Raw genomic sequence first — 144179 nt, 5'->3', positions numbered from 1 at the left:
TATAAAGAACTGAAATTTCTATGGTCAAAATTCAATATATTATTGTCAAACCCGTTCAAATCATTGGAGTTGCTGGTCTGCTGTTCGTAATGACAAGGGCAGGCTTAAAAAACAAAATTATATGTCTAATCAAAGCTTACTTTAAAATGTTTGCTTCCCAAGATTTCCTCTTGCCCTGACCACCAGTTCTAAATTATACTGTGAATTTTTGGCACTTCCCAGCCCTGAGGATGCCCTACAAAGAAGACCCTGAATAGCACTTGAGGACTTTCTTTGTCATTACCACTAGGTCAAATTCTTTTTGGACATCCAATCCTAATTTTGCCTGACTATCCATAGACTATGCTTCTTCATTTCTGAAGACTCTGTGCCATGGGAAACTTATGTGAGTAATGTTCTTTTATCATGTTAATGTTTTGGTTATAGGGATGCTGGTCATGAAGCTTTGATGAGTGAGAAAAGGATTACAGTCTCCTTAAGAACATGGTATTTAGTATGGAGAGATGGTTCAATGGTTGCTCTTACAACGGACCTTGGTTCAAGTCCCACCACCCACATGGTGCCTAGCTGTCTGTAACTCCAGTACCAAGGTATCCAATGCCCTCCTCTGGCCTCCATAAGCACTGCACGAATGTGATGTACATGTATGCATGAACACAAAACATATTGTCTTAGTTAGGGTTTCTATCACTATAAAGAGACACCACGGCCACAGCAACTATTACAAAGAGAAGCATTTAATTGGGGTGGCTTAGGTTTTCAGAGTTTTAGTCCGCTATCATCATGGCAGGACATGGCGGCATGCCGGCAGACGTGGTGGCGGCTACATCTTGATTTGCAGGCGACAAGAAATGGTCTGAGACACTGGGCAGTATTTTGAGCATATATGAGACCTCAAAGCCTTCCTCCACAGTGGCACCTTCTTCCAACAAGACCACACCTACTCCAACAAGGCCACACCTCCCAATGCTGCCATTCTCTTTGGGGTCATTTTCTTTCAAACCACGTCATTCCACTCTGTGGCCCCAAAGACTTGAGACTTACCATGATGCAAAAATGCATCCAGTTCAGCTTAAAAGTCCCATAGTCTTTCACAGTCTCAAACTTATGTGAAAGTTTAACAGTTCAAAGTCTCTTCTGAGGTTCATGCAATCTCTTAACTGTAATCCCCTGTAAAATCAAAATAAGAAAGCAGATCACATATTTCCAACATGCAATGGTATAATATACATTATCATTCCAACATGTAGGGAAGGAGTCATTGTGAGTAAATACTGGACCAAAGGAAGACTGAAAACCATCTGGGCAAACTCCAAACTTTGCATCTCCATGTCCGATGTCAAAACACTCTTCAGATCTCCAACTCTGTTCAGCTTTGTTGACTGCAACACACTTCTTTCTCTTGGGCTGGTTCCATTCCCTGCTAGCATCTCTCCTCAGCAGGTATCCCATAGCTCTGGTGTCTCTAATATCTTAGGGTCTCCAAGGCAGTTCAGGCTTCAACTTCACAGCTTCACTCAATGGCCTCCATTCAAGGACACCCCTGATACATGCCTGGCCTCAGGGCCTATCTCTGCCTCCCAGTGATGAGACTAAAAGCTTGTGTCCCGCACCTAGCAGGACCGTGAAGTTTTAACACAAAGAAAATAGTTACATTCCAGGGTCCCTGAGTAGGGCTATGACATGTCACCCTGTGGTTGTAGATGACAAGAGCTAAAGGGAATGGAAGCCAGGAGACAGATTGTTAAGAGTTACATGCTGAAAAAAATCTAGAGATAATAATTGGCCTGGTGATATTCGTTTTTAATCCCGACACTCAGGAGGCAGCTTCAGGGAGATCTCTGTGAGTTCAGGGCCAGCCTGGTCTACAGAGTGATTCCAGGCTATCAGGAGAAGAGAAGAGCTACAAAGTGAGGCCTTGTCTCAAAACACCAAATAAATCAATGAATAAACAATGAAAAAATAGAGATGATTATTATGGACTGGCCCAGTTAGATGCTCAGTGGGTAGAGACACTTACTGCCAACCAGACAGTCTGAGGCCAGTCCTCACTGGGTAAGGAAAGCATTGACCCCTGATGTCCACATACATTCCATTTTGTGTAACCACAAATGTCACCACCTGCAATAAATAAACACATCTAATAAAAATAACCATGAATAGCCGGGTGGTGGTGGTGCACACCTTTAGTCCCAGCACTCAGGAGGCAGAGGCAGGTGGATCTCTGTGAGTTCAAGGCCAGCCTGGCCTACACAGCGAGTTCCAGGACAGCCAAGACTACACAGAAAAACCTGTCTCAAAAAAACCAACAAACCAAAACCAAAACAAATAACCACAAATGAAAGGAGGAGGGGCACAGTCAAAAAGGACAGAAAGTTCTTTCTGAGCAGGTAATCTGGACATGATTAAATACGGAAAGGAATAACACTGATGAGCAATTATGAGTAGTTATGATTAAGAAAGATGAAGGTCTAGGTTAATGAGTAAAATCTCCCTTTGAATGGATATCCATGGCTGTCTGAGGTGAAATCCCGAAAAGGTCATTTTCATTTCCAGATGCCCTGACCTGGACCATTTGTGATCTAGCAATGTAGGACTCACCAGGATATACATGGTGTGGTAAGAAGGGGAAAAAAAAAAAAGCAATTAACTGTCAAAAGTTTTCTCAACGGCCCCTGGCCAGAAAAGCTAATCCGACCAGGTCACAATGTAAAGCTGTAAGGAGAAAGAAGGCATTCTTGATCGCCAGAATGAACTCTGTTTCCCACCCAAACCCATTAGCCAAATGTAATTCTTAGTGTTAGGCCATGGGGGCCTCCACCCTTATCTGAGGTTCCACTGTCTGTGGTTTCAGTTACCTGCTTAAACGTGGCCTGAAAATGTTACGTGGAAGGTTCCTAGAGTAACCAAACCCTCTGCTTTATATTGCATTCTATTGTGAGCAGTGTAGTGAGAGATCTCAGTCCTGCTCTGACCTGCTCCAGGTGTGAATCACTCCTGCCTCCTGGCCACCCCTGCTGTGTACACTGAGCCCATCAGTCAGCTGGCATCACAGCACTCGTGTCCAGGTCTGGTGTCAACCTCAGCTTCAAGTGTCCACTGGGGGCTTGCAGCCTCACGCTGAGGAGCAGTGGTAAACACAGAGAGCAAAATGACTTAGAGAATCTGCCAGTACCCACTGAGGGCCTTCTGTGTGCTGTCGCAAGTCTTAGGGACACTGTGACAAGATGAAGTCTGTGAGGGCGATGGACGCAGCTTTTAGGTAATGTGAACTGTGAAGAGAGGATGTGACAGGAAGTGGCTTGACAGGGAGGTAGGGGAGGCTTCTCCAGCTGCATTTTGCTGGGGCTTGAGTATGAAGGGAGCATTAGGGCCAATGGGAAAAGTGTTTGCAGAAGGCAGGGATTCTGAGGGACAGGAGGAGGCCACTGCAGCTAGAGCACGGGAGGCAGCAAGCACAGCCAGTGACAGTCTAGGCCAGGAAAGCAGAGTCACAAACTTTGCTAAAGGTATGGATACGACTTACCATCCCTGGAGGCCACTGAAGGGGCAGTGTCTGGCTTCCATTTCTGTAGTTAGGACAGAATAAAAGAGTCTCTGGAATATACAGATAAAGAGGCTATTTATCACATAGTTCTGGAGGGTGGAAATCCAAGGCTGGTCAGCCACATGTCGCAAGAGTGTCATGCTTCATTTTAACATGTGGAAAACAAAAGGGCCGTCGTGACAAAGAGGACAAAGAGTAAGGGGCGGCCGGACCTTGCAGCAACCTGCTCTCACGGTGACAACCTCAGTCCCCACAGTGGCATTCATTCCCTTTTGAGGAAGAGGTGCCAGAGGCGACTTCTCTTCCTTCAGACCATTCACCAGAGCTGCAGGGGGATGGGATGGGGTGTGGAGAGAAGGCGGACCCCTGCATCCGGGAGCAATCTCACTGATGCGGAATGAAATTCTCTGTTCCAGGAGGAAAGCACAAGTCTCTCTCTCTCTCTCTCTCTCTCTCTCTCTCTCTCTCTCTCTCTCTCTCTCTCTCTCTCTCTCTCTCTCTCTCTCTCTCTCTCTCTCTCTCTCTCTCTCTCTCTCTCTCTCTCTCTCTCTCCCTCCCTCCCTCCGTCCCTCCCTCCCTCTCTCTCAAATGCTTGAGAGATTCCTACAATATTCAAGGATCACACTGAAAGATGAGAACAGTGGCTTAGATCTGGAGACCAAAGAAACTTCGAGACAAGGCTGTGGGTTTCAGTAGGTGAGCAGCTGTGAGTGGACACACAGGGCCTGAAAGACTTGTAGTAAAGGCAAATAAGCCTGCTCAGACGTGTCTGAGCAGACCCAAGTTGCTGACAAGCGTCCCTTCTTACCAGTGTAGAGGTTTATTTATTTAATTTTATTTGAATGAGTGTTTTGCCTGCAAGTATGTCTGTGTACCACTCAGTGCCTGAGGAAGCACTTGGACCCCCTGGAAGTGGAGTTTCAGACAGTTGTGAACCTCCATGTGGGTTTTTCATATTGAACCCAGGGCCTCTTGCAAAGAGCAGCAGGTGGTTTTAAATGCTGAGCCAACTCTCCAGCCCAGTGCAGAACATTTTAAATAAGGGTTTGCTTCCTGTGGAACAAGCAGAAGAATCAAAATCTCTCAGGGAAGGAAACAGTCAAAATACACAAAAGTATTTTATTCTTGATCTCCAGCCCTGCACAAGAGTTATAGTTGGAAAATAGATGGAGGGACACCATTGAGGGAATTTGGCTGTCGAAGCCAGTGTCCTTCCTTTGGGACTGTTAGAGAGGGCCTGGCCTGCAGGAGCTGACACTGTCACCTGGCCCAAAGGCACTTTGGAGGGAGAAGTTGCCCATGAGGGCAGACTCACATAATTTGGAAAGATGAGCCAACAAGGATACTAAGGTGAGGGGTAGTAATTACTGCTGCTGATCCCAAGCAGGTTGCTAAGTCTGGAATAGCATCACTTCTGAGGATTTCCCATTGCCCATTCAGATTGCCCTGTGTTATCAGACACCAATGTTCCAATCCTCATAGAGGAAGCCTGCTCCTCACTCTGTTGTAGAACACATATCACAGTAAGAGAAGCAGGACAAATAGGGCATGTGTTAGGATTCAACCATGTGAAAATTCCTTGCAAATGGAGAAAGAATATGGAAAAACAAAAACATCTTTTGTTGTTGTTGTTGGGACTGTAGGTTTTCTATGCATTTGTAAAATTCAGAAAATTTGTGCTTTTTTTTTTTCAACAGGATATCATATAGCCCAGGCAAAGAGGACTTCAGACTTTGATTCTCCTGCCTCTGTCTCCCTGATGCTGGAATTATAGATCTTCACTACCATACCCAGTTTTCTGTGGTGCTGGGGATTGAACTCAGGGCTTTATGGATGCTAGACAAGCACTCTCCCAACTGAGCTACATTCCCAGCTCAGAAGTTCAGTTTTTTAGACAATTGTTTACTAGCAAATGACAGCCTCAGTTCACCCTTGATGTCCCTGCCCGTGTCTCCAATCCCTGTCTCTTGAGCTAAGTTCGTGATAGGGCGTGGGCTTTCCTTTACAGAAGAGAGTTGGCTAATTACCTTTCCAGTTGAGCCTGTAAGATCAGGTAGTTGGGAGGCTCTGGGGTGAGAATCCAACCAAACTGTATTCTGCAGATGGGCAGGCATAGATCAACGAGGAAAGGTGTGCATTTGTCCACCCTATACTTCCTGAGAGGTTGGGCTGCTCTCAGGCCCAAGAGGGCTAAGGAGCTGAGGACTCTGCTCGGGCCTAGCAGGGAGACTGTGGAGGGTCCTGCTTCCTTCTTGTGCTAAGCTGGGCTCTGAAAACTAACGGTGGGTTAAGTCATACAAGAAGATTGTGTTATGCTCCTCCCACAACTCGGGGGATATTGTCACAGCAAGTTCTCTCTGAGCCTCAGTGACTCAGTAGGGAAAGGCCTCAAGGACAGCTAAGTGTCCTGTGAGTCAGCGGGAAAGCCACTAACAGATGACATGGCCATAGTCCACATGAAAATAGAACTGTGGAAAGAATCAGACAGTATAGATCCAAAGAGTGACAGTACTTGAGAGAATTCTAGTATAACACACATGTATGAACATGCATGCCTTCCTAAGACCAAAAATAATTTGAAAGAAAAGGTCAGCGTTGAGACCCATACCCCAAGGTGTGTCACTGTTGTCTTGTCTTTTGAGACAGAGTCTAATACAGACCAGCCTGGTCTTGAACTCCTGATCCTCACTCCCACCTGGATCTCCCAAATGCTGGGATTACAAGTGTGTACCACCATATTTCTCTCTCTCCCTACTTTCTCTTCTCTCTCTATTCCACCCCTCTCCTTCTCTCTCTCTCTTTAAATAAGGTCTTTTGTTTTTGTTGGTTTGGCTTCAGTATTTTTGAGATAGGATGTCTTGTAGACCAGGCTAACCTTGTGCTCTCTATGTAGATGAACTTGGCCTTGAACTCATGACCCTTGGTCTCTGCTTCTCATCACACCCATGTCCAATGTGTGTCTTGAAATAGACATTCCTTACATTCTGCAAGAACAAAAGTGGGAAAATGTGAAAGGGAAAATACAAAGATATCAAAATAATGAATAATTATGATAAACGATTTTGAAGATGATCCAAGGGGCCACCTTACATGTGAATAGCAGATTGCTAAAAATGATTCCTCAACTGGAAAAACTGTGTACATTTCTAGGCAAAAATAAAAAGGGGCAAATTCCCATAAGACAACATGATGGCATAATCTCCTCAGCCAACTGTAAAAACATGAGCTCCAAGCCCAGTACCCGCCAGGCTGGGGACAGCTATTTCCAGACAGTAAAGAGTCATACGCTGTTACTCACAGGTGATTTGGAGATCTTCTGTCTAGTCACAAAGAAATGGGAACAGAAATTTAAAACAGAGAAAGATTATTTCACAATGGCATGCGGTCAGATGGGTAGTGATGGAGTCCCCAGAAAAGCATAATTTCAACAGGAAAGAGGTTTTCAAACAGAAGAAAAAAGCAGACCTTGTGGGAAAGCCTTTAATAGCCAGGAGCAGGAAGGGGAAAATCAGCTTCTGTTGTTGTTTTGAGACAGGGTTTTCTCTGTGTAGTCATGAAACTCACTCTGTAGACCAGGGTGGCCCAGAACTTAGAGATACACCTGCCTCTGCCTCCCAGAGTGCTGGGATTAAAGGAATTCACCACTACCATATGGCTGGAAATCAGTCTTTTAAAACCTAGTGTTGAGTCATGTTGGAGGGTAAAAGTGGGCAGAATTTCTGTTTTCACTAAGTGGGAGACGATGGGAACAGAAAGTATTCTGAGCATATCGTTTTTATGGGAGAAATAGCATTTATCTAAGAAAAACTGCTGCTATTTCATATTCACAGAGTACTAATGAAATATGGGAATGTAGGGAAAGCAGAGAGTAACCAGTTGTATAATAAAAATTACAGTAAACTATCAAACCACATTCATGAAGTGTGGGACTAGACAGATGGCTCAGTGGTTAACAGCACTTGTCCAATTCCCTGCACCCACATGGTGCCATCTGTAACTCCACTTCCAGGGATCTGATACCCTCTCTGGCTTCCATGGGTACCAGGCACGCACATAGCACACATATGTACATACATATTTATTTATAAAATAAATCTTTAAAAAGGGAGAAAGAAGTGCAATTTGTCAAAACTTGTAAAAGCAAAAACACAAGAAAGAAAAGGGACTGAAGATAAGACTCAGTGGTTAAGAGCAGCTCTTGCAGAATCTGGGATTTGACTCCCACCTCTGTATGGTGACTCACATCCATCCCCTTTTCTAGTTCCAAAGAATCCAATGCCCTCCTCCAACCTCTGAGAGCACCAAGTACAAACACGGTTCACATACATTTATATAGGGAAAACACTGATACACACAAAATAAAATAAATTTTTCTAAAAATTTAGATGAGAAAAATTAAATAAACAGTAAACCGATGACAGAAAAAGGTTTAAAAAGTCAAATTTTCATTCAAAGTAAAATGAATGAATCTACGAATAAATTCTAAAACAAAAATTGTACTTGAAAACAGTCCTAATCCCATATCTAAAGAAAGGCAGTTAAGGGGTGAGATAGCTCATGGAGTCAGTGTCTACTATCCACATGGTGACTCACAACTGTCTGTAACTCCACATCCAGAGATCTGACATCCTATTCTGGCCTCTATGAGCACCAGACGAGCACATGGTGCACATTCATACATGTGGACCAGACAACTTCCACACATAATAAAATAAAATAAATATGCACAGCACTCCCACCCACCACAGGGCCCTTCTAAGCCTGGCCAGGTGTGATTACATTATCATACTTCCCTGACCAGCACTGCCTCTGTACACCAAAAGTGCTTGTCCTGAAGAACATTCTCAAATAATTCTACCTCCGTTTGAATCCCTGATCATCCTTGTAATTACCAAAGTGATGCTTTAGTGTTGCTCTAGTGGGAAGTCCATCCTGAGACCTTGCTCTTGTGGACTGTGTCATACCCAGTGAAATGAGCTATCACAGGGTAGTGCCCATGCTGGAGTGTTAAGAGAAGCTTTCCTTGAGAGGAGCCTTCCCGCCAGCCTGGTTCTAGAGCCGTATCAGTCCCAAATAAACACACAGGAGGCTATATGAATTATGAAGCTGTTGGCCTTGCCTGTTTCTAACTGGCTAGCTCTGACTTAAGTAATTACCCCATAATTGTTAATCTAAGTATGTTTCTTACCGGGGAGGTTCCAGGCTTCCTACCCCAATGGCGGTTACATCTCGAACTCTCTTGTCTTTCTCCTTCCCAGAATCCTCCTGGACTCCTAGCCCCTCCTATCTTGGTTCCCTATAGGCTCAACAGTATTTTATTGACAAATGCACAGGACTTCCCCCAACACTGGAGCTATCACAGGGTAGTGCCATGCTGGAGCTATCACAGGGTAATGCCCATGCTGGAGCTATCATGGGGTAGTGCCCATGCTGGAGCTATCACAGGGTAGTGCCCATGCTGGAGCTATCACAGGGTAATGCCCATGCTAGAGCTATCATGGGGTAGTGCCCATGCTGGAGTTATGACAGAGTAGTGCCCATGCTGGAGTTATGACAGAGTAGTGCCCATGCTGGAGCTATCACAGGGTAGTGCCCATGCTGGAGCTATCACAGGGTAGTGCCCATGCTGGAGTTTATTTGCCTCCAAAGAACTAGACCTTGAGAATTGTTTTCCCCATGACATCACACTGTTCTCGCCTTTCGTAAGTGTGTTTTCCCCATGTTTGAATGACTTTCCGATTTCCCACTGTAGCCTTTGAGAACTTTGAATGCGTGAGGCTCTGGCAGTGGGCACTAAGTCATGTTCTGTTTCTTTGGACATAAGGTTCTTGTGGGGAAGTCGGCTCCTCGAAGCAACACACGTCTTACAGTGAATGGAACAAAGAACGGAGAGGTGGGGGTGCCAAGGCCACCGCTGGGCCTGAATGGCAGTAATTGGGGCGTGGAGGGTGGGTGGCCTCCTTCCCCTGGAGAAGTAGTGTCCACTGCCTTTCCTTTGACCGTGGCCTAGTCCTGTGGCTTGTGCTGACTGGTTGGACACAGCATAGGAAAGGTTTGTGTGACTCCTGAGACTGAATGTTAAAATAGCTGTAGGCCCTGCCTTCGCTGTTAGAATGGCCTTGTTAGAAGGTAGCTGTCACAGTCAAGGCCACTGTGCTGTGGAAAAGGGCCGTATTGTAATGCAGTGAGGACACAGGAAAGAGGACTCAGGAGACGCAGAGTAGGGCCCTCTGTGCCCTTCCAACCTGTCCCAGCCACCAGAGGAGTGAGCTGGGGGCTTCCAGGGACCTGCACGAAGCAGAAGTGACCTTTGGAATGGTGCCTATATCCCTGCTCATAGAACCATGAAAAATCCTACAACTGATATTTAAGTCATTACATTTTCACTGTTTTATCCCTCAGCCGCAGCTAACCACAATGCTGAAGGAGAGGTCTTCGTGATGGCTGAGCTTTAGCAATAAGCAAGATTCCCTCATGAGCTTTAGCAATAAGAAGATTCCCGGCATGCCCTCAGTCGTGGTCTGTAAGCTGTGCTTTATGGAGCCCTTGGTGAACTCAAAAGGAAGAGCAGAGGGAAGGAGAGCTCTGACCACACAGCACCGCAGGCGCCAGAAGCAACAGACGGAGGTTGTTCACTGGAGCGTGGAAACCTTCCCTGACACTGTGGTTGCATGATGGATTTGTAATATCTGAAAGCAAAGAGATTTGAGGGCCGGGATGAGGGAGCAAACACATAGGCAGCCCGAAGCATTCTCTGGCCGGGTAGCCCGCTTTTCTACAAGCCTGTGAACTTCCGTCCTGCCTCCCGGCTGTCGATTGACTAGTTTCCTGATTTGCAGTGTCTCCCCCCAAATGCTCAGCTACAGCAGAACATTGCATCAACATAGAAGTTTCTGAAGGATCCCAAGCCCCACTTCTGCTTGTCTCCTAGCCACAGTACCTGCAGGGCCACGCCCCCTCCTGCAGGATGTACTTGCCAGCCAGGCTTCTTCCAGCTTCCTCAGGAAGAGGTCAGAGCCAGGGGATAGTGGTCACAACTCCGTGCTAACAGTATCTACATCTGTTTATGGTATGTTTACTGAATTCCATTAAAAGGATACTTTTAATGAGCCAGGAGCATCCTAAGGAAGGAAAATTAGCCTGTGCCATTGTTGTGGAACTGGAGGCCCTGAAACTGGCATTTCAGCACCAAGTACAAATTTAAACTGCCATTCAGTAATAGTAGCAAGAATGATGAGCCTTCTAGAGAGGGGTGGATTCTCCCTCTGGCTCATATCGCTTAGAAAGGAAAGCCCATGCTCTTAGGGGGCCTCTCTGGGGGAGGGCACACATTCTTTCAGTTCAAGCCTGTCTTTGAAAAAGAAGGTGTGGGTTGGGAAGAGTTAACACTCGCAGCTGTGCTATCAGCACAAATAGTTTCTGAAATGCTGAGCCCAGGTCAGGGGACTGACCACCTCTCCACAGTGACTTTGTGTGTGTTGTTGGGCATGGTGACCTTGGAGTCAGAGGACCGGAGTTATGCTTGCAGTATGAGCTACAGCGTACTCAGAAACTTCATAGCCTGGTTTCTGTCTGTTTTGCTAGGCCGAGAGTCTAGCATCTCATTCCGGATCCTAAAATGCTGAGGACCGAAAGGCAGGCAAGGAGGAGAAGGAAGGAGAGGACCCTGGTTATTGTAGGTGGCAATGCTAGCAGGCAGCGAGCTTTTGAAGGAGATGGGATCCGAGTCGGGGCTCCTCCGCGTAGTGGGCACAGAAAACAGAAGGAGTGAGCACAAGCTGTGGACACATGGGCTTTCCTCTTCTTCTTGCTCCTCTCAAAGCCAGTGACATCACAAATGACCACGGTGCAGGAAAGGAAGATTGTCAACAAGGACTGACTGGGCTGCATCTTTACCAATAGCAGGGGCAGAGCTGCCCTGAAGCCCCGTGGAAGTGCCACTTAGTTTTGGGCCACGAAACGTGTCTGATGCGTGTCCTTTGGCATCCTCAATTCTTTCAATCTTTGTAGACACTCCCACCCCATGCCCTGCCCTCTCCCACCCCTGTTTAGGATCGTTGTCGACTTGGAATAGGAATGTCAGCTGCAGAGGGCAAAGGAGTCAAGCTATTAAGCACTCCAATCTTGCTTCTTGCAGACTGCTTCAGTTTTGGAGAAGGCGCTATTTTTAGAATTCCTACTGGCTTTCACCCCATGTCCCGAATCATTAACTCTAGCCATCTCCTTGACGTTTAATCCATTGCTCCTCCAGTCGCTCCCGGGGAAGCGAGCCCTTTCTCCCCCCAGAGACTGAGATTTAAAAAAATAAATCTCAGCCACCCCCAATTATGACCATTTTCTATAGCCTCCAGCATATTAGAGGTAGCAGCACTGCGATAAATAATGTTTGCTTGTTGTTAGAAATTGAACTCAGAGTCACACTGGCTAAGCATGCAATCTAATCTTCACCATCAGACCCAAACCTTCAATAATGTTTAAAGTGCAGTGGAACTCTTTTGGTCTTTAAAGCAGGTGACTTGGAATCTTCAAACAGCTGATAGAGGTACTTGCCTGTGTCATCAGATACAGAGACTCAGAGGGTGTGGTGATGTGCAGGTCTGTAATCTAGAACTCAGGAGGCAAGGGTATTAACTAGCTTCCAGGCTCAACATTCAGGGTTCAGGGTTCAAAGTCTATGCTAAATTACTGTCTTAGGGTTTTTATCGCTGTGAAGAGACACCATTACCATGGCAACTCTTATAAGAAAACATTTAATTAGGGTGGCTCACAGTTTCAGAGGTTCCGTCCATTATCATCATGATGGGGAGCATGGCGGCACACAGACAGACATGGTGGGGGAGCTGAGAGTCTTGCAGGCAACAGGAAGTCAACTGACTCACTGGATGATATTCTGAGCATAGGAAACCTCAAAGCCCGCCTCCACAGTGACACACTTCCTCCCGCAAGGCCATACCCACTCCAACAAAGCCACACCTCCTGATAGTGTCACTCCCTATGAGCTTATGGGGGCCAATTACATTCAAACTACAATTACCCTGGACTAATCATCTCATTTCAGGTGTGCGCGCACGCGTGTGTGCGTGTGCGTGTGGTATATGAGCATGTGTGTGCAAGCATACATGCATCAAGGCCAGAAGAAGATGTTATGTGTCTAGCCCTGTCACTCTGTTTTATTTCCTTGAGACTGGGTCTCTTCAGTTTTTTTCTGTTTATTTAGAATAAATACTCACCACACCTGGCTTATGTGGTGAGTACCTTTACCTGTGAGCCATTTCATTGCCCCTATTTCTTGGTGTTTTGAGACAAGTTCTCACTCTGTAGCCTATATTGGCCTAAAATTCACTGTTCACCCCAGTCTAGCCTTGAACTCACAGCAATCCCCCTGCTTCAGCTCCCCAAGGGCTGAGATTATAGTGTGAGCAGCCACTCTGGCTTCAGATAACATTTCCTGAGAACAAATACATACAAATAGTTGTAATGGGGGATATTTATGTCTAAAACCAGGATACATTGCAAGGTTGTAGTCAGTAGTTCTTAACATTGATTTATCTGATTGAACTTGTTACTTTTCAAAAAGATGTAGTCCCTATGGTGACTAGAAAAAGAACCAGAAAGGAGTTGTCTTAGTTAGGATTTCTATTGAAGAGACACCATAGCCACAGCAACTCTTATAAAGGAAAACATTTAATTGGGTGGCAGTTCAGAGGATCAGTCCATTATGATCACGGTGGGACACGGTGGCGTACAGGCAGACATGGAGAAGGAGCTGAGAGTTTTATGTCTCAATACGCAGTCAAAAGGAAGTGAACTGAGAGACTGGGGGTGGTTTAAGCATATGTGAGACCTCAAAGCCCTCCTCCAAAGTGACACACTTCCTCCAGCAAGCCATATTTACTCTAAAGGCCACACCTCTAATTGCCACTCCCTTTGGGAGCCATTTTCTTTCAAACCACCGTTTTGAGAAATACAAAGTCTCAGTAGGCCAGATGAAGCAGTGCGCACTGTAGTGCCAGCACCTGAGAGGACGAGACAGGAGGTTTCAGATCCAAAGCCAGCAGGGTTCCATGGTAAAACTTGATGTCAAAAATGAAATGACTTCGGTACATCTGAAACTGTGAATTTTCAATGAAAAGATGGATGCATTTGGTAACGTGCTCTAACGTGCACTGAGTGTTGAGGGCCGGAGAGATGACTCATCAGTTAAGGCTGGTCTTTCAGAAGGGCCAGGCTCAGCACCTACACGGCGGCTCACAGTCACCTGTAACCCCAGTTGCAGTGGATCTGACTCCCTCTTCTGGCCTCCTCAAGCATTGCACATGCATGATACACAGGCATGCATACAGACAAAACATGCATTCGAATTTTAAAACTCTTTAAAAACATGCACTGAGTGTGGTTATACCCAGCCTGGGATTGACTATAAGTCCTCCAGCCTTAGTCTCCTAGGTGCCAGGTATGCAGTTGGGTGCCACCATGTGACTATTGAGGTGATAATGGTTACAGATGTAAACAAGTGCTTTTTCCATTAGCGCTCCAATGTTTTAAATAAAGTCTCAACCTGAGAGGGCATCTGAGAGTCCTGTCTTTAGTCAAGTCACAGAAAGGATGCCTCCATTTATTTAGCATGGCTCATGCAGACAGAAATTAGCCTCTAAGATCTAAAGAACACAGTGTGAAGCTTTGCGACACTAGTGACTTTAGGCAGAGGATGGCTGAGAGGATGGCCTGTGTGTGGTGATCAGGGTCACATGTTGACGTGGTGGTTGTTAATGAAATGTTTGAGGAAGTCACCATGAGACACGGAGATACTCAGATGTGGTGGTGCGTGTCTGTAATCTCAGCCTTCAGTGGGAGCTGAGGCAGGAGGACTGGAAGTCTTGATGATAATATTGAGTTGGAGGTGAACTGGACTACATGGTAAGACCTGGTCTCCAAAATCCTTAGTCAGGGTTTTATTGCTGTGAAGAGACACCATGACCACAGCAACTCTTAAAAAAGAAAACCATTTAACTGGGCAAGTTCCTTACAGTTTCAGAGGTTCATGACGGGGAGCATGGTGGCATGCAGGCTGACTTGGTGCTGGGGCAGCTGAGGGTCCTACATCTTGCAGGCAACAGGAAGCCAACTGTCACACTGAGCTAAGCTGGAGCAAAAGAGATCGCAAAGCCATGACACACTTCCTCCAACAAGGCCACACCTCCTAATAATGCTACTCTCTCTTGGGATTACGAGGGCCAATTACATTCAAACTACCACAGACCTTGTCTCCAAAAACCAGAAGATAAAGTAAGAGATGGAGCACTGGCAGTGAGACATATAAAGACGATCCAAGCTGGCCCCTGCTCTTATCCCCTTTGTCTCCCACCAAACAAGGCCTGCGTTTGTATTAAAGAAGAACTGTTTGTCAAGAATTCTCTGTTTCTCTCCCTCTCTTCCCTCTCTCCCTCCACCTCCCTCCCTCCCTCCTTCTCTCCCCTCCCTCATTCCCTCCCTCCCTCCCCCCCCTCCATTTCTCTAGGAGCCCCAAAATAGGTGTTTGAAACTACTTCTTCTGCAATTCTCATGACCCCTGGGTAGGTCAGAGCAGCCGTGGGCCAATTGCCCTCCAGCCTTGCTTCCCTTGCTTTCATGGCTTTTGTCTCCCATTGACTTGCAGGTCATGGCCACAGTTCTGCCCTCCTGGGCTTTTCCTGCTCCCTTTACCTCCGGGTCTGTCAAATCCTGATCTGTCCTCTACATTTCATTCTGATGCAATCACCCTTCCTACAAACCTTCCTGAACCATCCTGTTGCTAAGTTCCTGGCCACCCTGTCCCCACAAGGCTGCAAGCCCTTGTACCTCATGGATGCTCTGCACAAGATCACCATCTTCCCTATTTAGTGCTTCTTTTATCATAGTGCAAAGCCTGTCACATAGAGTGCATTATTAGGATACATTGTTTCTAACCTTGTTTCCAGCACACACTGCCTAGTCATTGGCTTAGTCACTGTTCTACTGCTGTGAAGAGACACCAAGACCACAGCCACTCTTACAAGGAAAGCATTTAGTTGCAGTTTGTTTACAGTTTCAGAGGGTCAGTCACTTGTCATCATGATGGGAAGCATGGCTACATGCAGGTAGACATGGTGCTGGAGAAGAAGCGGAGAGTTTGACTTCAGATCTGCAGACCTCAAAGCCCACCCCCAGTGACGCATTTCCTCTAACAAGACCACACCCCCTAATCCTTTCAAATAGTGCCACTCCCACTCAAATCTATCAGCCTCGGGGCCATTCTCATTCAAGCCACCAGAGTCACTGTGTGCCAGAGGGTGACCAGGTTGTCTCGCCAAGACTGCTCCTGGGAGATCTGGCAGTTTGAATGTGAGATAGGACAGTAGTAATGGTTACTGAGCAGAGGACCAATTTAGATCATGATTTTTAGCTATGAATCGTCTATTTAAGCCAGGAATGCTTTAAGCCGTCTTACTGCTTATAACAATAATTAAAATGGCTAAATAGTGATTACATGTAATAAATATATAAAGATATTTAAAAATATTTTATTATATTTTAGCTGAGAGTGGTGGCACCTGCCTTTAATCAAAAGGCAGAGGCGGAGGGTGGGGTATCTCTGGGTTTGAGGCCAGCCTGGTCTACAGAGTGAGGTTCAGGACAACCAGAGATACACAGGGAAACCCTGTCTTGAAGAAACAAGTTTCATTTCTTTGAAAATTGCATACAATATATTTATATAATATTTCACTGCTTCCCCAAATCCTTCCAAATCTACCCCCATCTCCCTACCCTTGTAACTTCCTGTTCTTTCTTTCTTTCTCTCAAACATTCAGAGTTCAATTTGTGTTTCCAAATACACTTGGAAAAGGAGCCTGCTGTGGAAAGTTGCCACATCCTTAAGGAAAATGAACTCTTCCTCTCCCAGCAGCTATCAAGAGCTAATAGTTCAGCAGCTAGGGGTGGGAGAGTGTCTTTAATCTCAGCACTCAAGAGGCAGAGCCCAGTGGACCTCCATGAGTTCAAGGTCAGCCTGGTCAGCCAGGGCTACACCATGAGACCCTGTCCAAAAAAGAAAGAAAGGGCAAAAGTATTTAAGAAGACAAAAACTGCTGAAGTAGCTCACATGCCCGCCTCCACCCACCCTTCACCCCAGGCCCGTACAGCTTATCATGTGTCTGGCACAGTCAGGTCTGCAAGTCATCTGGGAGAGAGAAAAGAACTATTTTAGAAAGATCCTCTCCTTTGAAGTAATGAGTCCACTGAACTCTTGAACTGGAGAGCAGATGTCCTGATTTCTGTCATCATTTGGAAAGCAGTCTCGACAGTCTCTGTGTAACTTACTTGGGAGTGATAAAAGTGGTGCAAAATATGATTGGCTGCACTCTCAGTCTGTTTTGGTAAAAAAAAAAAGGAGATACATTTTTTGCTTTAATCACCGTATAAATCCCATTTGTTAGGTGCAGTGTGATATTTCAGTAGAGGAATACATCATGCAGTGGTCAGACAGGGTAACTGGTATCTCCACCACCTCAATTTTTAAAAAATCATTTCTTTGTGTTGGGAATTTTCAAAACTCTTTCTTTACTGAGTGTGGTGGCACAGACCTGCAATCCCAGAACTTAAGAGATAGAGGCAGGAGGATCACGGGTTTGAGGCCAGCACAGTGAGACAGAGGCAGGAGGATCACAGGTTTGAGGCCAGCATACTCTGACCATCTCAAAACAGAAACAAATCCCCTCTTTTCTACATGCTTTGGAATATCTAATGAGTTATTGTTAACTATGTAGATAGAAATTGTTGAGTCAACCAGAATGTCGAGTGCAATGCCATTAAAAACAAATGTCCCTGTATCAAGCATAATTAGTGCTTTCAAATGAGCACAGAGTCAAAACGTTTTTCCTAAAGCCTTCAGTTCTGTGTTTCAGACAACCAAGGCTGTGGGTCTTGCATGGTATTTGGTGTAGACATTTCTAAATTGTGTGATGGAGCATGCAGTAAGACCCAGGGGTAGTTCCATTTGCCTTTGTCACCCTGGCCAAGGCGATTCACCGTGAACTTGGTTTTCCACATCTACAAAGATCACCTATCGCTCTGGATTAATCCATATCCAGATAAATGAGACCAATGTTTTCTGGTGACACTGTCATTTAAAGAGCCTTCCCATTGGGCTGGTGAGATGATGCAGCGGATAAAGGTGCTGGCTGCCAAGCCTAAAGACCTGACTTCGCTCCCCGGAACCCAAGAGGTGGGAGGAGGAGAGACTGAAAAATGCAAGTTGTCCTTTGATCTCCATCTCTCTGTCTCTGTCTCTGTCTCTCTTTATCTCTCTCATACACACAAAATCCTATATAAAAATATATTTAAATGTTAAAGGAAAAGTTCTTAAATGGCTTCAGTATCCCACCCTGGAAAATCCCAATAAGCAGCTGCCTGACCAGCCCCACTCCTTACTACTTGGAGGCCCTTGGAGGCAACAGGGCTGGACCACTTTGTCCACACTGATAAAGTGGAAATGTGAGTGGTCAGATGTGCCACCCTTACCTAGCGAATTCTCAGGAGGGAGGATGAGCAATGGTCCAACGGGAGGACTGTGAGCAATGGCCCTACGGGAGGGGAGGACTCGTTTGGGATCTTAGCTCTCTGTACAGAGCCCATCTCTGTACAGAGCCCTGGCTCTTCTGCTTCTGTTACCTTCTACCTGCTTACTTATTTCCCCTTTGGTTAATGCCACTTTCTCCTCAGTGGCTCCTATAGAATATAATACACCTAAGTCATTCACCATCACCCCAGCCTTCTGCACACATTCTTTGTCTTTAGAAACAGATTTTGTGCAGTGAACCCCAAAGCCCTTGTGACTAAATGAAGGATTCTCAGGGATCTGTTTCATGGACACATGACTATTAATTCATAATTGGTATAGGTATGGCTAGGGCTGCACCTCCAGTTAATTGAGATGCATCTGGGAAAAACACTGTGACATCTGTGCCATGTATCTGAATGCCACTGCCATCTTTTGAAGATTATAATGATAATCTGATGGGCTGAATGAGGCCAGTTGAATTGCCTGGATCCTGGGTGACACGTTGTTCTGTTTGATGTACAACCCAGAGACTTGCTGTCTCCTGTGTTACCATGACTTCAGGTTGCCATTGAATGGGAAGCCTAAAGCATCTTCACGTGGCTGGCGTGGTGCAGGAGCAGTGAGGACCTCCCACTTAGAACTGCACTGGCCTGGTTTCAAATCTCAGTTCTTTCACTTAGCTGTTGTTACTGATGAACAAATTAACACAAAGCTTAGTGGCTTGAAATAGTGTCTCTGCCATGGGAGTACATTCTAAGATGCTCACTAGATGCTGGAAACAAAGGCTGGTACCCAACTCTGATACCTCATTATTTTTTATTATATATGAGCTTTATTCGTGAAGTACACATAGTGAGAGACTCACAATCACTGCTAAGAAAGTATAATAATGACACTGTTTTTATAATTATCAAAGTTATTTAAAATTTACGATTTTTAAATTTCTGGAATGTTCCATGTGACACTCAGAGACCTTGGTTGCCTACGAGAGAATAGGAAGGAGAGCCCACAGGTGGGTGGGGACTCCCGTAGAACCAGCATGTATTTTCTCACTTTCTATGGGTGGCACACTTGGGGCTGGCTAGAGTCAGCATCACTGGCTCCAAAGCTGTCAAAGATCCCAAGAGGGGGAGCATTCCAGGCCATGGGGGCCACTTAGAGAAACCCTAGAGCAGCCAGGAGACAGAGGGGACGGGGCACCGCGGCTAAGCTCTTCTGCTGAGGTCTCTGTGGGGGACAAATGATCAAGGCAGGGCAATCAGGTGTGGGATTGGCTAGCTGGAATAATCTCAGTGGTCTCTGAGACATAGGGCTGTGCTAGTTGTCTTGTATCTGGTCCTGGGATAATTAGAGCAGGGGGACAATGGCCTGGGGTGTAAGAAGGAAGAATGTGGTTGCTGCAGGGGTTAGAGTGCGCTAGAAACGCACACTTGGAGTTGTTCACTAACTTTAGGAATCAACTATGAGATGGGATGTGTGGAGGTGTCTCCCTAGGTCATCAAGGCTTCAGATACTAAATAAACAAAAAATAGAGATAATACAACCTTAGGGAATGGTGCTGACTACGCTCAGAGGAAACAAGGCAGAGAACACAATAGAACTCTGGCCTCTGGGATCTGGGCTCAGCAGTCACTTGCTGTACAATACACAGGCCAATTCTAATTCATCATTGGGAGTGTGAGCCCCTGGCATGAACTCCCGAGACATGTGGATCTTTGGGAACATCCTGGGCGGTGAGTGGATGCATTTGATGAGCCCTTACGTCCAAGACTCAATTTTCTCATGTGAGAAAGATAAAAGAATATTTCTTGGTTGCAAACAACAGAAAAGGATTCTGACTGGTGTGAGCAAAATCTGGACAGATCAAACACCAGAGGGGAAGCCATCCATGTTCAAGATCCATGCACCAGAAGCAAAGCCATGTCTAAGTTTCATATACCAAAGAGAGGTGTACCACAAGGGAGGCCATATCCAAGACCCACACACCAGAGTGGAGGCCATATCCAAGACCCACACACCAGAGGGGAGGCAATGCCTAAGATACACACACCAGAGAGAAGCCATGTCCAAGAACAGAAGATGTATAAGAACTAAGCGAACAAGAGAAGTTGTGCCAGCTGAGAGCTTGGAAGTGAGCTTGCTAGGGAACCAGGGTTGGACGTCACTCGGCTGAATACCAGCTGTTACCAGGGCTTCACTCAGCCTGGCCCCTGTGCAGTCACTGAAAAACTCTCAACCATCTCTGTACCTGGAAGATTCCACAGCAGCAGGAAGAAGATTGACTCTTCTTGCTTCCCAAGAACACAATCAATATCCCGACATATCGATCCCATGGCACTCTTGTAAGGATGAAATACAGTATATGGGGCTCTGAGAGTGCTCAGTAATCGTAGGTATTTAATAGAAGGCAGAAAGAAGTCTCAGGCCACAGTGGAATGATGTCTCTCCCCGATGGTGCCCGCAATGAAACGCAAAGCATGCTGGGAAAGTACTCTCCTGCTGAGCCACGCAGCTTTACCGCACCGTCTGACATCCAAATTCTTAAATTCCTGAGATCTTGCTGCCTTCTGGACAACAATGGAGGCATCAGGCAGGAGGTGACTGGTGAAGCAACAGCCTGTAGGCTTCCTGCAAAATTGTAGATCTGGCTCCTTGGTACCAAACGTGAACTAAGATTAACCTCGCTCTCCAAGTGGGTGTGGCTCCATTTGTGTTACTTCCTTTACTTTCATCTTAGTTTGAAGGGCCAAGATGTGTTAGCCCCTTTCTTACCAGGAAGCCCGGGCTTTGTTAGCTGTGGGTAAGATGCATGGCTCTAACTGAGCTGTTTCCTTCTGTGCTGCATCTCTGTGTGTTTAATGTGTCGGAGTCTGGCGTGTAACACGGGCCTACGGTTCTAAAACTGTAGTGTGCCAAGGCCCCTAACTATGGGATTTGGACTTGCAAGTTTTTGACGTTTGCTGATGTGTACACGACACCTGTTCAGGAAAAGCACACTTTGAATTTTTTTGAATTTTGAATTGTCTTCCAGTTAGTACATCATCTTGGGACACAAGGGCCCGAACTGGACTAGTAATTCCAATGGAGGGCAAAGTGCTCTGCAGCATACTTCTTGCTAAGGTCTGGTATTTTGAGGGCCAAGGGCATTACATTTGTTTGTAACTCATCTTGTTTCTAGATATTTATAGTCAGATATATGGTACATACCTATAAACTCAACACTTGGGAGGCGGAGGCAGGACCAGGAGTTTAAAAATAGCAAATTTTAACACCAGCACAGGTTACAGGAGACCAGTTAAAAACAGAAACAAAGCTTTACAAATTAGTGTGTGATAGGTTTATTGCACGAAGCCCAGCTGTAATTCAGGCACTGCCTGTGTGTGAGGATCATCAAGTGGCCTTGCTGAAACACAGCCTGGGCACCCTCAGAGTCTGGATTCGGAGGTGTGGGGCAGGGCCTGGGAGATGCTCATCATTTAGTGGTTCCTCCGTGCTGCTGAAGTTGTTGGTCTGGTCTCACTTGGAGAACCACTAACTCCAGTAACTCCACACTGCTTCTGGCGTGCTCTAAAAACTACTCTCGATTCAGGAACACCTTTCCATAAAGAAAGCTGGCCTAGTGTGGAGGTGTGTGCCTGTAATACCAACACACCAGAGGCTAAAGTAGGATAGGCTAAGCTAGGCTACCTAGTAAGACAATTTCAACTCACCCCTTCTCAAAAGCCAAGATTTCAGAGTAAAATCATTTGATAGTCACAAAGCATTGAGACTTTTGTTGTTGTTGTTGTTGTTAAAAGAATGTTTGGCTACACAAAGCAAATTTACATAGAGTAGCTTAGCCAAACAATAATTTATTTTTCTCCCATTCTTGAGAAGACCAAAAGCTGCCCAAGTTTGGTGAGATGACTCCATGTCATCTGCACTCAGGTTTTCCTATGCCTCTACTCAACATCCTTGAAAAATGACTAATGTCCCCCTGGTTACAGGGTGGTTGCTGCACCTCTACATGTGACCTCTGCAGCTAAGCAGGAAGATGCAAGGCACAGAAGAAATGCACGTGTGAGCTTTCCAGGAAGCTGCTCGATAGACTTGCATGCTCACACTGGACAACACTGGCACAGGCTAGCTTCAAGGGAGCTTGAGAGATCAGGACTTTTCAAGTTAAATTAGATTCCACAGCCAGGCCTGGTGGCACCTGCTCAGAGTCCAGCACTTGGGAGGCGGGGAAGGAAGATCAGAAATTCAAGGTCAACCTTAGCTACATCCACAGCTACAGCCTGGTCTCAAAGGAAGGCGTGGTGGGCAGGCTTCATTCTCTCCCGGAGGCTGCAGAGAACTAGACCTTGCCCTTTCCAGTCCTGCAAGGCTGCCACATTCTTTAGCTCCTTTGATGGGGTGGGGTTTCTCCTCTGAGTTAAGTGTTGGAGCCTTGGTCGCCAGGGAGATATACAGGAAGTGGTGCAAACTAAACAGTGGCGAGCAATAGAATGTTCTGGGTCTTTGGAGGGATGTCCCCCCAAAGACACTAAGGTGTTTTCACATGGCCCCTTGTCAGTTCTCACAGAGTTTATTTAAGCCAGCCTGATCCAGTTGTCTCTCTCGGCTCCTCATTTCTTCCTGTGCACACTTTGCCATCTGTCACAGGCCCTCCCCCACCTGAGACAAGCCACCTAGATTTCCACTCTCCAAAGGCATAACAGATTTCTTCCTTTATAAAGCAGACTAATTTGTTATAGTAATGGAAAGCTGACTGGTCAGGCATGGTGGAAGATACCTAATCCTAGCACTCAGGAGGATGGGGCATGAGAAGGAGAACTTCAGGGGTTAGCTTCAACCAATGTGAGTTGGAGGCCAGCTTGGGCTATGTGAAATCTTGTCTTTAAAAAAAAAAAGCTGCACAGTTCAGCCCCTCCCCCCACCTCAAAGCCAGCAGCATCATTCTGACCAATCTCCTATATTCAGGTCTGTCTCTGTGACAGCTAGGACATACTCTCCCTTTTAAGCCATGTAAGGGCCAGGAGAGATGGCTCAGCAATTAAGACCTCTTGTTGCTCTTGAGAGGGACCCGGCACCCACATGGTGGTTTACAACCACCCGTAACTCCAGTTCCAAGGAGTTCACTCATCTCCAGGGGCACTAACTACCCATAAGATGCACAGACACAATTGTGGGCAAAATCTCACACATAAAATTAAATGAAAAAAAAGGAACATCAAATCCATGATACAGCTGGGCGCCCATCACCATCTCGCTACAGATGCCAAGTTCCCTTTGTCATGGGGGATAACATATTTACTTGTTCCAGGCATAGGGCAGAGGGACAGAAGAGTGTTATTCAACTTACTGTGTGGATGAGATCAAGTTCTCAATGAACCACACATGGTCTTGAGAATGGATGTCACAGATATTGAAATTAGGCTTATTATATGAGGCACACAGTAAAAAGAGGGTCGATAGAAAAAAATAAAAACAACAACAACCAACCAAACAAGAGAGCCGGAGGGATGGTTAGGACCACTGGCTGCTCTTGCAGAGGAAGCAGGTTTGATCCCCAGTCTCCACAGTCAGGTCACAGCAGGCTTAACACCAGTTACAAGAGATGAAGCACACTCTTCTGGCTTCCACAGGCGACACACATGGTGCACAAACGTACATACAGGCAAAACACCCACGCATATAAAGACAAAGGAAAGTCCCAAGCAAGGAGCTAAGTTGCAACCGGAGCTTAGTTAGCAGAGGCAGCGCCTGTTAGCTTGGTGAAGGAGGCAGGGCAAGCGGTAAATGGCTATTACAAAATAGTCTTTCTCTCTCAGAGCTAAAAAGCTAAAACCACTGTGTGAAAAGCAATGTATTAGCAATCACTAAACTGGTCCTGCAATACTTTGCTTAATTTTTTTTCTTATGGATTTTGTCGTTGTTGTTGTTTCCGAGACAGGGTTTCTCTGTGTAGCTTTGGAGCCTGACCTCGCTCTCTCGTAGACCAGGCTGGTCTCGAACTCACAGAGATCTGCCTGCCTCTGCTTCCAGAGTGCTGGAATTAAAGGCGTGGGCCACCACCGCCGGACGCAGATTTGTTCTTGTTTATCATGTGCACGCGTGTGTGAACCCAGGCCCTTATCAAGAGCAGTGTGTGACCTTAACCTCGGAGATGTTCCAACCTCACTCTCCTCAGTTTTCAGGGCGGGGGCCCCAGAGTAGGCAAGAAGCTCCACACAGAGCTGCGGCCACACAAAGAATTTGGAGTCCAAGATGAGACACAAAAAGAAACATACCTTCTACATCCAAGGAAGGGTAGATTTGGGACAGTGATTTTATTGACCATTTGAGGGCCAATAAAAGAGCAAGAACCGGATCCAAGGGAAGGGATCCAGGTGAGCGCACTCCAGGACTTCATAGCCTTGGCTGCACCAAAGCAAGCTGGGACAGGGAGCCCATCCTTGGGTGGATCTGCTCTGTTTGCCACAGCAGGGTTGGCAGAGCCGCTGGATCCCATTTATTCAACTCTGGAATGCACCCTGTGCCTAGGCTGTGCCATCCCAAACTGTCCCTGTGTAGCTGAGGAATCCAACAAAACCGCTGCAGTATAGTATGGTATAGTATAGTATAGTACAGTACAGTATAGTATAGTACAGTACAGTACAGTATAGTATGGTATAGTATAGTATAGTACAGTACAGTATAGTATAGTATAGTATAGTACGGTACGGTACGGTACGGTACAGTATAGTATAGTATGGTATGGTATGGTATGGTATAGTATAATATAGTATAGTATAGTATGGTATAGGTCACCTTTATAGTCAAGGGCCCTCTACATTCAAGGAAGAGTAGATTTGGGACCCGTATAGTCAAGGAACAAGCCAGGCCAGGGGAGCACTGCCAGTAGGTGGAGCCCGAGAGCCCGGAGAGCTGCTGCGCTTTGCAGGAGTTGGGCTGGCAAGGTTCCTCTAGGTGTGTCGTGCTGCTGAGTCCAGGGCAGCTCCAGGTCAGGAGAACTCTAGAACAATCTGTTCAGGCTTGCACTATGGGTGACTCCTATCTGTTAACGCCAGCACAGATTTTCAAAGGCAAGTTCCCCTGGGCAGGTGATATCCTTGTTTGCAGTTTAAACAGCTTGGGACCTATTCACTTACATGGTTATTGTACTTCATCTGGGTTAACTGCCTGTTTTCCTAACCCTTGGGTTGCAGAGAATGGAAAGAGGACGACAGCAGAGAGGGGCGGGGTCAAGCGGCCATTTCCAGCCAGTACAGATGCTTTTATGTGATTTGGAAAAGCAGCAAGCCTGAGTGTCCGCTTGGGGAGTCAGGAGCCAGACTCAGTAGAGACGACAGGGTCTCTCCAGTGGTCCTGGGACCGCAGAGGGAATGTCAGCCCCACACAACCTGGCACCTTGTGCAGTGGGAACTTTCAGGGTTTGTGGGGCAAGCCCCCAGCCAGGCACACAGCTTATTATAAACTCATGATGCAGGTTACTCAGAAATTGTGAACGTGGGCAGCTTACGCAACGTGTACAAGCTCTGTGAGGCAAATGAACTTGTCTGGCAGAGCTGGATTTCTGATGCAAAGCATAGTCAGAATACAAAGCCTTGAGTTCCAAAGGGATGGAGATAGACAACATTCTGAGGGAGGAAAGACACAGTGAAAGGCAGCTAGGAGGAGCAAAACCCAATGGCCTCCCTGGGCCTAGCTGGGTAATTTTATTTACTGATAATTTAGTGTTCAGGTGTGGAGGGAATTCGGAGAGCTATGCTTTTGCACACGAAGGATGATGTCTAAAAGCTGTCCCAGGTTTCAAACACAGATACCCCAAGGTTGGCAACCACACCTGGCTCAGGAGATGTAAGCCAGGAGCTGCTGTGTGAATGCCTGGCTTTGGGTGTTGTGGTAGAACTCCCTTCATGATCCTGGAAGGCTGGGCATGTTCGTCTTCTTCCTAGGCAGGCTAGGTGACAGTAGTCCTGCCATAGGACAGAAGCAGAGATTCTCAGGCAGGATGTTCTGCTACCTGGGAGTATCTGAGACCTATCGCAGAATTAGATGCCTGGGAGACCTGTCAAGTATTTGCAGAAATAAATGCTGTTTCATGATTTGGAAATGTGCCTTCATAGCAAGAAGAGAAAAAAGAGGCAGAAGAATGTGTGAGCCTGTTTGTGAGACAGGGAGAAGCTAGTCTTGAACTCCTGATCCTCCTGCTTTCTCTTCTCAGATGCTGGAACTATGTGTGCATTGGGACACTTGGCAATGGATGGTCTTTATATGATTCTAGGCTGTTAAATCTGAAAGGAAATGGACTCATTACTATTGCCCACTCATGGTTGCTCTGTTTGAGTAATAATATGCATAATTCATATGCCACATATTTACCAAAATTAGTTATGGCTTTCATTTCATAAAGTTGCTAATTATACTGTTATAATCAATGTTTTTGAGGTGTTTTTCCAGACAGGGTTTCTCTGTATTGCTTTGGAGCCTGTCCTGGCACTTGTTCTGTAGACCAGGCTGGCCTTGAACTCACAGAGATCCGTCTGCCTCTGCCTCCCAAGTGTTGGGATTAAAGGTGTGTGCCATCACCACCCGGCCTATTTGTAACTTTTAATGAACCTCTCACAGTTTTCTGTAGTGCCCATGCTAACTTACGTTCCCACTAGTGGCATATATAGGTTCCCCTTTATCCCTGTTCACTGTTTGTTACTATTGAGTCTGGGTCTTTGGTGGGGAGAGGGGTGCTGGGGACTCAACACATGTCCTTGTAGATGCTGCATGGATGCTCTGGCGCTGGGCAGCATCCCTGCAGTTCCTGTTTGATAATAGCTGTTCTATTATTCATTTCTCATTATTGTACACAATGCCACGTGTACAATATGATCTTTGAAAGCTTTAAAAAAAGACAAAAGGCTGGAGAGATGGTCCGGCAGTTGAAAGCACACACTGCTGACTTAGAGAACACAAGTTTGGTTCCTGGCACCCATGTTAGGAGGCTCACAACTGACTGTAACTCAGCTCCCCCAGGACAGTCAGGAGAGAAATCCTGTCTTGAAAAATGAGAGAGAGAGAGAGAGAGAGAGAGAGAGAGAGAGAGAGAGAGAGAGAGAGAGAGAGAGAGAGAGAGAGCTACAAATAGGGCCACCATTTGATCCAAGCATTCCACTACTGGGGGTATAGTCAAAATGAAAACTAGAATGTTAAATAGTTTTTCTGTGATGTTTATTAGACTAACTCAAATTTGGAAATGAATCATGAGTTTTTCATATAAGTATTATAGTTAGGTTGCATATGATATACTGTCATTGTGATAAGACAACAATGTAATTTTGATTTTTTAAAAAGTATGTGTATGTTCTGCCTGCATGTATATCTGTGCACTACATGTGTGCAGTGCCTGCAGAGGCCAGAAGAAGGAATCAGATCCTCTAGGACTAGAATATGGATGGCTGTGAGTTGCCACGTAGACACTGGGACTCGAACCTGGGTCCTCTAGAAGAGCAGCCAGTACTCTTAACCACTGAGCCACCTCTCCAGACCAGATACTTTATCCTATATAATAATTTCCAAAATCTTTTAAATAGCTTTTAAAAGCCTTTTGTGAAGAGTTTCTATGCTTCATGCATATGATGTATGAACTTGGCACATAAGCTTCCTGTCACTGTGACAAATACCCCAAATGACTTAAGATGAGGAACTTCTTTAGGCAGCTTCAGTTGCTTGAGTCCAGGCATGTTGGGCCTATGGCAAGACAAAACAAAGGGTACAAGGAGGAGGCAGCTTGTCTCATGGTGGCCAGGGAGAGTGGTTACATGCCCATGCTGGGAAGTGTCCTCCTCCTCATTTTCTTGCATCCAGGTCCCCCTCTCTAGGATGATGTGGCCACATTCAGGGTGAGTCTTCCACTCCAGGTAATCCTTTCTGGAAAGGCCCACACATACATACCAGAAGGTGTGCTTTACTAGTCTAAATGACTTTCAACCCAATCAAGTTAACAATGGAGAGTAACACACACACACATACACACACACACACACTCCAGAGTGACGAAGCCTATAGTCCTGGCTGCTTGGAAGGCCAAAGACACAGGACCATTTGGACCAAGAGTTTTCAAGGCTAGCCTAGGCAGCATAGTGAGAGTATCAAACAACAGCAAAGCTCAGATAAATGACAAAAGGACTCATAAACTATTGTCAGCATTCTATAGTGGAACATGAAGAAAAAGGACCTGTGGCATGCAGCCCATCGGAGAGGAAGGTTTTGGAAAGCTCGGAGCCCCTGTTGCTCCAGGCTTCCTCGTGCTCCAGTGTCTGCGTGGAATCAGCAGGAACCACAGCCTGCAAACCTTTGTGGCATGGGTGATATTTACCTTTTGTTTGGAGAAGACAGGGCAAAAGACACAGAGGTCTCCCGGGTTGGTTACTATTCCAGAGCAGTGTTCAGGGTCCAGGGCTACACTATGCAAGTACTGGGTGCCAAGAGACAGAGGTCTTAGGAAGCAAGAGGTCCAGGGTTTACAAGGGAAGAGGGGATAAGAGACAGGATGGGACACAGACAGTGGGAGGACAGCTAAGTCATCAGAGAAAGGACTTGGGACTCTGAGACAGCAGGGCTGTCAGTACCTTGAGTTTGGGCATCAGGCAATGTGGAATAGTTTTCTGTTGTCTTAAGCCACAAAGATTGTAGAATATGCCGTCTGAGGCAATTAGGGTCAGTTATATGACCATCACCAAGGATGAGTTCTCACCAGGCCTGACTGTGTAGCCACTTGGCTATGGGCATGCTATGTTACCTCGTTCAAACCTAGTAACTGCTTAATGGTGGGCGTCATCATTATGCTTAGCTTACCCATGATGACATAAGTTGTAAACAGGTCAAAGGGCATGCCCACATGGCCAGTAAGTTACAGAGGCATGATTTGAGACCAGTGCATCTGACTCCAAAGAATACCTCTCCTCACTATGAAAGTCTCCCTGCCTGGTCACATGCTCTTGTGAGAAACAAAGCCCATACTTGTGCTTTCTTTCCAGCTGCTTTATATTCTTTGTCCCTCTACTTGGACAGGGCCAGCTTTTCTTCTTAAGCTTTAATTGTGCGTGCGTGCGTGCGTGCGTGTGCCCTGCGTACCTGTGCACGCATGTGTGATGTCGCTCATGTGGTACTCAAAGCACAACCCACAGAAGTCAGTTCTCTCCTTCTATCCTGTGGGCCCTAGGGTCAAACTCAGGGTGTCAGGCTTGGTGACAATCACTTTGACCCGCTGAGTCACCTGGCTACCCAAGGTCTAGTTTGCCAGGCGCCTCTTCTCCAGCCCTCAGCTCTTTACCATCGCATGAGATACGGGACAAAAGTGACAATCAAACATCTTTTTAGCTCGGCAGATTGCAGGAAAATAGTTTTCTTGCTATAAAGTGGTTTAGTTTTTATTTGAGGTGGGATTTCACCTAGCCCAGGCTGGCCTTGAGCTCTTGATCCTCCTGTCTCCCTCTCTCAACTGTAGAGAAGTGTTTTCTGCAATGTTCTCTGCAATGTTTTCTGCAGTCACACACAGTTCTCCTCATCTCTCAGGCCTCTCGGTCAGTTGGGCTTATCTGCAGATGTGGCCAAGGTGAGTCAGAAATCTGGGAAAACAAGCCACCCTTGAGAAGGACAACGGGAGGTGGCTTTTGCTGGTTATTGTTTTTGCTGATTTTGTATTTGTGTGAAGACTGTCTCACTGTCATGGGGGAAATATGCAGGGGGAAAAAAGCTTATTTTCTTAAGTTTTAAAATATCCTCTGGGCTTAGGATCCTCCCAGAACCCTGGGCTCTGGCTGACAGCATGATTTAGGAAGCAAGAGTTTCTTTCTAGTTCCAGCCTGTTCTTCAGGGACAGAAGAGATTGTTCTCTTCGATGACAAACTCAAAAACTCTCTCTCTCTCCTCTCTCTCCTCTCTCTCTCTCTCTGTCTCTCTGTCTCTCTGTCTCTCTCTGTCTCTCTCTGTCTCTGTCTCTGTCTCTCTCTCTCTCTCTCTGTATGATTCCTGAATAAGATGGTTAGCTTTGTTAATCTTTTCTTTCATACAAAATCCACAACATCATTTTACAGGTGGGAATGTAGTGTCCTCGGTGAATCTAAAGGATTTTCTCTAAGATGACTCAATAACATATACTAATATAAAGGTTGTGTGTGTCTTTATGAAAACCCAATCATTCTATTTAGTGAAAACCAGAACTATTACACAATGAGTTTTAAAGCAAGTAATGTGTCCTATTGATCTGACCCAAATACAAGGCAGGGATTCCATGTTGTATGCAAAAGCCCAGGTTAATCAGAAAGCACTGCATGGGCAATTTGGCTGATTAGAGAAACACAAGCCTCATTTTCCAGCCACTGTAGCAGGGCTTCCTCCACTGGGTTCCCTCAGGTGGGACTCTCGAGGAGGAAGCACAGTCCTCAGGCAGGACTGACCCTACATCACCTGATATCCAGGTCCCAGGCTTCCAAGGCACTGAGATGCTAACCTAACCTCTCACTGAGATGCCTCTGAACTGCACTAACCAAAGGCTGTGAGGAAGGCTGAAGACATGGTTAAGCATTTGAAGGACGGATGGGGAAGAGAGCAGCTGGCACTGGGGCTGCCATACATCCAAAAGGCAGCCTAGGGCTGAGGGGCATGTGTGCTGACAGAAGGCAACAGCCTAGGCAAAATGTTGGTTCACCCCCAGTTCCATTCTGATGAGCTGTACTTTTCTGTCCAAGGTTGCTTTATACCAGTGATTTGCAACCTGTGGGTCTCGACCCCTTTGGGGGTCAAACAATCTTTTTCACAAGGGTCACCTACAACCATCGGAAAACACAGATATTTGTGTTACAATTCATAACAGTAGCAAAATTACAGTTAGGAAACAGCAATGAAATAATTTTATGATTGGGGTCACCACAACATGAGGAACTGTATTAAAGGGCTGCAACATTAGAAAGGTTGAAAACTACTGTTTTATACAAACAAAAGTTGTTCTTCCTCTCTCTTTTCTCCAAATTAAAACCTGCTCTGGGGAGATCTGAGTTCAGCTGTACTGTGGAGAGAAGCTGTTTCCAGGCAAACTTGCCTTCAAGGACAATCTGTACCTGAAGTTAGAAACCCTAGTAACAGCCACCTGCAACATCAGGGGCCAGGGAAGATAGACAAGAGGGAGAACTTGTTCTGGGGGTAGGAGTCCTAGATGGCAAGAAAGTCAGGGGTTCAGCAGGATAAGAAAGGGAGGGCAAGGGGCAAGGAAGACAGTAGACATGGAGACAAAGAGCAGACAACCACAAGAGCTCACATTGGAAGCTATCTGCTTCTTCTTTCAAGAGAAAGACTGGAGAAAGCATGTAGGCAAGTTGCACTTATTTACAATTACATTCATCCAACTGTGTGTGCTTCCCTTCATCCATCTACTTATCCATCCATCTATCTATCCACCCATCCTCTATCTACCCACTCATGCCTCTGTCCCTCTAACCAACCAACCAACCAACCAACCAACCAACCAACCAACCAACCAACCAACTATTCATTCACCTGTCCATGCTTCCATCCATGGCTCCCTCCATCCAAACAACCATCCAGTCATCCATCCATCCACCCATCCATGTCTCCATCCATCCACCCATCCATGTTTCCCTCTAACCAACCAACCAACCAACCAACCAACCAACCAACCAACCAACCATTCATCCATCTACCCATCCATGCCTCCATGCTTCCATCCATTCATCCATCCATCCATCCATCCATCCATCCATCCCTCCCTCCCTCCACCCACCCACCCATTCATCCATCTACCTATACCTCCATGTGTCTTAGTCACTTTTCTATTGCTGTGATAAAACACCATAAGCTTCTTTCAAAGTGCACCTGATCATACTATATAATAATACACCGGTTTTATGTGACTCTCGGGATTCTAAAGTTTTTACTGGGTATTTAGTTATAAACAAGAGCACATGTACATCCGTTGTCTCTCTCTCTCTTTTTAAGATATTTTCATCCAGTGCTTGGGCCTTTGATTTGAGGACATTGAAAAGAGAGGAAAAACAAGCTACTAGACACGAACTCAATTTCTGCTGGTCTGCTGGACAAGGAAGAGCTGAGGTGGCCAGTTTCAAGTCTCCAGGGGGTTGTTTCCTGTTTGCTGTCATTTTTTCTTTCCTAGCTCAGCTCTTGCTCTGCTTAACGGCTCCATTTCTGTTGTCACCTCCCAGCCTCTACCTTGTCTGGCTTTCCCCGCTGTTTCCTGCTTCCTCATGCCATCAGCAAATGCTTTGCATTTCCATCCAATGATTGAGAGGCTATTTCTAAGGGCAGCTAATGAAGGCTCCTTGTCACAGTATCATGAGGTTGCACCCATGAGCTTTGACAAATTCTTTCACCATTTTGCCTATAGGTACATTTCCACAAGTGACCCCAGGAATAATCTTGAAGATGACTAACACTGGCAGGACCTTTGTATTGCTTTCAGCTCTCTCTCTATAGGGTCTCGCATAGCCTAGGCTGGCCTCGAACTTTCTATGTAGCTTAGGGTTATTCTGATCCCGATCCCAAGGGTTGGGGTTATAGGAATGTACCGCTTTTCCATCTTAGACTCTGTAGGGTATGGAATGTAGAAGTGTGGGCACCCACAGCCCTTGACATTTCTTGCTGGATTGAGTTACCATCATCCAACTCTCTATTCCCTTCTTATCAGGGGTTGTTTTATGATTCTTTGGGCTGAATACCATTGTCAAACTACAATTTGAGAAACAGATGATAGAGATAATAAAAGTCAATAAACCTCAACCAAGTGTCTGAACATCAGTAACAACCCCCCCCAGCCATCTCATTTGCTGCAGGTTCTAAAAATAGTTTCCAATGCTATCCTTCACTTTCAATTATTTTTTGTCTTCAATTCTAAGTGCAAATGGCCTGGAGTAGCAGAATCTGCACATTGTTTAGGGGAAACCAGAGAGTCCATTAATCTGAACACTGACCAGATCTGACTGGTCACCATCATGTGCTCATTCTGAAATAAATCTGGGCGTACTTTTCTGAGATGACTAAGTAGTTTTACTGACAACCTCGGGGCTATTAAAAGCACAACACCCTTTATATCTGAGACAAGGTGAATGTCCCCGAGGGCGGGTGTAGGTAACATCTACACAGACCACCTCAGCTCACTCATCTATAAGTTGACTCATGTATTAATATTCATGTGCATCAAGCAAGGGCCTTCTAGGAGGAAAGCAGAAACAAGGCACAAGGAAAATGCCACAAAGACCAAGAATCCAAGGAGGGGGGAGGAGGAGGGGAAGAGTAAGTATTAGATTTGGTCATTAGGGAAGACCTCTTTGGGTACATGGCATTTCGGTACAGGGACAGGCCACCCAAGTATCTGCAAAAGAGCAGAACAGAGGTTCCAGCATTGCAGGCAACTCCTCTAGATCGCCAGTAGCTGACTGTGATTGAATGTGTTAGGGAGAGGAAGGCAGATCTAAGACAGCGTGGGCCGGCTCAGGACAGCGTGCATACAACAAGGGATGGACTGGACTTTATTCCCCACGAAGCAATGATCCAGAGGTGGCTGGGAGGCAGAATGAAGCATCCATTAGAACTTGCAGGGGAAAGTTCCAGTCCTAGTGCAGTGATGCGGTCTCCCAGGCCCACCCTCCTAGAGGCTTCACCATTCAGGTGAACTGCCCTGGCACCCGGTCAGGGGCAGCAGACTGTGTTTTCCCTCTGTCACCAATGTAACCATCCCATGTAACCACTGACTGCTGTACAGGGATCAAAAGTCTTGAGTCTGCCCATGCGGATAACGTGAATCACTACATAGTCTCCTTGTCAAGAAGGTTAAGTAGCTTGACAAGGAAGGTCACACGGTTGCTGAGGGATGGGAGCATTTAAACTCAGCTCTAATTGACTAGAAAGCCTCTTTCTAAATGTGTACTTACCAATTGCCTCTATTTGGTTTTTTTTTTTTGAACATTTCTTGAAGTCAGGGTGGTGATTCAAAGTCTATTAATTCCAGCACTTAAGAGGCAGAGGCAGGAGGATTTTAATTTTGAGGCCAGCTCGGCGACCCTGCTTCAAAACATTTTTATTGAACATCTGCTGTGTGTTAGGTTCTATGCTAGGTATACAATGGTGATGGAGACATGAGTGACACAGTTCCTGCTGTCATGTGTCTTGGAATTGAGTGCTGTCTAGAATCTGCATTATTTCCTCAGGGATGGTATAAGAATAACTGCTCACCCCCACACATATAATACACCACTTTAGATGTTCAGAAACAGATTTATCATATCATTTTCTCCAAAAATGACCTTTGCCAGCTTCCAGGTAGAGATAATGTGGCTGTCATCTGTGCCTCCACTAAATCATCTGCCAACACATGTCATTTTGTGACAGTCTGGTGTAGCTAAGGCTGCTCTTGAACTCCTGATCATCTTGCCTCACTGACCAATCTTGATGTTTGTCTTGAATCGACATTGGGAGCATTATTAGGTAGATGTCTTAGTTACCTTTCTATTGCTATGATAACACATCATGACCAAGGCACTTACAAAAGAAAGCATTGAATATGGGGCAAACAGTTCCAGAGGGTTAGAGTCCATGATTACCATGGCAGGGAGCATGGCAGCAGGAAGGCCGACATGGGACTGAAGCAGTAGCTGAGATCTTACATCCCATTCACAAGCTACAGGCAGAGAGAGCTAGGGAGGGTGTAGTGACATCTACACAGACCACCTCATGGTGTGGGCTTTTGAAGCCCCAAAGCCCATCTCCAGTGACACAACTCCTCCAGCAAGGTCATAGCTCCCAATCCTTCTCAAACAGTTCCACCAGCTGGAGGATTCAGTATTCAAGCATTGGAGCCTATGGGGCATTCCCATTCAAACTCTCACAGTAGACACCATGCAAATTTGGATCTCTAAATGGTCACTTGAGCAATGGCTCAGCAGCTGCAGCACTTGCTGTCTAAGTCTGGCAACTCGCTCCGTCTTAGAGCCCATATGAAGGTGGAAGGAGAAAACCAACTCTTCTAAGTGGTCCTCTGGCCTCCACATGTACGCCAAGACATGCACATCTCAACACTCATCGTGCGCACAGAATTAAAGCAACGACAACAACAACAACCTTCACAGAGATCACACTATGCTGTTGGGCTAAATGTAAGAAGCAGGGGCCAGATGTCGCCAAGTCTCCAAGCGCTGCAAGCACATGGCACACGGCGACCAAGGGCAGCTAAGTAAGGCGGGTTGGAGAACTGTGGTTGAGGTGACAGTAGACAGCTCTAGAGTTTACAGGCAACTTTCTGGAGCCACTGAACTTCTCATGACAGGCCACGGGGCTCAGGGTGTTACTCAGTGTATGTTGTGTCCTTTGAGTGTACAAGTCTCTGTTCAATCCCTGGCACCAGCACAGCAAACGCTCTAGCGTCTTCCAATGCACTTTAAAATTGCCTGCATGAGAGCCTAAGTGCACACACTCAAGCCTGACACCCTGCTCCTTCAGAACACGGCCCCAGTTCCCTGTGGCATTGTGGCCTTGACTTTGTCTTTGCCCCAGAATGAGCACATCTCTAGTAACCAGAACACTTGCCGCACTGAATGCCATCACAGACCTACACACAGCCAAAATGATCCTGACTGTCTGGAAGGTGCGTAACTGCAAAAGTTTTACCGTAATATTTAAAAAGAAAACACTGTGCGCTTTTTTTTCCGAGTTAGAGTCAGAGTCTATGCTGTCCTAAAACTCATGTAGATGAGGTCAGCTTTGAACTCACAGACATCCTCCTGCTTATGCCCCCAAGTGCTGAGATTAAAGGCATGTGACCTCTTACCTGGTACGATACACTTTTTGGTAAACACTAGGTTTTCAAACAGAATTGTGAATGTGTCATGCGTTTATTTTCTGAAAATACTTTATTAGATTTCGTTATTATTTTGTTTTGTTTTTTAGTATTTGAACATTTGCTCTCAATGGCATCACAGGATGAAGTATGAAATAGCATGATGGATGGAAAGCTCTTCCAACATATCAAAACACTGATGTTGAATCCAGCAAAGGTGAGGACACTCACCCGAGTGGCAGAGGCAGAGAAGTTGCTGCAAGCACGAGGCCAGCCTGGTCTACATGATGAATCCTGGAAAAGTCAAGGCTACACAGCAAGACTCCTTCTCAGACAGCAAACTCTCTCCCAGAAGTCAGCTCCCAGATAATATTGACAAAGAAAAAAATGTCATTTATATACATCAAGAATAAAACTGCTGAAAATAAAATCTAGAAATCAATCCCTCTCACCATAGAGACAAAAAAAATTGGATTAAAACTGGGAAATGGTTCAGCTATTAAAAGCTGACTAAACCTACATGATGGAAAGACAGAACAAACTCACACAAGTTGACTTCCAAATGTGGCATGGTAAACACACACACACACACACACACACACACACACACACACGTAAAAAAATAAAAATTGTAATAAATTAAGACTGAAGTTAAAATTCTACAATGGGAACTATAAAAAATTATAGAGGACTTGCCTACAGACATACTGACACATGAATATACAAATGGAAAGTCATCCCATGTCCATGGAACAGAATTGTTAAAATTATTAAAACAACCACAGTACTATAGATTTAAATGATCTATAGATTTAAAGCAATTGAAAATAACAATTGCTTGTTTTTATAATAGCAGAAAAAAATGACATTCATACAGAATCACAAAAGACCCAGAATAGCCAAAGTGATTTTGGAGGTGTGGGGAAGGGTTACAAAGTTGGAAGCAGCATAATATCTGCTTTAAAAATATATCACAGAGCTATGGTAACCAAAACAAGATGGTATTGACATTAAAACAGGCCAACAGACTAGTGGAATATAAAAGAAATCCCAGACATAAAAACATCTACTGTGAAACGATTCTCAACAAAGGCACCCAAAAACATACATCGTGGGAAGGATCATTAATGGACAACATTGGAGAAATTAAGTGTTTGTATGCTGAGGATTAAAACCTGCAAAAATCAATAAATGTGAACGAAGACCTAGATTTTAGGACTGAAAGTGCTAGAGGAAAGCACATAGGAAATGCTTCAAGGACACAGGAAGTGCTTCAAGGACACAGGAAGTACTTCAAGACAATCTACAGGTGATAATTTTTGGACAGGACCCCAAAGTACAGGAAATGAAAGCAAAGGAGAAAATTGGATTCATCAAACTAAGAAAGCAAAGCAAATGAGGTTAAGTGACAACCTAAAGAACAAGAAAAGATTATTTGCTACCTATTCATTTACAGGAAAGTTAACATATAAAAGAACCCATGAAACCAGCCAAAACAAATCCTCCAAAACACTACCTAGAAAACTCCCCTAAAGAATGCAGTTTTAAGAACAGCCCAAATGGTCTCAGTGGCTAATAGGTATGTGAAGACATGCTACATTTCACTAATCAGCAGAGGGACGGTCAAGACCACAGCTGTGAATGGCTAGATACTTCCCTTTATGCCCAAATCCTGAGTTCAGTCCTAGTACAGAGGCTAGGACCCAGACTACACTCCCTTGATTTGTAGGCTCTCTTGATCTCATTTCCCAAAGGGCCACATTTATAACCTACAGGAGGAGGAGCACCAACAATCCTAGCAGCTGAGAGGCTGGGGCAGGAAGATCACAAGTTCGAGATCAGACTGGGCTGCACGGCTCCCCCCACCTGTCATCCCCTACTCTTGCCCTGGTAATGCAGGAGAGGCAAAAGGGTCTGGAGGGTGCTGCCTGGGAGAGGGCTGAGGTTTCCAGGGCGAATTCTTTCTTCTCCCACACTTTAAAAACCAAAAAGGCAGGAAAAGTGAGGTTTCAGCATGTTGTTGGAATTCGATTTGAGAGCAGGAACAAAAAAAGCATACACAGACAAATTTCACAGGCTGAGGGCTGCAATCCCAGTGTGTTTGGGAATGAATTCACTCTGTCTCCCCCTGAACAGGCTGGTTTGGGCTGTTTGGATTGCATAATCCAGCCAAAGGGAAGTTGATTAGTTCCTACTGTTAGTATTCAGGCATCTGTACTGGCCTGTCCTTGGGGTTCTGACAGGATATGCTCTCAGCTGCAGCCACTAAGAGCACCTCCTGTGCATGTTCACTATGCTTCCTTTTAAAAGGGCCCTGCCCGCCTCCCATTCTCCTTTCTCTCTTCCTCTCCCTCTTTCTCTGCCCTCTTCCCTTTCTCCTGCTGCTCCTATCCCTGGAGGCCGGTCTCCCTGCTGATCCTTTTTCTCTAATAAAAAACCCTCTGCTTGAACCATGTTGCACTGCATTTTTCTCTCGTGCATGGGAGCTGCTTTTCTTAAATTACAACACCTACTACAGAGCCCTCCACCCATCCTGTTGAACACTTTCTTTTGGAAGGGAAATGGGAAAGCTCACTAAGTCTGTCCTGGAGAGGAAGCAGCGGCAGGAAGTTGGCCATGTTAAATATCTAAGTTGCCTAGACCTTCAAAGAATCCAGGGCTTGCCAGCCCATCTTCAGTGTACAATTCAAAGCTACCTGGGCTACATTATATATACACAAAATACCTCAAAACTAAAGTCAAAAGTTAAGTCATGCTGTGACAAAGTTATATAAATTTTCTTATAAAATGTATCTTATAAAGCATTAAAAATGAATTGAAGAAAGAACAATTAGCAGAAAGACATTTGGGCCTGGAGAAGGGTCAGTACTTAAAGTGCTTGTCATGGAACAGGGTTTGAGTCTCCAGCACCCGTGCCGGGTGGACATGGTGGCCCAGCTGTCATCCCAGAGCTGAGCAGCTAGAGGGAGGGGAACTCCAGAGGAAGCCAGCACTCCAGCCTAGCCAGACAGGCAAATGAGAGACCATACCTAGCCAAATATGGTAGACAGCAACTGAGGGAGGCGTCCAGTGTCACCTTCAGGCCTTCATACACACATGCACATACATGTACACATATCTGCACACACAAGTGTCTCCACGGGAACATGCATATAGACATATACACCCATACATGCGAGAAAGGCATTTCTTAAGTTAATTTCTTTATTTGTCTTATTTTGTGTGCATTGGTGTTTTGCCTGCATGAGCATCCACGTGAGGGTGCCAGGTCCTTTGGAACTGGAATGATAGTTATGAGCTGCCATGTGAGTGCTGAGAATGGAACCCAGGGCCTCTGGAAAAGAAGCCAGGGCTCTTAACCTCTGAACCATCTCTGCAGCCCTCCCCCCACCCCAGAAAGGCATTTAAAATTATTTACATTTTAAATTACTAAATACAAATGGGGTGGTTGTTTTTCAGTTGTTGGTTGTTCAGGCTGCTCTCCTGAGAAGCACTTTGACAACCCCAGAAGGGACTGCTGACCAGACAGACAGGAGGCCAGGAAATCGGCCGCAGGACTCCTCATCTCTCGGGGCTTCGAGTGGGACGTCAGAAGCCTGTGGGGAGCATGATCACTCCTGCCTCTCACAGAAAGGAGAGAGAAGGAAGTAGATGGAAAGAACTGGGACACGCTTGCAACCCCTTATCACAGAGCGGATCCCAGAGCTCCACACACCTGCAGCCCCTTAGCACAGAGCGGATCCCAGAGCTCCACACACCTGCAGCCCCTTAGCACAGAGCGGATCCCAGAGCTCCACACACCTGCAGCCCCTTAGCACAGAGCGGATCCCAGAGCTCCACACACCTGCAGCCCCTTAGCACAGAGAGCCCAGAGCTCCACACACCTGCAGCCCCTTAGCACAGAGATCCCAGAGCTCCACACACCTGCAGCCCCTTATCACAGAGATCCCAGAGCTCCACACACCTGCAGCCCCTTATCACACAGCAGATCCCAGAGCTCCACACACCTGCAGCCCCTTATCACAGAGCGGATCCCAGAGCTTCACACACCTGCAGCCCCTTATCACAGAGCGGATCCCAGAGCTCCACACACCTGCAGCCCCTTATCACAGAGCGGATCCCAGAGCTCCACACACCTGCAGCCCCTTATCACAGAGATCCCAGAGCTCCACACACCTGCAGCCCCTTATCACAGAGATCCCAGAGCTCCACACACCTGCAGCCCCTTAGCACAGAGCGGATCCCAGAGCTCCACACACCTGCAGCCCCTTATCACACAGCAGATCCCAGAGCTCCACACACCTGCAGCCCCTTAGCACAGAGATCCCAGAGCTCCACACACCTGCAGTCCCTTATCACAGAGATCCCAGAGCTCCACACACCTGCAGCCCCTTAGCACAGAGCGGATCCCAGAGCTCCACACACCTGCAACCCCTTATCACACAGCAGATCCCAGAGCTCCACACACCTGCAACCCCTTATCACAGAGATCCCAGAGCTCCACACACCTGCAGCCCCTTATCACAGAGAGCCCAGAGCTCCACACACCTGCAGCCCCTTATCACAGAGATCCCAGAGCTCCACACACCTGCAGCCCCTTATCACAGAGAGCCCAGAGCTCCACACACCTGCAGCCCCTTATCACAGAGCGGATCCCAGAGTTCCTGGCCACCTTTACAGTCATGGAGCACGCCAGTTAGTGCGAGAACAGCTTGTTTCCTAGTAGCCATCATGACTACGCAATTCTCACACTGATATACTGTGAGTCAACTAAGTTTAAGACATCTAAAATCTTTTTAAAAATCCTTTATGAAAAAAGCTGGCAGTAACTAAATTTCAAAGATAATATAGGCTAATAATTTGCTTTGGGCAAAAGTGACTAATGTCTATCTTCCTGGCTTACAGATCTTCTGGTAAGAAATTATCCATAACGGTTACCATAACGCTGTGCTAAACCTTCCTATCTCCTGACTTAATTAACCTCAGCCATCTGGGCTAGTGTCCTAGTTATAGTTTCTATTGCTGTGAAGAGACACCACAACCACAGCAACTCTTTGAAAGGAAAATATTTAAGTGGGGTGGCCTGCTTAATTTTCAGAGGCTTACTCCATTATCATCACAGTGCAACATGGTAGCAGCAGGTATGGTGCTGGAAAAGTAGCTGAGACTCCTATATCTTTGCAGGCAACAGGAAGTGGACTGTCTTGCTGGGTGTGGCTTGAGCATATATGAGCCCTCAAAGCCCGCCTCCACAGTGATACACTTCCTCCAACAAGGCCATACCTTCTCCAACAAAGCCACACCTCCTAACAGTGCCACTTTGGGGGCCATTTTCTTTCAAACCACAGCTAGGCATTCAGATCTCATTTGTAGTTGAATAGAAAAGCAAGGTAACTTTCCTGAGGTCCCTGCAGAGGGTTCCACCCTACAGGATGCCATGCTGCCACCAAACATAAATGGATGGACCCCATCTAGTATGTGTCCTTTCAACCCCAGTTCTAAAATAAGGGTGTAATCCGTGTCTCCCTTGGAGTCGTCATTTCTCTCCTCCTCTCCTCAGGGAGGCAGCTTGTGTTCAGGATTTGGCTTCTGATTGTTTCCTTGTAAGGGCATGCAGTGACTTTTGGCCTTGTTCTCAAAATACCTTTAACCCAAATAGCATAGGGCAGAGAGCCAACGCTTCACAGCTGGCCAAGCCATCTTCCTCAGGACTCAGAAATGATGCCTGAGCGAGCAGGGTAGGGCCCACGTGTGTTGGAACCTGGTGTTGACACACTCGAGCACCCACTTCATTGGGAACAACCTCAGAGGAAGGCATGAAGCTTGCTGGGAAATGCTAGCTTGGCTAAACCTTGGTCACACTCACGTATGAAGGAAAACCACATCTGTGTTTGCTATGTCAACCAATAGGCTAGCAGCGTGTTGACATAATCATTGAACAATTTTCACTTACAGTCCACATAGAGCTGGCTAAATTCACAAGCCATACACCACCTTTCCCCTCCCCCCATTCATGTGTACCACGGGTTCAGACTTCAGATGTCGTCTGTTGGGCAAGGAGTGATTTTCTGGCTCTGACAAGCCTTCCGTAGTTTGTAGCTGATGCACAAGCCATTGCGATTCTCATCAGCACCAAGTCTATTCTCCTCCTCAGCACTGCTGGTGAGGACACGGGGCACAGGCAGAATGAGTCTTTTCCAGCATAATTATCCCTTCCTCTCCGGAAGGATGAGTAAGACACACCTTTCATCAATGAAAACACCCACATTCCACCTCCTCTCACTTTCCCTATGAAATTTAAAACTAGCAGTTTCGCCCACACGCCCACTAACTCTGTACAATGTTCTCTCTGCCTTCTACACATTTCCTAATGCGGGTTCCTGGACTTGAAATGCTGGCTCCCATACAGCCTCCAGCCTCCATCTCCATAAACCCAGACTGTCGGCAGGCTCAGCTGAAAAGCCCTGCATCATCTTCTTCACTGGAAGAGGCTTCCCTCCCCGTACACCCAGAAGCTGACATGAGGCACAAACGATCTTACACTTAGGACATCAGTGTATACAGTTTTGATCCTAACGGAGCAAAAGCTCCATTAGGGACTGAAGTAATTTCTCACACACCCTCATTTGCTTCATCCACTTAACTGAGCCCCTTGTACTACGCTCTCCCAATAAACAGCCACAAAAGTCTGGCCAACACACCAATCAAACTGGGCAACATGACAGAGTCCAGATTATCTGAGACAGAAACAACTGTCACCACATCACTGGCTCCCTGCCTTTGCTGCTCACTCCTACAACTTCCATCCTGGACATCTTCCATGATCTCAGACCAAAGCCAAGTCCAGATGACCTGTGTTGACTATGGCAAAGATGGGCATAAAACTTACTCCTCAAAGATGAGAGCCATAAACATAGCCGAGAGGAGAAAGACAGATGAGATGCAAAACCAAACCAAAACAACAACACACCCATCAAAGATGACAAGCATGGGCTTTGAATCTTCCTGGAAGAGGTGGTAGCCAACGAGACAGCATACAGAGTGGAGAATTACCCCTGCTGCCCTGCTCTTTCTTCACTGGAGTCACCACTCAAGCCTAGAAGTGCAGACAATAAACTGGTTAGGTAGGTCCAAGAGGATAATAGTGTGATACGTTTGAGTTTCTGTCAAAAACACCTCAGGCATTGAAAAAACCTAGCTGGGGTGTTGCTGTCAGAACTCTGGAGAGAGAATGACCAACAGGCCAGACTGATAATCTTGACCCTGTCTGCAAAAGAGCAAAGGAGATCTTAGAAACATCAAGAATGTTTTGGGGCTGAATGTTCTGGGGCTGGAGAGAGAAGCTCAGTGCTTACTAATGACGTGGGTTCAATTTCCAGCACCTATGTGACAGCTCACTACCACTTCTAATTCCAGTCAAAATGGCCTCTCCTGGCCTCTGTGGGCTCCTGCATGCATGTGGTACACAAACTCACCAAGGCAATACACAAATGCACATTACAAAAGAAAAAGGGGCTGGAGGGATGACACAGAGGTTCAGTTAAGAGCACTGACTGCTTTTCCAGAGGTCCTGAGTTCAATTCCCAGCAACCACATGGTGGCTCACAACCATCTGTAATGAGCTATGATATTGAAAGACCCCGACAGGGAGGGCACCCCACTAGAGAACTTGGGAAGTGAACAAAGGACCCCATCCCAGGAACTGGCCAAACCACAGAATGGAATGTATGGTTTAGCAACCTTAATTGCAGAAGGGCTGTAAACCCACAAAAGGCCAATTCCGAGCTGCTGACCACCTGTGAAGAACTGACCAGGGCGTCAGAGATGGGCAAACAAGATCTGTGGGGAACAAGGAGATGATAACCACCATTTACTTAGGGAGAGATGATTAACTCATACCAAGATTTGAGGAATTTACAACGTGTAGGTCAGGAAGACATCTACTTCCCCTGGTCAGTAGTCACGTATCCCCCCATCACAAGATAGGGACCCCTCCCAAAAGCTTGTGGTTTTTGTCTTTAAAAGCTGATTGTAACTGAACCTCGGGGCCAATCGGTCTAAAAGCTAACCGAGAGGCCCATCTGCAGATGCCCAATTAAAGCCTCTCGCGTGTTGCATCAATTGGCACGTGGACTCTTGATTCTTGGGGTGACGAATCCAGCTTGGGGACCCCTCCTCAATTCGGGGTACCCCAACAATACCAACACGGTATTCCTAATAAATAAAAAAATAGTGACTATAGAGGATGGAGATGGCATAGAGGCAGGTTCTGCTTGGCAGCTCTGGATTTTTAAACCAAGGTAAAAGTGGAGAACTTTACAAGGCAAGAAAGTCCAGAATGCACCCCAAGGGATTGCACCAGTAGGGAAATGCCCTACTCGCAGAGGGAAGGAATGCCAAGCACAGGCAGGGACAAATTCCAGTTCAGAAAGAGGAGGAGGATGGGAAAGAAGCAATAGTGATACTGGCAGAGGGACGAGAGATGGGGGGGAGGGGGAAGGGGGAGGAGGGGGAACGATGACGGGGATGGGGGGGAGAGGGAGATGGTGACGACTCAGATCAAGTGTCAAGGATGATACACCAAAACCTGACCAGATCAAGTGTCAAGGATGATACACCAAAACCTGACCAGAAAAAAGGCCCAAGTCTGCAGGAAAGAAGGCCTGAAAAACAAAAACAAAAAACAACGCAGTGTTCAGCAAGGTAGAAGCCTGGATGGAGCCAGGGCCTGCAAGGGAAAGCTACCTTGGTTCCATGTGGTACACCTGAACGCCAGAACAGGACGACTGCCCAGCGCCAATGCTGACTGGTGACCTGACTGGTGAAGACAGGAACACCTTCTGTGCACCCAACCCTGCAATGACCTGTCTGGGGCTGTGCCAGCAGGCCCAACCAGACTCCTGAAGGGCCACGGAAAGATGTGCCCAGCATCAGAGGCAGGACCACACAAAGCCAGCCCAGAGGTGAGAACATCATTTGTAACTTGACTCCTGACTCCCATGAGACTCAGCCTTAGAAAGGAACACCCAGGGGGTGTGACAGACAGGCACACCTGGAAGTCAGGGAAGGAATGCAGACGCTCATACTGGAACCAGCAAATCGGCCAGCCTGTGTTCATAGTCTGCTGGGAGGGCCTGCTGGTCAGAGGTTGCAGTCTATCATGGCCTGGCAGCTTTCTCCAAGCTCAGCAGCATAAGGGACGCCCTCCCCAGTGAGGCTTCCTGCTTTCTACCTGCCCTAATTTGGAGGATGTCTCTAGGCCCGGATGCCTGACTCACTTCTAGAGTGACCCTTGACATAGTTTCCTGCTAGAACTTTCCTCCCTGCTGCCATATAGTAACTAAGACTTGTGCTAAGAGCTTTGCTCTAGCACCCTGCTTCCACACCCGATGACACCTTACGATAGGAGCGTGCCACTTAATGCAGATTAGGGTCTGTCCCAGGCTTCCCAGTCATAGATATTTCCTATACTCTGGAATAAAGTTGAGTTGTCTCTGAAGTCATCTCCCTGAGGGCTGTCTCTGTTGTTTCCACAGTCATCCCAACCCTGTTCCTCACGTCTGCTCCCCACAACACTAGCAAACCAGCAGCTAGGATCCTGAGGAAGGGGAAACACAATAGTCCACAGCCATTAGCAACTCTCTACTTTTCATATTTATTCGTCCTTTGTGTAACATGATTTAATATCCAGTGTCAGCTTAGCAGGCCAAGTGTTCTGCTCTCATGGTGTCTTCTTCTTCCCTTCCTCCTTTGAATAGCTTTCCTGTAGAACGAAGCGCTCCCCCCTCTATTTCTTTCTTTTTTTTTTTGCAATGTTTTTATTTAAATTAGAAACATGAGTGCTTCACATGTCAATCCCAGCTCCCTCTCCCACCCCTCTTCCCTTGTCCCTCCACCAGCTCCCCAGCCCCCCACCCAATCCCCACATCATTCCCCAGGGAGGGTGAGGCCCTCCTTGGGGGAATCTCTAAAGTCTGTCATTTCATCCAGGGCAGGACCTAGGCCCTTCCCCATGTGTCCAGGCTGAGAGAGCATCCCTCCATTTGGAATGGGCTCCCAAAGACCCCTCCCCTCTATTTCTACTGCTTCTCTCTTTTATTTCTTTTTTTTTTTTTTTTTTTTTTTTTTTTTGGTTTTTCAAGACAGGATTTCTCTGAGCCTTTGGAGGCTGTCCTGGAACTAGCTCTTGTAGACCAGGCTGGCCTCGAACTCACAGAGATCCGCCTGCCTCTGCCTCCCAAGTGCTGGGACTAAAGGCATGCGCCACCAACGCCTGGCCTCTCTTTTATTTCTATTTGACTTCTCTGCTTTTGTCTAGAAACCCAGTATTAATCTTCGCTTCCCCTTTCCACCCATGCCTGCAGTAACCAGCATTAGTGCACACAGCATGGTCAGGGTTCCTTACTTCATACAATGACTGATGTTAAAGGGTGATTGTTTTCTATCTGATTGTATTTTTATAGTTGCCTACCCTTTCGGTAGTTTTTTCCCCCCTCCAGAGATAAGGGTATACTACTCTCACAGAGTATTTGGGGATTGAGCCTGGTGCCTTGAACACCAATCTAGCAGAGAAATTGACACCAAATCTACTACCGTCGAGTCCCATGGAGCACTGCAAATACTTTTACTAAAATATTGGTGTTATTCCTGAGTGAATTCTAAGAGAACACAAACAGCAAAATGAAACAAACCAGTCCATATATTAGAAACATAAATAATCAACTCTTTTTAACTCTAGGGGGTTTCATCTAATTTACTTTTATTGGAGCTCCATGGCTCTGGGATTGATACATTTTTTGGAGAAGTCATGTTGTCCTAGTTTTTACTGCTTCTTTGTGTTCTTGCATTGGTATTCTTGTATATAAGGTTAGGTCAGTGGTTGAACTCTTTATCACCAATTTCATTAGATATAAAGTCACAGATTAACCCTAACATAATAAAAGTAGGTGATTTCAGTACCCCAATCTTACCAACAAACATCTGTATTAAACAACATTACAGATCAAATGGTCCTAACAGAGGCCTATGGACTATTTCATCAAATACTACAGAATACACAATTTTTCTCAGCAAAACCCAAAAACAGTAGGTAGAAAGAAATAAGATCAGGGCAAAAATGAAATAAAATAGAAATAAAACAAGATAGAATTAACACCAACAAAAAGCTGGTTTGTTGAAAAGATAAACAAGATCAAAGAACCCCTATCCAAATTAACCCTAATAGGGAAGAGCAAAGTTAATAAAATTAGAGACGAAAAGGGAGACATTACAATAGATACCAATGAAATTTGGAAAACCATAAACATGTAAGCTGGAAATAATATTCCGTGAAGTTGGAAAACCTGGAAGAAATGGATGACTTTCTAGATTGATACTGACCTATCAAAGTGAAGTCACCAGTGGGAAAGAATGTAAAAAGATCTGACATAAGCAATGAGGCTGAACTAGTAAAAACAACAACCTCCCAACCAAAAACGTCCAGAATCAGATAGAGCACTGCCCAATGCTATCAGACTTTAGAGAAGAAACAACCCCAGTACTTCGCAAAGTACTCCATGCAACAGAGAAGGGAGTAATGGTACAGAGCTCTACGTAAAGCTAGTATTGTCCTAATGCCAAAACCAGGACAGGACACACACACTGTGAGAGTCAGAGTTATACTTTAAGTTTTAATCGCTATACCTAAGAGAGCCATGAAACAAAAATGCCTCTGATCTGTAAGCCCCTTGACCGAGGACAGATAGTTCCCGAAATGCTGGAAGCTATTGCTTATAGAACATAACAAACTTTCACTCTCCTAAACAAGTTTGTTTGACCCACGTGCAGATGTGCTTGATCACAATTGGGTGGGAGGTACATGGGCAGGAAATACGTCAGGTTGTATGCCTGTCCCTGATTGGTCCTGATGGGAAATGTGGTGAATTGTGGGGTTTGCCTTTTTAAACCTCTACAAACTGTAACTAAATGGGGGTTATTTTTTGGAAATCCAGAGATGGACCTGGCCAGAGCCCATCCACCTGGCTAGTAATTAAAGCTTCAAATTTGACTTTAAATTGTAGTAGTGGTTTTATTCTCAACTGGTAAGATTAATAACATACAAAGAAAATTATAGACTGATCTCCCTGATGAAGATAAAGGCAAAAATTCTCAGTACTTGAAACTGAATTCAAGAGCAAATAAAAAAGATCACTCATCACAATCATGTTGGTTTCATTGTAAAGATGTGGGAACAAGCCAACATATTCAAATCAGCAAATGTAATACTTCACATAAATGTACTCAAGGATCATCTCAATAAATACAGAAAAGGCTTTTGATAAAATCCAACATCCGTTCATGATGAATGCCCTGAAGAGACTAGGGTAAGAAAGAACTTATCTCAGGATCATAAAGGTTTTATACAACAAACTTATAGCCACCATTCCACTAAATGAGGGGAGCTCAATGTAATTTTACTAAAACGAGAAACCAGGGTATGAGTTTTCTCCATTCTTATTCAGTAAGTGCTCTCAGACAAGAAAGGAAATAAAACCAACAGCCTTCCTGTATACCAAAAGAAAGCAGAGTGAGAATGAATTCAGGGTTGCAATCTCATTCACAAAACAAAACATCCACCTTGGAATATAAATAACAAAGGAAGCTAAAACACTGAACAAAGAAATTGAGGAAAACACTGTGTTTAAGAATTAGAGCAATTAATATTGGCTACACTACCAAAAGCACATTCGATGCAACACCAGTGAAAATTACAATGCCATCTACATCAACACTGAAAAACCCAGTCTTAAGAAATTCACATCTGCCGGGCTGTGGTGGAATACACCTGTAATCCCAGTACTTGGAAGGCAGAGGCAGAAGGATCTCTAAGTTTGAGGCCAGCCTGATCTACAGAGTGAGTTCCAGGGCAGTCAGGGCTGTTACACAGAGAAACCTGTCTCGATAAACAACCAACCAACCAAAAAATACAATATTGAAAGAAAAAACACCAAACAAACCCAAAACCAAAAAGAAACTCCCATCCTCCACCATCACCACCGCCAACTCCCACCAGTAGATTTTCCATGAGACCCAGCAGCACCATTCCAGGTGTGGAGCCAAAGGACTCCAAGTCAGTGTTCAACAGAGATTATGTGCGTCCATGCAGCAAGCACCATTCACGTGTTCTGAACACAATTTGAGTGTTGAAAATGTATACAAAATGGAATTCTTTTATTTTTTAGCAATAAAGGATGAAGTCATGTCACTTTTAGAAAAAAATGGATGTAACTGGAAATAATCATATTAAGTGAAGTAAGCCAATGTCAGGAAAGTCTAAAATTGTCTATTTCCCTCTCGTTTCTTAGATTTTTGCCTAGACACACAAAATCATGTGTGTTTTGTGTGTGTGTGTGTGTGTGTGTGTGTGTGTGTGTGCGTGTCTGAATGACAAAGTAGAACGACACTGTCTAGGGAAACAAAGGAGACCAAACGGAAAGGGGCATTAAGGATTGGTGTGGGGGTGAGGGAATATGGTCAATGTATAACACACACTTGTATGGAAACAATTAAAATAATAAAAAAGGAAATCTGGCAAAATTGGGAATGCAGACTAAACATTTTGACTTGTAAGGCTTTCAAGTCTGATTCAACATAAGAAATGCCATCCCTCTGTGACAGGGTATTGGAGCAGTCGGTCAGGGCCTCAAGAGTAAAGCGGTAGCTTGACGGTGATAGAAACGAGTGGGGTGCACAGAGAAGATGAGTCTCAGAGGCTAAGAGCCCCAAGTTGAGCTCCTCCAGTTAGGCAGGGAGGCTGCCGGGGAGCGGGCTCCTGTCTGCCCAGCATGAGAAGTCAGAAAAAAGAAGAGAACACGCCTGGGAGGAGAGACTGACAGCTAATAGCAGAAGGCGAACAGAACACTTCTCGGTGAGGCAAAGGCTAGCAGGTCAGATTAGTAATAGGGGGAACCTGTGCAAGCAGTGGGGCTGATCTTCCAAATGCTCTGATGAGCAGTTCAGCAGAGGACCAAGAAACCAGTCACAACTGGCGTGATGACGGCAGCCCTGAGTTCAGTTCAGGACTTTGCTGGCTAGGGAGCCTTATCTGTGGCTTAACAATCCGGTCTCTTCAGTGAGGTGTGCTGTTTTGATTTCTTTTCTCTCGTCTGTCTTCTCTCTCCTCTCCTCCCTTTCTTTCTTTTCGTTTTTTTTTCTTTTTGATGAAAGGGTTTTCTATGTAACCCTGGCTGGCCCAGGAGGCTAGCCTCGCTTGCCATGTCTTCCTGACTCTGCCTTCTTTGTGGAAACATACTAGGTGATTTTGCTTTCTATTACTTTAATTTTTGTGTCGTAGGTTTACTTTTGTTCTAGATATAAAGAAGAAAAGAGTGATTTGATTCTTTATCGCCAATCTCCAAGGATCCCTTTGTAACCTTTTTTTTCTTTTCTTTTTCTGTTTATTAATATTTTTTTCCATTTTAAATTTAGATAAGAAACAAGGTTGCTTCACAAGTCAGTACGAGGTCCCTCTCCCTTTCCCTCCCCTCCTCCCGTGCCCTCCCCCCATCCCCCCCCCCGTTATCCCCTTTTGTAACCTTTTAACAAGCCATTTACTGGTGCAGTTTCCAGTCTTATTTACACATATAAAAGCTCCAGCCTACGTTTCAGGCTGTGGTGTGAAGGGCACAGGAGAACGGGACATCTAGGCCATCGGTCTCATTGCGAAAGATCAGGCATGTAGCTCGCCCACCCCACTGTAGACATGGGTGGAAGATAAGCCTGGGGCAGGCTGGGAGGGGCAGGAACGATGACACCTGGGAATGAAGGCGGGGACACAGTACTCCCCAGCAGACTCGGCAATCTGCGGCACAGCTCTTCCGTTTTGAACATGGAGTGTCGAGGACAGCCACACACACTCGCTTTCATGCCTGTGGCTGTTTTGCACTCCACAGAGGCTTAATCGAGTAGCTTCCATACGACCTGAACTCTTCTCTCGCTTGCTCTTCACAGAAAAGACTCGCACAAGAAAAGTAACTCCGCCCACGGAAGAAGGGAGAGGGTGGGATGCCAGGAAGAACCGGTCAAGGGGTGTGTTCAGGGCTGGGACCTCTGCTGGGGGTGCAGCGAGGAGCTAGGGCTGGGAGGCACTGTGCTTTATCCCATGGGTCTGTCCTTGTGGGAAGTGGTAGCAGGCTGGGATGGCAATTCTTGGTTGTCCAATTGACTGATCTGGAATGAACTAAAATCTAAATGTCTGAGCACACTAGTGAGGGCTTTTTTTTTTTTAAAGTATTTCGGGACAGGGTTTCTTTGCGTAGCTTTGGCTGTCCTAGAACTCACTTTGTAGACTAGGCTGGCCTTGAACTCATAGAGATCTGCCTGCCTCTGCCTTCTGAGTGCTGGGATTAAAGGCAGGTGCCACCACTGCCCTGCAAAAACTTTTTTTTTTAATTAAATCATTTGGGGGTTAGAGAGATGGCTCAGTGGTTAAGAGCACTGGTTGTACTTGCAGAAGACCTGAGTTCAATTCCTAGGACCCATACAGTGGCTCACAATCATCTGTAACTCCAATTCCAGGAGAGTCAACACTTTCTGACTCGATTGGGCACATGATATATATGATAAATATACATATACATATATACAGATAGACAGATAGATATGCAGGCAAAACATTTGTATGCATAAAATAAATCTTAAAAAATTAATTAAATCACTTGAAGTGGAAAGACCGACCTCTAATCTGGACCTTTGCGGTGGAAAGATCATCTTTAGTCTGGGCCACACCTTCTGCTGGCAGCCTATCTAAAGGACATGGACGAAGGAAGCTCTCTCTTTGCCTGCTTGCTCTCACTCTCGCTAGCAAATCCTTTCCTTCCTACTGCTTCAGGATTCCAGTCTATACTGAAGAGCAGCTGAGACACCCAGTCTCATGGACTGAACACTACTGGATTCTTGGGTCTCCCATTTGTAGACAGCCATTGTTGGATTAGCTGGACCACAGCCTGGAAGCCATTCTAGTAAATCTAAAATATGTATGTATTTGTTCTCTAAGTTCTGCTCCTCTAGAGAACCCTGACTGATACAACCCCTTCCCATACTCATGTCCACTACTTAACCTCCTATAAAGCGACCGCTGACCACCTCCCGTCTTTCAGAACATCAAACAATGAAAACAACAGCACTGATAATCAAAAATGTTTTAATGATTAATGTTTAGACATTATTTAACAGTGTGGGTATATCCAGATGAGCTAAGCACACTTTGACAGCACACTACCGAATGCTATAGCTTTTGTACTGAAATACATAAAGACACCTGCAAACTGGTACCTAGGGTGAAGACACACACAAATATACACATTCTAGGTTTGATAAGGTAAATGTAAACAGATGCTGCAATTCCTTCCAAACAGAAAACCCACACGACTAATTAGGACCAATTGGCTCCTTGTAATATGAATGTGCAAAATTAAAGCATGGTAAACTGATATTTACATAAATATCAAACCCACAATTAGTTTATACATTGTCAATCATCTGCTAAGATGTGTCATGAGTGGTTCAATGCATTTTTTTTCAATGTAGAAGGTATTCAAAGGCTAAACTTTCAGCACTTTAAAAATGACACACGAAAGAATCCCCATCTGTATGACCACCGCCTCAGGTGCACGAGACATGATTTTAAGAAAAGCAGTCTGTTACTTTTAAACAAGCACTTAAACCAATCTTTAGATGCTAAGCAGAAAAAAAAAATTACAGACGCTGCCAAGATTTACACTGAATAAGCAATCACTCCCCAAATGCCCGGTTCCTTCATGCTCTAGCTACCTCTTCAAAATACTTAAGGTGCTTCCTGGTCTCAGTAAATTCTGGCAAATTAGGCACATTTTAAAGGGAAGTATATGTCAAAACAGCACTACAGAAGAAACAACAAAAAGATTTGGACCCAGGCAACCAGTTCCCCATCACTGGTCCATGTGACTGTCACGTGATAAACATCTAATCACCCTTCCTGAAAGGTAAGTCTCCTCTTTCCAAATGGTGGGAAGTAGAATGGCCTTTTGTCTCTCGTATAAAAACACTAAGCACTTCAGAAGTGTAAAGTGCCCTGCTTACCCTACAGTCGCCCTAGACTCTGGGGGACCAAGAACAGATACCTGTAAGTGTCTCAAGACTACTTTGGACCTGTTCCCCACCTTTTTAAACACATTAATAGTGGCACTCAAAATAAAAAAATAAGATCTGTTAAAAAGTTAAACTGACTGTTCCACTAGACTTGAGCCAGCTTATTCAAAGCCAGCATTATAAAACTGAAGGTGCCGTCTGGTTTCGCATCTCCAAGTCACTTGAAGTTACACATCACGCGCTAGTTTCATAATCACACACTTGATTTTTCTAAACAGAGCTATTACAAATGAATACAAAGTTGAAACATACCCTAATTACACTAATAAGCTTTGGGCCCTGCTTTTTTTTTTTTGTCTTAAGGCATGTGTGTTTTTCTACTGTTAACAACATTGTACAAAATTACATTTACAATCACATGCATGGTCTACAGTTAAAAAAAAAAAAGTTTGGATTACAGTGTTTTAAATTGTGAACCACAATTCAGCACCTATCGTGTTATAACTAATAAGGCAACAGCAGTGTCGTATACTACAATAACATTCCCTTCCCACAGTCTAGCGCGGGGGTCGATGAGAGCCCAGAAATGTGAGAAATCGTATGCCTACTTGTATAATCTGTATACATATTCTAGGGGTTTTGAACTGATGAAAAGGTCCTACATAAATCACACTACAGTAGGCCAAACTAGTGACAGCAGCTGTTACGAGCGTCAGGGCACAAGTCACACTGTGCTTACAATCACACGCCGTGGTCTGGAGGGTGCAGCTCTGCCGTGTCAATCCTTCCTCTGCTTCCTTGGCTTCACGCTGTTTTCCAGGGAAGGGAAGCTGCTGGTGTGCCCATTGATGGCCGTCATGGAGCCATTCTGGTGGCCCTTCAGGTGCTCTTTCCTCCGAGAGGCCCCTTTCTTGTTGTAAGTCTGAAACGTACAGGGCAGATGAGTGCCTGCTAACCAGAACTGCACTAGTCTGCACCTAACTAGGCAACTTTGCCTTGTATGATAACTCTTACCAAGTAATTCCTGTGTTCAAATAACCACTTTCTATTTCAATCACACTTCTGGTTTTATGTTTTTGCTTTTAAGGCTTAGCCCATAGGTTCTCCGACTTCTGGGCCACAACAGAAACATTTATAATGATAGAGTTTATATTCATTCGGCTTCGCCTCTTCGGCATCTAGATGGCAGATCAATGGGCTGTGACCAAATCGGTTCCTCACACTGGACAGTAGCTCCTCTAACACACAAGCCATCACTTATCTTTACATTTTTCTTATTGCCTCAGCCCTCACGTACTAAGCACCACGTTGCTAGGAGCAATTGGAAAAAGGTCCCACAGTTAGGCCCCAACAAAAATAAGCCAGCAGGTGACACACAGGTACATGGGTCACAGAAAGAAGCAGTGGCTGAGCCTCCAGGCAGCTGTTCCACACCACTGGCCTTTGCTCAGGACCTCTGTTCCTGCTCCTGATCTCCTGCCCAGGGCAGGGGGAACTGAAGCCACGTGGCACTGGCCACAAAAGCAGAGAATCATCAGGGAATGCCAAGTGGTGGGGCACCCCAGAGACAGTCTGTGAGCACACACCTCTATGTATCATGAGACCATCCTCAAGCCCCACAGGACAAAATGGTAAATTTCAATTATACCAGGGGACTTCGATGGAAATGTCACTTAGCTATGACAAGCAGGGCAGTGGGCTTGAGACCTTTGATTGAAAAATCATCCCTTTATTTCTCTGCATTAGGCCAGAGGGAAGGAATAAAGCACTCTGCTAAACAATGGCATGCATCATCCCCCAGCCTCGAGATGCCCAAGCCCAGCAAAGCGGGTGGTCCTTCCATCCCTACAAAGGCCCCTTCAGAGCATAGGGCTAGCACCCGCAGTGTCTCCACACAGCCCTACCGAGTGAAAGGCTGAGGGTCGGGTACCAGCCAAGGGTGAGCTTTACCTGAATGTAGAAGTTTGTGAAGAGAGCAATCAGGGAGATCATGTATCCAATCTGGAAATACAACCAGCCGAGGGGGAAGGTGCACGGCCAGATGACCCCGCAGGTCGTTTGGATGATTGTTAGCACAAACTGGACCTAGGGAAGCAAGGCCAGAGCTGAGCAGTGGCAATACACAGATGGGGTTCCAACCAGGGGGCCTGTGGATCAGAGCTCCCACTCAAATTTCGGAACCAGCATTTGCCAGTCTTCTACACTACATTTGATCCTAACTTCTGTATGTGTCTTCTCTGTATGCTCTCCCTCTCTCCTCAAAGCCTTTACACTACCTTTCTCCAAAATCCTGGGACTCAGCACAGAGAGACAAGAGAGAGGAGTGAGGTCCGTGTTTTAAGGGGCCTGCGATGTCACCTGTGACGCTCGATCCAACTGACACACTTCCTACTCAGTATCTGTGTTGACTTTGGTGTGTCGGGAGCTGTCATGAACATTAAAACTCTACTTGGCCAAAACGCTGGGTCCACAGATGACTTCAGATGAGTGACCTTGGAAACTGGGTGCAACTGTGTAGACAGCCTGGCTGCAAAGGTGTTAAAGGCACGGGACTACTAGAGCGCCTTTGGGAGGAACAACAGGGGTGAGGCCAGCCTGGCTACATCTCAGCAGCTCCCACCAGTCTGTTCCTTCAGGCTAGTCCTCCAGGACAAGACATTAACCAGGCAGATGGAACACGGTTCAGCAAGACGTCAATGGCACACAATGCTCTCCCACACTCTGTCTGCCAGAACCACTGACTACAGCATAACACACCTCTGCATCCTCTTCCCTCTGGCATCAGAGGATGCTAGAGAACAATTACCCTTCCTCACAGGTGAGAAAAGGATTAATAAGGACTGCAGAGCCGCTGGCAGAAGTGATAATTAAACACCAAACACAGAAGGAGCTAAAACTTCTCAACGTTATTTTTACATTTTGAAAAAAATATCGAGATTCATTCAGGGGATCTAAATTAGATTCATTTGGAACAAAGGTACACGACAAGCCAGAACTGGAAGGCTTAGTGCCTGTCCTTGCAGCCAGCATTGGCCTCCTGCCTTAATGTGTTCACCTACAAAATGGAGACAACATTTGAAACAACGCTTGCAGAAACCATTTACTTAGCATGAGTGCTTGACATACAGAACAAAACTAGCCAGCGCTGAGAAACAGTAATATTACTAATTAGCTCAGGAAGATTTCACGAGGAGGAAGGAACATGCACCTATAGTATACTGACAACTGGCCAAGGCTTAAGAGAGAACGGTGAGAAGAACCATCAAGACCAGACAGCTGTTGGCGGACCTCAGCCAGGGGCCATCAGCCGAAGCAGTGTGAGGTGCTCTGCTACATGGGGGGTCCGAGTAGTCACTTTGCTTCCATTGCAGCCAACAAGTTCAATGTCTAATAAGCTACAAGGGCTCTGGACTCCGCACCTCGGAACACTCCCGGGAACACAGATAAGCAGTTTTCATCTCCATTTTGGACATGAGAAAGCACACACAGGTACCCGTGTGCACATGATGTCTTTACACACAAAGAACTGAGACTGACCTGAAGTGGGGAGCGCAAGGCTTGAGGTACCCCAGTCCAGAGCAGGTTCTCCAGCCACTAGAAACAAGAGCATTTCCTCATCTGCCTATGATGAGTTTAACGCAATCAACTGGATTCTACTGTACAACAGTATGGCCTGGAAGAGGGTTGTGTCCAGCAGGGAGCAAGTTCTGGGCACAGTGACTACATTACTCACCAGCTGCCCCTGGGTGATGTACTTTTTCCACCAGAGGTAGGGACGCATGGAAGGGACAGAGGACAGTCCATAATACGAGTACATGAGGACGTGGATGAAGCTGTTGAGTGTTGCACCAAAATAAGCTGCAGAGCAAAGGGGGTTGGGGAGAGGATGCATCAGAGTTTTGTAAATAACAGGCAGGGGACATCCCAGACACATTGGGAGCTAGAGAAAAGTCCTCTGAATAGAGGACAACAAACACCGTAGCTATACGTACTACACAGACCTGTAATGAAAAGTCAGTTTCCACTTGGGTGGGTGAGGCAGGCAGCCACCGGCACCTTAATCCCAGCAGTCAACTGAACTTCCCATGTCTACTCGTGCCCAAGACCTGGCACCTGCAGGTGTGGCGGCAGACTGGGAGGGGCAAACCTCCTCCCAGATGCCTAAGATGTGCCGTTCTGAAGACTGGGCAAGGATAAGTGACGGACAACATGTTCAAGGAAGACTGTGTCCATCTCTTTGCTGATGTCTGGAGGAGACTGAAGTTACCATCACTCCCCAGGACTATAGTTATAGTTTTTATTAACAACAGAATCTAGGGTCAGTTCCTTCAATTTGGAAGATCCACTTTATCACATAACTTTCAATGTCCAGTACAATACCAGTTTTGTTTTTTTAATACTTCCATCCTCAACAGTGAGCAATGAAGCAAAGCTCCCTGACTCCCCTCCCATTCAGACTCTCGGGGTTAAGTTAGAAGGACAGAAACTGGTCCTGTAGCCTTGCACAGCTCTCGCTCTCCTCTCTCTCTCTCTCTCTCTCTCTCTCTCTCTCTCTCTCTCTCTCTCTCTCTCTCTCTCTCTCTCTCTCTCTCTCTCTCTCATATATAATAGAAAAAGAAAAAACCTGAACACAAATTCAAAAGCTTAACCTAGAATTTAGAGACAACTTCTTTCCTGTGTGCCTAAGTTTCCAGTCTGTTTCCATCACATGCTCCCAAACGCTCTATTACTTACAGTGGCCACAGGGAACCCAGTTCATCACAAACCACCAGATGTTGAACATGGAGGCATGGTGGTAGACATGTAGGACTGTGATCTGGTGGTTGTTCTTGCGAAGGATGAAGAAGAAGGTGTCCATGAATTCTATGAGTTTGGAGAAGTAGTACCACCAGAGGACACGGATGATCTAAAAGCAAAGGGTTTATGGTTTATCTCCAGTGATTTTCTGGAATGTCAACTGTGACATGTTGTACACATGTACACTCAATACAAAAATAAAGCTGGGGAGCCCTAATGGCTCCTCGTGACTTCCAGTGTCTGAGCTCAGCTACTGTTAATCTGTAATCGATGAACATGTTACATTGGGGGACTGAAATGATGGCAGGAAATGTCTTTAAAGGGCTCCCGATACTCTCACACACTCGTAACAAGAATAGGAAGGTGCACACCTGAAATCCCAGGACTTGGAGGTAGAAACCAGAGAACTGAGAGTTCAGGATCATCTTTAGCTACACACAACTGGAGGTCACAAAAGACCCTGTCTCAAAGCAAAACTAAATCAAAACAAAAGCCCTGGGAAGCTCCAGCCTCAACACCACTTCTATGAAGTAGTCTACAGAGAGGCTAGGAGGGAAAAGGGTGCTCTGGGCTTGAGAGACTGGAGTGAGGTAGTATGAATCATGCAAGAAACGGAACCAGAATGTGCAATACCCATTCCTGGTCCAATCAATATGCCCAAAGGACATGTTGGCCACACCGAGCTTTGACTGTAAGCTTTCTGTTAAACTCCAATTCTCAGGGGAGAAGCTGGATTTTACCTGTAAGGTAACTACTCAGAGGGCACTTACAAATGATTTTAAATTCAGATGATCTCTTTTATGTAAATATGAAACCTGTCAACTGTTCACAGGAGTTTCTTCTATAGAGAGGGAGGCTTAAGTTTTCATTATATTTATGCCTTTCATGTTCAAAATTTCATACCACACACCCAGCACTTCTTTCTTTCTCTTTTCAAAATGTCAACAAGAATTATCAGGATTAAGAGGGTATGGTCTTTTATGCCTTTATTGTGTAAGATCTATCGAAAAGCCAAACACACACAGACACACCCACTCACACCCACCCCTGAAACAGTACCTTCATGTCTGATTCTCCTGCACTGCGTGTTCCCTGACAGAAGAAGTTGTATTTGCCTTCCCACACACCTGTCACCAACTAAAAAAGAGGAGAAAAAATAGTTACTACATCAGAACGCTGTTCAACTTTATTTGTCTAGAGTATGTGAAAAGTTACTTGGGGCTGTACCGAGGCAAGCTCGCCGAAAGTAAAATAGTCACAGGGAACTGTGAAGGACAGAGAGGTTTAAACACTGCACCTTCATTCACACAGGGTCAGCACACTGGAAGCTGAAGTAGGAATCTGAAGTCACTCACTCCCAGACTGCTGCCTTCAGAAACAATGTCTGCCTGGTGCCTCAGCATGCCCAGACCAGTCCAACTCCAAGATGTTATCCTGTCTCCTTAAGCCTGGGCTCTTCAAGCCCGAGTTCGCTCAGATGTGAGTGTGCCACTCGTGGACTATCCCAGGAATGGGGCACAAGAATTTGTAGTTCTAACAAGTGCCTACATTGCCAGTACCAAGACCCCTGGACTGGAACCACACTCCAGACCCCAGGAGCAATGGGTCCATCTTCCTCCTTCCCTGCCACTCCCTGTTGCTGTGGCATCCTCGAGACTCAGAGATTAGCCGCCTGCAGACATCGTGGTGTCGTAGAAGGACCCCAGAACTGGGGTGCAAGCTTTTGCTAGTCCTGAAGTTTTCATTGGCTCCCATATAGGGCCTGTGTCCTCACAGGGAGATGAGAAGCCTATGATGAGACCTTAAGACCCACTCTAATGGTCAGGACAGAAAGTTTAATTGCTCTATTTCCATGCTGCCCACCTGCCATGTTCCTAACACCCATGGGATGCTATTTGTCTATGAAAACCACAGTTCCAAGTTTGCTCACTTTTTTCCTCCAGTCTAGAACAATCCTAAGTATTCCTGGTGACCACAGAATGCCAGGTGCCGAGATGGTATGTTTTAAGCCTCATCTCATCCAAGCGTGAAACAGACAGAAGGCCCCAGTTACCAGTTATCAAAGTGTGTACCCCAGCCAGCACCACCAATGGCACCCAGGATCCCTGAGAAATGCATTCTTGAACTACCCCCCACCTTCACAATCTAAAACCCTACATCACCAGGGCTGCCACTCACGGACCCGGATCACAAATTCTTGAGAATCCAATGATGTTGCTTCAAAGTATTGTCCCCAACCAGCAGAGCTGACACCACCCAGGAACAGTCTTAGGCCCCACCCTAGATCTCATGACCCTAAAATTTATGAGCAGGGGGTCCAATGTGGGGTGTCTTTGTCTGTGAGAAGAGAGGCAGGGTCTCAGGTGGCCAAGGTCATCGTTCTGATCCTCCTGCCTCCCCTTCTTTTTTTTTTTGTTTTGTTTTTTGTTTTTCAAGACAGGGTTTCTCTGTAGCTTTGGAGGCTGTCCTAGAACTCACTTTGTAGACCAGGCTGGCCTTGAACTCACAGAGATCTGCCTGCCTCTGCCTCCCGAGTGCTGGGATCAAAGGCGTGCGCCACCAACGCCCGGCCTCCCCCCTCTTTCTTGAGTGCTGTGATGGTACTTGCGATTCGGAGCAGATGAAATTTGGAAAACAACTGTGGGTCCCATTGTAGCTGCACAGCACAATCACCCTGGGAGCCTTTAAAGAATTACTAATGCCTGGCCTCACCCTGACCACGAAAGGAAACCTCAAGGGGCCTCTTATAAAGTTCTCAAGGGAATTCAGTGTGCAGCTCCAACTGTAACCTGGCGGTCTCACGTTACAGACCTCAGTAAGAAAGTGTTGGAGGGAAGGGGTGACTGAGAACCAGGATCCAACTGCTCGGCCTGATGAACAGTGCAGATGCCCTACAGCGAGCAGCATGTTTGGATAAGGACTGGAAGACACCGGCACATTTCCATCCAATTTGAGAAATAAATGCCAGGCATGGTACACTCACATGAATGCTGAATTTAACATCTCATGTTTCTTTCAACTTCCCTTCTGCTGTTTTCCTTGTTTTGTTACTCTCTCCACATGAAAACATTCAGAGTTTACATAGTTTTCATGGCCAAAGAACAGTGCAAGGATCTGGAATGCCATCAGATGAATAGCGCTGTGGGTCGGGAAGGTTTGACCGGAAGGACCGTAGTTTTCACTGCCAAAGTGAGGCTGAACTAAATTATCTCTAGTGGTTTTCTGTTCAAGTTTCCAGTAACTTCTATGCTAGACTTCACAACAGACCACACACAATACTAGCACCATAAGGTAACATCCTAGGTATGTATATTTTTTTTGGTCTTATGTCTTCTTTCAAGGCCAGTTAAGTCTGTCACTCACAGACATATTAGAACTTCGAAGACTCAAGATACAAAACCAGTGAAAAGAGGACCAGAAAGCAGGGAGAGGAGGTGGGCGTGCATGGAGACCTAACTGGAGAGAGGGTAACGCCATCAGAGTATACTGTTGACTGCCCTATGACAGAAGTACTAAGTATCTTCTGAGATACAAAAAAGAAATGCTGCTTGTCAAAATGTCACAGATAATGCAGTGAAGTTCCCATGAGGATAAATGTATACAATAAAAAAAAAATTGCTCAGGGGGAGCGAGCTCATGGACCCCAGACGTACAGCTGGGAAACCAGCATAGGACTGTCCCAAACCCCCTGACCATGGATTACTTATGTGGCTTCCCCTAAGTAACCAAGATACAGGCAGTACCACTGTAATACCGTATGTGCTTTCTCCTTCCTTGGAGTAAAGCAGACCTTAATTAGGCCAGGAGCGTGTGAAGAGCTATAATTAAAACATGGCGAGCAGCTTCCTTTTCTCCTAGGAGACAAACTCAATAGCCAATGGAGGTTTTGTGCATCTTTTCACCTTAAGAAAAATGTAGGTGAGCATCAGTCACAGGGAGGTCTGCGTGATGCAACCGGGGAGCAAATGGTGAGGAATAACTTCTAACCACAAAAAAAGCGTAACCTTCGGCACAGTTACTTCCTGGAACGCTACCAAAGCCTCCCGGGAAACAAGGTCACTTGAAATACTTGAGTCTAACTGGAAAAAGCTCTTTCCTCTCTGCTCTACCACTCTGCCAACCCCAATGCCCCAAGAAGATGTCAGAAGGGCTGTCTGGTTTGGGTAGTTAACGGTGGGTAAGTTATATGGACATCATTCCCTGAGCAGAGGCAGTGAAAGGCAATGAAAACAGACTCTCAGTGCTTGAATACAACAGTATCACAGTTCAAGGAATGTTCCTAAGAGCCATTAAGATATTTCATAGGTTTGCTTGCTGGGATGTGTATGCCCACATATCTGGTACAAGTGAGTATTTTAGGTGAGGAAACTGGAATGACAGGGGTACCTCACACAGCAATTCTAGGCTCCTGTGCCTTCCATGCCTGTTTCTGGGTTCTTGGCTAGTCTCTCCGTGAAGGATGCTGGGGGAAATTAGACCTTTACCTTTATCTGTCTCCTTAGCAGACATCTGATTTATAACCAACCAGAGCTATTCTGAATTCCAGGGCACCCATTTCCTCTACGGCGTTTTGGGCCACTTTGGGCGCTATTAAGAATGGAGTCACATCGGTAGCTGGCTTTTAATCTGAAATCTGATGCCCAGAGTGCGAGGAAGCCTGTGAAGATACTTTCACACCCATGTCCTTCAGAAGTGTGTTTTTCCTTCCTAGGACTGTGGACGCAGCGGAAGGTGCCTCCCTTGTTTACACACAAGGACTGCTCCTGCATACTTGACAAACCTTTAGCACAGAGCAATGGGCTAACCTGAAGCAGGCCCCCAGCCCCTGCCTGCCCACTATGCCGGAGGTCTTTTTTTTTTCTGTTCATACAGTAAAAAAAGGGCAGGAATATGGAGACAATATTAAATGAGGACATCTGGTGCACAGTCTTTGGTAGGTACCAGATAAGTCTGAAATGACTCTAGCCAAGTGTATGGTATTTCTGCTTCTAGTATCTGGAAATCTATGACCAGGGTGGAAACAGGAGCCCCCGCCAGTGTTCTCTGCATAGGTTAAAAGTCCTCCAGCCGAACCACTTCAGTCCAGCTTTGTAAATAAAGCCTGGCTTTAATCAAGAACTTGTCAGGTGGGGCATAGTGGTACATAGCTTTAATCACAGCACTTGGGAGGCGGAAGCAGGAGGATCTCTGTTCTAGGCCAGCCAGGTCTACAGAGAGAGACCCTATCAAGGAAGGAAGGAAGGAAGGAGGGGAGGAGGGAGGGAGCAAGGGAGGGAGCGAGGAAGAAGGAAGGGAGGAAACAGTTTATAACCTTCTCCCTTATTCATTATTTCAGTAGCAAAGTTAGATCTGAGGAGTCTACAGAATCAGGTCCAAGGCTTCCTCTCTGGCAAAGGCACACCCTCCCTGCCTCCCTCCCTCCCTTCTCCCTCCTGGTGTGAGGACTGCATCCTCCCCTTCCTCCCTCTGCTATGTTCAATCCTTTAAGGACAGCTTCAGATACACTGAGGAGCAACTACTATTTCCTTACAATGCTTAAGGAGAGGTTTTCTGAACAAGGATCTTCAGTTGTAGGGGCACAAAATATGGGCAAGACTCAGCAATGTTCAACCTACAACTGTGTACCTCAGGATAGCTATGAATAGACCCCCAAATAAAGCCATACATGTAATCAGGCTTTTTGCATTTTATTCTGAGTGGGGAGTCAGGGGTGTGTGTGTGTGTGATGATTTCATGGTGTGAATTCTGTAGGCAACAACTTCTTACCACAGTGACAAAGGCTGGGCATACCTAGCAGAGCTTCCTACAAATGCTGGTCTCTCCAGTGAGTAAGCTTCTCTACACCCTCATTAAACAAGAAGGCAAGGAGCACAAATCCCTTCCCAAGTATTCCGGAAAACAAAATGAAGGCAAGGAGCACAAATCCCTTCCCAAGTATTCCGGAAAACAAAATGAAGGCAAGGAGCACAAATCCCTTCCCAAGTATTCCGGAAAACAAAATGAGTTCCAAATCCTGCTTTCCATCAATAGCGTTATCTATTTTAGGAAAACCAAAAGAAAAAGAAGACAGTTTGGAATGTACCACTTCCTTAGCAACTGCTCTCAGGCCACATCAGAGCCCCAGGCAAGGCAGAGCCCAGGGGGACCTAGGGAGGTACCTACCAGCTCCCAATTACAGAGGGCAGCGGCCCCAGCACATTATCCCACCCACATACCCCATCCCCCGTCTTTCCAATAAAGCACCCCGATTTTCCAAGCACAGTTCAAAGACAAGACAGGATGAGCTGCTGGCAACCTGAACGAAGGCAGAAGCCAGCCAGGTTAGACGCACATCCACGTAACACACACCCCACTCTACCACCGTCGACAACCAGGAAGGTTAAGCAGTTTTTGCCCTACCTTCTAGTTGTTTCTTAGAAGCCTGAATTAGGTTCTTCCATCATCTTTCAGACAGTTGGGGGAAGACACTCATCTCACAGAACCCCAGCAATGCTAATATGGGATGCTTATCTGCGACATTCAAGGAACACTTCTGTTTTAAAGTTAAAAAACAAAAAATTGACATAGGCTAAGTCATGACTTCAGGAGCATGACCTCAGAGATGTAGCTGGAGGACACTTTTAAGTTTTGTTTTCAGACAGGGTTTCACGGGCCTCAGGCTGGCTTCACACTTACTACCGTAGCCAAGGATGACTATGGCCTAATCCTCCTGGTGCGTCAGGCATGTGCCACCATGCCCAGCTTCAAGTATCGGTTCTTTTACAAAGCTGCTCCAGGGGATAAGAAAATGAATGAGGACCTGAATTTGGATCCCCAGAACCCGTGTGAAAGCCAAGAATAGCAGCATGTGTATGCGTGCCCAGCACTGGGGGAGGAAAATAAAGAACACGCTCGGATTTATGTTAAACCAGGTCTGTCTTCTTATTTTTTTCCCCACAAAATTTTAAATGCTCTGATGTTGGGAAGATAACTTGGTCACATTTTTTACCAACATACAGTTCTACGTACAGTTACTAGGATAAAAAAGACATACTCAAAAAGTAATCATTTTTAACCTGTAATATATATTGAGTTGTTAAATAGTTCAAAGTATGTGGTTCTGGCATTTGACTTTCCCCCTATTCCTATACAAGGACAGCTTTAGTGGTATAAACAACCAACATAACAATGGAAGGATGGAGGGGGACCCTTTTCATCACAGGCGTCTGCGAGTGTGGGCTGGGATGGAAAGAGATGTTGATGGGCGTACCAGGAGAGCACTTCAACAGAGATGCCAAAGAGGTTGGGGGCGGGAGGAAGAATCAAAGAGCTGGTGCTGGTGGGGTCTGACAGAGCTGAGCAGGACAGCCTACGGGAGCCCAGAGTGTATCTTCCTGAGGAGCCGCATCCCTGGGGAGACCAAAGGTAAAGGCACTGTACAGCGGTGACCCTGCCTCCCCGGCAGCTGCTGCAGAGTCTGGGATCAGTGTGTGCAGCATAGGCTGAGCAAGATGAACACGTCCTTCCAGACTACCTCAAACCACACAATTAGATCTCTCCACGCAGGGCCACAGAGGTCAGAGGCATAATGGGAAAAGAGCAGACACATCAAAACAGCCTCAGGTCAGAACGGAGCAGCTGCCTGAGAGGAACACCTTGTGTAACACTGTGACAAAGGAGCAGAAGTCACTTTGATAGCTTGCTGCCGGGCTGGCAGGGAAATGCAGGTCCAACTGGTGCAGAAATAGAGAACAAGGGAAAGCCACTTGACGTGAAGGCAGGAGTTCGCATGGGTTCCTTTTACCTTTCAAAAAGTGTTTATTCTGGCTCGGTTCTGAGTATGCATTCCCTCATGGTGGTCAGAGTGGCTTGTTCCACTCTGGAAGCAGGGAAAGAAAGGCCATCACTCATCTGTGTCACCCACCCCACCCCCATCAGTCAGGATGGGTCTTCCTCCAGAAAACCCCTCTGCAAACACACCCAAAAGCATGCTCATTCTGCCCTAAATGGTTCCTAATCCAATCAAGCTGGTGTGCCTTATTCACCATCATGGGGTTCTCACCGCAAACACTGACAAGGATAGATTGATAAACAGCGACACGCCCATTCAGCTGAAATACACTCTCAGAGGGCATGATGCGCACAGGCGCTTCTGTAAGGGATATGCCACAACCCTGAGTAACTGAGGCAGAGAGTTTCTCTTCTACAGCCTGGAGTCTCATTCAGACCTTCATCCCTGTCTGGGATGCCACACAGTGATTATGTCAACAAGGGAAACCTAATACAGCCAATATTCAAACCAATACATTCCACACCTCAAATACACTTAAAAATCAGGAATGTCTGACCTTTCCCCCTGGAAACAAACATTAGGTCAGTAAGATAACTAAAAGCACAAGCCCCTTTCTCCTTTTAACTCTTTGCCCCTTCCAAATGCATACACTATACACCTAGATTCCTTCTGCATTTTGGACTTAAGTTTCACTTTCAAAATTGGTTTGGTTCTGTTCATCCCACCCCTTTTACTATTTCTGGGGCTCCTCTTTTATTTCCTCATCACCATCCTTTTAAGACTTCTGCTTCCTTTAAGCAGTCATTACTTCTCGTACTGACCCAGAACTTGTCAAGGCAGATTTGTGATTAATAAAAATACCCATGATTACATATTTGCTTTAACAATTCTTTACAGCCTCAAATATGTCAGTAAGCAGGAAGGTAACTGGAGAGCGATGAGTAGGACACTGTACCCCACAGGCTTCATGATCCCCTCAGCTTAGCTGCTAAGGCTTCATGGCTGCCCTACTGTGTCTTGTTAGTCAATGGAATACAAACGCACGTTCCAGGAAAGAACGTGCAACTGAAATGAAATCCTAAACTAGACACACTACAGTCATATCACTGAGGAGTGCATGGAAGAAAGGAACCACAGCAATCATACAGGATATCACCCTGGGGCGACAGGTGCCATGGGGGTAGTGCTCTTATCCACTGTAAAGATCTATCACTCGTATTTGGTTTAATAAAATGCTGACTGGCCAGTAGCCAGGCAGGAAGTACAGGCACGGCTATCAGATCAGGAGAATTCTGGGAAGAGGAAAGGCAGAGAAGCAACAGCCAGTCAGACCCAGAGGAAGCAAGATGCCTTACTGAGAAAAGACACCAAGCCACATGACTAAACACAGATAAGAATTATGAGTTAACTTAAGTTTTAAGAGCTTGTTAGTAATAAGCCTAAGCAATAGGCCAAACGGTTTATAATTAATATAAGCCTCTGTGTGTTTATTTGGAACTGAGCGGCTGCAGGATGGGGCAGGACAGAAACTTCCCTCTATAGATAGGGTTATCATTCAGGTATGAATGATCAGAATATAAACTCACAAACCTGAAAGCTCAGGAGTTAAGGGTGGGGTTTCCCTCTGGATATTCCTTATATCTCTTCTCTACACATGGGGCTTGGATGGTGCTCAGAGAACTCATTCTCTCCACCGTGCCAGAGGAGAAACTGCTTTTGACCTCAGGCTGTCCACAAGCCCCTAACCAGATGCACAGATCGTCAGTTTATACAGCAATTTTCTTCTCTTCTTCACTTCAGAGACAGTTGTAGATGACGCTAAATTGCATAATGGCTATGTCATTGAGGTTTGTGAACCATCAAAGGCAAACATTCTGGTTCTGTAAAATTCAATCACCTTAAATTAGTTTTTGTCTAGAATACACTACATACAATATTAAAGTCTATGGAAGCTTCCTTAGGAAATGGCTCTATCATCTTTCAATTATGTGAGAGAAAAGATTGCTCTGGAACCTGACAGCTGCTGCAATCTGCCCTTTCAAGCATGAAGAGCAGCGCCCAGAACTGGGGCCCGGCAGTCACACCTGTGCTCTGTCCCTGCCTCCAGCCTGAAATCTCCATCCCAGAGGCTAAACTGCCTTTATTCTAGAATGGGTCAGAAAAGAAGAAAAAATCGGAGTGTTAAACATAAAAGCAATGCTAGTCCTATTCTCATCCAGTCACACCATCTATGCCTTGCAGAGGGTACACACACACACACACACACACACACACACACACACACACGCACGCACGCACGCACGCACGCACGCACGCACGCACGCACACGAGGGGACGGGCAGCTCTCCCCGCTGCATCCCTTACAATGGGCACGGCAGTTTGCACTAGCTCGCATTCGTGCTCAGTGTGAGCCAGGAAGTCACTGCAGCTCATCCCTCCCCTCCCCACCCTCTTCCCCACTGCCCCTAGCAGAACAAAAGCCATACTAAGAGTATCCAAAGGTGTCCATTCTGTGTGTAGATATGAAGTCTCTGTCCTTCCTGTGTACATATAAAGTCTCTGCCCAAGGGGATTTAGCAATAGGTTAAAGTGAATGGAAACTACGGTCCTTCCCAAAGACACACACTGTGCTTACCGATAGGACAGCTTTCTTGTCCTTCCTGGCTTTACAGGCTATATCATCCCTTGCAAAATAGGGAGAACTAAAATGTTGACTGTGAGTATCTGCCTTTGAAGCCTAAATACCTCATTTGGACATCATTCTGGCCATGTAAAAGAATTCACTGGACCTGAACTCACACAGACCATTAAAATTCTAAATGGGGATCCTACCATTCATGTGCCTTAGCTTTTTAAATCAGCTCATACACAGTGTATACTTGTGTAAAGGTATCCCCAGGCTAACACAGTGCCATGTACAATGAATTATACACAGCGAAACTTTAAAAACAAAACTTGTGAGACTCCACAAGCTACCAGATCAGAACAAAGGCCGAATGGCCACAGAATTTATCAATGTCCTACCCACTCCCTTCCTCCTCCACACGAGAAACAACACTTAGTAATAAAATGTGCGCAGATCTGCTTTTCACATTTTGTTCATTTTCCAGCCCGTACTCTGCACGCATACAAATGTTTTGGAAGATATTTTGTTTAGTTCTGAATGTCACATGAAACACGAGTAACAAAAGAACAATGAAAGCTTCTACTTTAAGTATTCTAGGAGACATTGTACAAACAACTTTTTTTTTAAGATCAATGTTAAAACCTACTCAAAATGCATTAATAGACTAGCTGCCCAGTTCTCTCCGTGAGAGAAGCAGGTACTTTTCCTCACTTAGGGACACAACTCAGGAGAGCAACATCAGCACAGAGCAGTGGAAACCCTGCTTGTAAACAGGGGCTTTTCTGTCCTACCCAGTCCCGCAGCCACCTTTAAATACCCACTCAGAGGCTTAATGTTAATTGCAAACTGTTTGGTCTATCTCTCAGGCTTATTACTAACTAGCTCTAAAAACTTAAATTAACCTGTTTCTGTTTATCTATATTTTGCCACGTGGCTTCATGGTATTACCCGTTCTCTAGTGCATCTTGATGCTCTGGTGGCTTGCTGGTATCTCTCCTGACTGCCCCTCCTCATCTGAGTTCTCGGTTTGATTGATCCACTTAACCTTATCCTGCCTGGTTACTGGTCAGCTTTTATTATTAACCAATGAGAGGAATACATATTCACAGTGCACAGAAAGATCATTCCATAGCACACATTGACCTACCTCATAGAACATATAGAGAGACAGCAAGGTGAGTCCAAGGTTATACACCACTAGAATTCCCCGGCAAGAGAATGCCTGCTTATTCTTCATGTATTTTGGTCCCAGCCATACAATTAGTAAGTAAATGACAGAGCAGACAAATGTAGGTATGTAATTGTCCAGAAGAAACCATCCTTTTACCCTTGTATCTGAAAAACACCAGAAGAAAAATATTTAGTAATTGGTAAGGCACACAGAAGAAAAACCACCCCCAAAGCCACCTGATACTAATGTTGCATTTAATCTGCACAAAGTAGAAAACCTACAGATACACATCAAATAAGGCAAAGCTTTTTGATACATGTTTACAATGGTTTATTACTTACATTTTTGCTAAGTAAAATAAAAATGTGCTTTCAAACAAATCTGAAAGTTAAAGCTAAATCACCCTCCAAATTTATTATGTTTATTGAATTAACATGGAGTCATAAAACATAGGTAGTTTGCACTCCAAGGGCCTTAAGCTACAAGCTATGTGCCCTGAAGCCAGTTTAGGGACAGTGTGCCAGACCAGCAGTAGAGGGCCAATAAGTAAAAATAATGAAACACTATTGGCTAAGCCATGATCAGACAGGGACTATTTAAGACATTTAGAGCCCTATAGGAACTTGAGACTTACGCTGACTCAAAGGGGCTACTTGAATAGAAGAGGACACACCACTCTTACCCTCTCACCTAGACCCAAGGACCCACTTTAACGGCCTACAGCCCTGTCCTCTGGCTGGACTGCCATGCTTGCCTCCCTCATTTTCTCTGCCTTGATCTCACAGGGAGGAAGACAATGCTCAATAAATAGCTCCCTTTGGGGAACTAAGTGCCTCTCTTCCATCTGTGCAGACGCTCTGAGCCTCCCCAGCACGTCTTTCATGGCTTGCTTTCTTTGGCTTCAGAGAGCGATGCAGCCTCCATCCCTCCCCTCCAGTGATGCCAGAGTGGACAGTACTGTCAGTTCTCAGAAGTCCTGCAGGGAAGTGGCTGCCATCACAGCATTCCTAACACCTTTTGTTCTCAGCCCTGGGCCTTAGCAGTCTGTTTTTGAGAAAGTAAGCTACCACTTTCAACTAACATCTTCTGTGGGGGCATATATATTATAAACACAATGAATACACATATTCATAAAATTTCCATGTTCTTTTACTTAAGTTCAGGCCGGTGCCTTGCTCTTTTTGTATAGTACATTTTCAGCAAGTACCCATCCTCCCTCCAAGGGGACCCATAGCAGCTGGTCCCAACCCCAGCCCCAGGCAAGGAGCTCCTAGGGATCCAGCTGGTCACGGTAGCTCACTGCTCTGCAGCCAGTTCGGAAATGGAGACGTGGAATAGTTGTGACCACTAAGCTTTTAGGTGAAAAGCTGCCTTTGTTCTACAAATCACACAATGGACACACGTCTTCTTCCTGTGTTTGATATGTAGCCTGCAGCTGTTGCAGTCACAAAGGTGGCCATCCTGAGGACCGAGCTGCTCAGATAAGGATGGCGAAGTGGAAAAACATAAGAACAGGGTTCTTGGTTACTGTCATAGAACCCTTGAAATAGCACAGTAGCTACTCTTCCTTGCAAAGTAAGACAATCATTTTTATTATTATTTCAGGATGGTTTCAAAGTTGGATTTTCTGTGTCTTTCTGCCAAGAAGGTGCAGTCTCAACACAAGTTGATGCAGATGCATCTAGCTGTTCTTTTTCTGTGTCTTTCACCGTACAGATTGGCATGGTTTGGGACTTGGTGTGCAGTTTGTGTCACTCTCAAAACATAGGATTCTCTTGTTTTGGCTTCCTGAGTACAGGATTACGGGCTTGTGCCATCATTCCCAACCTAACTTGTTTTTTGATTTTTTTGGGGGGGGGGGTTCCAACTGACTACCCTCTCGTTTAACCTATTCCTAGTTGATGGCCAGTCTTGACAACTCTAAAATGAGCATCCTTCACTCATCTTTGCATGACTGATCAAGAATCACTGTAGGATAACAGCTTAGGATTACTAGTCATGTATATGCATTTTAACTGCCATAGAAGAAAAGAGGCTGCACCAGATTAGACTCCCCATACCCTTATTCTAATCACAGATGATATCAAACACCATTCTATCTCTGTCATCCTGAGACATGAAGTTCTTTGGTTGTTTTCTTCTGCACTTTACAAATCATGAATGAAACAGAATCTTTTGGTCTGATAAGAAGCTGTTTACAGCTTCAGGGGCTTTGAGGGAAATGACTGGACTATGAAGTCCCCGACATCACCAATGGATGACTCCATCGCTGGGTTCATTATTGACTGGACTACTGAGAGGCCCTGAAAACTATAGAATGTGGGGCCTAGCAGAGAGTGTAGGTTAGTAAGGCTTCCCACTGAAGGGAGTATCTTATCCTTGGGTCTGTCCTTACACGCTCAGCCATGTGCAGTCTCAGGCCCAGAATGACAGGACCAAGATAGACTGGGACCTCTGAAGTCAGGAGCCCACATAACCTTTCCTCCTTTAAGTTGACTTTCTCAGTTATTTTGTCACAGTGATGGAAATCTAATACATCTCTGTGAACCACTTATAATATGCTTTTCTAAAGAAGACATTACAGATAATACTAAAAGGCCATGCAGAGCCAGCTTACTTACTTAAAAAACAAACAGATAACAAAGACTAACGGCTGTATAACCAGGGACTTCAGGTGTTAAGACATGAAATGAGATGAGTTATAAACGAACAAACCCTTAAGGCACTATTAGAGATGTGGAGGACAGGTGATGGGGAAGGCACAAAAGAGAGGGTAACGGGATAACAGGACGGACGGACAGACACACACACACACATACACACACACACACACACACACACACGCACGCACGCACGCACGCACGCACGCACGTATATAAATGAAGTTCATCCTGTAGACAGGAAAATGTCAAAATGAATGCCATCGCCTTGTACAATTAACGTATGCTAAAATAAACATAATCAAAAACTATTTTTAAAACGAGGGAAAAGGATCTTATGGGCTTATTTACATTGAGTATAGTTCAACAATAGAGCGCCTACCCAGCACACATGAAGCCTTGGGTTTTATGCCCAGTGCTGTAAGCATATATTTCTGTTTGGGTGTGGTGCCACATGCAGCCCAGCACTTAGGTAGCTAAGGCAAGAGGACCCCAGGGCTTCAAGGCCAGCCTGGGTGATACATCAAGACCCAGATTTCAGAGGAAAGAAGCCCTTAGAACTTTGCAAGGGAGGCAGCATCTTATCGTCAGGCTGAGTGCTCGTTGGGAACACGCTGGCTTGGTCTCTTTTAGGGAGTCAAGCTTTAAGAAAAGTGTACCACCATTAATCACAGGCTGTAAGCATGGCAGTTGAAGCCAGCAGGAGAGATGGCTACAGCAGCCGAGTCTCTGTCCCAAGAACCAGGGGACAGCATTCAACTACGAGAGGACTCTGAAAGGCCCCTTGTTACTGGGGATAAAGTTTTGATGTCATCACAGAAAGATTTTCTAAGATTTCCTCATGCAATATTTACAAGAAGCCATAAAGAGATGGGAGGGAAGCCAGCGATGGTGAGCAAAATGCAAAACCACCTTACCTCGGGGGCCCAGTAATGCCCTGAAATAGGTACTGAGAGACGCATCGAAGTGTTCCATTTTAAAACCTATTAGAGAGAAAAGGAGACATTGATTAGTGTCTACTCAAAATACCTCTTATACGCATCTTCCTAAAAGAACAAGAACAAGCCATTTTCCAAGGTGCAAAAGGGAAAGGCTGAGTTCCTCCCGCAAAGACAAAACTGCTCTTAACTCCTTCTGCAACTGATATGGGAGGTCTAATTTAAAAATCAGAACAATGAAGCATTCTGTGAATTCACACCGAAAACAAAGTCCCACGTTCCTGAACTCCTTTTCTCAGTTCCATAAAAACCGTCACGTGATGCTGAATCTCAGCGTGAAAGAATGAACGGGATTGAAAGGTGGCAGACATCCATCCCCAGGGAAATGACACTCAAGGACAGGAGGTGTCCTCGCTTGTCGCCACAGACACATAATACTGCATACAGCACACACACACTGTGTGTGTGTATAGTCTAAAACATTCTTCTTGTATTTATTTAAAGAGAGAGAGTGGGGGGGGGATACGTACACGGAGGTCAGAGGACAGGTTCTCTCCTTCTACCATGTAGGTCCAGAGGGCTCAAACTTAGGTTGTCATATTTGTCAGCGAGTGCCTTTACCTGCTGAGCCATCTTGCTAGCCCAATCCTTCCCCAATGTTATTACTATAGCATTTTCACACGCACGCACACACACGTGCACATACACATACGCACACGCACCCCTACCCCACAGTTACTCCTTTTGCTGGTCCCCTTCCTCTCTCCCAGTCATATATCCTCCATTACACAGTTTTGACTCTGCTCCCCCTTAAAATAGTTTATGCCATAGAATATTAGTTTAAGGTGTGTTACATTCACTTATGCTGCATTTGTTTTACTCTGTAAAGTTGTATTACTTACGCTGCCTGTCTAAAACCCCTGAATGGTCTAATACAGAGCTGAACGGCCAGTAGCTAGGCAGGAGAGGGATAAACAGGGCTGCCAGGCCAAGAAAACACATAGAAGAGGAAGGAGGATCCAGAAAAGGAGAAGGAGAGGAGGACACCGAGGGCCAGCCACACAGCCAGCTACAGAATAGAAGAAAAGACAGATACATAGAATAAAGAAAGGCAAAAGCCCAGAGGCAAAATGTAAAGAGAAATGGGATGCAGTAGCCCCTGGGTTGTGTCTCAGCGTCTCTCTTGCTTTGGGGAGGCACTGACTCCCCCTCAGCCTGTGGTAGAAACTGAGAGCATCAACATCCATTCCCAGGGATAGGTTCTGAAACAAGGACTGTAGCTACTCAACAGTCTCCTTCCCCCAAGGCATTTTTACCTCTAGATCTTACTACCCGATGGGCATTCTTTCTCAGTTAATGAAGGGTTACACTGAAGGGATAAAGCAAGAGCGAGCTGGGGCTGGGTGCCTTAAAAGCCAACTAGGCCTTGAAACCCATTTCTCTACTTACTCAAGACGTGGCAAGCAGATTGTTTAACCTCCTATCTGTAAAGTGAGGGAATGGTGGAGTAACTGCCTTGAAGACTGGATGGTTACAGACAGGCTTTATTTACTTCGTGTAAGTCCTTTAAGGCAGTGTTGGCGCAGGTAGTAAGCCCTCCTATGTCTGCTACCAGTCAGCCACAGCTGTCTGTATGCTCTGGGTACCACTGACATTGTGAGGGAAACGATCATTGTCCAGTGCATGGTGGATCATTAATCCACCCCCGGACCCCCAATCCCTGTCTGGTGAACACTATCACTGATAACCTCCAAAACCATTTCTAAGTATTGCCAAACCTTTGGGGGATAAGAGTATGGGTAGCAGTTCAGGAGAGCAACTTGTAAGCACAAGAAATTATCCTAAATAAAGGTGGGACTTGGATGGAAACACTAAATACTGCCTTCTGAGTCCAACTGAGTGCAAACAGGGATGAACCCAGGAACCCAGGTCTTAAAGACAGCAGCTATCAGCATGTACCTCCGAGGCAGCTGTGTGCACACAAAATGCTACTCTGTAGGAATAAAACTCAAAGGAAAGCTGGAAACAGAAAGGCTTTAAAAAACAATACAATGCTAACTGCTTGTGTGTGGGGGGGAGGTTGGGCAGGGCTGAGAGCCATAAGTGGATTGGGAAAAAAAAAGTTCTGGGAACTGCTCTGAATGACCCACTATTCCAAGGACAACAGCCTAGGACAGAGTCCAGTTTGAGAATCTAGGCTGCTGTGGCCAGAGAAAAGCAGCTTGATTAAACGTAAGTCAAACTTCAATCCACAAGTACTGAACCTAGCAGCGAGAGAGCTGCCCAAAAGACTCGTGTTTTTAGTATTTGGAGACACTGAAGAGGGCATTGGTCCTGCATCATTTAACTGCTTGCTGTGAGGCCTGCAGGAGCTGGTGTGCACAGGGGCTCCCTTCAAAAGCACACCCAGGAGGAGACTGCCAGAATGCCACATCTGTTCTGAGAACATCCTTTCTTCTCAACTGTCTGACTTTTAGGTCTGCAGAACTAACTTTTCCCAGTCTACCTTAGAACACAGTAAAAAAAAAAAAAAAAAAAAAAAAAAGCAGCCAAATGGTCTTTGAAAGAACAGACGTGGGAAATGGTCAAGAGGGATGCATTTCACAGAATGGCTTGCTGGTCCTGTGATGAAAGGGAAGCGGGGGTAGGGGGGTTGGGGGGAGTGTGCCTGCATCATAGGCCCTGGCTGTAGGGGAGGGGGCCGACCCATGACTCACCAGCCTGACTGACATGTCAGGCATCTTCCCTGACTCTCCCAACACACCCACAGCTGGGTGTGCCCATATGCTCTTCACAGCTGATGCTGCCTGTTCTTAAAAAGGGCTAAGGCAGACGTCACCAAAGACACTGGATGCTATACTTCTGTCACTACTCAGCAATCCACGCCACTCTTTTTTTTTTTTTTTCGTTTACACTTACATGTACTGTCTACACCAGGTGCTAGGCTCTGAGGCCTTAAAACCCTAAGAGATACAGCAGCTTAGGAAATAGAACTCAAGGCTGGGGAGGAAGAAATACTATGAACACATACTAACAATCTAAATGGTTTTAATGGCCAACAGTCAACTGCAGTCCAAAAATATTACAGTAAAAGTAGCAAAAACAATTCCTGGCTTTTGAGTGTAAAACACCCCGGGGAGAGAGGCACAACTCACATCATCCCATCTGGAGCACAAACTGCTTTGTCCAGGACATCCCCACCAACTACCAGTGGGACAACCACTTAGTCACATCTTCCCAGACTGGCTGCTCACACGCCCTTTATTTATGGACCTAAAGAACACAGATGCTGGCAATCTGGAGATGTCAAAATACGCCTTGTAAAGTGTGCTTTATGTGAAAAAGTCAAAGTTTGCTATAACGTGAGTGTATCTGAGTAGAGGGTAAAGGAGAGAGGAGGGGAGGGGAGGCGATGGAGGGATGGAGGGAGGGAAGGAGGGAGGGAGGGAGAGAGACAGAGAGAGAGAGAGAGAGAGAGAGAGAGAGAGAGAGAGAGAGAGAGAGAGAGAGAGAGAGAGAGAGAGAGAGAAACACAGCATGTATAGGGTTTCATATAGTCTCTGGCTTCTGGCATTCAGTGGGGGTCGTGAAGTAGATCCAGATGGATAAGGGGAACAACCGCATTAATGACAGATACATACATGAAATATGATACACTTTCACAAGAAGACTAAAGCAGGGAAGGGGGATGGAATGAACGTCAGAGTGAGATTTATTTTCAAAAGCAGAGTTACAGAGGCTTGCCCTGAGGAGCTGGCAGCAACAGGGGGCCTGAATGCAAGAGCCAGCCCTGTGCCCATCGACAGAAAGGGCAGTGCACTCAGTACAGAGGAACACAATGGCTCCGGGGCTCGGTGCACCTGACCCGGCTCAGCAGTGGGCAGTCAGGCAGACAGCATGTGTCGAGTGACCTGGAAAAGTGGAGAGGCACCAATCCTCAGCCGCTCACACCACCTCTGTCCCCGTGCTGCTGGCTGCAGACGACCTGCTGGCACCGTGCCCTCTGCAGGGCCATCTCCCTCGAGGAGCCCCATCTGCTGTGCCACGTGAATGGTACAAAAGGTCTTCACGGCCAGGCTGGACTGGCCTACTGCTGAGTGGCCTGTGGGCTACACTCTTGCGTAGGCATGGGATACTGAAGGACCCCCGACACTTTGCCTAGCTATTGCCATGACCCAATTTGCGATGATGTCCAGTCACATTGCCAGGTCTGCCGTCTGCCTATCTGCTGCAGTTTCCAGCTTCCAAGCTGCGTGGCCCAGTGACATGACTTCTCAAGTGTGCAGGGCCAAGTGGGAGCACAGCTGCTCTGTACCACTGTGCTGGTAGGACCAACCCAAGCACCGGGACCCTCTGGAGGAGGAGTTCTGATCCTCTGTGCAGCGAACAGTAGGCCTTCCTTTGATCTGCCTGGCTCCCCCCAAACTGACAAGAGGGACATGACAAGAATGGATTACTGTCCCCAGAAACTACACCCTGCTGACACCAAACCAAAGCCTGTTTTCCGGAGTCTCTGACCTCCGCTCAACCCAGATGGCCTCATGGAAACTGCAGGCCATAGCTAAGTGTACCAGAATCCATTTTTAAAATTCCAACCATAACAGTACCCCCAAAACTATTCAGGAGTTCGAGAGCACACATAAATCGCATGGACAAAGAAAAAAGAATGTGAGTGGGGGGTGAGAAGTTAGAAGATCCCAGGGAATCACTTTTCCCATAACAGACACAAAAGCCTAGGTTGGCCTCAAACTGGAGATCTTCCCGCCTCAGTCTCCCAAGTGCTAGGAAAACAGGTATGCACCACCAGGTGCGGCTAAGAGGTCCTTTTTTTATACACACATTTCCCACTGTAAAATTCTAGACCACTTTTGGCAATCATGAGACTATACTGTGTCACACTTTAATATCACATTATGGAACACTGAGGCTGGCACTCCCTGTATTTAAAGGGATAGCTGACGAGAGCGTGAGGGGAGGGAGACTTTAGGCGCATCACGTAAGTCACCTCCAGCAAGTGCTTAGAATTTAGAATCCTTAGGCCTGAATTCAAAGAAAGATCAGACGCATCACAGCATAAATACTATAAATTCTAAACCCAAGAGGGCATGCCACATCTCCAAAGAGAACCCCAGCTGTGCAGGTGTGGAAAACCCATCCTCCATCTATCTCCTCACTACTCTTTGAATGTAGTGTGAGCAGTTACTAGAAGCATCTTCAAAACTTGAAAAATTACCCTCCAACAGGTTTTACAGTGGACCCATCCCCTCTGCCTGCTTCCCACTGGGCTTCCAAGAAGGGGAAAAGAAGTGTGGCAGGGGGGCTGGGTGAAAGCAAGGGCAAAGACTGCTGAGTAATGACAGGCTGGTGTGAAGTGTGTGAGCTCTCTCCCGGGCAGTCTACCTGCTGGAGAGAACAAGCGCCAAGTAAGGAGAGGAAGGGGCCCTAAGGCCATCTGCCTGGACAGGTAAGACTTTGTAAAAGTCCATCGAAGAGTTGGAGTACAAATCACAGCAAAGACAGCCGAAGCCCCAAACCCACAACCAGCCCACCTGCTGGTCCATCCATGCCACAGACATTCTAGAAATTCTGCCTATCTGACTGTAAAGGTGACACTCTCCTTTTCTGTGAAATCAGTCTAGTAAAATTCCTTTTGGCTTAAAATACATCCTGGAAGTTTAGCTGACAATCAGGCAACCCCATCACATTGGGCTTTGTTTTTTTTTGAATGGTCAAAGTTCACCTACAAACAGCCAACTAAGCTGAGTTAACAAACCTATGACCTGCAAGGTAGAAGGTTGGTACCTAACAACCCGAACTCAGGTTCATCCATCCCTTTGAATGGTCAACTTAGGGTCAGCAGACATGGAACACTCTTCATGTTGGCTGCCCACAAACACACACAGAGAGAGAGAGGAGAGAGAGAAATACAGCTTCAGGGCATGGTGGTGCTCTGAGTTCCCAGCCAGCCTTCTCTACATAGAAGGGCCCTGCCTCAAAAACAAAACCAGAAATGTTAACTACACAAGTCTACAAGGGGAAAAACCCTAGAGCACTAACAAGCTTCAGGACACGAATGTAACCTAACAACAGAACTCCTCAAAAATTCTGGCATTTAAATAGTAAGGTTGGGTTAAATCTTGGCTACAGAAAAAGAAACCGCCACATTCTCTCCATCCTCCTCCAACTGTGTGCCTCCGTTCCCACATATGCAGAGCTACACATTGTCTGCTGTAGAATTCCCATATGTTCTCCCCTCACTCAAAGACTATAACTCTCGTTACCACCCTGGTAGCATCCTTTTTCTGCCAAACAGAAAGAAAACCAGCACAGCCCATTCAGTGTCTCAGATCAGTAACTACAAGAACAAGGCATGGGTATGTTCTTCAAATTAGGGTCACAGATCAGGCCATTATTAAGAAGATAAAACCTTCCTACTGTTAGGATAAAATGGACAATTCTGGGACAAACATGTTTGAAATGTTGCCACAATCAGTAAGTATTCCTTTACACCAAAATAAGATTAGGTGTTTCAAATGGGAAGCCTCCATCTCCAATTCCTATTACAAAGAAAGAGAGGGGGGATTAAAAAAGGAATTATTTTGGGGGCTGAAGCATACTGCATCGACAGAGCACTTGGCTGGCACACATGAAACCCTGAACTACTTGATCTCCAGGACTCACAAATGCACCAGTACACAGAAAGGAAGGTGTAGGACTACTATTCTAAACACTGCTAGAGGACATTTTCCTAAACTAATAGTTACCCCCACTGGCTTTGCTTTGTGTTGTGGTCTGTGGTACTAATAATTTGGGTTTGCTTATTTATTTTGAGACGAGGTAGCCCAAACTGGCCTCAAACCTCTGATCCTCCTGCCTCAGCCTCCAGAGCACTGGAATTGCAAGGGTTTACCCACATTCCCAGTTCTTAGGAGTCATCTGCAATCCTCCTCCCCACTCTGCTTTCCCCTCCCTTCCAAGCCTTTCTCTTTCCTCCAAGCCCACACTGATTAATAGCTTCTCTACAGCTTCTCATAGCTCTGCTTTCTGCACTCAGCAGAGAGCAACGTCTAAGTGACAGAACCTGGTTATTTCAAGTCAGGCCTTATGAAACTTAGCACTGTACCTTAGACTAATGAACGAATTCTTCCAGTTTGTTCTGAGTAGGAGAGTAGTCCACAAACATGGTACCAGAGATGGAAAGATACACTTGTATTATAAAGGAAAGAGGGAGACAGACCCTCCCACAACAAAGGCTTCCTAAAATCCTAGTTAGAGGCCATTTCCCAGGGAGCCCTTCCTCGGTGCTCTTCTCTCCTCTTGGTAATGTGCTTGGAAAAAACATTCTGCGAGGTATGAAACGACTCTAAAAATACAAACTGGCACTCATGTGCACACGGACCCTTTCAAAATCGAAAGGAACTTCTTTTCCACTCACAAGAAATGTGCTTTTCTGGTTCTAAAAAGCAATACATAAATATTCTAAGAAACTCAGATGTAAGAAAATCAGCAGTCTGAAAGGGAAAGTAAAATGGTCCTGGAATTAAATTCTATGTGAATTCTTAATAGTGTGTGCCGTCACGACCAAGGTTCTTCCTCTCTTTTGTAACAGGGATTTTAGCCTTTAAGTCTCTAACATGGACTCATTTCTACTTCCTCTTAACAGTACCAACTTCATTTCCACTTTAAACCCAAGAACTGGCTTCCTCAAAACACACACTGTCTCCTGGAGCAAGACAATACCTTATGCACAGAATCCTTGCTGGCAAGTGAACTGCAGACTGCAGCAGGTGGGCCTAGAACTCATTCTCACAATAACCCAATCACTGCCCTCGAAGCTACAGTGCAGCAATGTAACCCATGCATCAGCGTGGGAATCCGGCCACCCCATGACTGGATTTGCCTCTGTGCATGATTCATGGCTGCCTTTCTGCCAGCATTTTGAAATGGAGCTGACTCAAGCTGGCGTAGTTCTTGAGTTGCTGTGGGCAAAGCAGTAGCACTGCCTTCTTAGCAAAATGACAGAGGCAGACACAAAGTAGCAAGCAATGTGCCGGCCAGTCAGGATTGAAAGAGTAGTAGTGCCCAACAAACACTGAAGCAAACCAGCCAGGGTTCAAGTGCCTGTCTTGCCAGCAGGGTGACCTAGGGAAGTTACTCGTCTTTTAGAGTCGTAGTTCTCTAGTCTGTGAAATGAAGATAATTAGCCCCTTGTGTGACCTAGTGAGACAACTTAGGTAAAAGGCTTAAAATAGTGTGTATCACACTGTGCTGCAAAAATGAATACTATCACCATTGTTACAAAGACTCAACACTGATCAAGTGTATACCTAATGTTTATGAACTTGGCCATAAACTGGAATTCCCTACGAGGCAAGGCGATGGGCAGTGAAACCTGCTTAGCCTGGGGTCTCTGTTATTCTATTGTAGATGGAATCACAAGCAATGATGATACTTGAATCATGGGACCTGCAAGAAATCTCTAGGTGAACTGGAACACTGAGGGGATACTGATCATGAGTTTCTCTGTGAAGAATGTAGATAAGGTTCTATCTCACCCTCATTACAGAGCACACTTAAGTCTGTGTCCAATCTGCCTCTTACTCCTCACAACCAGCAAACGCTAAATACATAATGGATTTCTTAATTTTCTATACAGATGGTCCCTAATTTACTATTTTAATTAAGTTACACTAATTTTAATTAATTAATTTAATTCCCTAATTAAACTCTGGGTGGGTTTGCTTTTGTATGTCTGTATACCTGGCATGAGTTAATGTATAGTTTATTTACACAGAACTCTGATGCCAGAGGGCATCAGAACTAGGACTGCAGGTAGCTGTAAGCTACCCAATATGCATACTGGGAACTAAACCTTGGTCCTTTTTAAGAATAGTAAGTGCTTTTAATCAGTGCCATCTCCCTGGCCAAGAAGACTCAAGTTCTTTGACATGGTGATGGTGTGAAACTATGTTTTCAGTTTTGATCTTTTCCTGGCCTGGGACAGGCAGTGTGACATTCTCTTCCTTTGATGCCGGGCAACTCACAGCAGTGAGCCACAGCTCCCATGCAGCCATGAGATCATACAAGAAACCAGTAGTGAACTCCAAGGCTAAGCTGCTGTGGATTTATCTGGACATCACTGTCTCAGGTCAAGAAGCATTTTACCTAGGGTGGTGGTGAGCTGCCAGTGGTCATGCACTCAGACACTCAGCCTGGGTCTTCTTCTCTACAGCCTACCTATCACCCTTAAAACACCCAGACAGCCTTCCAAGAGAACACCCTCTCGAATGCACTAAGATGATGAAGATAATAGTTGTCAGCATTGCTGAATACAGACCTCTAGAATATACAGAAATAATGTAATTTTAAGTGATGCCACATTACAACATATACACATATAAACGCACCCCAAAAAAACAGTTGTGTTCCCCTAAGATGGGTGGTAATAGAGGACTCAGAAAGCTCTGCAATGCTACCATCATTCCCACTGTATTTCAATCAGTGACAAAACGGTGTTTTACTATCTGGTCATCTGTCCAGTTTCCACTTAGGTGTGAGCTCTTCAAGAGGGAAGCCTCTGGAATGCACTGTGATGTTTTGAATGAAAATGGCCCATAGGTCCACGGGGAGTGGCACTGTTGGGAGGTGTGGTCTTGTTAGCGGAAGTGTGCCACTGGGCTCTGAGGTCTCAAATGCTCAAGGCAGGGCCAGTGTGGCATTCTCTTCCTGCTGCCTGCAGATCCCCATGTAGAACTCGCAGCTACCTCCAGCACCGTGTCCATTCTGCCCACCGAACCATGCTTCCCACCATGACGACGATGGACTAGACCCCAAGTATAAGCCAGCCCCAATTAAACGTTTTCCTTCTTAAGAGTTGCCATGGTCAAGGTGTCTCTTCACAGCAATAAAACCCTCTTATCTGTATCTTTATAGAGGAGCTGAATGTGCATGTGACTGCCCGTGAGGAAATGAATGCACCCTGTGACTTCCCAGTTTCCTAGCAATAGCGTTTCAAACATGGCTGCACCTCACAGCCACCCAGAGCTTTAACACACAGATAGATGTCTGGAACCCATCCCTAGAAGTTCAGGGTCATTCTTCTGGAGGCTGAGAAATCCTTCTGAGCAGCTCCACAGCTCTCGAGGAGCGGTCTACTTTGGTAACTGGTTCATGAATGAATGGGCTTCTGAACTCTAACAAAACCCCTACAGCTACAGCTGTTGATGCTTAGTCACCCACGCTGCATCCGTATATTGTATTACCCTGACAAAGCCTAGCCTCTGACAGCAGTCTCAAGGACAAGCTGTTTTTCATTCCAACACATCCTGGCACAATTCCTTGTTTGCTGTAATTTTACCAGCTAAGAGGAAGGAGGACCACTTCTATTCAAACCATCTCTCCAAGCGAAACAAAACCCTACCAGTATAGGAATTATTTCTCATGTATGTTAATGCTGCCCCGCCTCACTTATTATACCCAGCATGCATTATACAGGGCCGCTATCTATCCTGCAAAGTCCCCAAACTGATGTATGTTCCATGAGAAGCCCTAGTTGTTAGCTCTTTGTGCCACAAAAGAGGGCCTGAATTATTTTAAAAAAAGAAAACTTTCCATCTAAAATTAAAAAGTTTTCCATGCTGTTCTGTGTCTTAACAACAATTCTTTTATTTTTAACAGAAAAAAAAAATACAAGTTGTTTTTCTGCCCTCTTCTTTCACAGAAGCCCAGAGGCAGTGAGCTGGGTTCACAGGGGAATTTCAACCTAAGCAGAGTCACAGAGGTTGTCACACCAAGGGGGAGTCACAGAGGTTGTCACACCAAGGGGGAGTCACAGTGGTTGTCACATCAAGGGGTGGAAAGCAGGGTTGCTGTAACGGTTCTCTCTCTTTAAAAAAGATTCATAACAGACGCTATGATAAGCTGTACTAAAGGCAGACAAAAGCAGGTGTTGGCAAAGATATGGGGAACCTGGAATATTTGTGGGGGAGGGGGTTGTTGTTCAGTTTGCCAATGTTTTGTTTGAGATGGGGTCTCATTATGCAGCCCTGGCTGGCCTGGAACTACTACATTGACCAGGCTGGCTCAAACATCCAGAGACCCACCTGCCTCTACCAGGCTCAGATACTCATGTTAACTTTATGTATTACAGAAAACAGTTGATCAAGTTCTCAAAACAAGGAAGAATTTCATGTTGCCCAGCAATTCTAGATATTCACACAAGAGAATGAAAATCCATTATTTCCAACAGCCCCAAAGTTAAAGCAACTCAAAAGTCCATCAACTAACCAAAGAATCAACAAACTGTGATGTGACAGGAACGGAACGGAAAGGCATTACATATGTTACTGAGTACAGCATGCAATAAGCTATCATCACTTGATTTCATTACAGTTTTTTTCAGGACATTGCATGATCCAAAATTATATAGCCAAATATTTTTTCTTAGGTTTTAAAGGAGGTACTTAAATGCTTAAATCCTTTTGGTATTTATGTAAACTTCTACAAATCAATACGAAAGAAATAAAGGTAGATGTGTATTATAATTTCTCTAAAGACCATCACCTGGATAATATTTAGAGCGGTAGAAATATTGAGAGAAGAGCTGACTATTAACATTCTATCTGGAAATTACAAACTACAGAAACTATTGTAGAGACCCACAATTATACACTACTCTATTGCCAAGATGAATTCCTTGAACATTGGGAGAAGTAAAACTTATTTTCACACAAACACGCATGGAAGCTTCATCAAACTATGATGTTTTTAATGGAACAACAATATGTCCATATTATGGAACATTACTCAGAAATTAGTAAAAATAAAACAAACAAACAAAAAAAACAGGCATGGGATACTTCCCATGAGTTGTTACTCAGCAAGGCCCCCAAACAATGCAAGCAAGGCATTATCTGTGTTGCTCTTGGTTACCCAACAGCTAGACTGTAAGATACTGCTAAAGATACAACACATTTTGTTGCAGGACATTAGAGAAGTCAAGCTGGAATTGATCTAAGACTTTGTCCTCTGCTGGCTTCCATAATGCCAGAAGGTGCTTTTGGCCACTGGAAGAGAAACATGATCAATGGTTTTATCCAACAGCAAACCTTGAACAAGACTACTAACCAGCTTGGCAAGGTAGGAATGCCTACTGGAAAACAGTGTATAAAGGTTATGGAGGCAACCAACCACTTTCTGATTCAATATGAGGGAAATCTGGTCAAAAACCCATGGCTCAGGGTGGGTTAAAATTAAGGCCTTGGAGTCTGGTGGAGAGGGAATCTGGTGCTGCTGTTCTGCTAAATGGACATGTTTTCAAGCTGCCTCCTAAATTCATTATGTTTATATCCACTGATAAGTGCTGCTTTCAACCTTGGCCAGAATAGGTTCTTTGAGCAGTTAATGTTGCAATGATAACCCTAAACAGGGTGATCACCCAAAATGATCCGGAAACATCAGGGAAGAGGGAAAGAAAAGAATGGAGAAGCCAAAGGGTGCTGTGAAATGCTAGCTTCTGGACATGGCATGAATTGTACTCATGAACTCACTGTAGCTATAGTTACTTGCTCAAGACCTACGAAGGATCAAGTCAACATCAGTAGTTAATGCTCCAGCAGGCAGCATTAACTAGACTTGCTGGGTTACAAAAAAGGAAACTCAAGTGTGCATGTGTGCACGGGGGTAGGGGTGGTAATGGGGGTGGTGGGGATGGGGCAGGGGGTGGAAGGTGGGGGGATGGGGGTGATATGACAGAGCATGAAGGTGGGAAGGGGACATGTCGGGAGACATCCAGGGGTGGTGGGAGAGAAGAGTTGTTGGGGTAGAAAGAATCAAGATATATATTCATGTGTATAAAATTGTCAAAAGATAAGACATTTAAAAAAAGCCTATTGATAATACCAACAACCTAGGTGAATCTCCAGAGAGTTAAACCCAGTGAAAAAAGTCAACCCACTTATATAACATTCTGTAATGACCAAATTACAAATCTAGAGAAGAGCCTAGTTAGTGGTTGCCAAGGGTTAGAGCCGGAGGAAAAGATGTGGCAATCAAAGCAAGCTTGCACTGATAGCACCTGATAGCATCATCCAACAGCAGACTGTGCCAAGGTCAATGTCTACAAGGCATTTTCCCTGAGTAACCAGGTAAAGGGTGTTTAGGATCCATGTGCTATCTCTTATTTATTTTAAATAAAATATAATTAGATCATTTTCCCTCCATCCTCTCCCATGTGCCCTTGCCTAGCTCCTCCCATGTGCGCACCATTACAGCTGCATATGAATCTACAACTCTCTCCAAAGCTCAAAAATCCCTAACTGTTAGAAGAAACTAATCAACAGGCAAGGCTAAGCATTTATTAAAAACAACACAAAGCACCCACTCTCCCGGTAGTTTTATATTGTCATATCCTGGGTACTTCTGATAATAAAACATAAAAGTTCACTACAGTATAAAAAATTAAGAACCTTTTTCTATTGTCTTAACTCCACTGAAAATGACAAGGAGAAAGTATCTATTTTATCTTGCATGGTGCCACACACCTTTAATCCCAGCACTCAGGGGAAGTGGTGAGTTCCAGGCCAACCACAGGTTATATAGATGGAGACCCTGCCTTAAAAAAAAAAAAAAAAAAAAAAAAAAAGCAAGAAAGTGGGGGGAGGAGAAAGAAAAGCGATTTTACACCTGGAGGAACTCCTGCCTGTCACTATGGGACCCCATTTCCTGCTGCCACCTGGCTCTGCTACTCATTTGGAGCTCCTCATTTTGCAAGGCCTCGGCTGAGGATGGAGAAGGCTTCTAAAGCCTCCTCTGGAAACTCCACCTAGACCCAGTCTCTTTCAGGCACTGTATTCCTTTCTCCCCCAGGTGAGAGCGGCTCTCAGGTCTTGACAAGTGGGAAGGCAGGCGGAAAGCTGACATTAAGTCACATGATCACATCGAGTGGAACTACTGAAGTTCTCAGGCACAGCGACATGAGCCAGTGTCCTGCGATGGGTCCCTTTAGCCCGCCTCTCCCCAAGCGGCGACATTCAATTCTGAGCCATCAGAAAAACCACTTTACTGTAGCAAAACAAAGGAAGGCTGGTGGTGACATTAACACGAAGCCCATTAAGGTTTAACACGAAGCCCATTAAGGTTTAACCAACATATCCCCACAGGGAAATTAAGGAGATTTTAAGGGGAGGGGACCCCATCTGTGTATAGAAGTTGCAAACAGCCTTTCCTAGGGAAATCAATTAGGCAAACTTTAATAAAAGAAACTGTAAGATGTTCTTAAAACATGCCTTTCCCAGGCAGTGACTTTCTTCTCCAGTACAACACAAGGTGGTGACCAAAAGTGCGTTTCTCTCCTTGAAGCCCAGAGAGCTCACTGCTGTCCAAACGGGACTCGTTATCTCTATCAAAAACATCAGCACAAATTCACAAAGCTGAACACAAGATGGATGGACAGACACACTTACCCTGAAAGGTAAGATCGACTACCTGGCAGGTGCCAGGGAGAAAATGATACATAAATACCCTAGTTGATTTGGGAAAGCTATCATATATATATCCTTGTGCACAAAAAGCTGAAAAGTCGGAACTATTAAACAGTAGTAGCATGCCTAAAATGGCTTGTCATTTCCTCCAGTGATTTCCGTCATCACACGAGCAATCTAATCTAATGTATGTCAATCAGCTGGAAAAGGGCTATAGCCATCCTAGGCTGCTTTAACAAACACTCAGGGTTCATTAAATCATTTCTTTCTCATACTTCTGGAGGCTACAATGTCCAGGCCTTTGAGTATTTCTTTTTTATTGTTGTTTTGGTTTGTTAAGGCAGGGTCTCACTATGTAACTATGGCTGGCCTGGAGCTCACTCTGTAGACCAGGCTGGCCTTGAACTCATAGAGATCTGTCTGCCTCTGCCTCCTGAGTGCTGGGGTTAAGGGTGTGCACCACCACACCTAGTTTTTTTTTTCTTTACTTTTAATTATGTATATGCTTGGGTGTGGATAAATACTAGAGTATAGTGCCCACTGAGGCCAGAGGCTTCAGATCCCCTGGAGCTGGAGTTACAGATGATTGTGAAACACCTGGTGTGGCTATGGACTGAAACCTAGGCCTCCTATAAGAGCAACAAGGGCTCTTAACAACTGAGCTGCCCCCAAAACTGTTGCTGTTTTTTAATACACACGATCTCCCCTTTATGTAAAGGTGTATTACAGGCATCCATTTGTCATCTGGTCTTTGAAAATGTGGACTGTTGTTTTAAAAAAACAAAATCATTTTCAAAGGGGGGGAATGTGAAGCCACAGTAAATTTGGTCTGTGAGACAGGGTCATAAATCCATTTTTTAAAAAGTCAAATGTTTTGTGGATTTAAGAAGACACCCTCTTCTGTTTGTTTCCTAACGGTGTACACAGCATTCTGCAGAAGAGAGGCCTTGGTGAGCAATAGCTGAGTGAACCAAACCCTTTTGACACTGTTAGTTATCACAGGAACTAAAGCCGTCTAAAACAGCTTGATTGTTTTTTCTCCAATTCTTGTGCAGTATGGATGAACAGTTAGGAAAATATTTTGACTTAATCACTGAGAAATTTTATACCCATGTGAGCGGACACACCCTGAAGTATCCTCTACCTGCCACACACAGAATAAGGCTTGGGACACAACAGTTTCAATTTAGAGTCATCTAACTTCTACCTGGGTCACAATGGCCTCATGGTGACAAGTGGCCCCCTCTGTCTGAGAACTGTCTCACTGAAGGAAACTGTCTGGCAAGTAGGGAGAAGTTTTCTGGGTTTACTAGGATGAGGTGGCATGAACTCTGGCCTAGTTTGTCCCAACATCAAACAAATTCTGCATCATTATAAAATGTAATGCCTCACTAATGAGTTCAGAAAATTTCATTATGATGCCTGACCACTCTTCTTTTGGTGACTCTGGCTTCAGAATGGGACCATTAGTAACAGAAACACACCAGTGACAAATCCAGTAGAAGCCACCACTGTGCACTTACAACTAAGCAGCATACCATGCAAACTGTTCAATTTAATCTTCCCAATAGTCCTTAAGGGCTTGTTTACTTATTTATAGATGTGGAGACTCACACATTAGAAACTACAGAGCCTGTACCAGATGGAAAACAGATCCAACTCTGGCTGCTGAGCTCTTAACTGCCACTAAAATTAGAACAGGTGCAATCTAGTCTGCCAGGAAAACAGGAAGGTGCATCAAACTAGCAACCTGTAGACACCTACAACAAATAGTGGATCCAAGTTGTAACGTAAAGTTTGTGAAGAGAACTTTATATACAGGGCAACCTAATATCGAGATTCTATAAGCTGTCAGAGAATGAACCGTTGATGACAAGCTCAGACGGCACACACAAGCCCCTTCACTTTAAATTTCCATTCTAATTAAGCATCAGATTGACTTGGTACCTTGGAGGCAGCAGGAGTTAAGACCTATTGATTCTTGGGCAATAGGCCTGCTTCGAAATAGTGGGTAATGTGCAGTAATGTGACTTTAGTGAGCCTTTGCCTCCAAGTCCCAAGGAAGTTCTCACTTGTCTTAGAGGATACTATGACGTAGGATGTCCACTCTGTTCATCATGCAGGCAAAACACACATACACACAAAATAAAAAAAGTGTGGTATGAAGCACATACGATTTGATTACAAAACTACCTATGGAAACTAATTATCTTAATCTATATAATTAAAATGCACATCTAAAACATATTAAATGCCTAATGGCAATAAAAAATGCCTATGACAAGGAGTTAGAGATAATTAGCTCTAGATTAACACAAAAAGTGGAGAAAGAGGTTACAGTAAGTTTTAAAAACTTTCTCAAAATACATTTATGTATTTATTTGGCACGGTGTGAGCACACATTGATTAGTTATTGACTTCCACTAAGTGGGCCTTGGGGATTGAACTTTGGCTACCAGGCTTGAGGCAGGCACTGCCACCCACTGAGCCATCTCCAGCAGCCCACTGTAAGTTTTTTAAATGTGTGTCTTCATCTCCCAAGCTGGTTGCAAATAAGAAGACTTAGCTTTAAGAATGTGCAACCAATAGAAAGGCCAGTGGAGACAGTGCGTACATGAGCCCACCTGGTTGAGCAGCTGGTAATACAGGTTAACTTGAGGCCAAGACTACTAAGGAACACTGACAACCCTGGCCCCGTGCTGACTAAAGCCCGTAGAAATGCACAATATTAAACGTCACTGGACCCTGCAGCATGGCCCCACACTCAGGCCTACTTTCTAACTAACGAGGACAGCCTATCCCACTATAAATTCTTTCAAGGTCAATGTACAAACACATCCTCCAAAATGCCACCTGCCAATCACATTACTACCCACTAACCTCAAATGTCCAAGTCTACAAGTGTCCGTTTACTTGGACATAGTGGGTCATACCTGTACTCTCAGTACTTGGAGACAGAGGCAGGCAGATCTCTGAAACTTGTCAGTTACATAGAGAATTGCAGGCCAGTAAGGGATACACAGCAGAGAGCCTGTCTTGGGGGTCAGGGGAGGAGTACCCATGACTGCCGCAGAAAATGATGAAGCCGGGGTGCCATCTGGGTATTTTTCAAATACCAACTATTCGGAATGACCCAGGCAAGCTTTCAGCTTTCTGGCACAGACGGGAACACACACCAGAAGACGAGCAGTAAGAACCGCACAGGCACACAGCAAGACAGAGAACAGAGGGTAAGGGCTGCCGTGTGGAGGCAGGCAGCCAGGTCTGGGGCATTGTGGGGATTTACCAAAGCTTTCCCTGCCACTTGAGATGCTGGCTGGTGAGAGCAGGAAGAAACCGTTCCCATGGAACGGAGGTGGGCACAGGCTGCTGTGTTCTAGCAAGAAGTACACAGCGGTGGGGTCTCTGACATTTCAGATTCTGCCTCAACCTTTTAACTGCCACGTGTTGAATCTGCTACGCCAGAAAGCCAAGTCAGCAACGACTAAAACCTGTGGACGTGATTAAACATTTGTTCAGTGAATTAATTCCAGGCAGTGCACCCAGGAAGACCTTAACAAGTGGCATCTGGCCAAGTCGGTGAGACCTTTGTAAGACAGAAGAGCCCTAAGACATAATGCTGGTGGGTACCTAAAGCAAAGGACACACCATGGGAAGAGCCACAGAGGCACGAGAGGAAACAGCAGGTGGAAGGAAGAGTTGGGGCATCGGTAACTCAGCCACCACGTCTGGGCCTGGTGATGCTATCTCCCAAGAGCTTTGTAAAAGCTCACTTGCATCACCATCACGCCAGACAAAGCTATTTTGTTTTCTCCCTCTCTCCCTCCCTCCCTTCCTCCCTTCCTCCCTTCCTCCCTCCCTCCCTCCCTCCCTCCCTTCCTCTCTCCTCTCTCCCTCATGTTACCCTTGCTGCACTGTTCTGGAATTTTCTATGTACAACAGGTTGGCCTTTACCTTCCAAGCGGTGAGTTTAAAGGCTTGTGTGACTTGCAAGTTCAATTGCTTTCACATAACCTCTAAGGTGACTTCAGACTTTTTATTATCATTATTACTATCTCTCTTTGAGCTTGCTATGTACCCAGAGTGGCCTTGAATTCACGATCATTTTGCCCTCTCATCCTGTGTGCTGGGATTCTAGGTATGTAGCACCACACCCACTCTTCCTATTCATCAACATATTGTGCCAGTGTGTGTGTGTGTGTGTGTGTGTGTGTGTGTGTGTGTGTGTGTGTGTGTCTAAACTATCCACCCCAACTGATAGGACTGCTCCTGCCTATCCCCTTTGTTCCTCCTGATATGTGGGCAGTGAAGGAGTCTGTACTCCTCCTTTGGCTTAGAGACTCCTCTAAGTTCCGGCTAACACAAGTTTCCCAGCCCAACCCTTGCCCCAAAGCTATTAGTACCAGCACTATCTATCTCCTTTTCACCAACTGTACGACCTTTCCTTGAGCAGATCCTAGGAGCTTTGACAAGTCTTACAGGCTTCCTGCTTCACTCCCATCTACATAAAGAACATGTATCATACTATATACTCTCCTGGGGACTCCTCCCAAAAGCTCCAGCCTAGGTTAGGTCCCACTGTCTAATCAGAAACTAGTGAGCATGAAGGCAAAGGCTGTGACTAACATCTAATCTGCCATGAGCACACAAAGGATGCCCAATACATTCCGATAGGTTGAATGGGAAGTTGCATAATAACACTAGAAAGCAGACTGAGAAACACAACAGGGTTGACCAGTTGGCCAAAGGCAGCAGCAGCTCTTCATCAGAGGAGGCTGAAAATAACTACTGTCCACTGAACTGCTTCCAACTGATTGGGAAGCCCTCCAAGCAGAGGGGAACTGCGCTGTCACCCAAGCTTCCCACTTTGCTGCCTTTAAATCTTGGGGTGCTCTTGTGTATTGCAGCAGACGGTTGGGGTGATCCCCATGATGAACTGCAGAAGAGAACACCCCAGTTTAGGTGAGCTTATGGTTCCACAGGCATTCTAACTCAGGGTCCCACTATGCATCCTGAAGCTGGATATTCCTTTCTCTTTGAACACAAATTCCTAGCTAGTCCTCTGCTTTGGGGAATGTCTCCACAAAAGACATACCTTTGGTCCCACCCATCCAGCTTTGCCTTTCTAGTCAGGCTGGATCCTAGCAAGCCATTCCAGGAATACTCTTGGACACCATACTCATGGAGCCTGACTCCCAAGAAAAATAACTAGCAGAACCATACTTCTGTTAAACTCAGTATCCATATGAGTAACACTCTGTCTTCAAACATCACATCTACACAGTAGATGAGTCACAGAAACACCGTGCACTGTATGAATGCATCAGCAGGAAAGTCTGCAGATGTATGAATGGAGGTGAATGAGGTGGTCGGGGTGGTGAGCAGAGAGAGGAAGAGTCGTGGCACAGACTCTCCTTTGGGAAGAAGATATGTTTTGCAACAAGATAGTGTCTGTGGAACACTGAGGACACACCAAACCCCACTGTACTAAAACTTTAAAACCTTTAATTGTTTACTAAGTAATTTTCAGTAGACATTCACATATTTAAAAATTCACTCTTCTCCACTATTTTAAGACCTTCTTATTTTCAACAAATATAATAACTACATACTCACAAGGTGCAGTGTGACATTCTGCACACATAAACAACATGTGATGATAGTATCATGGTAATTATATGCATCATCTAGGACACTCTACTTCTTCACACTGGGAACACCCAAAATCTCTAGTAACTACTTTTATATACATCACTGTTGTTAACCATGGCCATTCTGTGCTAAAGAACATGACAAGTTATTCCTCCTACCCAAATGCCCCTGTGAACATTCTCTCCATGTCCTGCCCCCCCCTTCCTGGCCTGCTCCTATGAGATTAACATTTTGGCTTCCTTGTCTACCTGGGAACACGTGGCAATTGTCTTTCTGTGCTTGACTTATTCCTCTTAGCATAATGTTCTCCAGTTCTACCCACGTTACAAAGAGAGTGGTATTACACTGTGAGTATACACCTTATTTTCTCTATTCATTACTCAGCTGATGTACAGTTTGGTCATTTCCACTTCCTGGCTTTTATGGGTAGCGCAGCAATAAACTCCAAAGTACAGGTCTCTTCAGCAACCTCACCTTCTTCCTCGGCATCGCACCTGGTTCATAGTCCTTTCATCCCTCTACTTCGGTCTGGATTCTTTCCCTTTCAAGAATTTATTCATATCTCATTTCCCAGGTTACCTGTACTACCTCTCTCCAAAAGCTAGGTTGACCCTGCCCAGCCTAAACAATCACCTGATGTTATGGAAGATGGCTACAATTAGCCAATGACAGTTGGGTATGGCTTTCTATGTGTGTGACCAGTTAAGAACTTGGTGGGGCGGTGTTTTGAGCACTCCCTCTGGCTTAGACATGGAAGGCTTCCTGATGTACCATTTGGTGACCTGGTATAGAGCTTTCTCCATCCTTCTTTATTTCCTACTTGCATTCCCCGATGCTCCCATCAGGTCAACCCCAAAGCCCTTCAGGAAGCAAGCATCAGGGGGAAGAGTAGATAGAAATAGATTGGATACTAGGTACCAAAGTATAGTCAAGTGGGGAGAATAGCTTCTAGAGCTGTGTAGCACAGCCAGATGGCTGTAATTCACGACAACACATATATATTTTAAAGTAAAGAGTTTGAAGGTCGCCGGGGGTGGTGGTGCACGCCTTTAATCCCAGCACTCGGGAGGCAGAGGCAGGCGGATCTCTGTGAGTTCAAGGCCAGCCTGGTCTACAAGAGCTAGTTCCAGGACAGTCTCCAAAGCCACAGAGAAACCCTGTCTCGAAAAACCAAAAAAAAAAAAAAAAAAAAAAAAAAAAAAGAGTTTGAAGGTCCCAATATCATTTGATTATATTGAATACCTACTTTTAAATATGTACAATAATTGTTTATTAAAGGAAATAACCAGATACTCTTTGGCTACTTAAATTCATTAAACACATATATACACGTACACACATACATACACACACACACACACACACACACACACACACACACACACACCATAGGGTCTCTGAGGAGGAGTGTTATGTAGCAGTTTCCTTGATATTAAAACATCAGGGAGGCTTCTGAAGACAAGAAAAAAATTAAACCCACTTCAGGAAGTTCCTGAAACTGACAGGATTCACTAGATTCCTCCCTCCTCAAGAGTACAAATTGTAATCACTCTCAAGAGCCAAGCTCCAAAGGAGACTTTAAGATAAGCCCAACCACCTGGAAGATCAGTGTGCTGCCAGCTGAGCCCACCTGAGAAGGACACTCGACAACCTACTGAGCTGCCTGCAGGCTGAGTACGTTCCAGTTTCCAGTTGTTGCGAGTTGCACCCATGCTGGGGTAGGCTTTGGTGATGTAGCTGATTCACTTCTGCCCCTTTAAGTAACCACAGTGAAACTCACTGGTTCAGCAAGTTGGACTTGGGTGGTAACTGTACCTTGGTCATAACATCTCCCCAGGAAAAGTCTGTCACATTAACAGAGACAGGCAGAGCTAAGTCACATTAGCTATCGCTGCAAAGAGGATACAGTGGAGGATGAGGAAGAAAACAGTACAGTGACACACATAAAAGAAAATGCTATTATGCCAGGTGTTGATGGTGCAAACCTATGATCCCAGTGCTTGGGAAACAGAGGTAGGCAGATGATTCTGAGGCCAGCCTGATCACTAGAGAATAGCCAGGGCTGCACAGGGAAATCCTGTCTGGGAAAACCAATAAAGAAAGAAAATGCTATAATAAAACACATTACCTTGTATGCTAACTTAATTTTAAAAAGAATGTATTCAATTACTAACTACTGCATACATGAAGTGCTCAAAGGCAAACACATACATGGAGAAGGAAAGGGGGGGAATGTAGGGGAGAGGGAGAGAAGGAAGAGAGATGGGGACAAGGGAGGGAGAAGAGGGGGAAGAGAGGGAGGGGGAAGGGAAAAAAACGGGAGTGAAGAAGAAAGACGGGACAAAGTGCTCGACACTGTCCTTTCCAAAGTCAGAGTTTGCAAGCGACAGTTCACGTCCCCGAGGATGCCTCTCATGGTTTGGCAGTGTCTTCCTCTGCAAGACAGCAGTGTCATGAGAGCAAAACACTGTGCATCCAAGTGCACACACTCCCTGCTGTGCCGGGCACAGCACATCCCTTGTGTTTATGAGCAAGAGCTCAGAACATTTACCACCAGAGCACAGCCACAAAACAGGCATCTGCGTGTTTCTCAACACAAGATATTTTCTCTTTGCTTTCTTAGCTTGGGAAACATTACAGTGATGCCTATTAGCCAGGTACATTATCATAGTAAGGAAAAACAATGATTTTGAAAAAAGTCTCGACTGTTCATAGAGAACAATACAGCTGACATATTGGCAGTGGAAGGCAAGCCCTCCCCGTACCCTAGCTCAGCCTGGCTGTGCCTGCAGCATGTCTGGGGGGGATCTGTCTCATGGGGATACTGATTACGGTAAATGACAGCCCACTGTCTACAACATAGAAATCTTATTCAAGTAAGCCAAAAGGCAAGGAGAGAGCAGAAAGTCTGGCTTGTCACCTGGAAATGAACTTGCTCTCATTTCAATCCTATCTCCCTCTCTGGAGATTGTAATTAAAGTGATTTTCATGTGTGGCATATGCAACTACTTTATTAATAACATCTCCAGATAGGTAGGAAGGCGATGTGGTGCCAGAGAAAATAAGCTCTAATGCCAAAATGCTCTACTTTGCTCTAAAGCAGTTTCCTCCCCCATTTCTTGGGGGAGCACTGTAGTTTTAATCACCACATCAGCTTAATTATGGAAAACAAAGGGACTTAGCAAGGATTTAGAAACAGATGTGGCAATGTAACAAGTAGCATCCATTTCCCTTCTAGCACAAGTCATCAAGTCTAGCGATTTCTTTCCTCCATGATTCTAGAACTATTCAACATTGAGCCCAGAGGGCAGAGTCTGTGACCTTGAGCTATTCCGAGGGGGAACAACCAGAGCCAGAGTGGCTTCTGGGAAAACCCCCGCAAGCTCACTGAACATGAGCAGCTAAGAGCCAACAGGACTGCCATTTGTACATTTTAACTTACTAATTAAGTTACTTTTACTTTCTTACTTAGGGGTGCTGTCATCAGAAGTGAGGCCAAGATGCAGATGTGGCCCGGTATCTAAGCAACACAGGCTTTCATCTCTGACCTCCAGTGGCCTTGGCTGGCCCACTACAACAGCTGCCTTTGCAGGCTCAAGATGGCTACATCAGCAGGAAGGGCTGCAGGGCCATGGTCTTCCTAAGCCGGGGTGAGTACAAAGGCAGGCAGCCAGTTTCCGCTGCCAGACTTCACTGCCCCAGAACACGGGCTGAGGCCGTTAAGGAACTGAGAGGGCCAGGATGACTGAGCATGTCCAGGGACCGCAGGTCAGAACTTGCAAATGACCCAGAAGAAACGAAGACACCTGAAACAGAAGCGTCAGCAAGTTCCGCCGGCAAGGACACGTGTTTGTTTTACATCATCTGAGAGGGATGAGCAAGAACCTTCACTCGAGGGGTGGGGTGGGGGTAAGGGTCAGGCCGAGCCTTTAAATGTAGGCATTAGATTTCACAGGCTACAGTCAAATCCATACAGCCTGCAAAGCCAAAGACTAAAAGGCTCAGAACATCTGTAATTTGGTCTGTCTACAGACAGTATGTTCACCACAAATGGCAAGCTGTAATCTTAGTTTTTCGAGTGATTTCTGGTCACAGTGAAAGGAACAGGCAGTTTCTCCCTGGTCAGAGACAAGGCAGGATTTAGAGCCACGGTTTTCAACCTGTGGGTCGAGACCCCCTTGAGGATGCATATCAGATATTCATATTATGAGTCATAACAGTAGCAAAATCACAGCTTCAAAGTCACAATGAGATAATTTTATGGTTGGGGGATCACCACAACACGAGGAACTGTGTATTAAAGGGTCACAGCCCCAGGAAGGTTGAGAACCACGGGTGTAGATGTAGCTAGGATACGTCTGGGATGCATCTGGCTTGTGAGGCAGAAGAGGAAGTATTTGGAGGTCAGAGGTCTGCTGTCATGGAGTGGGGGCAGCTCTGCTCTTGTGGGACCTGACTTCTGTATGTGTTTAACTCAAGATTACAGTATGGTGGGTTGAAGATGGGGTGACAAGCACAACAACACTTTGGGAACACTTAGGAGACTGGTGGGGGGGAGGTTGTGCTTCCTGGAAAAGATGACATCCTAAAGTGAGAGCTTAGGTAGGTTGGACAGCTAGCAGAAAGGGGGAAGACAGGATGTTTAAGGCATAGGTTAAAGGCACAACCAAAGGATGTCAGAGTCCATGCTGACTCAAAAATCTAAGAGGAACAACTGTAATGAGTGAGACTCAGGCCAGGCATGGCTGTGCACACCTTTGACCCCAGCAGTTGGGAAATATGGACAAGGAGATCTCTGTGAATTCAAGGCCAGGCTGATCTAGAATTCCAGGAAAGCCACCAGGGTTACAAAGTGAGACCTTGTAGGGAGGGAGGGGAGAGAGAGAAGGAAGGAGGGAGGAAAGGAGAGGTGGAGATAAGGAGGGAGAGGGGGAAGAAGACTTCCCCCTTCCCTGCCACGGGGTCAGGAAAGCCAGGCCCTCGAGTAGACTAGCCAGTGTACACATTCTCCTAGAGATAAGACTGGAAAAATGCGTGAGGAACCTGTGTGGCAAAACCGAACAAAGACGGGACCTCATCCAGGGCATAGACCTTCAGTCAAAGCATGCTCTGGCCTTCATGATTCATGGGCAATGGAGAGAACCCAACAGAAGAGGCAAAGCTGCCTCAGGACTGAGCCGAGCTATTGGACACTCAGCAAAACCACGCCCGAGGCTCCTGCTTCTCCTCCCTAGTGTGGACAGTGGCTGGAGCTGCTTCAGGAGGCAGACAACACAGTTTTCTATGAGTCAGGAGGGCACTGCTGCCCCATGACCAGGCTTGATAAAGTCTTCAAATGTATCTGAAAGCAGTCATCTTTGAGATCTGACAAAGATTTCAGCACTATGGGCTCTATACTATTCTCGGGGAATAAATTAATATTTCACTGTGGAACTGGATGTCTCAAACAATGGCGACTGGCCCACACATCTCGTGTCAGCCACATCTCTACTGTATTCGGGTCATATCGAGTGACCGACTTTTACGGTTTTGCTATGACCCACCTTCTTAAACTATCGGCCACATACTGAGCACTGGAGTCATGAAAAAGCTGGTAAGAGTAAAATACACAATGACCAAGAATGAATTCCAATTCAATGTGTAATGAATGAGTCCAAGGTGCTTCTGCCCAACCCCCTGCCCCTTGCTCTTTGACCCTTCCCTGAAGCCTTGGTTCTGAACACACATGTTGAAGGCTGCACAGTCCACACCATCATGCCTTACCACCTCGACCAATGGTACCTGAAAAACCCTGGAGCAATGCTACTGCACATTATAAACTGCATTTCTGCTGTACAGTCTTCTGTTCTTACAGAAACGTAATAGTTTACTTATGAAAAACAGACGCTTAATATTTTCCCACTATCATTCCTCAGCATGTAAATACTAGTCTATCTTTGGAGTCTATGGTTTTAATATATTCAATTTTAAAAACTGCTGTTGAAGCTGCTGACATGGATTTCATTAAAACCCAAACCAAACATTGGGGTATGAATTGTGGCTTGGGATTAGAACAGATTTCCAACGATTTACAAGGTGGTCCTAAATTACCTCCTGCCATTTTGTACTACGTATTTATGCAAAGCCAATTCTGAGGGATGGGTGATGATACAATGAAACAGGTCAACTCTGGAAAACACTGAAGTTGCCCTACAGTTGGCGCCGTCAGAGCTCTTCTGGTTTTCAAGAACCGCTCTCACTTCCTGGAGGGACCCAGTATCACTACAGCACAGAATTAAGGGCACAATCTCACATGCTGCTCTCCACAGTCGGCCCTCCACACAGTAAGTCCTCTACAGAGTAGGCCCTCCATGTAGTAGGCCATCTATAGAACAAACCCTCCACACAGCAGGCCCTCACCACTCTCCAAGTTATTCTCAGCTCTTAAGATTCAGATGAAAAGCCACCCACCTCCTACATCTAACTCTCTATGACAGAAACAAAATCTGCTTCTTCAAAATCCCACAAAAGCTGCAAGTGGTAGATCATTCACATAAATCCTAGGCTGAGGCAGGAGGATTCTAGGAGTTCCAGGCCAGTCTGGATTACATAGAGACCCAATTTCAAAAACACCAAGTTGGGGCCAAAGAATAGCTCAGTGGGTAAAGTGACAACCTGAGATCCCTAAAACCCTCTCCCCTTGATCTCACCACATGTTTTTTTTTTTTTTTTTTTTTTTTTTTAAACACACTAGCCTAAGATCCTGCTCTAGCATCTAGGATCACTTCTGGCTGGCTATGATTAACACAGCCCTCACCTCTCATTGGGGAAGTCTCTTTTTGTAATGAACGGAGATAAAATACAGAGAGCCACACTGATCAAAGTAGAGACTAGGTCCTCAACACAACATCTAAATCACCTCTCCCTCAGAGACCATGACAGGTGAGGAAATGCAACCATTCTAAGAGTCAGAGGTGAGGAGGCTATAAAACAGTATCTTCTGGCCATAAGGCCATGGACTCACACAACTGTTGCTGCCTGAATGAGATCAAGCCAGTCCACATTCCAGGGTGAGTGGTGGGAGACCATGAAGCCTCCACTCCTGGCTGAAATACTATAATTGATGGCTGCCGGGAAGGGAGGAAGGCCAGTTCTTTATTCTGTGGGCACTAAGTGCTCTGGGGGATGTAGTGAGGGTGGTCTGGGAAGAGGTGGAGGTATGGTCGAAGAATAGAAATTAATACAATAAAAATACAATTAGCACTCAGGAGGCAGAGGCAGGAAGATCTCTGTGAGTTCGAGGCCAGCCTGGTCTACATACAGAGCTAGTTCCAGGACAGCCTCCAAAACAATACAGAGAAACCCTGTATCAAAAAACCAAAAAACAAAACAAAAAACACAAAAAATTAATACACATAATAAACCACATAAAGAGGTTTAAAGAAACAGTTTCCCTTATTGCTCTATTTTCATTTCTGTGAAAACTCCAGGAAGCCATTTAGGCTTCCAGCCAAGGTAAACTATGACAGACCAGATTATTTCTAAATTCTTCCCTAGTCCCTAAATTCTATAGATTTTTAAGACTAAGTCCACCAAAGCCATTGGCTCCCTGAAGCTATCCTCTCCACCGTACTCACGCAATCCCCCTCAAATGCAGCTGTCCCCCATCGTGTCTGGCGCTGGCATTCTCTTCTCAAAACCAGTTGAAATCTCGTAGGAAAATGTTCAGACTCCTCAGGGTGGCCCCAGGGCCCGCAGTGATAGCTTTCCTGTTTCATGCTGGTTTTCCTGACTCTCAAAAGCCTCTCCATCCCCAAACAGCATGCCCATTTCCTCTTTCCATCAGCCGGATTCGTGCACCATCCTGGCTTTCCAATCTGATGAAAGTACCATTGACTACCCTGGCTGTCTACACCTCCCTACCCTGGCCTCACCATTATGTTTATTCTGCCAGTATCCTCCACTAGACTCGGGCTGATCTAGAATTTACTACACAGACCAGGCTGGTCTCAAATTCAAGAGATCCACCTGCCTCTGCCTCCCAGTGCTGGGATTAGAAACGTTCACCACCACACCCAGCAAGGACCCATGTTCCTCAGATGGTAGAACCATGCTACCATGAGTGAATGTGCATGATCAACTGGGTAGCCTTGTGGCTACTTAACCTAGCTCTGTCCACCCTTAAACTGGGCATGATGCTAACGAAAATAAGGTTAAGAAGGGTGGCAAGTCCACTATTATTTTAATAATAGATATCTTCAGTACTTAGAACCGCTGTTGACTTCTTATTCCTTCTTTGGGAATAGTGCCACCAGACTGTTCTATTGCAGGTACATTCAACCTTGAGGCATACAATGTGATAAACAACACCTTTAAAATAGTACTCATCACCCCTGGTCCTAGGCAGGTGAGATGAATGTCTAGCGATTCCCGTGGTCTGAGAGCAGCTGCTGTTCTACACTCTTGGCCTGGAGATAGGCCCCAGTCCTCCGATCAGGTGGGCTCCTCTACAGAAGTATCATGTAGCTCAGGGTTCTCAGGGATCTCACCAGCATCACACAGACACGTGCAGAGTAGGGCACACATCTGAAGGACACTTGGGAGAAATGTTGATGCAAATATTTGCCGGATATCTACACTACACCCAGAAAGCACACAGGTTCTGAAAACAGAGAGAAAGTGAGTCTTGCCAGGCAGATTCTGAGCAACTGTGAGAAGAAAACTACTGGCCATTCTCATTTTAGGAGAAAACTGGGCCAACACGCGGAGGTTAAAATGTTGGGCCAAACAGCCAAGAAGGGGTCAGAACACACAATTAAGCCAGAAGAAATGAAGAGGTGAGGTTTGGTGCTATGGAAAACGAGGCTTTTCTACTATCATTTTGCTTTGCTTTATAACAGTGGGAATGGACACAGGCATTAACGAGGAAGCTATCCAAAGAAAACATGCAGCAGAGTGAACATGAAGTCTTAAGTGTCCAGATTAAAAGGTACACACAGGCCACGGGGTCAAAGGATGGGTCTGGGGAGGCCTTGGGGCCAGACTAAAATGATCCTAAGGACGCACTGGAAAGTCACTTTGGCAAACAATGCAAGGGGGACAGAGAGGAGGCAGAGAAGCTGCAGGCGTCTAAGAACTGAATGTGCTGAGAAAGCCGAGTGGCTGACAGGGAAGGCCAGGCCTGAGTGGACCGAGCCGGCGACGGATAGCCACAGGTGGAGCGAGGCGGCTGACGAAGGGTTGCGTCTAGCTTGATGGCTTAGGCAAACCTGTACAGACTGATGCCACCACCACGCTGTACAACAGCAGAATGTGTGAGGACAGCCACCTAGACTTAGATAAGAGGAGTTAGGAGCCTGGAGTGCCAGAGAAAGGACTAGACACAGACAGCTGAGAGGCTCGTTCGGTGAGGGGACAGAAGCGCTGATCAGCCATGAGCTCTGGGAGGGTCTACGAACAGTTACCTCCAGCTTAGACTCTGGACGCCCTTTAAATTACATCAGCCCCATTTCTCAAAGCGATGAAAAGTTCAATTTCCGTTCTACGGCTCCATGAAAAGCAAGTATGTGGGCTAGGGCACAGTGGTACACCCATACCTGAAGTAGCGACACCTGGGAACTGGAAGCAAGATAAAAGAGCCTGCCGCCAAGCGGAGTTACGTGAGTTCCAGGCCAGCTTGGGCTATGGATGAGACGCTCTCAAAAAAACAGGACACAAAAGAGCAGCATATACGTTACATAGGGAGTACAGCTCAGTGGCAGAGCGCTTGCATATGTGACTTAGGTCCTGGATTCAAGTCTAGTACCACCAAAGGGGGGGGGCGGGAGAGAGAGAGAGAGAGAGAGAGAGAGAGAGAGAGGGAGGGAGGGAGGGAGGGAGGGAGGGAGGGAGGGAGGGAGGGAGGGAGGGGGAAGGCCTTGGTATTCTCCAGTCACAGCCAACTTCCTTTGGGGTCACTAAGCCCACTCCAAATTCTACTACTATTTGATTTGAAAATGAAGCCACTACAGTATCTGCTGCATTTCTGGGGACATGGAGGTCCTGATACATCTGAAGAGCAACTAAGTTCTGGTAGGAAGAGCACTGTACAGAAGACAGCAGCCAAGTCATCAACTGACACCAAGATAACTCCACTTGTCTCCTTTCAGCACCTGCCTGGCTGGGCTCACACTTGAACCTGCTAAACCAACAGGCTGCAACTGCAAACAGCTGGGAGACCAATTTTCAAGAGGCTTTTAAGCAATATTTTCTTTTCCGGGTAACTACTTAAAATTCCTATCTGACTGCAGTCTCATGGTGGATGTGATTACGTGAATATTCAAAATAAATTCTAATGTTCTCCAAGCTAATTTGTACAAAGCTCACAAAGGCTGCATTGCAGTCCAAGTTAAAAATTAAGAGAGGAGGGCTGGAACAGCGTTCTACAACCCCCCCACAGAGAATGACTTAAAAGGTTTCTTATTCGAGCCTGTGCAGCCTAAGGCATGTAATATAAAAACACACTGTAGTGTTAAGATTCAGCTAACCATCTATCTCATAACTACTATTATAGAGTGTGGAGGTGAATGCAGTACGGCCACAACCGAAATATGCAGGTATCTTTCAAAGCGTGCTGTGATGTGGTATTAAAAAAAAAGAAAAGCAAACATAATAGTATTCATGTATTCCTCTCTTCTGCAGATCGTGGCCAAGGTCACGATGGTTTTATTGCCAGATCCCTTGCTAATATATAAGCCATCATATGACTTGTGATTTTATTTTCGGACCCATGCTACTTTCAAGTCATTACAGTCCTGTCAGACAAACTCAGTGCCTCAGTACTCACCTGGAAGAAGACTCAGCTGAGAAGACGGAGAGATCCCAAGAGGACTGAGGAGGAGAAAAGTGCTGACGGCTCAACACCGTTCTGCTCAGCACAGCCGGCCTAACGATGCCGGTAGCAGGATGACCTAGTGTTCTCAAAGCGCTCATGACTTACAGGTCCACTCACAGGACTCTGGGAGGTACACGCCCTGGGGACTCTGGGTGCCTTTCCTACCCAGTGCAGCACATACCTCTCAGGCCTTACACAGACATCACGCTAAACAGGAGATGAGGCTTCTCAACACAGGTTTCTTATTACGCCAGTGAGCCCTGTGTCTGACTCCTTTTGTTTTCTTTTTCTTTCCCCTTGAGTACCGAGGACAGAGCTAGGGCCTCGGGCACACTGAAGCAAGTGCCCGGTGCCCACTCTTCAGATCAGAATATCTAAGAGGAGGGAGAGAAGAAATGAAAGGCCACTTTCTTTAGCCCCGACCACAAGAGCTGTTATTCCCTGTCCACTTCCAAAGCTTTGCTTAGTTACTGTCAACAAGAGCTTTATGCTGTCACCAGCCTCCCGGAATGCGATGGCTATGACCTCCACCTGCCTTCTGAAGCAGAGCTGCCCATCCAAGTGACTGGATCCTAGTGGGCAGAGCCCTGTGCAAACACCTTGAAGACTGCAGCACCCTTGTGGGCTTGAGACCTGGCTCAACGAGCCCTGGAATTTTAAAGAGCCAAGTGACATTCCTGAACCTTATTTCTCTTCTGTGGAACTCAGGTCCTTACCTTACAAGGTTCAGTAAGTTGGGAATGACTTCATTTATGTTGGGCTTATGATAAAAACCAATTCCATTTAGCACACACCAAACAGGGTATTCCCTTGTCAAGCTGTGGCACAATTTATTCTGCTGCAGGACATCTGCCTTACTGGCTCTTCGAATCTGTTGCTATTATAAACAATGCTTCGAGCATCCTGTACAGAAGGAATTCTTTACTGCACTTACCAGTCAACACCCTGCTTAACTTTCAACATAATTCTGATGGTTCCAATGCCATTCAAAGTGTATGCAATTACTATCCAAGCTCTCCACACAGAGTGGGATCTTGGGAAGGTGGCATAACTTACCTGCCACAGCCCGCACTTTGGTAAGTGTGGAACCCTACATAGGTGTGTGGCTGCTAACTTGGAAGCCACTGTTGGTTGTTTTTTCAGTCTTTGACTCTCTGCTCTTTGGGGGCCTGCGACCCAGCTCCCAAATAAATATACACATGGAGGCTTATTCTTTCCTATGAATGCCCAACCTTAGCTTGGCTTATTTCTAACTAGCTTTTCTTAACTTAAACTATCCCATCTACCATTTGCCTCTGCACTTTTATCTTTCTCTATTCAATATACCTTTCTTGACTTCTTACTCCATGGCTTGCTGGGTAGCTGGGTGGCTGGCTCCTGGAGACCTCCTTTTTCTTGCTCCTCGGTCCTTTCTCTCTTTTTCTCCTTGTATTTATTCTCTCTGTCCTTTCTTCTGTCTTGCTATTGGTCGTTCAGTTCTTTACTAGACCAATCAGGTGTTTTAGACAGACAATGCAACACAGAAGAGTGCAACACATCTTTGCATCGTTAAACAAATGTTCCACAGCATAAACAGGTGTAACACACCTTAAAATAACATTTCACAACAGTCACTAACTCAAATGCTTCCTATAGCCTTCCTTCTTAGATGCATACAAGATGCACAGCAGATCATATAACATCGATATTCCCAAGTTTGATCAGAAGCGAGTGCTAATTTTCAATTGTGCGAATCAACTAACCAAAAGCTAACGGAGGTGTCAGCAACCTCTGTAAATATTAATTTGCTGCTTCTCCAAAGAAGCAGGTGTGCCTTGAACACTAGCCCTGGGGACATACCATACTGCTGAAATCCCAGAGAAACAAATGAGTAATTATTGAATTTGGTATCCTGAGAATATTCTTTAAGGAAGGCAAATTCATAACAATCACTTTGTCACAGCATTTACTGTGCCAAGACAAGGGGGGAACAGCACTCTTGGCTCCAGAAACTCAAAAGCACATTCCCTGGCCTCAGTACAATTCCAATGAAACCTGTTCAAAATGGCTTCTTAAAGTTAGTAACAAGTGTTAATGGGGGGGGGGGCAACAGTGTAATCATATAGTAACTAAGAATATACTTGAAAACCACAAGTATGCTTCTGGAGAAATGGTTATTCTAGTTAGGAAAAGCAAGACAGAATCAGCATTGAAAATCTCACAAGAAAAATAACAAGCTGTGTCCTGAACCTCAAACAATATGCGATGTTACACCAAACGCACTAAGGTCTAACTCTCGACAAGGAGTACTAGGGTGTGCACCCCTTATTTCCTGAATAGAATTACAACTGAACTTCAAACACAAGGGGTGGGGAAGGAAGGGACAGGAAAGATAAGACGTCAGTCTTTTTTTTTTTTTTTTTTTTTTTTTTGGTGTTTGTGCACCTGTGGGCTTGGGAAGCCAGACACCATCATTATACCATTATTCCTCAGGCGCCCTCCTTTAGGGGTAGGGGCACAACGGAGTCTCTCATTGGTCTATAACTTTCCAAGGCATCAAGGCCGTATGATCAGGATGCTCCAGGGACCTGCCAACCAATTTCTCCCCAGCGCTATGAGTAAAAATGGGTACCATCACTCCCCGCCCCTACTTGAATGCCCAGCTATGTGTTCTGAGTATCTAACTCAAGTCCTCAGGCTTGCAAGGGGAAGCCAGCTCCCTAACCAGGAGTCTAAACTTCTAAAAACTCACCAAGTAGGGCTGTTTTAAATCCAGGGATCACACAATGTTTAATGCAGATGACTACCAGTCAAGTAAAAATGTCCCCATGGGAAAAACATGCCAATGGGAACCAAAAGTTTGGTGATGGTTAACATTTATGGTTGAAATCAGGGACTGGGGGACAGGGTCCTATCACACAAACACAACAAATGATCCGATGTGTTTTCTTTAACAATTTGCTTCACTAGGCTGAACCACTTCCTAGAGCAATGCTTCAAGCTCCGGAAAGACAAAAACAGCAGCAGTTTGCTTCCAGGACTGCAATTTTACCACCAGTTGCAATGCCTTTCTAAGACCTCAAAGATCCAATCTTCTTTCTCCATCCACTGTCAAACGGAAACAAAGGGTTTATTCTTGGCAAAAATGAAACTAAGAAATGTCCGTTCCTTTCATTTTTAAAGGAAGAGACAGAGATCAAGGCTGACAGCCAAGTTTTCATGTTTGGTGGCACGTGAAGATAAGGAACCATGCAGTCAGTTTTACACACCCATGCTTAAAAACTCGTGCCTTTTCTCATTAACACTGGTTAGCATGTGTATGCTTTACTCAAGTCCTGCATCCCAAGCATGTATTTTTTTTGATCTGTCAGCATGCACCATTATGTGAGGTAAGGCAGACTGTTACCTCTCCACATCCTGAGCCTAGCCAATCCACCCTATACATGCTGACAAGATTCTTAATCTTAGGCACAGCACTCAATGTACTTCTTCTAGTTTAAAAACAAACCAAAAAACCACCTTGGAGCATTCTGTTCCCAAACATCTCAAGAGAGAAACCAGGATTCAGCATCAGAAACATCTAGGCTGCACCAGTTGTGACCTCGGACAAGTATCTAAACTGAGCACCTTATTATTATTTTTTTAAACTTATGTGCATCGGTGTCTTGCCTGCATGAGGGTGTCAAGTCCCTGGGAACAGGAGTTACATTCAGTTATGAGCTGCCATGTGGGTGCTGGGACTTGAACCCAGGTCCTGTGAAAGAACAGTCAATGCTTATAACCACTGAGCCAACTCTCCAGCCCTGACCATCTTATTATTAAGTGAGAAAGCTCTGGTATCAATTAATACCGCCTGAGGCCCATTCTCAGGAAATGATCTAGCGGTCTAACACAACCATCCAATAACTGAGTTGTTTGTCATTATAGCAAAGTCAGACTAACGTGGTATTGGTGCTGTCTCTACCAGCTTCAGTAGTTACCTGCACTTCCTTTTTTCCCAACGAGTCCACTCTTGTTCACTCGCCAAACTTCCTCTAACTTATTTTCGACATGCTGGTGCTAATGCAAGCCCTCCCTGAAGGTACAGCAGCCAGTTAGGTGAGGCAAGAGTCAACCCACTGCTGGGATGGGATACCAGGTTATCAGATTCTTCTCAGTTATTGCTTAAAGTGGCCAAGGCATAAGTCAAGCACCTCAAGGGGGATCCAGACAGTTGCTGGCAGTCATGTTGCAAAATGAGCCTAAGGATACCAGCTGGATCTCAGAGGACTATAGTGAAGTGGGGCAAAGGTCTTGCTTTCAAGGTCTTTACAGGGGTGTGAGGCGGAGCTTATCTGAACTGGGTTTTGCTTCCTGCACCAAAAGCATCCTGACTAATTCAGCATTGCCAGAAACTGCAGTATCGGACAGTCGTGCCATGAAGCATGCAGACACATGCCCCAGAAGTCTACCTCTGACTCCCTTTTGGGGTAAAATATAAAATAAGCGTACACAACTAGGATCAACACGTAGCCAAATCCAGAGCTTTGGAATCAGGAACTGCTTCACTCATCTTGGGATCCAAACACCCCATCCACACACACATTTAATACAAACCAGCTAATGACAGTTAAGTTAATAAAAGCGAATCATGGATTGGGACGATAGCTCAGATGGTGGAATGCTAGTTTAGCAAGATGAAGCCCTGGGTTCCATGCCCAGTCCAACACAAAGCAGATGTGTTAGCCCTCAGCCTTCTATCCCAGTACTCAAGAAACAGAGGCAGGAGGACCAGAAGCCGAAGGTCACCCTCAGAAACTGATAAGCTCACTACATGAGACCCTGCCTTAAAACAAATGAATCAAGTATAGGGTAAAAATAAAGGAACATATTTTGGGCAGGTTTGAGAAACAGCAGATTGCTAATCCTGGATGGTTTAAGGTGGTGCTTTAAGTACATGGTTAGAGTTTGTAAAGTGACCAAATAGCACAATTACATAAATAACATATAACTGCCTAGACAAACAATCCAACAACACAAGGATGTGGTCGGGAGTGGAAACGCTGCTTGAGACAGAGCTGTGTGACTTTAGAAAAGTCAACAGCTCTAGGCTTTAGTTCCAGATTTTTAAACAAACAAACAAAAAGGTGGGCGATAAGACTCCCCCAGGAGACCCTGGTCTGAGGGAAGAAATACTTAGCAAATTGGTTCTCTCTCATCATTAGTCCATGAAACAGGGCTGATGGATTAGCTCAGAGGTAAGGTTTGCTGAGCACATGTGAAATTCTGGGTTTAACTCCCAGCATCAGGAAAGGCAGAGAAAGAGGCAAGGGGGAAGACAAGTAAACTATACCTGAAAGGGAAGGGAATGCACGCAGGGAAAGACAGACAACTAAGGGGAAGTGGCCTATGATCATCATGAGTTGGGAAGGCCAAAGTAGAATCAAACCACAGTTTAGCAGACCCCCCCCCCAGTTTGGTTTTTTCATTTACAGCCTCTTGAAACCACCTAATAAAGTAGCATCATGGAACCAGGTTTACAAGAAAACAGTCAAGCAGTACAGTGTCTGAACTTACTAGATACCTATTTTGAAAAATCCGACAACCATGTTTCCCTTCATTTTTTCTTTAAAGTCTGCCCTACATTCTGTGAAAGCGTGTACAACATTCCCCTTGTCTTCAGTTTGAAACTGAAAAACAAAAAGATGCAAAATGAGATGGCATTCAGAAAAAGTTCGCAGCAGTGATGTTACAATCAGGAGAAAAATCTCAAAAGAAAGAAGCGTTTCTTTCAAGGTCGCAGGCAGTACCTGGGCTGACCAGATAAATGGTCCACTTGTGCCCAGCAGTAAATGGAAATCTAAGGTGGGTGTTCACCTAATGCAAAGCCAGCTGTAGCTGTAGATTCTGGCCCAAATGCTGTATGCGGCGCGAGACTTGCAAGCAACAAAAGTACAAACCAACAGGTTGGAACTGCCAAGCGGCTAGAGGAACAAATTACAAAACCAACAGGCAACACTGGCCCTCCGGTACAACCGTATGAAACACTTCCTGCCACCGGCCCTGACATTAAAAAAACAGAAAAGACAGCCGGAGCTGGGGAGAGGCTGCTCGCTCCCCACAATTTATCAGACACCTCTCGGGTATCCGGCTAATGAGTCATGCATTGTATTCTTTCAAACGCCCTCTCCCCTTAAGAAAATTCGACCAATGCATCCTTCAAATTTGCAATCAAGGAGCCTAGAGATGAGCATAACTCATTATCTTGAGAGGGCCGCTACCGAGTTCAAAGGTGCCCGAAGGGCTTCAAGATCATTTAGAAAGAACAACTCTAGCTCTTGGCGTTACTATCCCCGCCCCAAGGATAGGGAAAGAGGAAGCCTTGCAGGCAAGGAAACAATTAAGGGCACTTTCCCTAAAACTCCGAGCAGCGCACTCTATAGTCCCGCAGACTCCAGGCCGCTGCCTGCAGCGCAGAGCCTGGGTCCCCACCCTCGCGGGGCAAGCAGGGCTGCTAATACCAGGCAGAGTGGTCGCGGGCTAGCGTCCCTGGCAGCCGTAAGGGAGGGGGAAGGCAGGGAAAGGCTGGCGCGCGGCCCCGACGCCCGGTGCCTCCCGGATCCGCGCGGGCTCCTGCTCGTCAGCTGTGGCTGCCGCCCGGAGAAAGCTCTGCGGAAGATCCTAGCGCGCCGCCATCCCTCCCTGCGATCTCCGCGCCTGTCAGCGCGCCAAAGTGGCTGCCACCCACGAACAGGTGCGACAGCATCCGGGCAGAGCCCCGCTCGGCCCGCGCCCCGCGCTCACCCGGCCCCGGTGCTTGCCGTCCCCCCCCACCCCACCCCACCCCGCCTGACCAGCTCGGACCTCACGGCGCCAGCAGCACGGCCGCGCCCCGGTGCCACGGCACCCGCCAAGTTCCTAAAGCAAGCGGCTCACCTCTCGGCCTGAGCGGGCTGGGAGCACCGGGCGGTAGCAGGACCGCGCTAGCAGGAGGATGTGCAGGCGGGCGCGGGAACAGGAGCGAGCAGCAGCCGCGATGCAAGAGGAAGGCGCCCGGCAGCTTCAACCCCGGCGTGGGCTGACTGTGACGTCACAATGGCGCGGCCAGCCAATCCGGGCCCGGAGGCTGGATCAAGCGCTATGATGTCATGCGGCCTTGGAGCCAATCCTGAAACGGTAGAACTTTCGTGATTGTAAATTCCAGAATCCGATGCGGTGCGCAGCCAAGGCCGGGGTTGGTCCCCTGAGGTTCACGTGTCTGAGGGCAGTTTTCTGGCTCCTTCCTAATAAGCCTGCGTGGGACACAGAGTCTGCGCAATAGCCACAGTGAAGTTCTAGATGCCCTGAACTATTTTTAGCATCCAGGGATAGGGTCTGGTGCGGAGTTTTTTGACAGGTGCCCACCTACCTAATAGGTTTCGCCACCATTCTGAAAGAGACCCAGTTCACGGTTTGGGTGCAGCTGAGCGAGATGAAGCAACAACAAAAATCACTCGGAACTTTGTAACAGTAATTCTTGGACAGATTGATCACACATTACTGGGAATTTTTATTCTTACACTCTACGAAAAGTATCAGTCTTGTAACGGAAACGTTGGTAGAGTCATGTCTTTCAGCTGGGCAAATTTAAACACTTAAAAGCGACTCAGGCACAAACATGAAAGTCTTTCTGGTTTTCGCTACTGTTTGATAAAGAAAGGTATTCATCCAAGTTCTCCCATCTCAAGCACTAGACATTTAACCTGTGTGTGTGTGTGTGCTTTAGTTCACGGTCCCACAACAGGGCCAACCATTCAATGTGGTCACTTTCTTTCAATGTGGTCACTTTCTTTTCTAAGGTAATGTTTGTCGTTACCAGCAATGTTCCAGGACCCAAACCTTTCTAATAGGAATACAGATGAACAAACTATGTACACATTAGATAATTTAAACATATCCAAGTTGCTGTGGTAACAGTCGCCATTCATTTCTACAAACACTAAGGACCACCTTCCCTGAAGTAGTGCAGAATGCTAACTAGTCATAAAGTGGATGTCTACATACACAAAGTGTTCTTCAAGTGACATGTGAAGACATTTTGATGGAATAGGAGTAAATTTCCTTTATTATTCATTCTTCCTCCAATCACACTAACTTCTCTGACCCTATATGTACTGTCTTTTTTGAGTTTTGAGCTTTCAAACTGAAATTAAAATTCAATCTCAAGTTTTATAGCAATCTCAACTGTTTATATTGTCTCCACCAATAAAATGTTTTAAGCCCATACAGTCAAAATTATATTTATGTTAATTACAAACCAAAAGGAAATACTTCTGTCTTAGTCAGGGTTTCCATTGCTGTGAAGAGACATCAATACCCTGGCAGCTCTTATAAAGGAAAGCATTGAATTGGGGTGGCTTGCTTACAGTTCCAGAGATTCAGTCCTTTATCATCATGGTAGGACATGGTGGCATGCAGACAGGCATGGTACAGGAGAAGCAGCTGGGAGTTCTACATTCTGCTGGCAACAGGAAATGGTCTGTGACACTAAGCAAAGCTTGAGCATATGTGAAACCTCAAAGCCAGCCTCCACAGCGACACACTTCCTCCAACAAAGCCACACCTCCTAATGGTGCTGCTCACTTTTGTTTTCTTTGAAGCCGCCACAAAATCGTACACTGAATAACCATTTCCTTACTCTGAAATAAAGTTATGCTTTCTTCCCGCCATTTAAACAATGTCTTCGCACACACAGCGCATGTTCATTGTAGTTGTTTCAGAGCTGTGTAGTCTCCGTGTCTGGGATTCGGGCACCATTTTAAAACTCAGAACTTGAGACTGTGAACCTCATTGAAAGGGGAAATACGCAGGATGTGGTGCATTGCTTGCCTCCGGACCCTAGCAGTCCCTGGTGTGTGACTACAAGTCACTAGCCATTTTTTGGAGGATGAAGGATGAAATCAGCGGTGTCATGCTTGCTCCTGACTCGGTTCCTCTCCCCACCCTTGCCAGTCCTATCCGGGGTTCTTAGCTCCTCTCAAGGTTATGAACAAGGCCATACTCTCATCTTCCTCAAGCAGAGTCTTAGGGTTCCCAGAATGTCAGTGGTTCTCATCCTTCCTAATGCTGTAACCTTTTAGTATAATGACTTATGTTATGGTGACCCCAACCATAAAAATCTTTTGTTGCTACCTCATAACTGTAATTTTGCTACTTTCATGAATTGTAATGTAAGTATCTGATATGCAGGATATATAATATTCAACCACAAAGGGTCGCCACCCATGAATTGAGAACCACGGCAATATGTAATTGCCTATGCAATCACTGGCAAGCAGGACCTTCTCTGCCCCTAGCAGCTAAATTTACACCATGCTTGTGGTAGTTTGAATGTAAGTGGCCCCATAATTTCATAGGGAATGGCACTATTAGGAGGCATGGCCTTGTTGAAGTAGGTGTGGCTTTTAGGAGAAAGTGTAGGGATGGGCTTTGAGGTCTCCTATGTTCAAGCTATGCCTATTTGAATTCACTTCCTGTTGCCTGCAGATCAAGATGTAGGACTCTTAATTCCTTCTCCTGTACCATGTCTACCTGCATGCCACCATGTCCCACATGATGATAACGGACTGAATCCCAGTTCAATGTTTGCCTTTATAAGAATTGCCATGGTCATGGCGTCTCTTCACAGCAATAGAAACCCTAAGACACCCGTTTCAAGGAAGTCACAGAACTGGTGTAACTTCCCATCCTAACTATTTTTTCCCAAATAAAAATAAACCTGTGATCAGTGCCAGATTTACTAAATGTAGAATTCAAGGGAAGTGGATTGGATTCTTGGCTATCGGAACTATGAGACTGTCCTGAAGCCATCCCTACATTTTACCTATCATATGTGACTCAAGATAGTTCCCTCGTAAAACTCATGTGGTAATATCAAAAAAGCATTGAATTTTCTCCATTAAATAATGATTTTCTCTTCATTTACTTTTAAATTATGGTATCACCCCCTCTTAATTTTTATCAGTGGGTCTAGATCTCCTCTGATACACTTCCGAGTATATAAGAAGGCTGCTTCAGAATTATTTTTGAGGAAGAAATTATTCAATATCTGGGCTAATTTTTTATTGCGATAGCAGCTGCAGTTGAATTAAAAATACAATTAACAGTTTCATTATAATACGATTCTAATTACTGCAACTGCCACTGTTTCATTAGGAGATATTTGCATGACATAACGAAACCTGTCTTCAAAATGTTAGTTTCTGGATATTTCAAAGATGACTAGAATCTGGGACGACTGTTGTTTTGTACTAAGGATCACAGAGTTCTGTCTGTTGAGTCGGCTCTCTTGCTCCCCTTTCTCCTTCCTTCCTCTCTCTTGTCCTCCTCTCTTTCTCTCCTCTTCTGTCTTCTCTCTGTTTTTCAGTTCTGTATAGCATTGTCTATCAACTGCCTATCTCAAAAGAGAATTAAAGCCCAAATCCTAACAGTAGCCTTTGGACCTTGATTATTTAGCACGTTGCTAATTTATCTCTCCTTCTAAAATGATCTGCCTTCCGTGGGGAGCCGAAATTTATCTCTTCTTCTAAAATGATCTGCCTTCCGTGGGGAGCCGAGGAAGCCTTGAGTGAATGCGTAAGGAGTGGGGCGAGTCCTGAGTAAATGTGCACTATTGACAAGGACCAATGCCTCAGACCCCAGGGAACTGGTAAAGCCTTCATCTGGGAGAGGCCCGCAGACATGGCAAAGCCTGCCTGTGGTCCAAGTGTGAGAATGATTGACTGGTGTGGACAAAACCTAGCCACAGCAGCTTCCTCCTCCCAGATTACTGCAGCCCGAGACGGCTCCCCTGCAGAGACCCTCTAAGGCTAAGCTAGCCTCTCCGGTACATAATAAACAATACTAGGGAGGTTCGTTCCAGGTGGTTGATAGTTGGTGCCAGTCTGTCAAAGACACATGATCCACCGGTTCCCAGCTTTTCTGTACCCGGGTCGTCCGTTTCCATTCCCTCATCACCCCAGTCAGGTTTCCAGGACCACGCCATGATGGACACTGTGGCCTTTCCCAGACAATAGCCTCCTTCTTATTCCTTGAATTTAGCAAGCACTAGACCACCCTCAAGACCCTTACTCTTGATGTTTCTCCAAGCCTGCAAGGATTTGACCTAGAAATACCCCAGGCTTGCAACTTTGTTTCATTTGGATCTTTGCGGATAGACCACATACACCCCCCCCCCCAGGAAGCAAGAGATATTTTTCTGGTCCTCCATACTGCCTCCTTCTTTGCCTCCTGATTTCTGAGGCCTTTGTCTCTTTTGGGTTTTTCTCCTTAGCATTCATCACTATTTGACACAGCACATTTGCCTTTTAACATTTATTATCCTGTCCGCTAATAAACTTACTGAAGGCACAGACTGCATCTCGGGACTCAGATCAGTACAGTTAGGTTGATGGCAATATAGACAGAGAGACGGCTCAGCACTTAAGAGCACTTTCTGCTCTTGCAGAGGAGCTGGGTATAAACCTCCACAATCATATCAGGCAGCTTGCAAACACCTGTATTTCCAGTTCCAAGGGATCTGACACTCTCTGGCCTCTTCACACACATGTACATGTATAACACACATAAGTTCATATGAGCACACATATATATGCACATAAGTAAAATTTTCTTCTAAAACATCTTAAATTATATTAATTTGACTATCAAGTACTTTCCCATGAGATAGAAACGATTATATGTATTGCAATAATTAGTCAAATTTGGGGGGCTGGAGAGCTAGCTCAGCAGTTGTGGTGGTTTGAAAGAAAATGACCCCAAAAGGGAGTGACACTATTAGGAGGTACGGCCTTGTTGGAGTAGGTTGGAGTAAGTCTTGTTGGAGGAAGTGTGTTACTGTTGAGGCAGGCTTTGAGGTCTCATACATGCTCAAGCCACGCCCAGTGAAACAGAGCACTTCCTGTTGACTGCAAGTCAAGATGTAGGACACTTGGCTACTTCTCCAGCACTGTGTCTGTATGTATACCACCATGACGATAATAGACTAAACCTCTGAAAAGGTAAGCCACCCCAATTAAATGTTTTTTCTTTTTTAAGAGTTACCTTGGTCACGGTGTCTCTTCACAGCACTTAAGTTAGAAACACTAAGACAGAAGTTAAAGACACCCACACGAAAGCTCACAGCCATCTGTAAGTCCATTTCCAGGAGACTGAACACTTTCTTCTGGCCTCTGCAGACACCAGGCAGGTACATGGTACATATACATACACTTACACAAAACACACACATTTTAAAAATTAAAATAAAAATAAATTAAAAATTGATACCAGTTCTCCTTTATTACTAATACATTTCTAAGACCTTTCCCAGTAAAGTTTGACTGTATTCATTTTTTTTATTAATCTAATTTATGAATGTGTTTGCTCACATGGATGTCTGTGGATACCCTCTAAACAGTTTGGAGCCACCATATGGGTGCTTGGAATTGAACCCCAGTGCAGGGCAAGAACAGTGCTCTTAACCACTGAGCCATCTCTCCAGCCTCCTAGTTTGATGGTGTCAACAGCATAATGATGAGACAATCAAGCCATACAAGACTAAAGTGGTGTACCCACGGCTGAAAGCTAGCTGGTAAAAACTAAGTCTTGGATTGGCCACATTCAGTACTCAACTTCTTCAAATGCTTGAACTGTATGCTTGGCTGAATGTTGTGATTTCTAAATCATATCTCAATAAGGTTGTGACCAAAATGAAAAGAAAGCCAGGAAAGATTATCACTGTGCATTTTATGTTGTTGGTTACCAAGATAAATTTTAGAATTAATTTATTTAATTCAATAACCTATCAAAGAGCCAAAGATTAGATAAAAGCAGGGGATAGGCTTACTGTTGGCCAAACATTAACTGGGTAAACTGGCGGAGGGTAGTGATAGGGCTCTATTGTTAGGGAGTGCGTCCTGGATAACGGGTGTGTTTTCAAAGTGATTTATATTCTGCTAGAGCTGACGACACACAGTCAGCATTCTTTGTCCTGGTTCAATCTTTAGTAGAACAAGTCCTTTAAAATTTAGCCTTAAAAGATGTAGTCCTAGCCGGGCGTTGGTGGCGCACACCTTTAATCCCAGCACTCGGTAGGCAGAGGCAGGCAAATCTCTGTGAGTTCGAGGCCAGCCTGACCTACACAGAGAGAGTTCCAGAACAGCCAGGGCTGTTACACCAGAGAAACCCTGTCTCGAAAAACAAAAATGAAAGGTTTGCTTTTGTGTACCTATACTATTAGACATACTCTTCCATGTCAAAATATGGCAGTGTAATTTCTTCTCACAGTCTCAAGTTCACTTTTAATCTCTTAAGACTCAAGTGAAATTTTACAAGTTTGTACAGCAGCTTGATTTTTTAAATGAGTTTTATTTTACTTTATATGTTTAAGTGTATATACACCATGTACATACCTGGGGCCCTCAGAGTTCAGAAATGGCATCAAATCCCCCTGGAACTGGAGTAAGGGATGGTTTTGAGCCACCATGGAGGTGCTGGGGACCAAGCCCAGGTCCTCTCCAATGGCAATAAATGCTACTAATCACGGAACCATCTCTTCAGCATAACCATTTTTTGAAAACTAATGCTTGCCATTGACTTGCTTAGTCACATATTCTCTTATGTCAAGGTGCTGCATTGTCTTCTAATCTACATGATTACATAGCATGCTGCCCCTTATCAGATTATTTCAACAAATATTGAAGCTGTTAAACAGACTCCCTCTGAACATAAATCTGGAGCAACTTTAAACTATTTACAACTAGGAAATACAGAATGCAATGTTCCTACCGTGCATCTTACTGATACATAAGATTGACTTCTTAAATGTACACAGATTTAATCTTTTCATTTTTATCTTCCTCTGTCCCTAGGCTTGGCTTCATAGAGTGTAAAAAGCAGAACAAAATGTTTCTTTTCCACCTTTTGCCATGAGCACAGCGCTCTGCACCCTTTTGTATCACTTACTGTTTCTAGTATCTCTTTTCCTCCAGTCAAGGGCAAAAATTTCTAGTATGGTGCTGGGCCAGAGATATATAAGAAGCAAAAAAGAAATGGATGTTTATTGAAGTAGACTAGTGGAAGACTTTACTTAAAACATATAATATGTTAAGAAGAGTATTTACTTTCTTCATAATCATAACAGCAAATTAGATGCAGTCAGCTGTTTCAAGATCCAGTTAAGACTTAGGGAATTTCAAGTCCTTGCTATGTTTATTTGCTTCTTGTTTTCCTCAGTTATCACTGTGGATGGAGGTATTGCAGGTAACTATGGCAACACAAAAATCAAACACAAACATCCTATAGGGTGCTGTGCTTTCACCTCACTGAGACAGTAGATTATGGGTCAGTCAGTTCAGCAGTAAGTAGGCTTGAGGGCTGGAACGCCTACAAAGCTGTGTTAAGGTTAAATATTTAAGAAAGCCTTCCAAAGAGCAGGGATGAAGCGTTCCACCCTGGGTGTGTGGGATAAGCATCCAAAGATAGAATTGATTTTCATCGAACATTCACAAATGTGCTATGCGTTTTAAAAATTACCCTTTGCATCCAGCCAGAAATCTAGACAGCAGTAAACAACGTGTACGAATTTATTGTCTTTGGGGAAATGCTATACTCCAGGAATTGAGATAATAAACATTACCTTATGAAAAGTGATGCACTTTTAGCAAATAAAAAAACAAAAGTGCCTTGAGAATTCAAATGAGGAAAGAACACTGCAAAAGCCAGGGTTTTTCAAAACCCATGTACTCTTCTCTTCAGTTCCTTCTCTACCTCCATCATACCGTACCCAGGCCGGTGTTACCCTGCCAAAACCCAGTCTCTCCTCTAGTTTGCTTCCTTCTCGGCATTTCTCATACTCATAATGATGCTGCTTATTGATGTCCACCCTCTACACTTCATCACGACAGAGGCCTCCTTTACTGAGGTCTGCATGGCGCGTCTGGTATGCTGAAACGGCTGAATCCAAACTACTATGTTCAACAAGGTACAGTCCACACAGCGAGCAGCAGACAGGGCGAGCCCAGGCTCAGGAGCCAGACTCCACGAGGCTCTGCGCAGGCTCCAAGGTGCTAGTGCGGGCGGGCGATCGGCGCCGGCGGCAGGAGGGACCCTCGGGGCCGAATACCCTCGGTCTGAGTGACGCCTGCCCCGCACCCTTGAGGACCCCCCACCAACGGCTTCACTTCCGGCCCGCATCGGAGCGACGGAACGCGGGCAGGCGGGGGTAGTGGGGTCACCCCATTCGCCCGCGACGGCGTCGGCCAATCACCGCGCGGCTCCGGGCAGCCTGTGCAGAGGGGCGGGCCCGCAGGGTTACTCGCGGGCACTGGCCTCCGCGGCCGCGCGCTGACCCTCTGGACCTGGCAAGCCCTGCGACTAGATCGGGCACCGAAGGCGCAGGCTTGGGAAAGCGCGGGGCGCGGGAGCCCGGGAGGCGAGGCTGCGGGATCACGCACTCGGACCGCAGCTCCGCGCCTGCCGAGCGTGTCCCCGAGCTCCGGAGAATCCAGGCCTTTTAGAGTCAGTGGAGGCTGTGGGCCTGGTTGGCTACCAATAAAAAGCTGCTCTCCCTGAAGCTGAATTTCACTTGTCTTTTGTGAACTTAAAACATGGCACAGTGAAAAAAAACTGCCCTCAGCATATCTTAAAGACCTTCTCCGGGAGATTATCTGCTATGAGATCTAACCGTTCTGGACCTGGACAGGAAGAGGAAACAGTGACATTTTCTTTTGTCAACTAAGGGTCACTCCCTTCCTCCCCTCTCTCCACGGGGGAAACCTTAAAGGCACAGAGAACGGTTTGATCATGAACTACTGCTAAATGTTTTCACTTCTCGGTTAATCGTCACCAGTTTTAGATGCAGAAACAGGTTCCGAAACGTATCCTGCCGGTGCCACAGTTGGAAAGTAACTGAGCCTGGAACCCTTGCATGCCTGGTTTTGCAGATACTGAACTGACAATCCGCTAGGGAAGCCATGCAGGAAAGCTTTTGGTGTACAGATCATCAGGGTGCATCTGGTCAATTGAAGCCCTCCTTTCTTGGATTGAAGATTGTGTTTCTTAAGAATTCTTTCAAGTATATAGTTTTCCAGCCAGAACGTTGAAGGGGCAGGAAAGTTCAAGTCTCTTAATCACAAGGTCACATAGGGGTTGATGATGCCATATGTAACCTGTTTTAGTTAGGGTCACTGTTGCTGTGATGAAACACCGTGACCAGAAGCAGCTTGGGGAGGAAAAGGTTTATTTCACTTACAGTTCCATACAACAATTCATTATCAAATGCAGTGAGAGCAAGAACTCAAGCCGCCCAGGAACCTGGAGGACAGGAGCTGATGCAGAGGCCACGGAGGAGTGATGCTTACTGGCTTGCTTCCCATGGCTTGCTCAGCCTGCTTTCTTATGGACCAGGGGTGGCCTATCCCACAATGAGCTGTGCCCTCCCACGTTGATCCTTAATTAAGAAAATGCTCTATAGACCTGCCTACAGCCTGCTCTTATGGGGGCACTTTCTTAACTGAGCTTTCATTCTCTCATGACTCTAGCTTGTGTCAAGTTGACACAAAGTAGCCAGCACATATCCCCAACCTGATATAAAATGATGTCCTATTTCTTGTTAAGTATTGCTAGCCTTGATGCTGGGAAGTAGGGGGCAAGTCTTGCTCATGGACTTAAATCTGTGTGGCAGGATGATTTCCCCCCCCCCACTTTGTAGGGGGGAAACTGCAGTCAGATTCTAAATAATCTGCTTTAGCAGATGGTACATGTATGTGATGCCTGGTCACATGGAGGTAGTAAAAGAAACCTCTCCTGTCACTGGAAAAGCTTGCCATTGGAGTAAGAGCTGCCCGTGAGTCAAGTGTATGTATAACTAGTAAGGGAAGACAGCCATGATGTAACCATTGTAAGTACAAAGCAAGAAGTATGGAGACACAGGAAACTTTGACAGAGCAGCAAAGGTTAAAATTCAGGGGAAAGAAAGGCCCTTGCACTCGGGAGGCAGAGGCAGGCGGATCTCTGTGAGTTCGAGGCCGGGCTGGACCGATAGCCTCCAAAACAATACAGAGAAACCCTGTCTGGTAAAAACCAAAAAAATAAAAATAAATAAAAAAAAATAAAAGGGCACACTTAGGAGATAGAAGGATCACAGTAAGTCCCCAGCCAGCCTGGGCTACACAGTAAGTTTCAAGCTTTCCACAGAGACATAGTGGGATCTTGTTTTAATAAATAAATAGAAAGTAAAAAATACGTGTTAACCCAATGTCTTTTTTTTTTTTTTTTTTTTTTTGGTTTTACGAGACAGGGTTTCTCTGTATTGTTTTGGAGGCTGTCGGTCCAGTCCGGCCTCGAACTCACAGAGATCCGCCTGCCTCTGCCTCTGCCTCCCGAGTGCTGGGATTAAAGGCATGCACCACCAACGCCCAGCTTAACCCAATGTCTTTTAAATATAATATTTGTATTAATTCTTTATGTATTTTGACCATACTCACCTCCCAGTCATCCCCAAAACTTCTCCGGAATTCATACCCATCCCCCATCCCCTCCCAAGTTCACATCCTTATGCTTTGTTTTTGTCTTTTTAAACAATCCGCTAAATCCAGTTTATGCTGCCCACATAGTTTTTGGTTGCTGGAGCTTGGTTGACCTACAAGGAAGGGAAGACACACCCTTAAAGAAATCGGATAAGGGGGCTGGAGAGATAGCTCAGAGGTTAAAAGCACTGACTGTTCTTCCAGAGGTCCTGAGTTCAATTCCCAGCAACCACATGGTGGCTCACAACCATCTACAATTCAATCTGGTGCCCTCTTCTGGTATGTAGGCAGAACACTGTATATGTAATAAATAAATAAATAAATCTTAAAAAAAAAAAGAGAAAGAAATCTGATAAGAAATCTGCCCTCAAACCGGGTGGTGGTGGCTCATGCCTTTAATCCTAGCACTCGGGAGGCAGAGGCAGGCGGATCTCTGTGAGTTCAAAGCCGGGCTGGACCAACAGCCTCCAAAATAATACAAAGAAACACTGTCTCATAAAAAAAAAAAAAAAAAAGAAATCTGCCCTCGCTGCATTTGTTGTATGGAACTGTAAGTGAAATAAACCTTTTCCTCCCCAAGCTGCTTCTGGTCACGGTGTTTCATCACAGCAACAGTGGCCCTAACTAAGACAGGTTACATATGGAATCCATCAAAAGTCAATAGCTACTCAGTTCCAAGTGGGGGTCAGAATGCTGGCTGTCTCGATCATCTGCACACAGACAACCACAGCTGCTGCTAAGTTCATGAGTGCAGTGATCCTGTCAGGTTAAAGAGATTCTATTTGTTCCAGACCTCCCTAGCCTCTGGTTCTTATGATCTTTTCGCTTCCTCTTCCGGGATGGTCTCTGGGCCTTGGGAGGAGAGTTGTGATACAGTTGTCACGTGTGTGGTTAAGCGTTTCATAAACATGTCTTCTCAACACTTGAACCATTTGTGAGTTTCTCTGTCAACCACTGTCTACTACACATAGAAACTTCTCTGACGAGGTTTGAGAGATGTACTGATCTATTCATAAAACGATACAGATTTAGATGGTCTGGGTTACCTCACTCAGTATAATGTGTTCCAGTTTCATCCAACCTAACACCTTTAAAACATTGTACAAAAGATCTCCCTGTGCATTTGATACAAAATGGCAATTCATTCCTATCTATTCCTTATTTGACCACTTTCTCCTCCTATGGCTGACTACCAAAGTCCAGCTATCAAAGTATTGAAACCCAGCAATCAAAAGCCTCCTTGTGGTTGCCCTAATTAACCTGTCCCATCAAAATGAAACACCTCATCCTAACAGGATGTTTCCCTATCACCTTTATAAATCACCACTTGCCTAGGGACCACAGCTGTCTCCTCTCTGTCCAGAGGCAGTCCTTTGTTCCCCTCCAGAACAAATAAATACCCCTTCCCTGTCTCTCTTGTTCCCTTCCCCATTCCCCTCACCCTCTAACTCCTGTCTTGGTTTCTTAACCCCTGTCCTCTCCTCTGTCCCACTGGATTAAGTAAATCTCCATTGTGATGATAATTTGGTCTTGGGTGTCCTGGGCCAAAGTTCCCTTACATTGACTCCCTGTGTACTTCTCCACACTAAAGGAAAAGCAAAAACCACTGTAAATAGGGATGAGAATTAATCATTATTTTGAATAATTTATAAACCCACAAAAATAAAGTAAATAAATTAAAACAATGTCCCTTTCTTATAGTTCCCTTGTACAGAACTAGGTCAGACAACTGATAATACTCTGTGGGATAATAATTCCTGGGGTGAACGGATGTGTCAATATTGTAGTACCAGAAAATTTTCTTAGGAATGGGTGAGAGAGAAGAAATAATGATGAGATAATGGTGAGATAATGATGAACCCATGGATTTAGGATTTGATAAAATATGGTGGGCATAAATCAGATTGTGGAGAGCTCTGGACATAGGGAACAGTGTGGGGTGAAATCCTTGTAGCTTAACTGGAAACTTGCTAGGTATACCGTTTGCATCACAGAAATTGGCAGAACACCCATTGTGGTATCCCTCATCTGTTGCGAAATCAGATGAATTACTGTGTGTGAAAGGGCCCTCTAATCTAAGCCACACAGCCTTGATAGGGTGTCAATGAGGTTAGTCATCTAAAGGTGAAAGTAAACATGATTTATAGATAGGTAGGGAATATGTGGTATTAGTATCTAAATTCCTACGTCTTATACTTGAATGTTTGGGTGGTATCTTCATGTGTGTGCATGTATATTCAGACTGGGGCATCTGTGTGCACATGCATGTGGAAACCAGAAGAAAGGCTGTCTGGGTTAACTAGCTAGAGAGACCCAGGGTTCTTCCTGTCTTCACCTCCACGGTGCTAGGATTACAATTTTGCTTCACTGTACCTGGCTTTTAAAAGGTGGGCTCTGGGGATTGAACTCAGGTCATCATATTTGCCAGGGGCAAGCATCTGAGCTCTCTCTCTCTCTCTCTCTCTCTCTCTCTCTCTCTCTCTCTCTCTCTCTCTCTCTCTCTCTCTCTCTCTCTCTCTCTCTCTCTCTCTCTCTCTCTCTCTCTCTCTCTCTCTCTCTCTCTCTCTCTCTACTAGGAGCCCAGGGTACACCTGAAGACCCTTCAGGTGAGTTTATTTGGGAAGAGTAAATAGGTTCTTCTCAACAACAGGATCAGGACTCAAACTGTTGAGCAATTTTAACCTTTCTTCCTTTCAGCCCAGCCTGGCATTGAGGATTCCTCAGTCAAGTTACTATGAACTGTTTGGTGTTTCCCCCAGCTTGTAGTTCCTCGGGGCCCAAACATAGCTTCACTATGCCTATAGCTGTCCCCAGTGTTTACGCATGGCCAGCGATGGAGTGGCATTACGTTAAAGACATTATGTTAAAGACATTTTGACCTCAATTTCTTCCACAGGAAAAATGCCTTAATATTTTTCATCATGCAACAGGGTATTTATTTAGTTTCTAGTATGTGACAGCCACTTAGAAGATGAGGGGATAAAAGAGATAAAACTCTTGGCAATTCCAGAGTCCACATCAAATCACCATTTGGCTTTCCAGAGGTATGGTAGCTATGTGGCATGTCTCACAGGGATGGCCTGACTTTCAGTGACCAATGGGATTTCAGCTGTCTCCCCTTCCCATTTCTGTTAATGCTAACACAGGCATAGCATGACTCCTGACAGTGTATGAACCGACAGGAGTTGGAGGGCTCCCGTGACTGAGTGTGGTGCTCGTAGACCCATCAGAGGAAATGGTATGGGGACGATGGACTTGAATACAGAGCAGAGGGTCTGGGAGAAGCCATTTAAGGCTTCGGTAGTTGAGAGTGTTGTGAGGTTTTCAAAACTAGTCATTTGTGCTTCCAAGGATATGATTAGAAGGGTTCAGTAGATGGGGCGAGGTAACTTAGAATCGTCTTGCACATGGCCTGTGATGAAACAGTGAATCCACGGAGCGAGACAGCAGAGAGAGCAAAGGAAGGACTGGCGTGATGGAGGACGCACAGAACATGGTAGGGCTCGAGAGGACAGACAACAAACTCCTGGTGGTGATACAGAAGTATGTGGGCACTTGCTGGTGCCGTGACTCATTTAAAAAGCAGGGCAACACAGGCACTTTAAATTGATGAGTGTGAATGACACAGAGTACAGTTTGTCCCAGCAAGATCATAATTCTTGCTAATTAAATAATGATATTCAATTCAGCTGAGTGTGTATTTTTAGTATTCCCACATTGCTAAGAAATTGTACAAAGATGAGTAAGACTAGCCCCGCATCTCAGCATGATGGAGGAAGTCAGCACAAACAACAGCAGAGTGCAAACGGAAACCTGCATAAGGGCGGCTCGGGAGCCAGCAGGACCTGAGCGAGGAAAGTGGGCTAGTGCTTCAGAAGCTGCAGTAAGTGGAAGACTGTGTGTTAGGACACGGAATTCTCCAGCTCTTTCCTTCGGACTGCTATCCATTTCAGTAACCACATTCACACACGTGTAGTAAAAGTTGGCCTAACGGGCGTCCAAATGTAGCAGTACTATGAAAATCTCAGCGAATTTCTTCACCGGGAATGGGTCACACGAGATGTGTAGGTGAAAACTCATACCCATAAACACTGGAGTAAGAGACTGCCACAGATGTGGTCCATCAGAACGGATTGTAGACTCTAATTACAGACTCGAGCTGATGACACACTGGCAGTCCCCTTGATTCTATTCCTGGCCACTTTGAACTACCACAGCCTATACTGAATGGGTGGGTCAGCTCTGGGAGACATGGCCGACGAAAGGGGGGCCTCTTTGAACACTGAAGCTTACACACAAACAAGCCTCCTTTTGATTTTTCTGTTCTACTTTCCTGAGTTTACTTATGAAGAGGATATAAACAATTTTTTAAAAACCATCATTAGTAAACTCTTCCAGTATGTGCTACGTGACAGACAGGTTGTGCCTTGAACTGGCATTGGCATCTCTGGTAGTCCATGCCTGGTTCAGGTCAACACAACATAATTTTAATTTTGTGTTGAAAATGTCAGCCGTTGACTCAAAAAAGGAAAGACTCCAGCCTGAATGTTACGTCACACCCACTTCCGCTCTTCCTGTTGGTTTCTACCCAACAGCCTTCTCGTCCCACTCCCTCCATCTTCTTCATTTGTTTTTGTCTGTTCCTGCTCTTTTTATCTTTTCAAAATGTCAAGTTAGTTGCTATCTTCTAGCTGGGCTACTTTTTATTCACGTCTCTGCTGCCCTAATTTAGAAATGCGTTGCCCATGACCTGACTGATCTTTGTGGTAAACAGAGCAGTCTGTGTTACTTTAACGCAGGGAGGCCAGCTCCCAGTACCTTAACCATGAGATGCAGAGAGTAGTGGATCACGGTGCTATCCGGTTCTGTCTCTCTTGAAGATTTGTTTATTTTTGTGAGTATGAGTGTTCTGCCTTCATGTACGTATATGCCCCACCTATGCTCCTGGTGTCCTCAGAGGTCAGAAGGAGTGAGACCACTCCCCCAAGAACTGGATGGTTATGAGCCATCATGTGGGTGCTGAGAACAGAAGCCAGGTCCTCTCCAAGCACAACAAGCTTCTTGAACCCCAGAGCCTCCTCCAACTCCTGTCTGTACTCTCTTAATTGAGCTAAGAAGCGGTCAAAGGAGAACTTTTCCTTAAGAACTTGGATTGCGGGGCTGGAGAGATGGCTCAGCAATTAAGAGCACTGAATGCTCTTCCAGAGGTCCTGAATTCAATTCACAGCAACCACATGATGGCTCACAACCACCTTGAATGAGATCTGGTGCCCTCTGCTAGCACAGAGGCAGAAAACTGTATACATAATAAATAAATAAATAAATAAATAAATAAATCTTTAAAAAAAGTACTTGGGTTGCACCAGATGATGGTGGCATACACCTTTTAATCACAGCACTCGGGAGGCAGAGGCAGGTGGATCTCTGAGTTTGAGGCCAGCCTGGTCTGCCAAACGAGTTCTAGGACAGCTAGGGCCTTACAGAGAAACTCTGTCTTGAAAAACAAAACAAAAAAAGGAAGGACAATTAAATGAAGAAAGAAGGAAGGGAAGGAAAGGGAAGGGAAGGGAAGGGAAGGGAAGGAAAGAAAGGAAAGGAGAGGAAAGATTTATTCCTCACTACAGAAAAGAGAACTGACCTTGATGGCATGGTTGTAGGGGAGCTGGCTCCGCCCCCTCTCCTGAGGTGGGTGGGTCAGTGGCCTGGACTAACCAGCTCAGCCACCACCCAGGCCCACAGCCAGGCCTTGTCCTGCCCTAGCATCTATCTCATCTAGGGCCTGCTGGAGCTAGTGAAGGGACTGGCCCTGAGGAACAATACCCATAGGATCTTCATGACTTGGGGCAGCCTTGGGATATCCCAGAGGAGTTTCAGTGAGGATGGTGTACCAGAAACCAGAGGCATTAAACTAGACCAGTAAGTGTGGCACACCCCTCCCAATGTCACCAGGACAAATAAAGAGATAGTGGAGAGGCAGGAAAGATGGTCTAATTATGTTATGTGTGTGGGAATATGCCTGTAGGTGCATGTGGAGACCAGAGGCATCAGATCCCCATAGCGCTGGAGTTACAGGTGGTTGTGAACATGGGTGCTGGGAACTGAACTTCCAACTCTGGTGCTTCTGATTTGAAAGTGGCAGTCAACCTAGTGATAGGTTTCAACCCAAAGGAAGGAATACAGAGGTGAGGCTCTGGGGAGGCTGCAGAAGACTTCTGCAGTGAAAATACTAAGACACTAAAGGAAGAAATTAAAAAGAAAAAGATGTTTTAGGGTAAATAGTCCTCCCATGTTCATGGATAAACAACATATTGTAAAAATGGCTACAACACTGGAAGCAGCCTACAGATTCAGTACAATCCATGTTAAAATCCCAATGATATTCTTCATACATCTAGGGGGGAAAACGTAAAATTAATATCAAAACATGAAAGACCCAGAATAGCTAGAGCAATCTTTAGCAGAAAGAGTAATGTTGGAGATATTGCAATATCCCATCTAAAATTATATTAGAGCTACAATTACAAAAACAACATTGTACTGGCACAAAACAAAAACAAACGTAGAGATTAACTGAATAGAATAGAGGACCAAGAAATAAATCTGTTGCGGGATATTTGATCACCCTGTGAAGCCCAAGACTGTATGAATTAAATAACATCAACCTTGGGTGAGGAGGTGGAGCCAACAACTACTTTATAGAAGTCAGAGGGAGTCCAGAAGACGGATAGAGAGACACACAGGAGGTGGTAGGGAGGGACTTAAATGTGGTGGGTTTTTTGTTTTGTTTTTGTTTTGATTTGGGGAGTCAGAAGGAGACTCTCTTGCTGGATCGCTGGCTAAAGAGGAGAGTCAGCTGGTTGCTCCTTGGCCTTTGTGAGCTAGCAAGTTTTCACCCCAGCATCTGACTCCTACGTCTTTATTGGTAAAATAGAATGATAGAAACTTAGTTTAAAAAAACTACATTTGGTGGCAGCAGCAAAAGGCAGTTCCATCGGCTGTAAAAATCCCACCTGACCTCCACCTGAGCAGTGGGACAGTGATTGCAGAGCCACTGTCAGGAACTGAAACAGGAGTAGACACAGAAGCAACTGCAGGACCAGTAATAAGTCTACATGAATCCCTAATGTTGCAGTCACCTGAATTTTGACAAAGGCATTAAAAATCTGCACTGGAGAAAAGACAGCCTCCTTAACAAATAGTCCTGGAGAAACTGGGCACCACATGTAGAAGAGTGAAGCAAGATTACTATTTCTTATCCTATTTAAAAATCAACTCCAATCCCAAGTATAAGATCTGAAACTTTGAAAGTACTAAAGTAAAATATATGTAAAACACTTGCCAGGCATGTTGGCACACACCTTTAATCCCAACACTCAGGAAGCAGTGGAAGGGAGATCTCTGTGAGTTCAAGGCCAAGCTGGTCTTCACAGTGAGTTCCAAGACAGCCAGGGCTACATAATGACATCCTGTCTCAAAACAAACCACTTCAAAGGCATAGGCAAAGATTTTTCAGGAAACAATCCTAAAATCTTACAGACAGAATTGCATTACACAAAGAACTCTGGATGGCAAAGTAACCAACCACTAGACCAAAGAGATGTCCACAGAACAGAAAAATGCCAGGAACACGTGGCATTAATATCCAGGATCTTTAAAGAACCTCAAAATTAATACTCCAAAACAAAATCATTCAATCAATACATGGGCCGGTGGACTAAACAGATATTCATTTCATACATTCATTTCTGCAAATGAAGAAAGAGAGAAGAAAGAATTACCAATGTCCAATAAATACTTAAAGAGTGTTTAATATGCTTAGCCAGCAGGGACACGTAAATTAAGACTCCATCTCACCCAAGTCAGGATGTCTGCTATCAAGAAAACAAATGGCAACAAATCTGGGGAGGATGTGGGCAAAGAGAATACTTTATTCACAACTAGCAATAATGAAGACTTCTGCAGTCATTATAGAAGTAAGTGTGGAATTCTTTTAAAAAAATCACTGAAAATCAAACTATCGTACGACCCAACTATACCACTCCTGGGTTTATACTGACTGGACTGTGAGTCGGCATACTACAGAGATACTTGCACACCAGTGTTTACAGAGGCACTGCTCAGGACCTAGAGCCAGGCTAAATGCCCATGAACAAAAAATGTGACACATGTGCTTAATGGAATTTTATGCAGCCATAAAAAATGAAATTATGACATGTATAGGAAAACAGATACAACTAGAAATCATTATATTAAGTGAGGCAATCCAGACTCATAAAGACAAATACCTCACTCATGTTTTCTCGTGTTTGTGGGATCTAAATTTAAGTGTGTGTGTGTGTGTGTGTGTGTGTGTGTGTGTGTGTGTGTGTAGTAAGGAAAAGGCAATGGGATGCATATAATGGAAATACAGGAAGGAGGGTTAACAGGGTGAGCAACTAGACGAGGAAAGGGACGTGGGAAGGCAGTGAAAGGGAGAAACCAATGAGAACAAGGTAAAATGACAGCTATGTATGAAATGCCACAGTGAAGCCCTTTACTCTGCATTCTAAAGTAAATTACCTTTCCCCCTCCCCAAGAAACAAACCGTGAGGAAGGAAAGCTCCACCTTTGACTCTCCAGCCAGAGACAACAGACATTACTACTATGTGACGTTGCCCCAAAAGACTGAAAAGGGCTGACGGCAGTGTGAACAGACGCTCAGCATCATTGATCATAAGGTAATGTAGATGCTTCTTCAAGCTATTGCCTCAAACCTCTTGGGGTGACTGTTATCACAAGTGAGAGACAAGAAGTGCTGGCAAAATTGTGGCAAAATGGGGACAATTATGAAATCCAATAGTATTGTTGGGAACATAAAACTATTTCACAGCCATGGAAAACAGCATGAAGTTTCCTTAAGACACTAAAAATCAAATTAGCATCTGATCCAAAAGAATGAAAACTTGGAACCCCCCTCAAAAGTTAGAACCCCAAGAGATGCTTGCTCCCATGTTCATAGCAACATTACGACACTCATTATGCCCACCAAAAGGTAAATGGAGAGAGGAAACGGACCATCTACATCTGACGAGGACTATCAGCCTTCCGAAGGAAGAACTCTTACCATTTATTATCTGCGTGGCCCTGGAAACCGTTATGCTTCATGAGATAAGTCAGCCACAAGAGGACAAGCCACGCCTGTTTCTCATCGGGAGAGGTTAGAATAGTCAACGTAGAGAGTGTCTGGGAAAGGAGGGCTGGCCCATGGGAAACCTGACAGGGTCTTCTGGCAGGTGCTCATGGAAGTGAGGCTGACTGTTCCTATCCTCCCCAAGTCCCCAAGCCTGGGAGACTGTCTTTGGATGTTGCCTGGGATAAGCAGTAAATTCTTTTGGTGATCTTCTGAGTTTTCTCAAGGCAGCCACTTTAGGAAGCTGTGTCTTCCTGGGTACAGCCGTGAGCTATTCTGCTGATGCCGGTCTTTCTGTGAAAAGTTGCAGCTTAGACAATTAAGAAAAGGGCCCAGAGGAGCCCAGCTGTCGTGGTTTATAATTAATAACACAGTGGTCCTATTTTTCATTATGGTGATCGTGTTACAAAAGTCTAAAAGTTGAAACAAATGTATATAGAGACAGACTTCAAAACAGAGTATTCCTCAGTACCAATGTAAAATTAAAGGGATGGGAGACAGCACGGTACAATTGTTTGCTAGACATAAGTGTCTTTGTAAATTGAGACATAATTTAAAGAGTGAAATTTACGTTTCAATTAGTTGTAGCAAATGTATATCCATGTAACTCACATCCGGTCAAAACACAGAGAATGTTTGCAGCCCTCCCTTTTTAATGCTGGCATCTTCTGTAGCTCTGATGTAGCAAAAGGAGAAACTGGCACAGGGAGTTGGTTACATTGTATGCACTCCGACTGACTAATCAAGTAGCTAGCCAAGACTGTGGCCTTCACTGGAAGAATGGAGAAACCTCATCTCACAGGGATTGGGAATGTGGTGAAATTAGATATTGGAGTCCACTGGATTTAACCTTTAATCTTGATTCTAAAGCCATGCACTTGGCCTCTCTGGAGACATTAACCTGTGCACACTCATGCCAATGTGAAATAATTATGACCAGACATCTTTCAAGAAATCCTAGTTCATGGAGGGCACACTTAAGAACCACCATGGCAGGAAAACAGTCTGTTCCAAAAATTGTCCCAATTGTTAGTAGTTCTGAATACTGGATAACATTTCCCTCCACAGGATCAAAGGTTCTTAAATATCTGGTTACAGGTAGAAAAGAGAGACAGAAGCAAATGCTGGCAGCTTTTCCATTTTGACTTGTGTGTGACTTTAATATTAATATAAGAATATGTGATTTTAATATTAATGTAAGTGCTTGCTAAGCCAAGTCAAAGTGTATCAGTGTGCATACTCCATCAGCTCTGCAGCTTTACAATGATTAAACAAAACTAAGTATACATTTCCAGGCAGTGGCAGCATTTTGACCTTTCTTAAATACATATTTTTAATTCAGGGCAACAGAATGATATATGTAGCATTTTTTTAAACCACACAGTAAATAGAATATGCTCACTAAGCTATTCTGAGTGGCCCAACTTGCGAGAACAAGTCTTTGGTTTCTGTCTTCTCTGCTGTCCCAGTGAGACCACTATTAAAAAATTTAAACTCTATATTTTAAAGGATGTAGGCATATTTTCATCAACCAGGCAGTTTACTCAGGCTTGGTCACTTCTAGAAGCAATCACTGTTCTGGTTTTATCACTTTGGTTTTTTTTTCTCCCCTGCAGAACTTCACATACATAGAATCACATACTACACACTTTAGCAACTGGCTTTCTTCTCTGAGTGTAGACTTTGGGGATTCATTCATGTTTCTGCATGTAGGTTTGCTTCTCTTTATTATTTAATTACATTCCACTGTTTGAGTATATCACAGTTTATTTTTCTGCTCTACTGATGGGCACCTGGGTTGTTTCCAGTGTGGGGCTATTATGAATAAAGCTGCTACAAGATTCCTTACACAAGGCTTTTTGTGGGCGAATGTTTTCCTTTTCTTGTATAAACACTAGAATTGGTATTGCTGAGTCACATGACAGATGTGTGCTTAACTCTTTAAGAAAACTGCTAGATTGCCAAATTTTACATTCTTACCAGCACAGATGAAAGTTCTGTCTCCTTTATATTCTTGCTAACACTGGATGGGCGTCAGTAATTTAAACATTAACCATCTGAATGAGTTTCTAATAGTATGGAATTGTGTTTTTAAATTGTATTTCCCTAGCAACTAAATATTTTGGGCTTTTACATTTTATTGGACATTAATGTACTTTTCATGAAGTTTTGACTTACGTATTAACTTTTAAAAATTGACAAATGGGACCTCATAAAACTATGTGTTTCTGTACAGTTAAGGGAACAGTCACTTGAGTAAAGAGGACAGTCACAGAGTGGTAGAGAATCTTTCCCAGCTATGCATCTGATGGGGCATTAGTAGTCACAATATATAAAGAACTAAAAAAAAAACCCAGCAACAAAGAATCAAGAAAATGAATGATCTAATTTTTAAAAATGGGCTGTGGATATGAACAGGGAATTCTTCAAATAAGAAATAAAAATGACTAGGAAATATCTCAAAAATGTTCATCATCCTTAGCCACTAGTGATGTGTCAATTAAAACGACATTGACAACAAATGCTGGTGAGGACATGCGCAAAGAGAACTCTCATTCACTATTGTTGGGAATGCACACTGGTGTAGCCATCCTGGAAATCAGTGTGGAAGATTCTCAAAATGATAAAAATAAATCTACCATATGACCCGGCTATGCCATCTCCAAAGGACTTGACATCTTACATCAAAAATATGTCTCAGTGATGTTTATTGCTGCTGTATTCACAATAGTTAGTTAAATGTCCTTCAACAGATTAATGGGGAATGAAGGTGTGGTACATATACACAATGGGATACTATTCAGTTATGAAAAATAAAATTATGGAATTTGCAGAATGGAACTAGAAAATACTACTCTGAGATAACCTGTAGGGCCTAAAAAAGCCCAAACGCAAGGCCAAGTGGAACTTCCTGAGCCTGGGTAGAGTTTGGCGACTTATCTCAGCAAAACTGCCTTTGCTCAGCTACTACTAATGTGGTAGAATAATATTGGCCCTTACACCTCACCCCATTCTGAGGTCCCCACCCTCTTTCTTAACCCTATATAAGTGCATGCCTGTGGCAATTAAGCGAGACTCTGCTTCAATGGGTCTCCACAATTCAGTGTGGTTCTCTCTGGTGACTAGGAGGGGGGTCTGGGTCATTGACACTCACCATCATGCTCAGCCCCAGGGAAGTGACTGGCTGGATGGGCCCTTCCCACAGTCCTGACTGCCAGAGGACATAATCCAGACCCAGAAAGACAAATGCATGTTTTTTTCTATCTGAGATTCCTAGCTCCAGATTTTCAGATGTGAGCATATAGTCCAAAGTAACCAAAGAAATCAGGAACATAGAAAGGTTGTCACTGACGGGACAATAGAGAGGGAATGAATAGAAGAATAGCGGTTACATGAAGGGAGAAATGAGGAAAACCACGCAAGGGTCTTCAATTGAGAATAGGGAAGGGCGGTCAATGCAGAGGAGAGTGGAGAGGAGGTGGATGAATAACACAAAGGGTGTTTGAAAAATCCATAAAGAAGCATTTTATATTTACATAAATTATATATATTACACATAGTTGTATGTGTTTCCATACATATATAGTTTAAGTGAAGTTATGCCAATTGGGGTGATAATACTTCCTCCAAGATACATAAACCATCTAACAAAAACCCCAGTACCAAGCATAAGAAGCCTCCTTTCTAGTTGTTGTTCAGGGGAGTCCAAGAGACTCCAAAACAATATATGCTATTGCTATTGCTCTTAGAACAAATACAGACAATTGCTATTACTATTGCTATTGGTCATCTCCCAAAAGTTGAAATTAAGTCCTCATTGTTGAAGACACCACATACTCTAGACATAGGAGCTGGAAGAACTGAGCTGGATCTGATCTGACAGTCTCTTCCCTGAGGACTAGCTTTCATAGTGCTGGAAGATGCTATACAAGCTGTCAAGGGTAGAAAGCAACCAGTATCCTACCCAGTGGTGACCCCTGTGAACCACAGTAATGATCCGAATGGAAAGATACTTCTCAGTATGTAATAGTGGCATCTTGGCAGTAACCAAAAGCTGTCTAATTGGATTTAAGGCCCACTTAGATGGAGGAAAACCATTCCTGGTACTGAAAACTTAGCCTACTACACATGGCTAGTGAGGCTATGAATATTAGAGGAGAAACTAATACTGTCATCACTTGCTAACCCAGTATAATTTCCAAAGGCATTCTAAGTACTTATCATTATACCCACAGATAAGTTTAGCTCTCACCCCTCTTCGAAGAAGTGTCTCTTTGGAGCAGATGGAAACCATTATGAGAGCTACAAGTGGTTAAAATGCAGAAAACAACTGGTCATGGGTTGTGCAGCCTCATTTGCTATCCCTACAGCACAACACTCATATCTAAGGTTCAGGGGACATTGCATAAGACGTTATAGATACTGTAAGAGATAGGGCTACACAATCTGCTGAGATTGTGTTTTCTTGAAATGGCATGGAAGCTACCCACAAAACAATAATCCTGCCTGAAAAATACTGGAACAATGACAATACCAACGGACATGTTAACATGGAAGGCAGATGTCTCACTGAGCCCCACCCATAGATGAAGAGCAATAGGTAATTTATGACTTCTGAGAAAAGGGGAAAGTCTGCCCCAGAGATGGGTCCCCTAATTGGTTATGTGGTCATGTGGTCAGTCCTGAAAACATATACCTACAGGCAGCACCAATGGTTTCAGCTGGTTGTGTTCATATATTTATGTGTTTGTCTATATGTAACAATAATAATCAAAGAAAAGAGAGTGATAATCTCTTTCTCTCTCTCTCTTTCTCTCTCTCTCTCTCTCTCTCTCTCTCTCTCTCTCTCTCTCTCTCTTTCTCTCTCTTTCAGTTTGCTATTGCTCCCTTGACACATATCATATACCTCCAGAATGCTTATTTGGTCATACCAGGACAATAATCATTTGGGACAGTTGTTTCTCTTATCTCAAGGATTCTCTTTAATAATTTTTATAATTATAATCACATTTTACTTGCTAAAACTGAAGCACAGTTAGCCATTTTGCAAAACACCAGCTTCACACATTTCTCTTAAGACATTAAATATTTCATGTTAAAACAATTAAGATCTAGGCCATGTAATTCTATCTAATTTCCTGGAAGATTCAGCAGAAGTTTTGTTCTTTTATTATTTTATTTTAAAATTTATTTGTTTTTATATGTGAGTGCTTTGACTGTGTGTATATCTGTGCACCACATGCATGGAGTACTCAGGGAGTTCAGAAGGTGCCATCGACACCCTGGGATTGAGTTGCACATAGTTGTGAGGCGCTGTCTAGGGTCTGGGAACTTGACCCAGGTCCTCTGGAAGAACAACCAGTGCTGTTAACTGCTGAGCCATCTCTCCAGCTGCTAGCAGAGATTTTAAAGGGTAATTTGGATTCTGTTTCAAAGTTCAATTTGCAATAATTATGAATACAGATAATGTAATTATATGTTGAGTCTCTTGCAGATAGTCTTACAAAATATAGGTAGATAAGTATTTTAAAACTAAATTGTAAATGTGAACTTCAAGAGTAATCTTTAAAACAAGGATTGGGAAGGAATAAGGAAAAGAAGAATAGAAAAAAATTATTTCTAGATAGTAAATAGGTCTGTAGGAATGAAAAATATCCTGTCTGATGCCATCTGATTAGTGTAGGCTTCCTACATCCTCCTCAGTGGACACATGAACATCCAGACATCCACCTAACGTTAGAGACTTTGCAGGCGTGTCCTTCCGGTGCTGATGCAACAGCGACTTCCCAACCCCAGCTGCAGTCTGGTTCTTCTTGCTCTTCACTCTTCTGCCTGACATCTACCATTATTCACTGCCTGACTTCCCAGTCCCCCAGTCTCCATCCTCCATACCACACTGTTGACTTGACTGTACACTTGGTGAGGGAGACAGCCATGGCTGCGGGACCAGGCTATAGCAAGTGGCTTGACAAGCAACAGATTCCAAGTAAACAGAGACAAACCTTCCTTTCTTCCCTACATTATCTCTTGGAATTGAAATCACACCTCGTAAAGTTTTATTGTGTCTGGACCAGGTTGGGGATAGAGACTACTTTATCCAAACCTAGTACTTTAGTGCCTAGCACAGCCCTTCATAAAAGTGATTACATGTTTTTCTTGTTTTATGATAGTGAATGAGGGGTGGAAAATAGTTCAAGATTATGTATATAAATAATTTAAAGAGCAGAGCAAAGCAGAGAGATGAACAATTATTTCTTTAAAATCTTTTATCCTTTTATACATCTGCGGTACACAATACTGTTTTGCATAAGGACATATTCATACAAGCATAAAGACTGGACATATTCCATCCACACCCACCCCTACCTTTTCCTTTGTCACCTCTGTCCTTAGTCTCTTTTGGTGCCTGAGACAGTTTCTGTTCTACTTTTCATTTTATTTATATACACACAGTTTTATATATTTATATAAAATGTAAAACTACATGTGAGAGAAAGAGATACTTGTGTTTCTAAGGCTGACTGGCTCAATTTGCTTAATATGAATAATCCCTAGTTGCATGCATTTTCTTTAAAGTGACATAGCTTTATTCTTTGTGACTGAACCACTTCCATTGTGAGTACAGCACATTCTCTTACCTGGTTCTCTGTTGCTGGACACTTAGGTTGGATCCATAATTTGGCTGCTGTGAACCATGCCGTGCTAAACACTGTTGCACAAGCAGCTCTGTGACAGGCTCACTCGGTGCTCAGGAGTGGGGAGATGGCTTTGCTGGTGAGGTGCCTGCCGTGCATGTGTGAGGACCTGAGCTCTCAACCCCAGAAGGCACATAAAAAGCCAGGGGTGGTGACACATCTGGCTACATCTCCTGAGGTGCGAGGGGGTGGAGAGACGTGCAACCCTGAAGCTCTTTGGTTATCCAGTTCAACTGAATAGAAGAGTATCAGGTTCAGTGGGAGACTCTTGTCAAACTAAAAAAGAAGAAGAATTGAAGAAAGACACCAAGTGTCAATCTGTGGCCTCTACAGGCATGCCCACACCCAGGTAATTCACCCTACATGTACACATAGCCGTACCAAATAGTACACACCATATATATATACACGCAATGTACTTGCACATAAAACAATTTTAAATAGTAAAAAATAGCAGTGCTGGAGCACTTGTCTGCAGTGGTCTGCATGCCAGCCATGCTTCCCACCAGTAAATGCCTTCCTTTATAAGAGTCGCCATGGTCATGGTGTCTCTCCACAGCAATAGAAACCCTAACTAAGACACCCACACACATAAAATAAAAATAAAAACATATTTTTGCTTGTTTTGAAACAGTGTCTCACTATGTAGCTTTAGTTGGCCTAGAACTCACTATGTAGACCAGGCTGGCTTCGAATTCACAGAGATCCACCTGTCTCTGCCACCTAAGTGTTGGTATTAAAGGCATGTGCCACTATGCCTAGCTATAAATAAATAAATCTTATGAAAGAGTCCTTTTTCATTGATGAACATAGTATCTTTGATCATAAAAAATAAACTAATAATTTTAAAATCTCATTTTATATGGTCAACCTGTTTCTGATGCCGTTTCTTCCCTTCAGATTTGTTTATTGTAGTTAATCCAACTGACTGGAGATGAATGGAGTGAATCTAAAACGAGAAATATCCCTTGGAATAGAGGAGTTTGAGGAAGTCTGTGCAGACGACCATCGGGAAAGATGCATATTCTTTGTTCAAATCGGTCTTTATTTGGAGATTGTATTTCTACCCTTTACTTTCCTGGAACCCTATAAAGTCCAAGAGCACTTCCTGGGTCTAGGGCTGCAGCTCAGTGGTAAAGTGCTGGCTTAGCATGCTAATGATGCTTTGGGATTCCCAGGAGCAATTAGTAATTAGTGGTCCTTACAGATGGCGCTTGCCTTATCTTTATTAGTAACCTTTGATGTGTTGATTACCTTCAGATGCACACCCCACTGCACTAGCCGGGTATAAATGAGGACTCATGGGCACATCCAGCCTGTTGGCATGGAATTTGTTAGAAAACACACAGCATAGGATTAGCCTGTCATTGTTTATCTGAGGTGGCACTAAACATCCGCCCCCTCTTCCACATGTGGTGAGGGCATTTAAGCTAAACGGAGGAAGTAGCAGCCTGTCCTTGTGATTGGAGGGGACTGGATATCCCAGTGTTGATGTGTGGTATCTCCTAATCTCTCATTCTCTCTTGCTAGATCAGTTTCAGGTTGGGAGTATGGCCAGCTCCTCTCACAGTGTGGTTAATGGGCTGAGATCCAAGCTTGTAGTTTAGAGTCTAGGGGTATCATATAGTGCAGAGTTTCCTGTGCCAGAACTTAGCACTGGGGAAGTTGCTCTCTGACCTCTATTAATGTTGTGTTAAGCATAAGGCTGTGTTGTTTCCCAGGCAGCTTCACAGAGGGCCCACTCCTTTTGTGGAGGAATGGCCTGGAGGATGTCGGTATTGGGAAGATTGCTCTTCCATCCTGGGACATCTGGGATGGTGGTGGGCTTATGCTGTTGGATATAGTGTGGTAATGAATTGCCACACATTGTTTCTTGTTAAGCATTTCTATTGTGATGGTTTAAATGAGAAGTGTTCCCGAGAGGTTCCAGAATTTAAACACTTGGTGTCACAGTTTACTTTCTACTATATAATAAGGACCATAATCAAGAGCATTGAAAAGGGGTTATTTGGCTTGTATGTCCTGGCACAGTCAATCATTGAGGAAAGCCAAGGCAGAGATATAAGATGGACAGGAACCTGGAACCAAGAACTAAAGCATAGATCAATGAAAAATGCTTTACAAACTTGCTCCCCATGGCTTGCTCAACTTGCTATCTTATACCACTTAGGACTGTCTGCCTAGGGGTGGTACTGCCCCCAGTGGGCTGTGCTCTCCCTCATCAAACATTAATGGAGACAACATCCCACAGGCTTCTTTACAAGTTAGTATGAAAGAAGTTGAAGGTTTTTTTTTCTCCCCAGGTAACCATAGCTTGTATCAAGGTGACAATAAAACTAACCACCACACTTGGATCCCACTTGGTGGTACCGTTTGGGAACATTTAGGTAGTACAGATTTGTGGGAAGAAGCATATTACTTGTGTTGGGCTTTTAAGTGAAAAACCTTGTGCCACTTCTAGTTAGCTCTTCTCTGTGCTTCCATCCGAAGATGCGAGCTCTCAGCTTCATGCTCCGACCATCACACTTGTTGCTTGTCCTTAGGCTTCCTCACCGCTATGGCCTCTTGTTCCTCTTTCTTCTATAAGTTGCCTGGGTGATGGTGTGTTTCATTACAGCAACAGAAAGCAATGGATTTAGAAGTTGGTACCAGGAGTGGGGTATTGCTGTGAAGAACCTAACTTTGCTGGTTTTGGAGAAATGTAGAAGAGTTAAAATTTTGACTATAAAAGTGCTTGGATGCTGTAAACAGAGCTTAGTGGATTATTATGGCAGGAGACTGAAAGACAACAGTCTGAGAGCAATGCAGATGGTAGAGACCTAGCTTAAGAGGTTTCAGGGGGAGCCAAGTTTAGCAACTGGGTTACAGGCCATTAATGTGGTATTTTAGCAAAGATGTAATTGCTTTGTGTCCATGTCCTGAGAACTTTCCTGGGGCTAAATCAAAAAGTAGTAGATTAATTCCTTTGGCAGTGAAAATTTCAAGACAATAAAACATTGAGTCTGTGGCGTGGTCATTATTGATAAGGCTTATGCAGGTCTACAGTGAAAAATAGCAAGTAGGACAGAAAGAAATATGAAGTGTCTGGGTTAGGGAGAGAAAAAGAACACTAAAAACTTAATGCTATAGTGAAGTCACATGCTGAAAGAGACATTTTTTTATATAAAAGGTATATTTGTTTTTATTTGGTGCACACTGATTTGATGTTTTGCCTGCAAGTATGTCTGTGTGAGGGTGGTGGATTCCCTGGAACTTGAGTTACACACAGTTGTGAGCTGCCATACGGTTGCTGGGAATTGAACCTGGATCCTGTAGAAGAACAGCCACTGCTCTTAACTACCGAGTTATCTCTCCAGCCCTGAGAAGTTATAATTGTTAAAGGGGTTAGCAACCATCAAGGAGAGGCCTGATCTGCATGAGAACAAAGGGAAGGGTACCTTCAGGGAAACCCCACTCAGCTAAACTTCCAGGTTCCAAATAGAAATGGTCCAGAGTTTTCTCCTCCTAGGAAGCAATGGGCAAACAAAACTTGCTGCCAATGTGGCTCAAGAAGGCACCTGTATACAAGATACACTTTCAGCCAAGTTGTTTTAGGGCTTCTATTGCTGTGAAGAGACACCATGACCACAACAACTCATAAAGGAAAGCAGTCAGAGATTCAGTCCATTATTATCATGGAGGAAAGCATGACAGCATATAGGCAGACATGATGCTGGAGAAGTAGCTGAGAGTTCCACATCTGGATCCATAGGCAGCAAGAAGAGAGAGTGAGCCACTGGTCCTGGCTTGAGTTTCTTAAACCTCAAAGCCCACCCCCAGTGACACACTTTCTCCAACAAGGCAACACCTACTCCAATAAGGTCACATGCCCTGATCCTTTCAGATGATTCCCATCCCTATGAGCCTATGGGAGACATTTTCATTCAAACCACTACACAAGGGAATACACAATTGTAAGTTGATGAACAAATTAATCAATGATTTAAAAGGACGAATGAAACTGCCTGTCATCCACAGGTATTTGAACATGTAGAGGCTGTCATGGGCAAATCACTTAACTTTTCTAAGCCTCTGTAAGGAGGGAACGGGGCATTGCATCAGGTCTGTAGTGCTATTAGAATGAGAAAATGTGTGTGAAATTGTCCTTTAAGTTGGAAAACCCTTTGCAGATGGAAATTATCATTTCTCAGAGATTTGTTCGAATGCATGTTGTTCCTTAGTGGTGTGACCAAGAGTTTGGTAGTCACAGGGCCCTGGCTCTGCCCTCACCAAGTACACACACAAAACAATCACTCTCTGTGACTCACTGCAACAGCAGGGCAGCAAACCAGAGCTTAAGAAATCCCACAAGTGATTCCTATTATCAAGCAGGTTTGGCAGCAAGAGATAAGAAACTACTGCTCCACTCATTATCTGTAGTTGTAAAGATATGGTCACCCTGTCATTGTATCTTGGTCAACACCCTTTCTCATAAATCACACAGCTCTGAAAAGATGATCCCATCTCCTAGCCAGGTTGATAGTGCCAACCATAGTCAATGGGTGACAAACGCTGCTGCCCCCAGGAAGGAAGGCATGGCAGCAAGCCACAATGATGGAGGAAGGAGCAGAAAGTTGAGGGCTCACATCTTCAAATGCAAGCATAAAGCAGATAGAGTAAACTGGAAGTAAGGGGCTGGTGTATATTCTCAAAGCTTCCTCCTTCTATACCAATGATATACTTCCTCCAGCAAGGCCACACTAACTAATCCTCCTTAGTAGTGCCACCAGCTGGGACCAAGTGAGCATATAAAGGACATTCCTCATTCAAACCACCACATTCCACTCTCTGGTTCCTATAGGTTTATGGTTATATCACAATATAAAATGAATTTATATCAACTTCAAAGGTGTCTAGTCTTTTGGAGTCTCTCAATGCTGTGTAGAGGTCCCAGGTCCCAAGTCTCTTTTGAGACTTAAAAATGATCTCCTGGATGTAATCCTCTGTTAAGTCAAAAAGCAAATTACATACATCAAACATAAAACAGCACAGAATATACATTACCATTCTGAAGAGAGGAATGGGCCAGAGTGAGGAAATACTGGACCAAAATCAGATCAAAACAGAGCAAAGCAAACACACCAAATCCTGTATCTCCAAGTCTAATGTCAAAGGGCTTAGAAGGCTCTGTCCCTCCAGCTTTGCTGCCTATAACATACATGTCTTTTATAGGCTAGTTCCATTCCCTGTACATAACTCTCCTTGGCAGGTGTCTTACGGCTTTTACATCTTCAAATAATGGGGTCTCCACTGCAACTCGGGTTTTACCTTCATAGTTCCATACATCAGCCTTTCATAACTTCTTATCCTCTTACGGCCTTCTTGTGGGGAATCTCATGTCACACATGAGGCCTAGCCTCAGTGGCTCCCGAAAGCTGCAGAGGAAGTATTCACAATCCTCTCCCCCTTACATCCTTCGTGCCTCTAAAGCAGTGGTTCTCAACCCTTCTAATGCTGTGACCCTTTAATAAGGTTCCTTATGCTGTGGTGACCCCCAACCATAAAATTGATACATCGTTACTTCATAACAGTAATTTTGATTCTGTCATGAATAGTAATGTGTCTTCCCACCGTCTTAGGTGACCACTGTGAAAGGGTCATTCAGTCCCAAAGAGTTCATGACCCACAGGTTGAGAACCATTGCTCTAAAGCCTGCACCATTTGGATGTCACTGCCAAGGTTGGCTTCCAGCTTGGGATGGAACCAGCCTCCCTGCACCTCCTTAGCAGCAGTTTTTTTGCTTGGTGCTTTCTAGGAGGAAAATTATTGAGGCTGCTTCCTTTCACAAGTTGGAAGCTGGACGGGATCTTGCACTGAGGGCCCCCAATCTCAACGCAGAGCAGGCCTTTCCTGGATGGTGATCCCTTACTGCAGCGTCCCACTCTGCCTGTGTGCAGACTGAGTGCATTCCTCAGCAAAGATCTACAACAATGGCTTTCACCAGGGTAATTTTCATGTCGATGCACATGCCTCACCACCCAGAAGCCACATGAAAAGACAGTGTATTGACCCAGAGGACACAGTGTGTGTGCTGTGGAAGCAGTGTCTGTCTTTACGCCACCTGAGGGTCCAAGAACTGAAGGCATAGGTGGGGATTGCACCTTTCATCATTGTTATTCCTTATACTCACTTCCAGAAATTTCCCTTTCTACTCCCATAGCCAAAGATTTATAGCTCTGGGTTTGGAGGTCCAGGGGTACAAGACAGGAATGATTTTCCACTTACAATCTGGCCATTTTGTTAATTTGAAAATTAAACCTCTTCCCTGGTCAATTTTACTTCTTACACTACTAACACCAGAGGTGGTTAAAGAAGTGACTACTGATGCCCAGTGGATGCTAGTGTCCGTTGGTTCTGCCAGACAAAGCACCAGGAAGGGAAAGTGATTCTGTGATTGGAATTTGCGTTTATTAGCATTGAGAAAGTCAGTTCCACTACACAACACAGACAGCTTATAAAGCCTGCATGGTTCACTGCAATGACAGATCAATACACTCAAAGATCAACCACGGAAGTCAAGTTTGAGTCACCCCGAGGAAGAACACAGTTGTCTGAGGTACTAGTAAGGTCAGGGGAATGTGGAATGGGCAGAGGCAGAGAGAAGAGTGATCTAAATTTAGGTTCAGTGAAAGGAGAGATGCAGAGACAGGGTGGAACGAAGAGACGCAGAGACAAGTTAGAACTGAGACAGGTTTAAACCGGGAGAGCACAGACAGGTTAGAACTGAAAGATGCAGCAGTTATTCTGAGTGTCTC

General features: G+C 45.0%; 1 protein-coding gene across 3 annotated transcripts; it reads right to left on the bottom strand.

Moving 5' to 3' along the window:
- Nucleotides 1–52127: 52127 nt before the first annotated feature.
- Nucleotides 52128–111062, bottom strand: Elovl5 (ELOVL fatty acid elongase 5). 3 transcript variants are annotated; one of them, XM_005073711.4, is made up of 8 exons: nucleotides 110912–111062; nucleotides 73013–73078; nucleotides 69412–69599; nucleotides 58927–59004; nucleotides 57805–57976; nucleotides 56804–56928; nucleotides 55021–55155; nucleotides 52128–53992 (listed from the first exon to the last, which is right to left on the bottom strand). In XM_005073711.4, the coding sequence occupies exons 2-8, from the start codon at nucleotides 73068–73070 to the stop codon at nucleotides 53849–53851; spliced, it is 900 nt and encodes a 299-aa protein (XP_005073768.1). In that variant the 5' UTR covers nucleotides 73071–73078; nucleotides 110912–111062; the 3' UTR covers nucleotides 52128–53848. The 3 variants fall into 3 exon arrangements, with proteins under 3 accessions (XP_005073768.1, XP_040595404.1, XP_040595403.1); XM_040739470.1 differs by lacking the exon at nucleotides 110912–111062 and adding an exon at nucleotides 103970–104100; XM_040739469.1 differs by lacking the exon at nucleotides 110912–111062 and adding an exon at nucleotides 90800–90908.
- Between the last annotated feature and the right edge of the window lie 33117 nt (nucleotides 111063–144179).

This window comes from Mesocricetus auratus, unplaced genomic scaffold (assembly GCF_017639785.1).
Source record: "Mesocricetus auratus isolate SY011 unplaced genomic scaffold, BCM_Maur_2.0 Super-Scaffold_100691, whole genome shotgun sequence".
Classification (NCBI taxonomy): Eukaryota; Metazoa; Chordata; class Mammalia; order Rodentia; family Cricetidae; genus Mesocricetus; species Mesocricetus auratus.
The sequence above is the reverse complement of the archived record's forward strand: the minus strand, read 5'-3'. Positions and strand labels throughout refer to the sequence as shown.

Bases quoted from the DNA above. Each gene is read 5' to 3' on its own strand.
- Elovl5 (XM_005073711.4), bottom strand. From the start codon at position 73,070: ATGGAACACTTCGATGCGTCTCTCAGTACCTATTTCAGGGCATTACTG. The intron at 56,929-57,804 runs GTAAGTAATAGA...TTTGCTCTGCAG, and splicing joins CTGGGTTCCCTGTGGCCACT to CTTATTTTGGTGCAACACTC. The intron at 55,156-56,803 runs GTGAGTAATGTA...TTGCTTCCCTAG, and splicing joins ACATCACCCAGGGGCAGCTG to GTCCAGTTTGTGCTAACAAT.